The sequence below is a fragment of the Anomaloglossus baeobatrachus genome, chromosome 5, assembly GCF_048569485.1.
Source record: "Anomaloglossus baeobatrachus isolate aAnoBae1 chromosome 5, aAnoBae1.hap1, whole genome shotgun sequence".
NCBI classification, from domain to species: Eukaryota; Metazoa; Chordata; class Amphibia; order Anura; family Aromobatidae; genus Anomaloglossus; species Anomaloglossus baeobatrachus.
The window spans coordinates 5,283,775-5,427,953 of NC_134357.1; the positions used below are offsets into that span (position 1 = coordinate 5,283,775).

Sequence of the window (144,179 nt, forward strand, 5' to 3'; positions counted from 1 at the left end):
GCTTTATCTGGCTGGTATTAAAATTGGGGGGGACCGCACGCCAGTTTTTTTTAATTATTTATTTATTTATTTTACTGCACAGTATAGACACGCCCACCGGCTGCTGTGATTGGATGCAGTGAAACAGCTGTCACTCAGCGTAGGGGGCGTGTCTGACTGCAACCAATCACAGGCGTCTGTGGGTGGGGAAAGCAGGGAATACGAGATTGATTAATGAGCAGCCGGCATATTCAAAGTAATTGTTGCCGCGTATTCTCTGCACAGCTGTTCCTCGCCCCGCTGGTGATCGGGGAGCGGTATGAGCCGGGGGAAGAAAAAAACGAGCGCCAATGTAAGTATGACTGAGAACAGCAGAAAATAAGGTAAGTATACTGAATTTAATTAAAAAAAAAAATAAGATCGCTAGTCTAAAAACGCACATGCACGAAACGTGCTGAACACGGACATACTCCGTGTGCGGTCTGTGCAGGCACGGACCCATAGACTAAAGCGGGTCCGTGCCTGCGTGCTGCCGGCCAAAAACGGACATTTCGTCCGGGTAGAAAAGCGCACACACGTACTTACCACACGGACACACGTTCCGTGTGATTTTACGTGTGTGTGCCATCTACCATTGAATAACATGGGTCTCCGTGTGTACGTGTCTCCGGTACGTGCAAATACGTACCGCACACGTACAAATTAAACGGATGTGTGTTGCGGGTCTCACACATTTTTTAAGGCTTTTTATAGAAATATTAAGGGGAATCCTAATACCCACAGTTCTGCAGGGTCCTGAACGCTCCATAGCTGCAGTCTTCATGACGATACATCTAGTAAGGTTGAAATGTTGAACGCAGCGAATTTTCTGCAGAATATAACGCAGTGGAAAAGTTGCCGCATTTACGCCACATGTGAACGTGTCCGAGCGATACATCCTCTTTATAGCTGCAGAGTTGTGTATCTCTATCTCACCACAAGAAGTGGAGGAAACATGTCTGCAGTGCAGGGGAGTATATACTGGGGTTATCACCTCACATTATAGATTATATGACCACATTCACCTCAGACATCATATACTAGTGTAGTATCAGCTCCTACAGCATATATGGAATCAATATTACCTCAGAAATTCATGTAACCGCCATGTCCCTTCATGTGTCCACAATATTACCTCAGAAATTCATGTAACCGCCATGTCTCCTCATGTGTCCGCAATATTACCTCAGAAATTCATGTAGCCGCCATGTCCCCTCATGTGTCCACAATATTACCTCAGAAATTCATGTAACCGCCATGTCCCCTCATGTGTTCACAATATTACCTCAGAAATTCATGTAACCGCCATGTCCCCTCATGTGTCCACAATATTACCTCAGAAATTCATGTAACCGCCATGTCCCCTCATGTGTCCACAATATTACCTCAGAAATTCATGTAACCGCCATGTCCCCTCATGTGTCCACAATATTACCTCAGAAATTCATGTAACCGCCATGTCCCCTCATGTGTCCGCAATATTACCTCAGAAATTCATGTAGCCTCCATGTCCCCTCATGTGTCCGCAATATTACCTCAGAAATTCATGTAGCAACTTTAGTTGGATAGAAATTCACAGAACTTCACTCTGCTTTGCAAAAGAGCACAAACAGACTGAGATAGTTATGTTTTCCCAAGGACAGAGATAAGACTTGTGCTTCACCGAGAAGTGAAACTTAATTATGTTTTGCCGAGAAACGAAAGTTATTTCTTTGTACACGACATAGCTACGCCCCTATTAGTTTGATCAAAATCTGTATGTACAATAAACGTCAGTTCCAGAGCGCACACTCTCGCTTTATGTGCAGATATCAGTCTTTTGTCTGTATCTCATTAAGGCTGGGAGAAGCCGGGGGGTGACCGGGACCCCCTCCGCATTCGGACATCACTGGCAACAGTTGTGACCCATAGGTCAACCTAATATTTCTGGCGCCCGAACAGGGACCTGTGTCTAGCCCAGGACCCGGTGGACCGTCTTGCCATCCTGAGGATGAGGGGACCAGATGTGGGGACAAAAAACACCTGGCCAGGTAAGAGTTGAAAGTTTTTTCTGCTCTTTTGCTCCCCATCTCTGTCCTCCTCTTTCCTCGCCGCTGCAAGAGGGACACTGGGTAATTGGAGGGTCACTACTGAACTCTGAGCACTCTTGCCAGTAGATGTTTTTTCTGTGCTTTTCTGTGCTTTTGTCCTTGTCGACTGCCATAGATAGTGAGTGTTGCTAAGGGAATAGTGTGTCTGTCTGTGTCTGTCCTGTCTAATGGAAGTGATATTCACCGCCCTAGTGTTAGCTGGAGGAGCCCTGTTTGCCATTTGTCTTGGATATAGAGTATATCTCTACTACAGGAAGGGTAACCCAGCGCCATTCTCAGCCCCCTCTGAACAAAGTTAGGACCCCACCTTAAGTAGGAATACCGAAAGGAGTCAGCCTCCAGGTACTTCCAGGATAGGTGATGCTAGTCCAAGGGACGTTCAAAGGTCTAAAAGCTGAAGAAAATAGAAGGAGAATGGGTCAAGGAATATCAAAAGGACAGAACTGGATGCACCCTGCCGCATCTCATTACGTGCTATCATGGGAAAAGTATAGCTAGTCAGTCCAAGGACGTTTTTAAGACATTTGGATTGAAGGGGAAGGATCAACTGGACCCCAACAAGTGGAACAAGATAATAACTACCAGAGCAGGAGTAATAGCAGATAAATCATGGACTGAAGTAGTCAGAACTCTTTCTGACATGGCAAAGACAGCCCACGGTCAAGGTTGGATATACCATGAAGAATCAGAAACATGGGAAGAAACTGAGAAAAAGGCTAATAAGGATCTTGAGCCTCCCCCGTACCTGTCGACTACTCATACAACGACCCCACAAACAGCAGGACCCCAGGGATGGACCTGCACCAATTGTGGCCAACAGAACCCGGATTGGAGCAAAACATGCCTGGCTTGTGGAACCCCACATTATAAACAAGCCACAGCACCAGCGTGTGAGGGCCGGGGAGGACTGGTAGGCCCAGGAGGTGAATCCACTGGACCGAGCACCCCACTTGGAGGGCAGGGTACACGGTAGCTGGAACACTAGCGTGGCAGGAATGGGAAGAACCAGGTCACCAGGGTCATGGAGTCCCATAGGACAGTACAGGAACAGGTGCAGGTATCAGGAAGCAAAGACAGGACCAGGTCACTAGGGTCACAGCGTACTTTAAGACAGTAATACCGGAAACAGGAACAAAGGACCTGAGCACCTAGCTCACAAGACAAAGCAAAGAAACACAAGTGATGATCAGGCCCCGCCCACATGGAAAGGCCAGTCTTATATACCCAGCACAGCCTCAGGTCATTTCCTGTTGCAGCAGTGCTGGGCCTATAAGACCAGGTGAGTGGGCGCGGCCCGGTCCTATACAGAGGCATCAGTCAGAGTAAGACTCCTGAGACCAGGAACAGGACTCAGGGGAGCATGAGCGGGAGCGGCAGCCATGACCGGTGGACGCATGGACTGGACCAGTGAGCAAGGAGCGGTGAAGTGTGACGGCAAGACTGGACCAGTGGGTACAGAGCGGTGCAGCGACGGTGAGACCAGATCAGTGGGTACGGAGCGGTGCCTGGATGGTGCGACCGGATCAGTGGGTAAGGAGCGGTGCTGGGACACCGGGAGCATGACACAGCGCCTCTTTATCCCGTAATAGAAATAAGAGTCCTCATAGCACCACCTGTTGACCCAGCACACCCAGATGCTCCCAAAGATCCAATTCCCCGTGCATATGATGTATATGTGCCTTGGACTCCTGACGAACAGATGGCTTTCCTGCAAAATGCCCCTGACCCGACTCGAAACCCCGTTAGTTTTTCACGTTACTTGGCCCAAATACAGGTCTCTTACCGAAGCACTTGGTTGGACATGGAGGGTTTGTGTAGAGTCAAAATGTCCCCTGAAATGTATGCCAAACTCACTGCCCATCTGGCAGGGAATGTTCCGGACGATACCCGGACTGTGGCATCCGGCCAAGCCTTCATGATAGCACTCAATCTTTTCTGCGCCCAGGAACAAAGAACTAAGGGCACAATGGGACCAGTACACTAAGGTCCTGGGAGAATGTCAGTTCCTTTTACTATAGATTGATGCAGTCATTCGCAGATAAAGAGCTGGACTTACAAGCGGGTGCGATACGTCGCCTCATGGTAAGATCCTTCATGGATGGAATACATGCACCTCTGGCAGATAGGTTGAAAGCGTGCTGTCCCGAATGGAGGAACATGGAAGACATAGATCTTCTAGTCAACAAAGCAAGTGGTTTAGAAACCGACGCAAAGGATAAAAGGACCAAGAAAGTCGTCATAGCGGCAGTAGACGGTCAGCCAGAAGTCACAAGAAGAAGGGACCGATCTGCTACTATTGTGGGATAAAAGGACACGTGATCAGAGACTGTAGAAAGAAAAAGAGGGAAACTCAAAACCAACCCGAGAGTCAGGAAGAAAAGACTGCCTGACTTGCGGCAGCACGGGATAGGGATGCCAGAGGTCCATTTATAGTGAGTAAGACCACCCTCCTTGATCCCCCCCCCATTTACTGGGGTAAGACCCTATTGCGCTTCTTTTCCACAGTTTTTCCTCAGAGGTCCATTTATACACGTCCCCCTTCAAATTGGAAACAAGGAAATAAGGACTCTGGTGGACTCGGGAGCCTCACGCTCCGTACTCCCCAGGGACCTGGTACCTGAAGACTCCATCTCGCCCGAGTCTTCTATAGTATCCGGTTTTGATGGACAAGCCCAGATAATCCCTATAACGCATCCATTAAAGGTGAAACTGGGACCACACATATTCGTGTCCAAATTCTTAGTGTCCCCCCTGGGTGGAGATGCCCTAATAGGAGCAGATGTACTATCAAGATTACAGGCTCAGATTCTGTACAACGAAGATGGATCTGCTGTCCTGCGAAATCCAGAAGGTATTCCAGAAGAAGTCCTGTGCACTATTCAGATGATCGAAGATCGACTAGAAATTGATGCGACACAGGAAGCAGACATGGACCCAGTAGTTCTCCAAGTTCCCGCAAAACTCTGGTCCACATCGAAAACTGACCTCGGCACACTACCCGTGCCCCCCCGTAAAAGTTTCAGTCAAACCTGGAATTACACCACCGCAGCTAAGATAATATCCTCTTAATGCTCAACAGGAATCTGCCCTGGATCACCAAATAAAAGAACTAGTGAAGTCAGGAGCTCTCAGAACTACTAAGTCTCCGTACAATACTCCGCTATTTCCTGTCAAGAAGAAACAGGTGAAAAAAGGTAACCCAGTTGCGTACCGCATGGTACACGATTTGAGAGCAGCGAACGCAATACTGGAGCCCCTCACTCCCGTTGTTCCCAACCCACATACGCTGCTCACACAGGTAAAGGCTACATCTACCCATTACACGGTCATAGATCTTTCCAACGCTTTTTTTCTCAGTACCGTTGGATCCAGCATGTCAAGACCTCTTTGCATTCACGCATAAACAAAACCAATACACGTGGACAAGACTGCCACAAGGGATGTAGCATTCCGCTACTCTATATACTCAGGCTATGAGTAGTGTCCTTCAAGGCTGGCAGCCCCCTGACCACTGTGTCCTTCTCCAGTACGTGGATGACCTACTACTTTGCTGTCCAAGCGAAGAAGAATGTAAAACGGCTTCCATAAGTCTTCTAATCTTCCTGGCAGAATCAGGATGCAAAGCGAGCAAGGACAAGTTACAATTCTGCAAGACGAAGGTCACTTTCTTGGGTCACTGTCTCTCTGCAGGACAAAAACATCTCAGCCCGGACAAACAAGAAGTGATCAGGAAAGCAAGCATCCCTAGGAACCTCAAGCAACTCAGAGGATTTTTAGGACTAATTTCATTCTGCAGACAATGGATTACCAATGCGTCATTACTCATGCAACCATTATATGATTGCACCAAGAATGTTCCATTCTTCCTTACAGAAGAAGCTCGACAAAGCTTCCAACAGCTCAAGGAACTAGTGATTGATGCTCCGGCTTTGGCACTACCAAATTACGATCTCAACTTTTACCTGTTCGTAGCCGAGCTTCAAGGATTTGCCGTAGGAGTACTCACCCAGAAGACAGAAAAACATCATATAACCGGGTACTACTCCTCTCAACTCGACAACGTCACCAAAGCAGCACCAACCTGTGTCCATGCTGTCACAGCAGTTTCAAACATCCTGCAGAAAGCATCCGAAATCTCACTCGATTTCCCGACCACAATCCTTACCAGCCTTTATATCTATGCTGTTCTAAACCAAGTGCAGCTGAAACACCTCTCCATGGCAAGACAAGTCAGACTTCAATGTGCGCTATTGCTAACCCCAAACATCTCATTTGCTCGAGTTACAAGTCTAAACCTTGCTGATCTGCTGATCTTCACATGTTTAGAAGGGGGGACAGAGGAAGAGAGTGACAAATGTACCAGCGCACCATTTGACTACCTACGATTGTCAAGAACTCATCCAACAAGAGGCGAAGCCCTTGCACAATATTCAAACAACACCACTTGCAAATCCAGACTTTGAACTTTTTGTGGATGGTAGCAGATATGCCGACGAAACAGGCAAATTCCACACTGGATTTGCGGTAGTAACCCTACATGAAGTCATAACCAGGCTGTGACGGGGTGTACAGCAGAGCAAGGAGAGACAACAGGCCGAGGATGATCCAACAGGTTTACTAACAGGAATACAGGAACAGCACACTACAACTCCAAATATAACAGATTCGGGGGCACCTCCCGATAATCCAAAGTGCCAGATCACGACGTAATAGTCATTTTCAGAGACCCAGAAATCTCACACAATCCACTGGATGGCGAGATCTGTCCGCAGAATCAGATCTCGCTCCCTTCCTCTTCAAAACTCAGCTCCCAACTGCACTTAGAAACAGGAGTGTATTGTCTGAGCTCGTGGGCCCGCCCCTCAAGGGTAGGGGTCTATGCAATGGTTGGGCCCACTAGAAGATTCTAGAAGGTTGGCTCCGAGATGTCTACAGGTTTGTGTAGTTGGCGTTATCTACTACTTACGAAACAATGGGAAGTTCCCCTGGCTGTGTGGACAAGAGATAATTGCATTATGGGCCCAGAGACACAGGAGAAGGGGGGAAGGTATGGTTACTTACATCCCAAGACATTTCAAAGTGTTCAGTAAGTACAACCAAAGGAAAGTTACATCACATCCTGACATAGTATTACAGCAAATACAGTGAGAAGGTAAAATACATCACATGGCATCTTATACAAGAAATATGAGATGGAGAAAAGCACATACATCATGACAATCCCTTCTCTCCCAACTTGTGTACGTACTAGGGACCTCTACAGGTCGCTGGTTAAGTACACGCAGGCATGGCTGACAGGACTCAAGGCTCCTCTTGCCTGGACAGTCCATCTGCATTTTGGTGTTGGCTGCCTCTTCTATACTATATGGTAAAGTTATAGGGCTGCAGAGCCAGGCTCCATCGTAATAAGCGTCCATTGTCCCCAGAGACTCTGTTCAGCCAGGTGAGGGGATTGTGATCAGTAACCACAGTGAATTCTCGCTCATACAGATACGGCCTTAGTTTCCTAAGGGCCCACACTACAGCCAGACATTCTTTTTCAACAGTTGCATAGGCCACTTCTCGGTCCAGCAGTTTCTGGCTGAGATAGGCAATGGGGTGTTCGTCCCCAGCTGAATTCACCTGGCTGACGACAGCTCCCAGTCCATAAGCAGAGGCATCCGTCTGCACAATGAATCTCCTCTTGTAGTCTTGAGCAGCCAGGACAGGATCGCAGACCAGAGCGTCCTTCAGCCGATTAAAAGCCTCATCACAGGCTGGAGTCCAGATCACCAGCCGGGCCATTGTTTTCTTGGTCAGGTCGGTAAGAGGCTTGGCCACAGTGCTGAAATGAGCAACAAATTTTCGGTAATAACTGGCAGTGCCCAGAAAAGCCATAACTTGTTTCTTAGTTTAGGGTATAGGCCAGTCTCTAATAGCCTGGATTTTGGCAGGCTCAGGACGGAGCTTCCCTCCCCCCTCCCACTCTATGCCCTAGGTACTGGACTTCCCCCATCCCCAATTGGTATTTATCGGGTCGAATGGTTAGGCCGGCTGCAAGAATCAGGTACAGAATAACGGCTACTTGATGCAGATGTTCCTCCCACGTCTGGCTGAAGACGGCGATATCATCCAAGTAGGCACAAGCACAGTCACCACATCCCCGGAGGATCTGGTCCACGATTCTCTGGAAGGTGGCCGGGGCATTTTTCATTCCAAAAGGCATGCTTAGAAATTCACACAGACCAAAGGGAGTTATAAAAGCGGACCGTTCTCTCCCTTCCTCCGTTAGAGGGATCTGCCAGTATCCCTTACTGAGATCCAAGGTAGTGACATATCGGGACCCAGCCAGTCGGTCTAGAAGTTCGTCAATACGAGGCATTGGGTAAGGATCGCTGACGGTATGGTCGTTTAGTCACCATTAGTCCACACAAAATCGAGTACTCCCATCCTTCTTGGGTACTAACACCACAGGGGAGGCCCAAGGGCTATGGGAGGTCTGGATTACCCCAAGATGTAACATCTCCTCCAGTTCGTGCTGCATGGTGTTTCGAACTGATTCAGGGACCCAGTAAGGAGCCTGTTGTATGGGACGGATGCCCTGAGTGTTCACATGATGTTGGGTGACGGTGGTTCGACCTGGTTGGGATGAGAAAGCAGCCCGTCTCTGTTGAAGCACTTCCAGCATCTGGATTTTCTGTAAGGAGTCCAGGTGATCTCCCAGGGGGAACCTGTTCCACAGTGGATGGGGATCTCGCTGCTTCCACGAGATCAGGTAGAGAGTCCTCATCCTCTTGACCATCTTTTGAAGCCAACCGACAGCTTGCTATCATTGGAATGTTCCGGTCATGGTACTCCTTATTCATATTCACATGGAGAGTCTTTTGTCTTAGCCCCTGATCATCTAAAGCAAGAAGGTAATTGGTATCATTCAGTTTTCTGAGAACCCAGAAGGGACCCTCCCATGTGGTCTGCACTTTATTCTGCCGATGGGGAACAATCATTAAGACTTGTTGTCCTTCTACAAACTCCCGATAGCGTGCTTTACGGTCATACCATGTCTTCTGTCTGGTTTGAGCCATACGCAAATTACTCTGGGCAAAACTAGCAAGTTGGGCCAGGGTTTCTCGCAGCTTTAGGACATAAGGGACAACAGGGGTTCCTGTATCTTCAACTTGCCCCTCCCAGTATTCCTTGAGCAGGGTTAAGGGTCCTCGGACCTTTCTTCCATAGAGTAGTTCAAAGGGGGAGAACCCAGTGGACTCCTGGGGAACTTCCCGATAGGCAAACAAGAGATGGGGTAGGTACTTCTCCCAGTCTGAATCTCGGTCCGTGAAGGCCCTCAGCATATTCTTCAGAGTGCCATTGAATTGTTCACAAAGTCCATTTGTTTGGCGATGATACTGGGTCATTCGGATCGCTCGTACTCCACAGGTGCGCCACAGACACTGGACCAACTCTGACATGAACTAGGAACCTTGGTCCGACAAGATCTCACTGGGGAATCCTACTCTGGTAAAAATAATAACCAAGGCCGTGGCCACCTTGGCTGCAGAAATACTTGACAAGGCCACGGCTTCTGGATATCGGGTGGTATAGTCCACAACAGTGAGAATGTACTGCTTTCCAGATTTACTTGGTTTAGCCAGAGGTCCAATGATATCAACAGCTACTCTTTGAAAGGGTTCTTCTATTATAGGGAGCGGTTGCAGGGGTGTCTTTGGGTGATCTCCGGGTCGTCCTCTACGCTGACATATGTCACAAGTTCGGCAGAAATGCGCCACTGCTTGGGAAATCCCCGGCCAATAAAAAGTTTGAGTCAATCGTCTCTCGGTGCGGGTTTTGCCTTGATGGCCAGCAGTAGGAATGTCATGAGCCAGGTGTAATAGGGGAATTCTGTATTTCTGAGGAACAATCAGCTGTTTGCTATAAGTCCAGGGCTTATCTAGGGAGTCGGCATTGGCAACCCGATACAGAAGTCCATTTTCTCTGATAATTCTTTCTCCGTTCTCCCCTAGCTGCCCTATTTCAGCTCGAGCTCTAAAACTAGCAAGGGTGAGGTCAGTCTCTACTTCTTGTCTGAACTGAACTTTATCCCAAGTAACATTCATATTATCCCCACAAGAAGAATCACTCACCGGCTGTAATGGCAGTTCTGGTGGCCTCATTTCCATGGATGGGTTGTACACGTCCACATGGGCTGCTCTCTTGGCTTGACTTCTGGTTACCGGACCGACAAAGTGGCAATGAAGATTCCCACACATCAGGCACAGAATCCAGCTTTTCTCCTGGTGAAGGTGTCTGTAGATAATGAACAAGCAAAGGCGGTCTCTAGCTGTTCTGCCTCCGAACACCTGGACATTGGAATTGCATGTGCCCAGGCTGCCCACATCCATAACATCTGCGCTCTGGGATTCTTCCTCCACGTCGTATTCCCAAAGGTGGAGCAGGAGTAATGCGAGGCACAGTCACACGAAGGTCCCCATGAGTTGATGGTCTAGGGTGATGGTGAACATTGGGGCCAGAAGGACCAGGGGCCGCCAGCGTTGGGGGCTGGTGGTTTTTTTTCTCGCTGAGTAGTAGTTTTTTCCACTGAGGCTTGATGGTGAGAGCCTCATCAGTTAGAGCTGCAGCTTCCTCCACAGTGGCTGGTCTCCTTTCACGCACCCATTCTCGGATCTCAGCGGAGCACTTGAAGTAAAACTGCTCTTTTAGGAGGACCTGGAGGACGGTCTCCAAGGTTAAGGCCTCCTCTGCCTCCAACCAACGATGCCACAGATGTTTGAGTTTGTGGGCATACATCTTGAAAGACACTTCCTCATCACATGCTAAAGTACGGAACTGAGTCCTGTAAGTGTCTGGCGTTACAGCATAATGTTCTAGAATAGTCTGTTTAATATCCGCATACTCACAGTTCCACCGAGGGTCCATAGCTCTATAGGCTGTGGCAGCTCCACCCTCTAAGAGCCCAACCAGATGCCAGACGCGCTCCCTTTCTGGGACTTCCATTAATCGACACTGATGCTCAAAGTCCTGGAAGAAGCCCTCAATATCACCAGCAGCCTCATTAAACTGCTTGAAGTCTTTGCGGGACACTCTGGGAAGTTCCCTCATGGTGGGTGCTGGGGTTACAGTCTGTCTGGAACCTCTAGCGGCTTCCACAGTGAGCTGCTTATCCAGCAATGCCATCTCCTCCATCCTGCGCTCCTTCTCTTTAGCTCCACGCATGACCTCCATCTTATATTCTATGGTGGTCTCCTCTCCCAGCAAGGCCATCTCCTCCTCGTACCACACAACCCACTGACTTTTTTGGGTATTTACCTCCGGCTGCTGTCTTTCTTCCGTTTGCTGGGAGGATCCTTCCTCAGCGTCATTTTGAGAGCAAACTCCTTCCAACGCCTCAATCAGCTACTCCTTGGAGAGTCCCTTGTAGCTGACTCCCAGTTCACAGGCCTTTGTTTGTAGGTTCACCGCAGTCCAGTTCTTGTACTCTGAGGTTCTGGTTCCAGCTGTTGATGGGCCGTTGTCCTCCATTCCTTCTGCTGTGATCCCACTGCTGCCACCAGTTTGTGACGGGGTGTACAGCAGAGCAAGGAGAGACAACAGGCCGAGGAAGATCCAACAGGTTTACTAACAGGAATACAGGAACAGCACACGACAAGTCCAAATAAAACAGATTCAGGGGCACCTCCCGATAATCCAAAGTGCCAGATCACAATGAAATAGTCCTCTTCAGAGTCCCAGAAATCCCACACAATCCACTGGACGGCGAGATCTGTCCGCAGAATCAGATCTCGCTCCCTTCCTCTTCAAAACTCAGCTCCCAACTGCATTTAAAAACAGGAGTGTATTGTCTGAGCTCGTGGGCCCGCCCCTCAAGGGTAGGGGTCAATGCAATGGTTGGGCCCACTAGAAGATTCTAGAAGGTTGGCTCCGAGATGTCTACAGGTTTGTGTAGTTGGCGTTAAGGTGGCTTTACACACTGCAACATCGCAAACGACATCGCTGTAACGTCACCGGTTTTGTGATGTTACAGCGACCTCCCCAGCGACATTGCAGTGTGTGAAACACATCAGCGACCTGGCCCCTGCTGTGAAGTTGTGATCGCTACAAATCGTTCAGGACCATTCTTAGGTCCTTTGTTTCCCGCTGTGCAGCATGCATCGCTAGAAAGTTTCAATGTGTAAAGGGGACTTTACAGCGACTTCCCTTTCAAAAAGCTGCTTTACAACGTCCCCAACAACCAGCTAGGTCGCTCTGCAGGTCCGGATCGCTGTTGCGTCGTTGGCCAGGTTTGCCTGTTTGACAGCTCACCATAGACTTTGTTGCGATCCCGGCCAGGTTGGGATCGCTGGTGGGATCGCTAGAAAGTTTCAGTGTGTAAACCCAGCTTTATCCACTGCTTACGAAACAATGGAAAGTTCCCCTGGCTGTGTGGACAAGAGATAATTGCATTATGGGTCCAGAGACACAGGAGATGGGGGGAAGGTATGGTTACTTACATCCCAAGACATTTCAAAGTGTTCAGTAAGTACAACCAAAGGAAAGTGACATCACATCCTGACATAGTATTACAGCAAATACAGTGAGAAGGTAAAATACATCACATGGCATCTTATACAAGAAATATGAGATGGAGAAAAGCACATACATCATGACACAGGCAACCACTACCTCCGCACATATATGCCCAAGAAGCAGAACTTCTCGCCTTTATCTGGGCAATTGAGTTTCTGGAAGAACGAACAGCGAACATCTACACAGACTCAGCCTATGCACACGGCATTGTGCACGATTTTGGCACTATCTGGCAAACTAGAGGATTCCTCACAGCGGCAGGAAATCCCATCAGGCATGGAGCCTCAGTGAAAAAGCTAATGGAAGTAGCCTTGAAACCAAAGCAGTTGGCAATCATAAGGTTGCTGCCCACACCAAGGCCCAGACACCCGAGGCTAGGGGAAATCACTTGGCCGACCAAACAGCAAAACAAGCAGCCTTACTCCCTTTGAAGGAGACGGAAACAGTGTCAACGACGGCGGAAGACACGCAGAACCTCTCTGAGACACAGGAAAACGCCTCTGAGGAAGAAAAGGCCGGATGGCGGGCAAAGGGGGCACAAAAAGTGGAGGGGATTTGGCGCCTAAACGGACTTTCCGTCCTGCCATTTTCCAAATACTCCACTACCCTACGCACGGTAGCACAAATTCAATCATGAACCAGATGCAACCTCATTGGGTAGCCCCCGGCTTCAGACAATACGCCTCCCAGAGAATAAAAGCTTGTCACATCTGTCAACAGCATAATCCAGGCCAGCTAACAAAAACCCCGCAAAGACACATGTCTAAGACGTTTGTGTCGTGGGCGGAGGAGGGGACGCTGCGCTCACCCACTGCTCGGGTCCGGCTGCGGCTGCTGCTGCTCGGTGGTGGCTCGAGCGGTGGGCCGGATTCCGGGGACTCAAGCGGCGTTCCTCGCCCGTGAGTGAAAAGGGGAATGGTTTTGGGGATTTATTGTCCGTGACGCCACCCACGGTTGTGGTGAGGTTGTGACACCACCGCTGCTCTGGACGGGGATCCCGGGAGTGGTGACAGGGAGCAGCTTGGATGTTGTTTTCTTCCCTCCGTGGGTAGGGGGTTGGTTGTCCCGGGGCCCGGTGATGGGGGTAGGGATGGATAGCAGGCGGGTTACGGGGCCTGGTGAGGTGCAGGGTCGCGGGGGCAGCGCTGTGCCGCACGGCACAGTGGTACTCACTCAGCCAGTAATTCACACGGAGTCTCTGGTAAAACAAACGGCTGGATGGACGGGTCCCACAGACGGCTGCGGTGTTTCTCTTCCCGGCAGGTTGATGGTGACTGCCTTTCCCTGCACCTATGTAGTGTGTACGGTTCGAATGGGTTCCCACCGGTAACCCGCTCCCCAGCTTGGATGGGTGCTGAAGGAGCCCCTTTTGCCCACGGGCTCTGGCCCTGGGAACTTTAGCCTTGGCGGTGACTGTGTTTCCCTTCACGGTTTGAGCTGTCGCCTTCTATTGGGACTTGACTGCTGGGAAACCCCGGAGGTTCCCTTCGCTAACGGATTTGACAATTTCAACGGCGACTCCTAGCCTTGTCGGGGTCCGTAAGCCCTGCCGGATGGTGCTGGCTTCTCTTTGTTCACCAGTCCGGTACCGCCGGGCCACCGCCCGTCCACGGTCCTTACGGCTCACTCCAATTAGCCTCTCCTGCAGACCGTCACCACCGTCTGCCAACCTTGCTGTACCGTCCGGGCCACACACCCGGACTGCTTTCTGTCTGCTCCTTTACCACTTCACTCTCCTCACTTCCACTACAAAACTCATCTCTCACTCAACTGACTCCTTTTCCCGCCTCCAGGACTGTGAACTCCTCGGTGGGCGGGACCAACCGCCTGGCCCACCGCCTGGTGTGGACATCAGCCCCTGGAGGAAGGCAACAAGGATTTTATTTTTTGGCTTCGGTGTGCCTGACCGGGGTGTGGGGTGTGTTGGTGTAGTTCCTGTGACGACCTGGCTTGTCCAGGGCGCCACATTTGCCCCATTCCAAAGAGTACAAATAGACTATATCCAGCTGCCAAAACATGCTATTTACGAGTTTGTACTTGTCTGTGTAGACCTTTTCTCAGGATGGCCAGAGGCCTACCCTGTCAGCTCAGCCACGGCCGAAATCACAGCAAAGAAATTGGCATGTGAGCTGGTACCTCGATTTCGACTCCCTGAAGTCATAGAGTGGACAGAATGTCTCCCCATAGCTCTTTACTCCATAAGGACCACCCCGCAGGGAAAGCACAGGCTCTCACCTTTTGAAATACTCTTTGGTAGTGCCCCCAGATTAGGATGCTACTTCCCGCAAAAGTTATAACTGCAATGTGATAGCCTAACATCTTATGTTGTTTCCCTGCAGAAGAGACTAACTGAAACCCACCAAAGGGTCTATTCTTCTCTACCTGATCCTGATGCCGTTCCAGGAACCCACTCCATAAAGCCTGGTGACCGGGTCTATCTGAAGAAGTGTCGCGGGCGGCCGCTGCTTGGGTCCGGCCGCTGCTGCTGCTGCCGCTGCTGCTCGGTTGGTGGCTCGAGCGGTGGGCCGGATCCCGGGGACTCGAGCGGCGCTCCTCGCCCGTGAGTGAAAAGGGGATTTTGATGGTGGGGGTTTTGATTATTGTCCGTGACGCCACCCACGGTTGTGGTGATATTGGTGACACCACCGCTGCTCTAGACGGGGATCCCGGGAGCGGTGACAGGGAGCAGCTTTGTTGTTAGTTCTCCCCTCCGTGGGTAGGGGGTTGGTTGTCCCGGGGCTCGGTGATGGGGTAGGGATGGATGGCAGGCAGGTTACGGGGCCTGGTGAGGTGCAGGGTCGCGGGGGCAGCGCTGTGCCGCACGGCACGGTGGTACTCACTCAGCCAATGATGAGGACACAGTTCTCGGTAAAACACACGGCTGGATGGACGGGTCCCACAGACGGCTGCGGTGTTGTTGCTCCCGGCAGGTTGATGGTGACTGCCTTTCCCTGCATCTATGTACGGTAGATGGTTCCAATGGGTTCCCACCGGTAACCCGCTCCCCAGCTTGGATATGGGCTGGAGGATCCCCTTTTGCCCGCAGGCTCTGGCCCTGGGAAACGGTTGCCTTGGCGGTGGCGGTGTCTCCCTCTCTTGGTTGGACTGTTGCCTTCTGTCGGGACTTGGCTGTTGGGAAACCCAGGAGGTTCCCTTCACTAACGAATTCGGCAAATTCACGGCGACTCCTAGCCTTGCCGGGGTCCGTAAGCCCCTGCCAGATGGTGCTGGCTTCTCTTTGCGTACCGGTCCGGTACCGCCGGGCCACCGCCCGTCCACGGTCTTTACGGTAAGCTCTGATAGGCCACTCCTGCAGACGGTCACCACCGTCTGCCAACCTTGCTGCTCCGTCCGGGCCACACACCCGGACCAACTTCAGTCTGCTCACTTGCCACTTTCCTTCCTCTCACTTTCCACTCTCAAACGCAACTCTAACTGAACTCACTGTTTTTCCCGCCTCCAGGACTGTGAACTCCTCGGTGGGCGGGGCCAACCGCCTGGCCCACCCCCTGGTGTGGACATCAGCCCCTGAAGGAAGGCAACAAGGGTTTTGTGTCTGACTTCGGTGTGCCTGACCGGGAGTGTGGGGTGTGTGGGTGTTGTGCTCTGTGGCCCCTGGCTTGTCCAGGGCGCCACATTCCCCCTTAGTTAAATGCAGACTGTCCGCGGGCTGCCCATCCATCACCGGTTTTATTTTCACAACTGAAAAATATAGAAAAACGGTAAAACAGGTTACATTTATAATAACATCTTCCCACATCGGGAGGTACTCTTACTTAAACGGTGCGTAACGGTTACGGCTTCCGCTCTCTCCCACCCAAGCAACCTGGCCCTGATGCTGCCCCTAAGCAACAGGCAGCACCCCTTGACCCCAGTCCAGCACAAGTTGCCCGAGCTGGTTCTGTCCTTTTCAGGGGACCCACGTCCATGGGGAGCCCCTGAAACCCCCAGAGGATCGCCACCGGTTCCGGTGGTGGCTGGGCCCCAGCCTGCTCCACTGCGGGCCCTTCCTCCAATCTGCCTCTCCGGAGGCGGTCACGGTGAAAGCTACAACAACATTATTTACATGCCACTAGTTTGTGGTTGCCCTGCAAGTTCTCGGGCCTGTTCATAAGGAGTTCCTTATGCATAACTTGAAAAGGGGGTCCCAACGGGGACCAGTTGCCGGCAACGACCGGTTTCAAGCAGGCGGACAATCAGGTGCAAATCAGATGACTTAATCGGTAGATTATTCACTTATCATTCATTTAAACGGTACTTTTAACACACTGGTGGTCCCAACGGGGTCAACTTTTAGGCGGAGGACCGCCGACTTCACTGCGCACTTTCATCATCCTCCGCCGGCCCTGGGTGGAAGAACACAGGCACCAGCCCCTCCAGCGCATAGCAGGCGCGACGGGGAAGGGCCGCCCGGTAGCCGTTATTTCCGCTCCGGGGAATGTAAGTGGCCTCCATGCCATCCAGGGCGACGACTCCTTCGTCCTCCTCCGAAACAGGCTCTGTGTCAGGACCGGAGTCACTATCATCCGACCCTGCGCCAGGCGGGTTGCCGCCAGCTGCCGCAGTCTCCGGGCTTGCCACTCTTCCAGCTACTGTTGCGAGGGGTTGCACGCCAGACGGACCAGCGTCAGCAGGGTGCACGGGCAGAGAAGACGGGGGCAGCATGGGGGCTAGGGGTAGACCGGGTCCCTCAGCCGCAGTGGCCGGTCCCTCGGGGACACAGGGGCGTGGGTCACTCACCAGCTCCTCCATCATGGCCTCCATTCCGTACACCCGGGCGACCGCAGCTACCTCTTCCACCTCCGCGGTCCACTGTTCCATGAGTATGCATATCTGACGTCGGTAGCGTCGGCAGATCCCTGCCGTTCGGGCCCTCAGCCACGCCGCTGTTCCGGGCACCGGCTCGATAGCCTCCGCATAGCTGGGTGGGGCAGACATCCTCTGCAGGGCTCAGCAGATTGCGGGGTCCCGGTGTCCCTGCTTCCACAGCCGCGGTTCACATGCAACCAGCCGCCATTTCGTCCCCTTTAGTCTCTTTCCAGCTCCTCCTCTACAGGGGCGGGGTTTTGGCCTTCGCGCCTCCACTACTCGAGGAGACGCTCGAGCGGGAATTCTTCGCGCCCAAGATGGCGGCTTCACAAATTTTCCGGCCGGACACCTCCGGCGGTCACACAAGGAGCACTTCCACCAGTTGGTAGAACGGTAGGATCCTGTTCGTGACGCCAAGTTGTCGCGGGCGGAGGAGGGGACGCTGCGCTCTCCCACTGCTCGGGTCCGGCTGCTGCTGCTCTGTGGTGGCTCGAGCGGTGGGCCGGATCCCGGGGACTCGAGCGGCGTTCCTCGCCCGTGAGTGAAAAGGGGGGTTTGATTGGATGGTGGGGATTGGATTATTGTCCGTGACGCCACCCACGGTTGTGGTGATATTGGTGACACCACCGCTGCTCTAGACGGGGATCCCGGGAGCGGTGACAGGGAGCAGCTTTGATGTTAATTCTCCCCTCCGTGGGTAGGGGGTTGGTTGTCCCGGGGCCCGGTGAAGGGGTAGGGATGGATGGCAGGCAGGTTACGGGGCCTGGTGAGGTGCAGGGTCGCGGGGGCAGCGCTGTGCCGCACGGCACGGTGGTACTCACTCAGCAAATGATGAGGACACAGTTCTCGGTAAAACACACGGCTGGATGGACGGGTCCCACAGACGGCTGAGGTGTTGTATCTCCCGGCAGGTTGATGGTGACTGCCTTTCCCTGCACCTATGTACGGTAGATGGTTCCAATGGGTTCCCACCGGTAACCCGCTCCCCAGCTTGGAAATGGGCTGGAGGAGCCCCTTTTGCCCGCAGGCTCTGGCCCTGGGAAACGGTTGCCTTGGCGGTGGCGGTGTCTCCCTCTCTTGGTTGGACTGTTGCCTTCTGTCGGGACTTGGCTGTTGGGAAACCCAGGAGGTTCCCTTCACTAACGAATTCGGCAAATTCACGGCGACTCCTAGCCTTGCCGGGGTCCGTAAGCCCCTGCCAGATGGTGCTGGCTTCTCTTTGCGTACCGGTCCGGTACCGCCGGGCCACCGCCCGTCCACGGTCTTTACGGTAAGCTCTGATAGGCCACTCCTGCAGACGGTCACCACCGTCTGCCAACCTTGCTGCTCCGTCCGGGCCACACACCCGGACCAACTTCAGTCTGCTCACTTGCCACTTTCCTTCCTCTCACTTTCCACTCTCAAACTCAACTCTAACTGAACTCACTGTTTTTCCCGCCTCCAGGACTGTGAACTCCTCGGTGGGTGTGGCCAACCACCTGGCCCACCCCCTGGTGTGGACATCAGCCCCTGGAGGAAGGCAACAAGGGTTTTGTGTCTGACTTCGGTGTGCCTGACCGGGAGTGTGGGGTGTGTGGGTGTTGTGCTCTGTGGCCCCTGGCTTGTCCAGGGCACTACAGAAGCACGTGAGAAGGACCCTTGAGCCAGAATTTGAAGGACCTTTGACTGTGCAGCTGACCACACCGACCTCCATCAAATTAGAGGGGAGATCGACATGGGTCCATGCCAGCCACTGCAAGAAGGCCTAATACTGCTGATAAGTATTTCTATGTGTACTTCCTTTTTGGGGCCTTCTACACCACGGCAGAATTCATTTGAGACCCACCATGAAGTGTTAGCAGAAAAACTTGAGGTCACATTCTGTTGGATATGTACCCACGCATCTGTGACAGCCTCCTCCATGCCTTACTTAGCTATACCAGTCCCAATTTTCGAGGGTCTCCAAGCAGTAAATAGTACCATTGCCATACAGAGACAATTAATCATTGTAACCAACCAACATACTTTGGTACTGGATTACCTCACAGCTGCCCAAGGGGGGATGTGCCAAGTAATAGGCCCTAGCTGTTGTCACTACATAACCCCAAAGGGAACCATAAAAGCGCAAGCCAGCTTAACTGAGATACAAAAGCTGAGAAAAAAACATGATGAAGAGGTTCTCAGGAGCTCAGATGCTTGGTGGAGCAATACCTTCTCAATGCTCAACCCTGCAAACTGGTTTAAGGGAATAGGAGGATGGTTCATGGGGATGCTGCAGTCAGTGTTCCAAGTGCTACTCTGTCTATTAGTGGCCTATAGTGTTTAAGTTGCTAATGGCTTTGTTTTCCCGCTGCTTGAGGAAATGCAGATATGATTACTCCACACCCCTATGAAATCACTAATATGTTTTTTTTTTCTTTTCTGCTCTTTCCTCTAGAAATCACCTTGGCATATTATGATGTGACTCTTGTCGGGAGGCATGCAGGCAGTTTCTGGAGGATGAATGCGGACGACACGTCCCTGAGCAACCCACGGCTTGGATAGTATCTGGTGGCTAGCCTGCTGTACAGATTCTCGATGGGCCCCCGTCCATCACTCACGCCAAAAGGGGGGATTGTGAGTAAAGAGATAACTTTAATGGCTAGAAAAATCATAGAAATTCATTCTTCTTTGCAAAGAGCACGACCAGACTTGTTTACGTAACAGACTCTGAGAGCGCATTCCAGGACTCTAGACGCTGAGACCCGAGGACAGAGCGATAAGACCTGCAGTCTGGTTTAAGACAATAAGAGTTGTGTTTTACGCTTACGCCAGGAACCGAAATTCATTTATGCTTTTACTGAGAAATGGAAACTTATGTTTATGACGAGAAACAAAACTAATGCCTTTGTACACGACACAGTTACGCCCCTATTAGTTTGATAAACCCTGTCTGTGTGAAAATAAATTAGTCTTCTTTGGAGCGCACAGCCCTTGCCTTCTGTGTGGATATCAGCGTCTGTCTGTATCTCATTGGGGCTGAGGGAAGCTGAGGGGGGGCCCCGGGACTCCCTCCGCATTTGGTCATCGCTGGCAACTGTTGTGACCTATTGGTTAACCTAACAAGACCAAGATAACTTATGCGGTTCAGATGATGTCAGTGTGTGCAGCAGCTCCAGGTGAGGAGCATAAAGACAAGTGTGTTCTGCCTACAGTCAGGCATGGTGGTGGAGGGTCAGTGTTTGGGGCTGTGAGTGCTTCCGGCTGTGGTGGTCCATTGAGGGATCCATGAATTCCCAACATCCACACCTTTAAGCGGGCCCTAAAAATGCATTTCTGTAGACTATCCTATCACCCCACTCTCCTCATCTAATCTAGTCCCATTCTGCCCTTCACAAAACTTACTTGCCATTCTTGTCCCCTGTTTATTCTGGTTCCTTCCTCTCCATGTACTTTTTCACACTCTGTACTTGGGTAAATTCTGGCCGATGACCGGTCCATGCAGCTGGTTTTGAACCCCCTATTATTTGGTGCGTGGACCATATATGACAAGGGGTTTTTTTGTTTTTTTTCCCCAATTCACCTTTTGGGCCTCCCGTATTTCCTCATAGACTGTAACTCTTGTATTCTAAAGTTTGTTATTTTGTATTGTCTCATATTGTCTGTATATGTCCCCTCTGAATTGTAAAGCGCTGCGGAATAAGTTGGCGCTATATAAATAAAAGTTATTATTATTAATAATAATAATAATAATAATAATAATAATGCCAACATGTCCTGTGACAGTGAAGCAGAGCAGGATCTCCCCCTTCATATTCCAACATGATAAAGACCCCAAACACCTCCAAGACCCCCACTGCCTCGCTACAGAACCTGAAGGTGAAGGTGCTGGACCGGCCGAGCGTCACCAGACCTAAACCCAATAGAGAATGAGGGACAAGGACATAACAATATACAAGGCCTCTGCAGCCCAGGACAAATCCATGCACAATTCCACCTGCTTCAAAGATGGACGTGGCCCCTGTGCGGCTGCACCGATCATTGTCTGCCCCTGCTCAGAACCACACATTGGTAGATATGAGGATGCATTGCATTGTGGCATTTACACCATGAGGACAGCAGAATTGTGAATGCAGCTCTGGGAATGTCTAGCGCACAAGATCCTTCACATTCTGGCCTCTATTCTTATTTGGCGGAATAACTCAGCACCAGGCAGTGCGCAGAAGGAGCTTTATTTCATGGCTGGTCATGGATTTAGCAGGGATTCAGAGTCTGTAGGACTTCTTCTCTGACTGTGCCGCTGCCGCAGAATCTGTAACTGCAAGGGAAGATTACAAGGGGTTAAACCTGCCCAGGTCATAGTGGCTCGCAGAACATCCCAGAGGGGCCTATAGCAAGAAAGTGAGGGGTCTCTGGGGTGAGAGAGCTCCAGGGGACAGGAAGGCGACTGGAGGGGAGAGCTAAGCAGGTGGGACTCGGTGCCACACACAAGAACATGAGAAAGCATCGGTGAAGGGCAGCGGTGGGCTCTGGGTCTACTGGCAGCTCTGCCTCAGACTGTGGACACATTCAGTGGTACCTGCAGACCACCCTGCACCCTGGGGTGGGTCCAGGGACCCAGGAGCTCAGTCTGGAGACTTGTAAAGTATTCAGGTACACTCAGAGGTGGAGAGGACAAGAAAGGACTAAGTGCACCTGATCTACGGACCTGCTGGTCCTGGACAGGAGCTCAGAGACCATCGATGATCGTGGCTTCCACGCTATGTGGCACCACAAACGGTGGACTGGGCAATGTGTGCTATGTGGCTCTGTCTGGGGGACTGAACCCTGCTCATGGCAGCCGGGAGGATCATTTCTACTGGTTGTCAGTCTATAATCAGGTAGTCAGAGTTGGACGCTGTGGCGACTATGGCCACCGTCAGGTTAGAGTTACCTGGGCATTCTGTGCTGGTGGATGGCGGCTGCTCTTTGCCCCACCGAGGCACCCAGGTGGCCGATGATGGGTGCAGAGGACCCTGCTCTGACCCCGTGGTGGTTATAATGACCGTAGATAACAAGTGTCACTTACCTTACTCCATCTTTTCCATACTGGACAGTTGCGGACGAGGCCCCGATGGTGGGGAAGAGAGGGTTAATGACGTTATTGTTCCAGACGAATTTCACTCTATTGAGGGGCCCGACGTCGGACTCCACATCGATGTACCCCGTGTACGCGTTCCCTGTGTTGATGTATCCCCTGCGCAGAGGAAAAAAGCGACCAGTATAACTGGCATCATACAGGGCGGCCTGGCACCGAGCGAAAAGCTGCAACATGCCAGGTGGAGTCTGGCATTACATGGGCACAGTATGATATTACATAGGCACGGCCTGTCTCTGGGCATTACATGGGCACAGTATAATATGACATGGGCATGGCCTGTCTCTGGGCATTACATGGGCACAGTATAATATGACATGGGCATGGCCTGTCTCTGGGCATTACATGGGCACAGTATAATATGACATGGGCACTTTACATATATGGCCATTACATGTGCACAGTGTGCCACCATCAGGGCACGGCATGACATTACATGGACACGGCATGTCTCTGGGCATTATGTGGGCACAGTATAACACTACATGGGTACTATATGTGTATGGGCATTACGTGGGCACTGCGAGCCACCATCGGGGCATAGCATGACATTACATGAGCACTATGTGGGCATGGCCGGGCGTTACATGGGCACCATGTGCCACCATCAGGGCATAGCATGACATTACATGAGCACTATGTGGGCATGGCCGGGCGTTACATGGGCACCATGTGCCACCATCAGGGCATAGCATGACATTACATGAGCACTATGTGGGCATGGCCGGGCGTTACATGGGCACCATGTGCCACCATCAGGGCATAGCATGACATTACATGAGCACTATGTGGGCATGGCCTGGCGTTACATGGGCACCATGTGCCACCATCAGGGCATAGCATGACATTACATGAGCACTATGTGGGCATGGCCTGGCGTTACATGGGCACCATGTGCCACCATCAGGGCATAGCATGACATTACATGAGCACTATGTGGGCATGGCCTGGCGTTACATGGGCACCATGTGCCACCATCCGGACAGCTTTAGGCTTCGTTCATGCACTCACTTGAATATCTCATACTGACGAGTGTTCCCATTGGGACCAAACAAGGAAACGTGGAAAAATCCCTGGACGTTGAGCGTACCGACGACCTGTATGGTGACCTTGTATCTCCAGCCTGTGGGGGGCGCCAGAAGCAGAGTGTTACATATGTGATATTCCACATTCTACATCATTATAGTCGTCTCTTAGGAAACATTCGTGATTGGATGACGAGGATTTGCCGCAGTCGTATCCAGTCTGGAGAACCTTTGTGATGTACACATCATTGGATACGATGTTTCTGTGCAGGTGGATTGGAGACATTGTCACAAACCCTCAGCTGTGTGAGCAGAACTAGGGCAAGAGAATGTTTTCAGCCTTTTGATGTAACAAGAATGTTTCCATACATCGACAGCAAACACAGATTTTGAAAATAGTTCACAATGCAGACACAAATTCAGCCGGAAAGTGGCAGAAGGATAATTAGGATTATTACATCAGGGAAGTGCAACCTACGAGCGAAGCTGGAACTGTCGCCGGTGCGGAGGAAGAACTTCTGCCCGGACGCCCCCTTGTAACTGTCCGCATAGTGTCCCATTAATGGGCATCCCCCACTGGGGCACGGGAACCCCGAACCCTACAACAAAGCAGAGATGTTAACGTCCTATAAACGATACTGCACAGAAAATGTCTGGCCTTGGCGAGTCTTGGCCGATTTATGCGCCGACTCGCAGCACGCGGAAAACAGCTGAGGAAAAAGATCACAGATCTGCTGTGCCGCATGGAATAATGTTGAGGCGAGTGCAGGCCCCTTCTTAATCGGAGTTCACTCATCCAAGTTACATGTTAGTGTGAGTGAGGCCTAATAGTGACTATAGCGTGCAGTGTGTGCGAGCATCGTGACACCGTTCCTCCTCTCAGTGCGTCTGGGATGATTGACAGATTGCTGCACTGTGGAATCAGGACCTTGCTGAGCCGTTAGTTAGTTGAGGGACAGCTCAGCCGTCCAATCTGACTCTGGAAGGTGCTGGGTTATTCAGGTGTGGCCTGTTCCTGGTGATTGCCCAGCTATTTAGCTGAGTAGTCAGTCCCAGATCGCTGCCAGTTATAGCACTTTGCTCAGTGGTGCTTGTTGGCTGCGTTCATCTGTGTTCTATGTTGTGATTTATTGATACCAGACCTTGGACCTCCTCTGACCATCCATCTGCCTTGTTCCTTTGCTTTGACTCACTATCCTCGTGTTATTCTGAACATGACCTGACTACGGCTTTGTCTTTTGCCTTAGGGTATGTGCGCACGTTGCTTTTTACCTGCTTTTTACCTGCTTTTTTGCTGCTTTTTCTTCTGCGCTGTTTAATGCCAAAATGGATGTGTTCTTCTATTCAAGCAAAGTCTATGGGAATTTGGGTTTCTTGTTCACACTATGTTGTTCAAAATGCTGCCTTTTTGTGGCAGAACTTTGGTCAAAAACTCAGCTTTTCAAAGAAGCAACATGTCAATTGTTTTTGCCATTTGGGTTTTGCACTGCAAAGCTGAGTTTTTGACCAAAGTTCTGCCACAAAAAGGCAGCATTTTGAACAACATAGTGTGAACAAGAAACCCAAATTCCCATAGACTTTGCTTGAATAGAAGAACACATCCATTTTGGCATTAAACAGCGCAGAAGAAAAAGCAGCAAAAAAGCAGGTAAAAAGCAGGTAAAAAGCAACGTGCGCACATACCCTTTGTCCACGACGTGCTCTCTTGGTATCTGAGCCTGGAACGTTTCCCTACCCTGCCTCATGGCTTGTGTGTGTAGTGACTGCCATCACATTACTTTGCAAAGTTTTCCGCTTCCAACAGTAGTTATGGCTTCTGAACCTTCTGATGTGCAATTGTTCTCTCCGGAACCAGTGGTGGCACGTACTGGTAATTTCCAAATGGTCACAACAGTCTGCTGTTTTGACACATTAAGGATGATCTATCACGATCCTGACAGAGTCCAGGTGACAGAGACAAAGACCATGAACCTGACGCAGGGGCCACACTGCTAAGGACTGTAGTTACGAGTTCCAGCAATGGTCCTCTGAAGTCCTTTGGTATGATGCAGCTCTCAGGTTCCAGATCCATAGAGACCTTTCGGATACTATTAAGGACGCTCTGGCTCTGAATACTCCAACTTGTCCGTTGGGGGAGACCATGACTCAGGCCATTTTATTGGATCTAAGAATTCAGGAGAGACGTGATGACCGACAGGAGGTTTGGATCATTCTTCCCAAATCAATCCACTTACCTGAGGAACCTATGGAGGTAGAAGCAACCAACTCAGGGGCTCTTGAGAAGAGACGTTGACATGACTCTGCCTCTGAACATTTCCTTAAGCACTGCTCGGCATGCCCTCAAGCAAAAAATCCATCAAGAGATGCCCAAGTCTGGGTGATTATCGAGGAGGTCACCCAGACTTCCAGATACGTTTTTACGTCTCAGATAAATTACAGCTGAACGTCATTGATTGGGGTCCGTATTGTCATAAAAGATGTCTTAGTCCGGAAGAGGTTTTCCCTACTATTCTGGAGGGTCTGCCGGGTACCTGAAGGGCTTTAGAGATGTTTTCTCAGAACATAGGCAAGGGTATTTCCTCCTCAGCATCCTGATGACTCTGCTATCAATCTTATTCTCAAAGCCAAATCATGTAAAGCTCACCTGTATAATCTATTGGGATCTGAATGGACCGCCATGAAAAAATATGGAAACAAAGGTTTACGGAAGGGTCATATCCATCCTTCCTCCTCGCCTGTAGCTGTTGGATTATTCTTTGTTAAAAAGAAAATAAAAACCAAACATTTTTATATGCTTGGACCGTCCTGATAAAGGTCACCTTGACGTGGTGGGATGGCAGCTACATTTTTTTGATTAAAATAATGTTACCTACGTATCCTGTAATTCACATGCAGCATTGCTAATTATTTATTTTTTGGTATCTGCTCTTTTTTCGCTTTTTTCTTGGTTGGTGTTGTTTGTTAAAAAGAAAGATGGGAGTCTGCGTCCTCGCCTCGGCTTCCGTGAATTAAATAAAATGACGGTCATGAATACTTACCCACTTCCACTCATCCCTGATCTATATAATCAGCTTATGGAGGCTAAATGGTTTTCTAAGCTTGATCTGTTGGTGAAATTTACTTTTTGTCTACAAGAAATTCGTTCCTGGGGTTTATTGTATCTGCAGGATGGTTTAAGACGGATCCTGGGAAGGTGCAAGCTATAATTGATTGGGTTCAACCTCCAGACTTTAAAGAATTCCAGGCATTCGAGGATTCACCAATTACTACAATTACTACAGAAAATCTATTAAGGGTTTCTCTCAGATTATCAAACCTCTCACTGATGTCACACGTGAGGAGTTGGATCTGAGGGTTTGGTTACTGGATGCTGTTAGGGCCTTTAAGAAATTGAAAGAGTGTATTTTGTTGGCTCCAGTTCTTGTCCAGCCCGATTTCCAACAGCCACTCATTGTGGAAGTGGACGCTTCTGAGATCGGGGCGGGGGCTGTATTGTGTCAAGGCCCCAAAACGTTGACCAACTTGTGGCCATGTGCCTTTTTCTCTAGGAAATTCTCATTTGTTGAGAGAGATTACGATGTTGAGAATCGCAAGTTGCTCGTTGTCAAATTAGCTTTTGAAGAATGAAAACATTTTTTTAGAGAGCTGTTCATTATATCACGAGTGTGGTGGATCGTATAAATTTAGCTTATATTGAATCTGCCTAACAGTTGACTCAAGACCGACCAGATGGTCCTGAAATTTCTATAGATTAAATGTTTCAATCAAGTTCAGGCCAAGGTCAAAGAACGTGAGGGCTGGAGCTTTGTCACATAGTCTTGATTCCGTGTCTCCTCCACAACCTCCATACTCCATTCTTCCTCTGGTTATTGTGGTTTCTGTGGTGTCCTCGGATGCAGAGATCTGTGAAGAACGGCCGTTGGCTCCTTCAACTACTCCTGGATCCATGTTGTTTATTCCTGTACCTGAGATTACGTTTGTTGCAGGAATTTCATGACTCCATGTTGAGTGGTCACCCGGGGGTCACAGCTACCCAGAAAGCTATTGCTGGACTCAGGTGGTCATCCATGTATAATGATATTAAAGATTTTGTATCCACTGGTGAAACTTGCGCTAAAGTCAATCCTAGCCAATCACCAATTCCATAAAGACCGTGGACTTGCCTGTGCATGGATTTCATCACTGATTTGCCGCTGTCTGGTGGGAAAACTGTTATTTGGGCGGGGGTCAACCGATTCAGTAAACAAGCCCACTTTATTCCCTTATCTTGGTTACCTAATGACGAAACACTTTCCAGGTTGTTTCTCAATCATGTGGGGAGATTGCATGGAATCCTTCTGAACATTGTGTATTATAGGGGGGCGCAATTTGTCTCCAAACTCTGGAGAGCTTTTTATCGGAAACCAACGGTCAGACATAGAGGACAAATCTGTCCTGCTCTGCAGGAAGACTGGTCCTCATTCAACTTTAACAATTGGGTCAATCAGGCCTCTAGAATCTCGCCTTTCTTTGTAATTATGGTTTTCATCCTCCTTTTGGTGAATTCTCTAGGATGAGTTCTGGGGTCCTGGAGTAGAAGTGGCCATACAAAAACTTGGGGTGTCTGGGGGGGGAGGTTCAAAAGAATATTGTTGGCTCAACTTCGTAAAAAATGGAAAGCCAATAGGAAGCATTCGGCAGGTCCCGTCTTCAAAGTTGGAGATGAGGTTTGGTTATCTTCCAAAATTATTAAGCTGAAGGTGCCATCAGCGAAGTTAGGTCCTAAATTTATTGGCCAATATGAGGTGGTTGTCATGATGTATGTGCTTTTCTCCCTCCCATATTTCTTGTATAAGATGCCATGTGATGTATTTTACCTTCTCACTGTATTTGCTGTAATACTATGTCAGGATGTGATGTCACTTTCCTTTGGTTGTACTTACTGAACACTTTGAAATGTCTTGGGATGTAAGTAACCATACCTTCCCCCCATCTCCTGTGTCTCTGGGCCCATAATGCAATTATCTCTTGTCCACACAGCCAGGGGAACTTCTCATTGTTTCGTAAGCAGTGGATAACGCCAACTACACAAACCTGTAGACATCTCGGAGCCAACCTTCTAGAATCTTCTAGTGGGCCCAACCATTGCATAGACCCCTACCCTTGAGGGGCGGGCCCACGAGCTCAAACAATTCACTCCTGTTTCTAAATGCAGTTGGGAGTTGAGTTTTTGAAGAGGAAGGGAGCGAGATCTGAATCTGCGGAGAGACCTCGCCGTCCAGTGGATTGTGTGGGATTTCTGGGACTCTGAAAAGGACTATTACGTTGTGATCTGGCACTTCGGATTATCGGGAGGTGCCCCCGAATCTGTTTTATTTGGACTTGTCGTGTGCTGTTCCTGTATTCCTGTTAGTAAACCTGTTGGATCATCCTCGGCCTGTTGTCTCTCTTTGCTCTGATGTACACCCCGTCACAAACTGGTGGCAGCGGCGGGATCAGAGCAGAAGAAATGGAGGACAACAGCCAATCGACGTCTGAAACCAGAACCTCAGGATACAGGAACTGGACTGTGGCGAGTCTACAAACAAAGGCCCGTGAATTAGGTGTCGGCTACAAAGGACTCTCTAAGGAGCAACTAATTGAGGCATTGGAACACGCTTGCCTGCAAGATGGCACCGAGGAACAATTTCCACAGCAAGGGGAGCAAAGACGGGAGCCGGAGGTGAATACCCAAAAAAGTCAATGGGTTGTGTGGTACAAGGAAAAGATGGCACTGCTTGGAGATGAGGCCACCATAGAAGATAAGAGGGAGGCCATGCGTGGAGCTGAAGAGAAGGAGCGCAGGATGGAGGAGATGGCATTGCTGGATAAGCAGCTCGCTGTGGAAGCCGCGAGAGGTTCCAGACAGACTGTAACCCCAGCACCCATCATGAGGGAACTTCCCAGAGTGTCCCGCAAAGACTTCAAGCAGTTTAATGAGGCTGCTGGTGACATTGAGGGCTTCTTCTAGGACTTTGAGCATCAGTGTCGATTAATGGAAGTCCCAGAAAGGGAGCGCGTCCGGCATCTGGTTGGGCTCTTAGAGGGTGGAGCTGCTGCAGCCTATAGAGCTATGGACCCTCGGTGGAACTGTGAGTATGCGGATATTAAACAGACTATTCTAGAACATTATGCTGTAACGCCAGACACTTACAGGACTCAGTTCCGTACTCTAGCATGTGATGAGGAAGTGTCCTTCAAGATGTATGCCCACAAACTCAAACATCTGTGGCATCGTTGGTTGGAGGCAGAGGAGGCCTTAACCTTGGAGACCGTCCTCCAGGTCCTCCTAAAAGAGCAGTTTTACTTCAAGTGCCCCGCTGAGATCCGGGAATGGGTGCGTGAAAGGAGACCAGCCACTGTGGAGGAAGCTGCAGCTCTAGCTGATGAGGCTCTCACCATCAAGCCTCAGTGGAAAAAACTACGACCCAGTGAGAAAAAAAACACCAACCCCCCAACGCTGGTGGCCCCTGGTCCTTCTGGCCCCAATGTTCACCATCACCCTAGACCGTCAACTCATGGGGACCTTCGTGTGACTGTGCCTCGCATTACTCATGCTCCACCTTTGGGAATACGACGCGGAGGAAGAATCCCAGAGCGCAGATGTTATGGGTGTGGGCAGCCTGGGCACATGCAATTCCAATGTCCAGGTGTTCGTAGACAGAACAGCTACAGATCGCCTTTGCCTGTTCATTACCTACAGACACCTTCACCAGGAGAAGAGCTGGATTCTGTGCCTGATGACTTGCCAAGTGACTCAGATATCCTGGCTCCCCTGCCCGGAGTCTATGGGGTGCGAGCTCCAGCCACCTGTTCTTCTGATCTTCAGGACAAACATCTACAGGAGGTCGTGCTGGATGGCCAAAAAGTTGTTGGCTTCCGTGACACTGGGGCTTTCCTCACCATAGCCGATCCCCGAGTAATTCAACCACAAGCAATTCAAAAGGGACCAGGAATTGCCATTGAACTGGCAGGAGGTACCCAGAGATATATTCCAAGAGCGAGTGTGACCCTGGATTATGGCTTTGGGGCAAAACAATGTGTGGTCGGTGTGATGAGCGGCCTCCCTGCAGACGTTCTTCTAGGAAATGATGTGGGGAATCTTCATTGCCACTTTGTCGGTGCGGTAACCAGAAGTCAAGCCAAGAGAGCAGCCCATGTGGACGTGTACAACCCATCCATGGAACTGAGGCCACCAGAACTGCCATTACAGCCGGTGAGTGATTCTTCTTGTGGGGATAATATGAATGTTACTTGGGATAAAGTTCAGTTTAGACAAGAAGTAGAGACTGACCCCACCCTTGCTAGTTTTAGAACTCGGGCTGAAATAGGGCAGCTAGGGGAAAACGGAGAAAGAATTATCAGAGAAAATGGACTTCTGTATCGGGTTGCCAATGCCGACTCCCTAGATAAGCCCTGGACTTATAGCAAACAGCTGATTGTTCCTCAGAAGTACAGAATTCCCCTATTACACCTGGCTCATGACATTCCTACGGCTGGCCATCAAGGCAAAACCCGCACCGAGAGACGATTGACTCAAACTTTTTATTGGCTGGGGATTTCCCAAGCAGTGGCGCATTTCTGCCGAACTTGTGACATATGTCAGCGTAGAGGGCGACCCGGAGATCACCCAAAGGCACCCCTGCAACCGCTCCCTATAATAGAAGAACCCTTTCAAAGAGTAGCTGTTGATATCATTGGACCTCTGGCTAAACCAAGTAAATCTGGAAAGCAGTACATTCTCACTGTTGTGGACTACGCCACCCGATATCCAGAAGCCGTGGCCTTGTCAAGTATCTCTGCAGCCAAGGTGGCCGAGGCCTTGGTTATTATTTTTACCAGAGTAGGATTCCCCAGTGAGATCTTGTCGGACCAAGGCTCCCAGTTTATGTCAGAGTTGGTCCAGTGTCTGTGGCGCACCTGTGGAGTACGAGCGATCCGAACGACCCCGTATCATCCCCAAACAAATGGACTTTGAGAACGATTCAACGGCACTCTGAAGAATATGCTGAGGGCCTTCACGGACCGAGATTCAGACTGGGAGAAGTACCTACCCCATCTCTTGTTTGCCTATCGGGAAGTTCCCCAGGAGTCCACTGGGTTCTCCCCCTTTGAACTACTCTATGGAAGAAAGGTCCGAGGACCCTTAACCCTGCTCAAGGAATACTGGGAGGGGCAAGTTGAAGATACAGGAACCCCTGTTGTCCCTTATGTCCTAAAGCTGCGAGAAACCTTGGCCCAACTTGCTAGTTTTGCACAGAGTCATTTGCGTATGGCTCAAACCAGACAGAAGACATGGTATGACCGTAACGCACGCTATCGGGAGTTTGTAGAAGGACAACAAGTCTTAATGATTGTTCCCCATCGGCAGAATAAACTGCAGACCACATGGGAGGGTCCCTTCCGGGTTCTCAGAAAACTGAATGATACCAATTACCTTCTTGCTTTAGATGATCAGGGGCTAAGGCAAAAGACTGTCCATGTGAATATGATTAAGGAGTACCATGACCGGAACATTCCAATGATAGCAAGCTGTCGGTTGGCTTCAGAAGATGGTCAAGAGGATGAGGACTCTCTACCTGATCTCGTGGAAGCAGCGAGAGCCCCATCCACTGTGGAACAGGTTCCCCTGGGAGATTACCTGGACTCCTTACAGAAAATCCAGATGCTGGAAGTGCTTCAACAGAGACGGGCTGCTTTCTCATCCCAACCAGGTCGAACCACCGTCACCCAACATCATGTGGACACTCAGGGCATCCGTCCCATACAACTGGCTCCTTACCGGGTACCTGAATCAGTTCGAAACACCATGCAGCACGAACTGGAGGAGATGTTACAGCTTGGGGTAATCCAGGCCTCCCATAGCCCTTGGGCCTCCCCTGTGGTGTTAGTACCCAAGAAGGATGGGAGTACTCGATTTTGTGTGGACTATCGGCGACTAAACGACCATACCGTCAGCGATCCTTACCCAATGCCTCGTATTGACGAACTTCTAGACCGACTGGCTGGGTCCCGATATGTCACTACCTTGGATCTCAGTAAGGGATACTGGCAGATCCCTCTAACGGATGAAGGGAGAGAACGGTCCGCTTTTATAACCCCCTTTGGTCTGTATGAATTTCTAAGCATGCCTTTTGGAATGAAAAATGCCCCGGCCACCTTCCAGAGAATGGTGGATCAGATCCTCCGGGGATGTGATGACTTTGCTTGTGCCTACTTGGATGATATCGCCGTCTTCAGCCACACATGGGAGGAACATCTGAATCAAGTAGCCATTATTTTGGACCTGATTCTTGCAGCCGGCCTAACTATTCGACCCGATAAATGCCAATTGGGGATGGGGGAAGTCCAGTACCTAGGACATAGAGTGGGAGGAGGGAAGCTCCGACCTGAGCCTGCCAAAATCCAGGCTATTAGAGACTGGCCTGTACCCCAAACTAAGAAACAAGTTATGGCTTTTCTGGGCACTGCCAGTTATTACCGAAAATTTGTTTCTCATTTCAGTACTGTGGCCAAGCCTCTTACCGACCTGACCAAGAAAACAATGCCCCGGCTGGTGATCTGGACTCCAGCCTGTGATGAGGCTTTTAACCGGCTGAAGGATGCTTTGATCTGCGATCCTGTCCTGGCTGCTCCAGACTACAAGAGGAGATTCATTGTGCAAACGGATGCCTCTGCTTATGGACTGGGAGCTGTCCTCAGCCAGGTGAATGCAGCTGGGGACGAGCACCCCATCGCCTATCTCAGCCGGAAACTGCTGGACCGAGAAGTGGCCTATGCAACTGTTGAGAAGGAATGTCTGGCTGTAGTGTGGGCCCTTAAGAAACTACGGCCGTATCTGTATGGACAGGAATTCACTGTGGTTACTGATCACAATCCCCTCACCTGGCTGAACAGAGTCTCTGGGGACAATGGACGCTTACTGCGATGGAGCCTGGCTCTGCAGCCCTATAACTTTACCATACAATATAGAAGGGGCAGCCAACACCAAAATGCAGATGGACTGTCCAGGCAAGAGGAGCCTTGAGTCCTGTCAGCCATGCCTGCGTGTACTTAACCAGCGACCTGTAGAGGTCCCTAGTACGTACACAAGTTGGGAGGGGAAGGAATTGTCATGATGTATTTTACCTTCTCACTGTATTTGCTGTAATACTATGTCAGGATGTGATGTCACTTTCCTTTGGTTGTACTTACTGAACACTTTGAAATGTCTTGGGATGTAAGTAACCATACCTTCCCCCCATCTCCTGTGTCTCTGGGCCCATAATGCAATTATCTCTTGTCCACACAGCCAGGGGAACTTCTCATTGTTTCGTAAGCAGTGGATAACGCCAACTACACAAACCTGTAGACATCTCGGAGCCAACCTTCTAGAATCTTCTAGTGGGCCCAACCATTGCATAGACCCCTACCCTTGAGGGGCGGGCCCACGAGCTCAAACAATTCACTCCTGTTTCTAAATGCAGTTGGGAGTTGAGTTTTTGAAGAGGAAGGGAGCGAGATCTGAATCTGCGGACAGACCTCGCCGTCCAGTGGATTGTGTGGGATTTCTGGGACTCTGAAAAGGACTATTACGTTGTGATCTGGCACTTTGGATTATCGGGAGGTGCCCCCGAATCTGTTTTATTTGGACTTGTCGTGTGCTGTTCCTGTATTCCTGTTAGTAAACCTGTTGGATCATCCTCGGCCTGTTGTCTCTCTTTGCTCTGATGTACACCCCGTCACAGTGGTCAATCCGATGACCTTTAGATTGAAACTACCTCAGCCTCTTCGTGTCCCTAATGTCTTCCTAATGTCTTCCACAGATCCCTGTTAAAAGAATTTGTCCCTTCAGTGTGGTCCCCTTCAGTGTGGTCCCCTTCAGTGTGGCCTCCTTCAGTGTGGCCTCCTTCAGTGTGGCCTCCTTCAGTGTGGCCTCCTTCAGTGTGGCCTCCTTCAGTGTGATCTCCTTCAGTGTGATCTCCTTCAGTGTGGCCTCCTTCAGTGTGGCCTCCTTCAGTGTGGCCTCCTTCAGTGTGATCTCCTTCAGTGTGATCTCCTTCAGTGTGGCCTCCTTCAGTGTGGCCTCCTTCAGTGTGGCCTCCTTCAGTGTTGTCCTCTTCAAAGTGATCTCCTTCATCCCCATAGCCTCCTGTTTCCATTGTTAGAGGTTCAGAGGATCGTGGATTCTCAAAAGGTCCAGAATTCCCTCCAATATCTGGTTCATTGGAAGGACACAAGGACCCAAGGAGAGATTCTGGGTTTTGGTTTGTTCTGTAAAGATCGATAGGCTGGTCAGGGCCTTCCATCATGTGTTGCTCATCTCTGGCAGTCGTAGCATTTTGCTCATTGGTGCATGTTGGCTTCATTCACCTTCGCTCTAGGTTCTGATCTATTTCTGCCAGTCCTTCGACCTCCCATGACCGTGCAATTGCCTTGTACCTCGGCGCCGATCTACTATCTTCCTGGTGTTCTGTCCATGGACTGTGACCTGGCTACGCTTCTGCTTCAGTCCATGACGTGCTCTACTGGTGTCTGACCCCGGAATGTCTGACTAGGCTTGTGTGCAGTGACCAGCATGAGTGTGTGTGTAGTGCGCAGTGTATGTAACGTGCAGTGTGTGTAGTGTGCAGTATGTGTAACGTGCAGTGTGTGTAATGTACAGTGTGTGTGTGTGTAATGTACAGTGTGTGTAATGTACAGTGTGTGTGTGTATGTAATGTACAGTGTGTGTAATGTACAGTGTGTGTGTGTATGTAATGTACTGTGTGTGTGTGTGTGTAATGTACAGTGTGTGTGTAATGTGCAGTGTGTGTAATGTACAGTGTGTATGTAACGTGCAGTGTGTGCTGTACAGTGTGTGTGTGTGTGTGTAACGTGCAGTGTGTGTAATGTGCAGTGTGTGTAATGTACAGTGTGTACGTAACGTGCAGTGTGTGCTGTACAGTGTGTATGTAACGTGCAGTGTGTGCTGTACAGTGTGTATGTAACGTGCAGTGTGTGTAATGTACAGTGTGTATGTAACGTGCAGTGTGTGTAATGTACAGTGTGTATGTAACGTGCAGTGTGTGTAATGTGCAGTGTGTATGTAACGTGCAGTGTGTGTAATGTACAGTGTGTATGTAACGTGCAGTGTGTGTAATGTACAGTGTGTATGTAACGTGCAGTGTGTGTAATGTGCAGTGTGTGTAATGTGCAGTGTGTGTAACGTGCAGTGTGTGTAACGTGCAGTGTGTAGTGTGCAGTGTGTGTAGTGTGCAGTGTGTGTAGTGTGCAGTGTGTGTAGTGTGCAGTGTGTGTAACGTGCAGTGTGTAGTGTGCAGTGTGTGTAATGTGCAGTGTGTGTAATGTGCAGTGTGTGTAACGTGCAGTGTGTGTAACGTGCAGTGTGTAGTGTGCAGTGTGTGTAGTGTGCAGTGTGTGTAGTGTGCAGTGTGTGTAATGTGCAGTGTGTGTAATGTGCAGTGTGTGTAACGTGCAGTGTGTGTAACGTGCAGTGTGTAGTGTGCAGTGTGTGTAGTGTGCAGTGTGTGTAGTGTGCAGTGTGTGTAGTGTGCAGTGTGTGTAGTGTGCAGTGTGTGTAACGTGCAGTGTATGTAGTGTGCAGTGTGTGTAGTGTGCAGTGTGTGTAGTGTGCAGTGTGTGCTGTACAATGAGGTGATGCGGGGACATTAATGGCCAATCTTTACCGAGTTGAATGAGCTGTAGGTGGAGGTGGGAAACCCGACAAAGGCGTCCGGCCGCAGAATAGTCTCCGAGTAATATTTATAACTGCGCAAGTGATTGCAGGCGACGAAATCCCGAGTCCCTGCCGGAAACAGAACGAGAAAGTCACGTTACATGGGACTGCAGGCGACAACTACTACATTATCTGTACTCAGAGATAGCACTGTGTTATCTGTGGTGTTACATAGGACTGCAGGTGACATCTACTACATTATCTGTACTCAGAGATATCACTGTGTTATCTGTGGTGTTACATAGGACTGCAGGTGACATCTACTACATTATCTGTACTCAGAGATATCACTGTGTTATCTGTGGTGTTACATAGGACTGCCGGGGACATCTACTACATTATCTGTACTCAGAGATATCACTGTGTTATCTGTGGTGTTACATAGGACTGCAGGTGACATCTACTACATTATCTGTATTCAGAGATATCACTGTTATCTGTGGTGTTACATAGGACTGCAGGTGACATCTACTGCATTATCTGTACTCAGATATCACTGTGTTATCTGTGGTGTTACATAGGACTGCAGGTGACATCTACTACATTATCTGTATTCAGAGATATCACTGTTATCTGTGGTGTTACATAGGACTGCAGGTGACATCTACTACATTATCTGTACTCAGATATCACTGTGTTATCTGTGGTGTTACATAGGACTGCAGGTGACATCTACTGCATTATCTGTACTCAGAGGTATCACTGTGTTATCTGTGGGGTTACATAGGACTGCAGGTGACATCTACTACATTATCTGTACTCAGAGAGATATCACTGTGTTATCTGTGGTGTTACATAGGACTGCAGGTGACATCTACTACAATATCTGTACTCAGATATATCACTGTGTTATCTGTGGGGTTACATAGGACTGCAGGTGTCATCTACTGCATTATCTGTACTCAGAGAGATATCACTGTGTTATCTGTGGTGTTACATAGGACTGCAGGTGACATCTACTACATTATCTGTACTCAGAGAGATCTCACTGTGTTATCTGTGGTGTTACATAGGACTGCAGGTGACATCTACTACATTATCTGTACTCAGAGATATCACTGTGTTATCTGTGGTGTTACATAGGACTGCAGGTGACATCCACTACATTATCTGTACTCAGAGACATCACTGTGTTATCTGTGGTGTTACATAGGACTGCAGGCGACATCTACTACATTATCTGTACTCAGAGATATCACTGTGTTATCTGTGGTGTTACATAGGACTGCAGGTGACATCTACTACATTATCTGTACTCAGAGATATCACTGTGTTACCTGCAGTCCTATGTAACACCACAGATGACATCAACTACATTATCTGTACTCAGAGAGATCACTGTGTTATCTGTGGTGTTACATAGGACTGCAGGTGACATCTACTACATTATCTGTACTCAGAGATATCACTGTGTTATCTGTGGTGTTACATAGGACTGCAGGTGACATCTACTACATTATCTGTACTCAGAGAGATATCACTGTGTTATCTGTGGTGTTACATAGGACTGCAGGTGACATCTACTACATTATCTGTACTCAGAGATATCACTGTGTTATCTGTGGTGTTACATAGGACTGCAGGTGACATCTACTGCATTATCTGTACTCAGAGATATCACTGTGTTATCTGTGGTGTTACATGGGACTGCAGGTGACATCTACTACATTATCTGTACTCAGAGAGATATCACTGTGTTATCTGTGGTGTTACATAGGACTGCAGGTGACATCTACTGCATTATCTGTACTCAGAGATATCACTGTGTTATCTGTGGTGTTACATAGGACTGCAGGTGACATCTACTACATTATCTGTACTCAGAGAGATATCACTGTGTTATGTGTGGTGTTACATAGGACTGCAGGTGACATCTACTACATTATCTGTACTCAGAGATATCACTGTGTTATCTGTGGTGTTACATAGGACTGCAGGGGACATCTACTACATTATCTGTACTCAGAGAGATATCACTGTGTTATCTGTGGTGTTACATAGGACTGCAGGTGACATCTACTACATTATTTGAACTCAGAGAGATATCACTGTGTTATCTGTGGTGTTACATAGGACTGCAGGTGACATCTACTACATTATCTGTACTCAGAGGTATCACTGTGTTATCTGTGGTGTTACATAGGACTGCAGGTGACATCTACTACATTATCTGTACTCAGAGGTATCACTGTGTTATCTGTGGTGTTACATAGGACTGCAGGTGACATCTACTACATTATCTGTACTCAGAGAGATATCACTGTGTTATCTGTGGTGTTACATAGGACTGCAGGTGACATCTACTACATTATCTGTACTCAGAGGTATCACTGTGTTATCTGTGGTGTTACATAGGACTGCAGGTGACATCTACTACATTATCTGTACTCAGAGAGATATCCCTGTGTTATCTGTGGTGTTACATAGGACTGCAGGTGACATCTACTACATTATCTGTACTCAGAGATATCACTGTGTTATCTGTGGTGTTACATAGGACTGCAGGTGACCTCTACTGCATTATCTATACTCAGAGATATCACTGTGTTATCTGTGGTGTTACATAGGACTGCAGGTGACATCTACTACATTATCTGTACTCAGAGATATCACTGTGTTATCTGTGGTGTTACATGGGACTGCAGGTGACATCTACTGCATTATCTGTACTCAGAGATATCACTGTGTTATGTGTGGTGTTACATGGGACTGCAGGCGTTATCGTTACCTTGCCAGATCCCGTCGATGTCCACTATCTGGGACAGCGCGTTCTTCTTACATCCTGGCATCTCCTCTCCGCCGTTCGGGAAGAAGTCCACGTGGCCGAGCAGCTGACTCATCCCGAAACCTGCGACACAACTTGTGTTACTCGGCCTGTTAGGTTGTAATGTGGAGGATGGGAGTTGTACCCTCGGTGCCCCTCCTGGATTATACCCACCTATATTGGGGATCATCGGGGCAGCATCTGTGTGGATAGCATCAACGAATGCGGCATCTGAGGGGTCCAGCCGCACCTCAATCGGGGTCCCCTGGAAATAGGGTTCAGCAGGATCCAGTCCTGTGAGAAAAAAGAAAGAAGTTACAGGATTATACTCTCAGGGGGCAGTGATCCCGGATTACAGGGAAGTATGAGGGGCAGTGATCCCGGATTACAAGGCAGAATGAGGGGCAGTGATCTCGGATTAGAGGGCAGAATGAGGGGCAGTGATCTCGGATTACAGGGCAGAATGAGGGTCAGTGATCTCGGATTAGAGGGCAGAATGAGGGGCAGTGATCTCGGATTACAGGGCAGAATGAGGGGCAGTGATCTCGGATTAGAGGGCAGAATGAGGGGCAGTGATCTCGGATTAGAGGGCAGAATGAGGGGCAGTGATCTCGGATTAGAGGGCAGAATGAGGGGCAGTGATCTCGGATTAGAGGGCAGAATGAGGGGCAGTGATCTCGGATTACAGGGCAGAATGAGGGGCAGTGATCTCGGATTAGAGGGCAGAATGAGGGGCAGTGATCTCGGATTACAGGGCAGAATGAGGGGCAGTGATCTCGGATTAGAGGGCAGAATGAGGGGCAGTGATCTCGGATTACAGGGCAGAATGAGTGGCAGTGATCTCGGATTAGAGGGCAGTATGATGGGTAAACCCACACCAGGTGAAGATTTGTACATATTTTTGTGCATTACAGGAACCTGTCACCACTTTTTCGGCCTATAAACTGCGGCCACCACCACCGGGCTCTTATATACATCATTCTAACATGCTGCATTCTAACATGCTGTATATAAGAGCCCAGGCCAGGGGTGTAACATAAAAAACACTTTATATACTCACCTAACGGTCGCTCAGTTGGCCGTATGGTTGTCTCCGTTCTCCGGTGCCGGCACCGCCTCTTCCGGCCATCTTTGTTCTCCTTCTTCTGTAGCCGCGGTGCATGACGGGTCCGATGTCATCCACACTCACCGGCATTCAGGTCCTGAGCAGGGCAGATCAAAGTATTGTATGCGCCTGCGCAGGACCAGCGAGTGTGTATGATGTAGACGCGCCATGCACCTAGGCTTCAGAAGAGGACGAAGATGGCCGAAAGAGGAGGCGCCGGCACCGGAGAAACGAGACACCCATATGGCCCACCGAGCGACCGTTAAGTAAGTATTATAAAGTGTTTTTTTATGTTCTCACAGCGGCCTGGGCTCTTATATACAGCATGTTAGAATGCAGCATGGTAGAACGCTGTATATGAGAGCCCGGTGGTGGTGGCCGCAGCTTATAGGCCAAAAAAGTGGTGACAGGTTCCCTTTAACATGTAAAAATAGCCTCTCTCATTCACTGCCAGCAAGCAGAGCTCTTGTCTGCCTCCTTATTTCACGGGCCCCTTTACTTCAGCTTGGAGATTTCTTTAAGTTTCTCCGTATATAGTCACCCGTTATTCTTGCGATTCCGCGTCTCCTCTTCCCGACCTCTCCGGCCGCGTGCGCCCCCAGACTGTGACCGATGACGTGAACATTGCCAGGAGAATAGCCGAAGTTACTCTGGAAAACAGAATACATTCCACTGCATGATATTACAGCATTGGGGGGTACCACTGCATGTATGGGGGGTCCTAGAGCGGAAGATAAATCCTCCAGAGGAGATCCCAACGGCCCCAGGACACATCACCTGCTCTAGGAGACCCTTCCGGCGCCAGGAGACCCCACTGGCCCCAGGAGAGCCCGCCGGCCCAAGGAGACTTTGCCGGCCCAAACAGAGCCCGCCGGCCCCAGGAGACTTTGTCAGCCCCAGGAGAGTCCACCGGCCTCAAGAAACCCTGCCGGCCCCAGGAGAGCCCACCGGCCTCAAGAAACCGCGCTGGCCCCAGGAGAGCCCACCGGCCTCAAGAAACCCCGCCGGCCCCAGGAGAGCCCACCGGCCTCAAGAAATCCCGCTGGCCCTAGGATACTTTGTCAGCCCCAGGAGACCCCACCGCCCTCAGGAAACCCCGCTGGCCCCAGGAGACTTTGATGGCCCTGGGAAACTCCGCTGGCCTCAAGAGACTTTGCCAGCCTCAGGAGACCCCGCCAGTCCCAGGAGACTTTGCCGACCCCAGGAGACCCCGCCGGCCCCAGGAGACTTTGCCGACCCCAGGAGACCCTGCTGGCCTCAAGAGAGCCCGCCGGCCCCAGGAGACTTTGTCAGCCCCAGGAGACCCCGTCACCCTCAGGAAACCCTGCTGGCCCCAGGAGACTTTGATGGCCCTGGGAGACTCCGCTGGCCTCAAGAGACTTTGCCAGCCTCAGGAGATCCCGCCGGCCCCAGGAGACTTTGCTGATCCCAGGAGAGCCCGCCGGCCCAAGGAGACTTTTCCGGCCTCAGGAGATCCCGCCGGCCCCAGGAGACCCTGCTGGCTCCAGGAAACTTTGCCGACCCCAGGAGACCCCGCTGGCCTCAGGAGACTTTGCTGGCCCCAGGAGACCCCGCTAGCCCCAGGAGACTTTGCTGTTCTCTTGGAGACTCCGCCGGCCCCAGGAGATCCTGCAGGCCCCAGGAGCCTTTGCCGGACCCAGGAGACCCCGTCGTCCCCAGGAGACCCCGCCGTCCCCAGGAGACCCCGCCGTCCCCAGGAGACCCCGCCGTCCCCAGGAGAGCCTGCCGACCCCAGGAGAGCCCGCCGTCCCCAGGAGAGCCCGCTGTCCCCAGGAGAGCCCGGCGGCCCCAGGAGACCCCGCAGGTTCCAGGAGACTTTGCCGGACCCAGGAGACCCCGCCGGCCCCAAGAGAGCCCGCTGACCCCAGGAAAGCCTGCCAGCCCCAGGAGACCTTGGGACAACTCCTGACTGTTCCTGCATTGCTGCCTTCCCCGCTGTTATATTATTACTGATCTCGCTGGAATTTGTTACTTTGTTGCCGTTTCGTTGATCAGTTGCTGTTTTATGTTCCTGGCTTTGCTTTACCTTTCTGTGAGGCTGTTGTTGTGTGCAATGTGAGCAGAGCAACAATCACCCGACAAATGAGCAACGCGCTGGTCAGTCAGGTGAAAGCTTTGTTTATAAGACCTTTGTTCTCAGCAGCGCGCCGTCCGGTGTAACTATGTGCTGCTGAGGACAATGTCAGCCAGTCTACTCCAGATCATTCATGGAGGTGCCTGTGACATCGGCTATGAGACGGCCACCGATCAGCGAGAACGACAGTCCCTTAGACTGTGTTCACATGCAGCTGTTTTGAGGCCGTGAGAAATGCCGGCTTTTCTAGTGGAAGCTGCTTGTTTGGGGAGTTTTTCCTGCGTCCCTTCGTTTGGACAGCACCGAGCTCGGAGCATCGTCCATCGGACCTTACGGGACACCTTCTCACTATTTTCCCGCCAAGTTTTTTTAAAACCTGAAGCAGAAAAACTGCTCAAAGAACGGAACATGTGAATGGCGACGAGGATGACACTGACTGAATATTAGGAGCCTTTAAACCATTTTTTAAATAATTTTTGGAGCTGATCTGCTAAAAAAAAGTCTCAAAGAGCCCAAGATCCAATCCCCAGCAGAAGAGCTGTCAATCACTGATCGCAGCATTGTCCCAGGCATCAGAGCTGCGGACCACCTACCGAGAGAATGTCGATGAAATAGGCGACTTCTGCCCCCACCACTCGGATGTTATTGGAGGCCTGAGTGTAGAGCGTCCGCGAGCCGCCGCTCCAGTCAATGCAGAAGCAGTTGACGTCCTCCACCTGTAACATGGCCTGTAGAGACGAGGTGACACGTGTGAGCACCGCAGAGGGCGGGCAGCGGAGGGAGCAGAGGACACGCACCTTACACATGTCCATCAGCCAGCTCTCCTCTCCTTTATCAACAAAGCCATGGATGATGAACCGCGTCTTCCTGCTCGTCCTGAAGTTCGAGGCCGAGATGGTGGAAGGGTTAACGGCATTTACCTCCTGCAAATGATAATGGGCAAGTCAGGTGACAGACCAATCACAGCCAGAGGATGCCAATATGGCGCCAGCTGTGTCATGTGACAACAACGGCGGCACCAACATTTCCTGCTCCAGTCCTCAACAGCACTGACGGGAGAGGGACGTTTGGATTACAGAGGATTACAGGCTTAGGCCATTAGTAAATTGGAGGGCATGAGTAGGTGATTGACAGAGATGAGGGAGGAGATGTAGGGCGCTGTAGTACTGTGGAGAGTACGGGTAGGTGATAGACAGAGATGAGGAGGAGATGTAGGGCGGTGCAGCACTGTGGAGAGGACGAGTAGGATCATAGACAGAGATGAGGAGGAGATGAAGGGCGGTGTAGAACTGTGGAGAGGACAGGTAGGTGATAGACAGAGATGAGGAGGAGATGTAGGGCGGTGCAGAACTGTGGAGAGGACGGGTAGGATCATAGACAGAGATGAGGAGGAGATGTAGAGGGGTACAGCACTGTGGAGAGGACGGGTAGGATCATAGACAGAGATGAGGAGGAGATGTAGGGCGGTGCAGCACTGTGGAGAGGATGGGTAGGTCAAAGACAGAGATGAGGGATGACATGTAGGGCAGTGCAGAAATGTGGAAAGGATGCGTAAGTGATAGACAGAGATGAGGAGGAGATGTAGTACTGTGGCAAGGAGGGGTAGGGTGAGAGATAGAGATGATTGAGTACATGTAGGGCGGTGCAGAAGTGTGGACAGGACGGTTAGGCGATAGACAGAAATGAGGGACGACATGTAGGGCAGAACAGAACTGTGGAATGGTTCCGTAGGTGAAAGACAGAGATGATGAGGAGATGTAGGGTAATGGAGAACTGTGGAGAGGGAGGGTAGGTGATATACATAGATGAAGAGGTGATGTACAGTGGTGCAGAAGTGTGGAGAGGAGGGGTAGATGATAGAGATGAGAAGGAGATGTAGGGCGGTGTACAACTGTGGAGAGGATGTATAGGGTGATAGAGATGAGGGAGGAGTTATAGGGCAGTGCAGAACTGTGGAGAGGACGGGTAGGTAATAGAGATGAGAGAGGACATGAAGGTCTGAGCAGATCTGTGGAGAGGATGGGTAGGTGATAGAGATGTAGGGGGTTGAGAACTGTGGAGAGGACGAGTAGGTAATAGACAGAGATGAGGAGGAGATGTATGGTGGTGCAGCACTGTGGAGATCTTTGTGGGTGAGAGAGAGAAGTTTATATTGGACTTTGTACCGGATGGGCAACCAGTGCAAAGACTGGCACAAGGTGGAGGCATCAGTGTAGCAGTTGGACAGGAAAATGGGGAGACCGATTAGTGAGGAGTTGCAATAGTCCAGACAAGAATGAATAAGAGCGACACTAAAGGCCACTTTACACGCTGCGACATCGCTAGCGATAGCACCCGCCCCTGTCGTTCGTGCGACATTTGGTGCTCGCTGCCGTAGTTAACATTATCGCTACGGCAGCGTCACACTCACATACCTTTTCAGTGGCGTCGCTGTGACCGCCGAACAATCCCTCCTTCAAGGGGGAGGTGCGTTTGGTGGCACTAAGCGACCGCCCAATAGCAGAGGAGGTGCGGAGATGAGCGGCCGGAACATCCCGCCCACCTCCTTCCTTCCGCATTGCCGGTGGACGCAGGTAAGGAGATGTTCCTTGTTCCTGCGGCTTCATACACAGCGATGTGTGACGCCGCAGGAACGAGGAACAACATCGTATCTGTCGCTGCAGCAGAGATATTAAGGAAAGGAGCGACGTGTCAACGAGCAACGATTTTTGACGCTTTTGCGATCGTTGCTCCTTGGTGTCACACGCTGCGATGTCGCTACCGGTGCCGGATGTGCGTCACTAACGACGTGACCCCGACGATATATCGTTAGTGATGTCACAGCGTGTAAAGCACCCATAAGGCTATGTGCGCACTTTGCGTCGAGGTAGCTGCAGTTCTAAACGCATCCTCTGGCAGAAATGTTTTTTTGCCACATTTGGTTTTGACCACAAAAGCGTGATAAGTACGCGTGCGTATTTACCGTGTTTTTGCCACGTTTTTAGCGCGATTTACATGCTTTTTCATTGCTTAAAGTCAGATGCGTTTTGAATACAAAGACACTGCTAAATAAAAGAATTAAACATTGAAACACTATGAAAAAAACGGAAAAATTGATAACAAAAATCAAAATTATTATCAATCAAAAATTGGCTTTTTTTATTAAAATGATAAATTTGTGATAATAATTATGCATAAAATTACATTTATTTATGGATTTTCTTAAAAATAATTGTCGGACTGTGTGTGTAAAGGGACATATCATGCCGTTAATATTTTGCCAAAAACACATGCAATTAATAGGTCCTAAACGCATGATTTCAGCATCAAAAAAGCAGGTAAAACGCTGGAATTTTGATGTTGCTTGCGTTTTGCCGTTTCTCATTGACTTCAGTGTTAGCAAAACGCACCCAAATGGCAAAAACAATTGACATGCTGCTTCTTTAAACGCTGAGTTTTTGCCCAAAAATATGCAAATTAAACGCTGCATTTTTAACAGCAAAGTGCGGACAAGAAATCCACATTTCCCACAGACTTTGCTTACAAATCAAAACGCAGGCATTTTCAAAACACAGGTAAAAACGTAAAGTGCGCACATGGCCTAAGAGTTTTTGCAGAATCAATGGTAAAATAAAGGTTGAATTCTCGAGATGTTCTTGAGGTGGAGGAGACATGAGCGAGCGAGTGGTCGAATGTGGGGAGTGAAGGAAAGATCTGAGTCAGATATGACCCCAAGACAGTGGGCGGCTGCTGGGGGTAATGATAGAGCCACACACAAGACAGCGGGCGTGCTGCTGGGGGTAATGATAGAGCCACACACAAGACAGCGGGCGGCTGCTGGGGGTAATGATAGAGCCACACACAAGACAGCGGGCGTGCTGCTGGGGGTAATGGTAGAGCCACACACAAGACAGCGGGCGTGCTGCTGGGGGTAATGGTAGAGCCACACACAAGACAGCGGGCGGCTGCTGGGGAGTAATGGCAGAGCCACACACAAGACAGCGGGCGTGCTGCTGGGGGTAATGGTAGAGCCACACACAAGACAGCGGGCGTGCTGCTGGGGGTAATGGTAGAGCCACACACAAGACAGCGGGCGTGCTGCTGGGGGTAATGGTGGAGCCACACAAGACAGCGGGCGTGCTGCTGGGAGCAATGGTAGAGCCACACAAAAGACAGCGGGCGGCTGCTGGGGGTAATGGTAGAGCCACACACAAGACAGCGGGTGTGCTGCTGGGGGTAATGGTAGAGCCACACACAAGACAGCGGGCGTGCTGCTGGGGGTAATGGTAGAGCCACACACAAGACAGCGGGCGTGCTGCTGGGGAGTAATGGCAGAGCCACACACAAGACAGCGGGCGTGCTGCTGGGGGTAATGGTAGAGCCACACACAAGACAGCGGGCGACTGCTGGGGGTAATGGTGGAGCCACACAAGACAGCGGGCGTGCTGCTGGGAGCAATGGTAGAGCCACACACAAGACAGCGGGCGGCTGCTGGGGGTAATGGTAGAGCCACACACAAGACAGCGGGTGTGCTGCTGGGGGTAATGGTAGAGCCACACACAAGACAGCGGCGTGCTGCTGGGGGTAATGGTGGAGCCACACACAAGACAGCGGGCGGCTGCTGGGGGTAATGGTAGAGCCACACACAAGACAGCGGGCGTGCTGCTGGAGGTAATGGTAGAGCCACACACAAGACAGCGGGCGTGCTGCTGGGAGCAATGGTAGAGCCACACACAAGACAGCGGACGTGCTGCTGGGGGTAATGATAGAGCCACACACAAGACAGCGGGCGGCTGCTGGGGGTAATGGTAGAGCCACACAGAAGACAGCGGGCGTGCTGCTGGGGGTAATGGTGGAGCCACACACAAGACAGCGGGCGTGCTGCTGGGGGTAATGGTACAGCCACACACAAGACAGCGGGCGTGCTGCTGGGAGCAATGGTAGAGCCACACACAAGACAGCGGGCGTGCTGCTGGGGGTAATGGTAGAGCCACACACAAGACAGCGGGCGGCTGCTGGGGCGTAATGGTAGAGACACACACAAGACAGCGGGCGTGCTGCTGGGGGTAATAGTAGAGCCACACACAAGACAGCGGGCGTGCTGCTGGGAGCAATGGTAGAGCCACACACAAGACAGCGGGCGTGCTGCTGGGAGTAATGGTAGAGCCACACACAAGACAGCGGGCGGCTGCTGGGGGTAATGATAGAGCCACACACAAGACAGCGGGCGGCTGCTGGGGGTAATGGTAGAGCCACACAGAAGACAGCGGGCGTGCTGCTGGGGGTAATGGTGGAGCCACACACAAGACAGCGGGCGTGCTGCTGGGGGTAATGGTAGAGCCACACACAAGACAGCGGGCGGCTGCTGGGGCGTAATGGTAGAGACACACACAAGACAGCGGGCGTGCTGCTGGGGGTAATAGTAGAGCCACACACAAGACAGCGGGCGTGCTGCTGGGAGCAATGGTAGAGCCACACACAAGACAGCGGGCGTGCTGCTGGGAGTAATGGTAGAGCCACACACAAGACAGCGGGCGGCTGCTGGGGGTAATGATAGAGCCACACACAAGACAGCGGGCGGCTGCTGGGGGTAATGGTAGAGCCACACAGAAGACAGCGGGCGTGCTGCTGGGGGTAATGGTAGAGCCACACACAAGACAGCGGGCGGCTGCTGGGGGTAATGGTAGAGTTACACACAAGACAGCGGGCGTGCTGCTGGGGGTAATGGTAGAGCACACACAAGGCAGCGAGCGTGCTGCTGGGGGTAATGGTAGAGCCACACACAAGACAGCGGGCGTGCTGCTGGGGGCAATGGTAGAGCCACACACAAGACAGCGGGCGTGCTGCTGGGTGTAATGGTGGAGTCACACACAAGACAGCGGGCGTGCTGCTGGGGGTAATGGTAGAGCCACACAAGACAGCGGGCGTGCTGCTGGGGGTAATGGTAGAGCCACACACAAGACAGCGGGCGTGCTGCTGGGGCGTAATGGTAGAGACACACACAAGACAGCGGGCGGCTGCTGGGGCGTAATGGTAGAGCCACACACAAGACAGCGGGCGTGCTGCTGGGGCGTAATGGTCAAACAACACACACAAGACAGCGGGCGTGCTGCTGGGGCGTAATGGTCAAACAACACACACAAGACAGCGGGCGTGCTGCTGGGAGCAATGGTAGAGCCAGACACAAGACAGCGGGCGTGCTGCTGGGGGTAATGGTAGAGCCACACACAAGACAGTGGGCGTGCTGCTGGGGGTAATGGTAGAGCCACACACAAGACAGCGGGCGTGCTGCTGGGGGTAATGGTGGAGCCACACACAAGACAGTGGGCGTGCTGCTGGGGGTAATGGTAGAGCCACAGACAAGACAGCGGGCGGCTGCTGGGGGTAATGGTAGAGCACACACAAGGCAGCGGGCGTGCTGCTGGGGGTAATGGTAGAGCCACACACAAGACAGCGGGCGTGCTGCTGGGGGTAATGGTAGAGCCACACACAAGACAGCGGGCGTGCTGCTGGGTGTAATGGTGGAGTCACACACAAGACAGCGGGCGTGCTGCTGGGGGTAATGGTAGAGCCACACAAGACAGCGGGCGTGCTGCTGGGGGTAATGGTAGAGTTACACACAAGACAGCGGACGTGCTGCTGGGGTGTAATGGTAGAGCCACACACAAGACAGCGGGCATGCTGCTGGGGGTAATGGTAGAGCCACACACAAGACAGCGGGCGTGCTGCTGGGGCGTAATGGTAGAGACACACACAAGACAGCGGGCGTGCTGCTGGGGCGTAATGGTCAAACAACACACACAAGACAGCGGGCGTGCTGCTGGGGCGTAATGGTCAAACAACACACACAAGACAGCGGGCGTGCTGCTGGGAGCAATGGTAGAGCCACACACAAGACAGCGGGCGTGCTGCTGGGGGTAATGGTGGAGCCACACAAGACAGCGGGCGTGCTGCTGGGGCGTAATGGTAGAGACACACACAAGACAGCGGGCGTGCTGCTGGGGCGTAATGGTCAAACAACACACACAAGACAGCGGGCGTGCTGCTGGGGCGTAATGGTCAAACAACACACACAAGACAGCGGGCGTGCTGCTGGGGGTAATGGTAGAGCCACACACAAGACAGCGGGCGTGCTGCTGGGGGTAATGGTGGAGCCACACAAGACAGCGGGCGTGCTGCTGGGGGTAATGGTAGAACCACACACAAGACAGCGGGCGTGCTGCTGGGGGTAATGGTAGAGCCACACACAAGACAGCGGGCGTGCTGCTGGGGGTAATGGTAGAGCCACACAAGACAGCGGGCGGCTGCTGGGGGTAATGGTAGAGCCACACACAAGACAGCGGGCGTGCTGCTGGGGCGTAATGGTAGAGACACACACAAGACAGCGGGCGTGCTGCTGGGGCGTAATGGTAGAGACACACACAAGTCAGCGGGCGTGCTGCTGGGGGTAATGGTAGAGCCACACACAAGACAGCGGGCGTGCTGCTGGGGGTAATGGTAGAGCCACACACAAGACAGCGGGCGTGCTGCTGGGGGTAATGGTAGAGCCACACACAAGACAGCGGGCGTGCTGCTGGGGGTAATGGTAGAGCCACACACAAGACAGCGGGCGTGCTGCTGGGGGTAATGGTAGAGCCACACAAGACAGCAGGCGTGCTGCTGGGGGTAATGGTAGAGCCACACAAGACAGCGGGCGTGCTGCTGGGGGTAATGGTAGAGCCACACACAAGACAGCGGCGTGCTGCTGGGGGTAATGGTAGAGCCACACACAAGACAGCGGGCGTGCTGCTGGGGGTAATGGTAGAGCCACACACAAGACAGCGGGCGTGCTGCTAGGGCGTAATGTTCAAACAACACACACAAGACAGCGGGCGTGCTGCTGGGGCGTAATGGTCAAACAACACACACAAGACAGTGGGCGTGTTGCTGGGAGCAATGGTAGAGCCAGACACAAGACAGCGGGCGTGCTGCTGGGGGTAATGGTAGAGCCACACACAAGACAGCGGGCGTGCTGCTGGGGGTAATGGTAGAGCCACACACAAGACAGCGGGCGTGCTGCTGGGGGTAATGGTAGAGTCACACAAGACAGCGGGCGTGCTGCTGGGGGTAATGGTAGAGCCACACACAAGACAGCGGGCGTGCTGCTGGGGGTAATGGTAGAGCCAGACACAAGACAGCGGGCGTGCTGCTGGGGGTAATGGTAGAGCCACACACAAGACAGCGGACGTGCTGCTGGGGGTAATGGTAGAGCCACACACAAGACAGCGGGCGTGCTGCTGGGGGTAATGGTAGAGCCACACACAAGACAGCGGGCGTGCTGCTGGGGGTAATGGTAGAGCACACACAAGACAGCGGGCGTGCTGCTGGGGGTAATGGTAGAGCCACACACAAGACAGCGGGCGTGCTGCTGGGGGTAATGGTAGAGCCACACAAGACAGCGGGCGTGCTGCTGGGGGTAATGGTAGAGTCACACACAAGACAGCGGGCGTGCTGCTGGGGGTAATGGTAGAGCCACACACAAGACAGCGGGCGTGCTGCTGGGGGTAATGGTAGAGAACACACAAGACAGCGGGCGTGCTGCTGGGGGTAATGGTAGAGCCACACACAAGACAGCGGGCGTGCTGCTGGGGGTAATGGTAGAGCCACACAAGACAGCGGGCGGCTGCTGGGGGTAATTGTAGAGCCACACAAGACAGCGGGCGTGCTGCTGGGGGTAATGGTAGAGCCACACACAAGACAGCGGGCGTGCTGCAGGGGGTAATGGTAGAGCCACACACAAGACAGCGGCGTGCTGCTGGGGGTAATGGTGGAGCAACACACAAGACAGCGGGCGTGCTGCTGGGGCGTGATGGTAGAGTCACACACAAGACAGCGGGCGTGCTGCTGGGGGTAATGGTGGAGCCACACACAAGACAGCGGGCGAGCTGCTGGGGGTAATGGTAGAGCCACACAAGACAGCGGGCGTGCTGCTGGGGGTAATGGAAAAGCCACACAAAAGACAGCGGCGTGCTGCTGGGGGTAATGGTAGAGCCACACAAGACAGCGGGCGTGCTGCTGGGGGTAATGGTAGAGTCACACACAAGACAGCGGGCGTGCTGCTGGGGGTAATGGTAGAGTCACACACAAGACAGCGGGCGTGCTGCTGGGAGCAATGGTAGAGCCAGACACAATACAGCGGGCGTGCTGCTGGGGGTAATGGTAGAGCCACACACAAGACAGCGGGCGTGCTGCTGGGGCGTAATGGTAGAGCCACACACAAGACAGCGGGCGTGCTGCTGGGGTTAATGGTAGAGCCACACAAGACAGCGGGCGGCTGCTGGGGGTAATGGTAGAGCCACACACAAGACAGCGGGCGTGCTGCTGGGGGTAATGGTAGAGCCACACACAAGACAGCGGGCGTGCTGCTGGGGGTAATGGTAGAGCCACACACAAGACAGCGGGCGTGCTGCTGGGGGTAATGGTAGAGCCACACACAAGACAGCGGCGTGCTGCTGGGGGTAATGGTATTGCCACACACAAGACAGCGGGCGTGCTGCTGGGGGTAATGGTAGAGCCACACACAAGACAGCGGGCGGCTGCTGGGGGTAATGGTAGAGCACACACAAGACAGCGGGCGTGCTGCTGGGGGTAATGGTAGAGCCACACACAAGACAGCGGGCGTGCTGCTGGGGGTAATGGTAGAGGCACACACAAGACAGCGGGCGTGCTGCTGGGAGCAATGGTAGAGCCACACACAAGACAGCGGGCGACTGCTGGGGGTAATGGTGGAGCCACACACAAGACAGCGGGCGTGCTGCTGGGGGTAATGGTACAGCCACACACAAGACAGCGGGCGTGCTGCTGGGGGTAATGGTAGAGCCACACACAAGACAGCGGGCGTGCTGCTGGGGGTAATGGTAGAGCACACACAAGACAGCGGGCGGCTGCTGGGGGTAATGGTAGAGCCACACACAAGACAGCGGGCGTGCTGCTGGGGGTAATGGTAGAGCCACACACAAGACAGCGGGCGTGCTGCTGGGGGTAATGGTAGAGCCACACACAAGACAGCGGGCGTGCTGCTGGGGGTAATGGTGGAGCCACACACAAGACAGCGGGCGTGCTGCTGGGGCGTAATGGTAGAGCCACACACAAGACAGCGGGCGTGCTGCTGGGGGTAATGGTAGAGCCACACACAAGACAGCGGGCGTGCTGCTGGGGGTAATGGTAGAGCCACACACAAGACAGCGGGCGTGCTGCTGGGGGTAATGGTAGAGCCACACACAAGACAGCGGGCGTGCTGCTGGGGGTAATGGTGGAGCCACACACAAGACAGCGGGCGTGCTGCTGGGGGTAATGGTACAGCCACACACAAGACAGCGGGCGTGCTGCTGGGAGCAATGGTAGAGCCACACACAAGACAGCGGGCGTGCTGCTGGGGTAATGATAGAGCCACACACAAGACAGCGGGCGGCTGCTGGGGGTAATGGTAGAGCCACACAGAAGACAGCGGGCGTGCTGCTGGGGGTAATGGTGGAGCCACACACAAGACAGCGGGCGTGCTGCTGGGGGTAATGGTACAGCCACACACAAGACAGCGGGCGTGCTGCTGGGAGCAATGGTAGAGCCACACACAAGACAGCGGGCGTGCTGCTGGGGGTAATGGTAGAGCCACACACAAGACAGCGGGCGGCTGCTGGGGCGTAATGGTAGAGACACACACAAGACAGCGGGCGTGCTGCTGGGGGTAATGGTAGAGCCACACACAAGACAGCGGGCGTGCTGCTGGGAGCAATGGTAGAGCCACACACAAGACAGCAGGCGTGCTTCTGGGGGTAATGGTGGAGCCACACAAGACAGCGGGCGTGCTGCTGGGGGTAATGGTAGAGCCACACACAAGACAGCGGGCGTGCTGCTGGGGGTAATGGTAGAGACACACACAAGACAGCGGGCGTGCTGCTGGGGGTAATGGTAGAGACACACACAAGACAGCGGGCGTGCTGCTGGGGCGTAATGGTAGAGCCACACACAAGACAGCGGGCGTGCTGCTGGCGCGTAATGGTAGAGACACACACAAGACAGCGGGCATGCTGCTGGGGGTAATGGTAGAGCCACACACAAGACAGCGGGCGTGCTGCTGGGGGGTAATGGTAGAGCCACACAAGACAGCGGGCGTGCTGCTGGGGGTAATAGTAGAGCCACACAAGACAGCGGGCGGCTGCTGGGCGTAATGGTAGAGTTACACACAAGACAGCGGGCGGCTGCTGGGGGTAATGGTAGAGCCACACACAAGACAGCGGCGTGCTGCTGGGGGTAATAGTAGAGACACACACAAGACAGCGGGCGTGCTGCTGGGGGTAATGGTAGAGCCACACACAAGACAGCGGGCGGCTGCTGGGGGTAATGGTAGAGCCACACACAAGACAGCGGGCGTGCTGCTGGGGGTAATGGTAGAGCCACACACAAGACAGCGGGCGTGCTGCTGGCGCGTAATGGTAGAGCCACACACAAGACAGCGGGCGTGCAGCTGGGGGTAATGGTAGAGCCACACAAGACAGCGGGCGTGCTGCTGGGGGTAATGGTAGAACCACACACAAGATAGCGGGTGTGCTGCTGGGGGTAATGGTAGAACCACACACAAGACAGCGGGCGTCCTGCTGGGAGTAATGGTAGAACCACACACAAGACAGCGGGCGTGCTGCTGGGGGTAATGGTAGAGCCACACAAGACAGCGGGCGGCTGCTGGGGGTAATGGTAGAGCCACACAAGACAGCGGGCGTGCTACTGGGGGTAATGGTAGAGCCACACACAAGACAGCGGGCGGCTGCTGGGGGTAATGGTAGAGCCACACACAAGACAGCGGGCGTGCTGCTGGGGGTAATGGTAGAGCCACACACAAGACAGCGGGCGTGCTGCTGGGGGTAATGGTAGAGCCACACACAAGACAGCGGGCGTGCTGCTGGGGGTAATGGTGGAGCCACACACAAGACAGCGGGCGTGCTGCTATGGGTAATGGTAGAGCCACACACAAGACAGCGGGCGTGCTGCTGGGGGTAATGGTAGAGCCACACACAAGACAGCGGGCGTGCTGCTGGGGGTAATGGTGGAGCCACACACAAGACAGCGGGCGTGCTGCTGGGGGTAATGGTAGAGCCACACACAAGACAGCGGCGTGCTGCTGGGGGTAATGGTAGAGCCACAGACAAGACAGCGGGCGGCTGCTGGGGGTAATGGTAGAGCCACACACAAGACAGCGGGCGTGCTGCTGGGGGTAATGGTGGAGCCACACACAAGACAGCGGGCGGCTGCTGGCGGTAATGGTAGAGCCACACACAAGGCAGCGGGCGGCTGCTGGGGGTAATGGTAGAGCCACACACAAGACAGCGGGCGTGCTGCTGGGGGTAATGGTGGAGCCACACACAAGACAGCGGGCGTGCTGCTGGGGGTAATGGTAGAGCCACACACAAGACAGCGGGCGTGCTGCTGGGTGTAATGGTGGAGTCACACACAAGACAGCGGGCGTGCTGCTGGGGGTAATGGTAGAGCCACACAAGACAGCGGGCGTGCTGCTGGGGGTAATGGTAGAGCCACACACAAGACAGCGGGCGTGCTGCTGGGGTGTAATGGTAGAGCCACACACAAGACAGCGGGCGTGCTGCTGGGGCGTAATGGTAGAGACACACACAAGACAGCGGGCGGCTGCTGGGGCGTAATGGTAGAGCCACACACAAGACAGCGGGCGTGCTGCTGGGGCGTAATGGTCAAACAACACACACAAGACAGCGGGCGTGCTGCTGGGGCGTAATGGTCAAACAACACACACAAGACAGCGGGCGTGCTGCTGGGGGTAACGGTAGAACCACACACAAGACAGCGGGCGTGCTGCTGGGGGTAATGGTAGAGCCACACACAAGACAGCGGGCGTGCTGCTGGGGGTAATGGTAGAGCCACACACAAGACAGCGGGCGGCTGCTGGGGGTAATGGTAGAGCCACACACAAGATAGCGGGCGTGCTGCTGGGGCGTAATGGTAGAGACACACACAAGACAGCGGGCGTGCTGCTGGGGCGTAATGGTAGAGACACACACAAGTCAGCGGGCGTGCTGCTGGGGGTAATGGTAGAGCCACACACAAGACAGCGGGCGTGCTGCTGGGGGTAATGGTAGAGCCACACACAAGACAGCGGGCGTGCTGCTGGGGGTAATGGTAGAGCCACACACAAGACAGCGGGCGTGCTGCTGGGGGTAATGGTAGAGCCACACAGAAGACAGCGGGCGTGCTGCTGGGGGTAATGGTAGAGCCACACACAAGACAGCGGCGTGCTGCTGGGGGTAATGGTAGAGCCACACACAAGACAGCGGGCGGCTGCTGGGGCGTAATGGTAGAGACACACACAAGACAGCGGGCGTGCTGCTGGGGCGTAATGTTCAAACAACACACACAAGACAGCGGGCGTGCTGCTGGGAGCAATGGTAGAGCCAGACACAAGACAGCGGGTGTGCTGCTGGGGGTAATGGTAGAGCCACACACAAGACAGCGGGCGTGCTGCTGGGGGTAATGGTAGAGCCACACACAAGACAGCGGGCGTGCTGCTGGGGGTAATGGTAGAGCCAGACACAAGACAGCGGGCGTGCTGCTGGGGGTAATGGTAGAGCAACACACAACACAGCGGGCGTGCTGCTGGGGGTAATGGTAGAGCCACACACAAGACAGCGGGCGTGCTGCTGGGGGTAATGGTAGAGTCACACAAGACAGCGGGCGTGCTGCTGGGGGTAATGGTAGAGCCACACACAAGACAGCGGGCGTGCTGCTGGGGGTAATGGTAGAGCCAGACACAAGACAGCGGGCGTGCTGCTGGGGGTAATGGTAGAGCCACACACAAGACAGCGGGCGTGCTGCTGGGGGTAATGGTAGAGCCACACACAAGACAGCGGCGTGCTGCTGGGGGTAATGGTAGAGCACACACAAGACAGCGGGCGTGCTGCTGGGGGTAATGGTAGAGCCACACAAGACAGCGGGCGTGCTGCTGGGGGTAATGGTAGAGCCACACACAAGACAGCGGGCGTGCTGCTGGGGGTAATGGTAGAGCCACACACAAGACAGCGGGCGTGCTGCTGGGGGTAATGGTAGAGCCACACACAAGACAGCGGGCGTGCTGCTGGGGGTAATGGTAGAGTCACACAAGACAGCGGGCGTGCTGCTGGGGGTAATGGTAGAGCCACACACAAGACAGCGGGCGTGCTGCTGGGGGTAATGGTAGAGCCAGACACAAGACAGCGGGCGTGCTGCTGGGGGTAATGGTAGAGCCACACACAAGACAGCGGGCGTGCTGCTGGGGGTAATGGTAGAGCCACACACAAGACAGCGGGCGTGCTGCTGGGGGTAATGGTAGAGCACACACAAGACAGCGGGCGTGCTGCTGGGGGTAATGGTAGAGCCACACACAAGACAGCGGGCGTGCTGCTGGGGGTAATGGTAGAGCACACACAAGACAGCGGGCGTGCTGCTGGGGGTAATGGTAGAGCCACACACAAGACAGCGGGCGTGCTGCTGGGGGTAATGGTAGAGCCACACACAAGACAGCGCGCGTGCTGCTGGGGGTAATGGTAGAGCCACACAAGACAGCGGGCGTGCTGCTGGGGGTAATGGTAGAGCCACACAAGACAGCGGGCGTGCTGCTGGGGCGTAATGGTAGAGCCACACACAAGACAGCGCGCGTACTGCTGGGGGTAATGGTAGAACCACACACAAGACAGCGGGCGTGCTGCTGGGGGTAATGGTAGAGACACACAAGACAGCGGGCGTGCTGCTGGGGGTAATGGTAGAGCCACATACAAGACAGCGGGCGTGCTGCTGGGGGTAATGGTAGAGCACACACAAGACAGCGGGCGTGCTGCTGGGGGTAATGGTAGAGCCACACACAAGACAGCGGGCGTGCTGCTGGGGGTAATGGTAGAGCCACACAAGACAGCGGGCGTGCTGCTGGGGGTAATGGTAGAGCCACACAAGACAGCGGGCGGCTGCTGGGGGTAATTGTAGAGCCACACAAGACAGCGGGCGTGCTGCTGGGGGTAATGGTAGAGCCACACACAAGACAGCGGGCGTGCTGCTGGGGGTAATGGTGGAGCAACACACAAGACAGCGGGCGTGCTGCTGGGGCGTAATGGTAGAGTCACACACAAGACAGCGGGCGTGCTGCTGGGGGTAATGGTGGAGCCACACACAAGACAGCGGGCGAGCTGCTGGGGGTAATGGTAGAGCCACACAAGACAGCGGGCGGCTGCTGGGGGTAATGGTAGAGCCACACAAGACAGCGGGCGTGCTGCTGGGGGTAATGGAAAAGCCACACACAAGACAGCGGCGTGCTGCTGGGGGTAATGGTAGAGCCACACAAGACAGCGGGCGTGCTGCTGGGGGTAATGGTAGAGTCACACACAAGACAGCGGGCGTGCTGCTGGGAGCAATGGTAGAGCCAGACACAAGACAGCGGGCGTGCTGCTGGGGGTAATGGTAGAGCCACACACAAGACAGCGGGCGTGCTGCTGGGGCGTAATGGTAGAGCCACACACAAGACAGCGGGCGTGCTGCTGGGGTTAATGGTAGAGCCACACAAGACAGCGGGCGGCTGCTGGGGGTAATGGTAGAGCCACACACAAGACAGCGGGCGTGCTGCTGGGGGTAATGGTAGAGCCACACACAAGACAGCGGGCGTGCTGCTGGGGGTAATGGTAGAGCCACACACAAGACAGCGGGCGTGCTGCTGGGGGTAATGGTAGAGCCACACACAAGACAGCGGGCGTGCAGCTGGGGGTAATGGTAGAGCCACACACAAGACAGCGGCGTGCTGCTGGGGGTAATGGTATTGCCACACACAAGACAGCGGGCGGCTGCTGGGGGTAATGGTAGACCACACACAAGACAGCGGGCGTGCTGCTGGGGGTAATGGTAGAGCCACACACAAGACAGCGGGCGTGCTGCTGGGGGTAATGGTAGAGGCACACACAAGACAGCGGGCGTGCTGCTGGGGGTAATGGTAGAGCCAGACACAAGACAGCGGGCGTGCTGCTGGGGGTAATGGTAGAACCACACACAAGACAGCGGGCGTGCTGCTGGGGGTAATGGTAGAGCCACACAAGACAGCGGGCGTGCTGCTGGGGGTAATGGTGGAGCCACACAAGACAGCGGCGTGCTGCTGGGGCGTAATGGTAGAGCCACACACAAGACAGCGGGCGTGCTGCTGGGGGTAATGGTAGAGCCACACACAAGACAGCGGGCGTGCTGCTGGGGGTAATGGTAGAGCCACACAAGACAGCGGTGTGCTGCTGGGGGTAATAGTAGAGCCACACAAGACAGCGGGCGGCTGCTGGGCGTAATGGTAGAGTTACACACAAGACAGCGGGCGTGCTGCTGGGGGTAATGGTAGAGCCACACACAAGACAGCGGCGTGCTGCTGGGGGTAATAGTAGAGACACACACAAGACAGCAGGCGTGCTGCTGGGGCGTAATGGTGGAGCCACACAAGACAGCGGGCGTGCTGCTGGGGGTAATGGTAGAACCACACACAAGACAGCGGGCGTGCTGCTGGGGGTAATGGTAGAACCACACACAAGACAGCGGACGTGCTGCTGGGGGTAATGGTAGAGCCACACACAAGACAGCGGGCGTGCTGCTGGGGGTAATGGTAGAGCCACACAAAAGACAGCGGGCGGCTGCTGGGGGTAATGGTAGAGCCACACACAAGACAGCGGGCGGCTGCTGGGGGTAATGGTAGAGCCACTCACAAGACAGCGGGCGTGCTGCTAGGGGTAATGGTAGAGCCACAGACAAGACAGCGGGCGGCTGCTGGGGGTAATGGTGGAGCCACACACAAGACAGCGGGCGTGCTGCTGGGGGTAATGGTAGAGCCACACACAAGACAGCGGGCGTGCTGCTGGGGGTAATGGTAGAGCCACACACAAGACAGCAGGCGTGCTGCTGGGGGTAATGGTAGAGTTACACACAAGACAGCGGGCGTGCTGCTGGGGCATAATGGTAGAGCCACACACAAGACAGCAGGCGTGCTGCTGGGCGTAATGGTAGAGCCACACACAAGACAGCGGGCGTGCTGCTGGGGGTAATGGTAGAGTTACACACAAGACAGCGGGCGTGCTGCTGGGGCATAATGGTAGAGCCACACACAAGACAGCGGGCGGCTGCTGGGGGTAATGGTAGAGCCCCACACAAGACAGCGGGCGTGCTGCTGGGGGTAATGGTAGAGCCACACACAAGACAGCGGGCGGCTGCTGGGGGTAATGGTAGAGCACACACAAGACAGCGGGCGTGCTGCTGGGGGTAATGGTAGAGCCACACACAAGACAGCGGGCGGCTGCTGGGGGTAGTGGTAGAGCCACACACAAGACAGCGGGCGGCTGCTGGGGGTAATGGCAGAGCCACACACAAGACAGCGGGCGTGCTGCTGGGGGTAATGGTAGAGCCACACACAAGACAGCGGGCGTGCTGCTTGGGGTAATGGTAGAGCCACACACAAGACAGCGGGCGTGCTGCTGGGGGTAATGGTAGAGCCACACACAAGACAGCGGGCGTGCTGCTGGGGGTAATGGTAGAGCCACACACAAGACAGCGGGCGTGCTGCTGGGCGTAATGGTGGAGCCACACACAAGACAACGGGCGGCTGCTGGGGGTAATGGTACAGCCACACACAAGACAGCGGGCGTGCTGCTGGGGGTAATGGTAGAGCCACACACAAGACAGCGGGCGTGCTGCTGGGCGTAATGGTGGAGCCACACACAAGACAGCGGGCGTGCTGCTGGGGGTAATGGTAGAGCCACACACAAGACAGCGGCGTGCTGCTGGGGGTAATGGTACAGCCACACACAAGACAGCGGGCGTGCTGCTGGGGGTAATGGTAGAGCACACACAAGACAGCGGGCGTGCTGCTGGGCGTAATGGTGGAGCCACACACAAGACAGCGGGCGTGCTGCTGGGGGTAATGGTAGAGCCCCACACAAGACAGCGGGCGGCTGCTGGGGGTAATGGTAGAGCCACACACAAGACAGCGGGCGGCTGCTGGGGGTAATGGTAGAGCCACACACAAGACAGCGGGCGTGCTGCTGGGGCGTAATGGTAGAGTTACACACAAGACAGCGGGCGTGCTGCTGGGGGTAATGGTAGAGCCACACACAAGACAGCGGCGTGCTGCTGGGGGTAATGGTGGAGCCACACACAAGACAGCAGGCGTGCTGCTGGGGGTAATGGTAGAACCACACACAAGACAGCGCGCGTGCTGCTGGGGGTAATGGTAGAGCCACACACAAGACAGCGGGCGTGCTGCTGGGGGTAATGGTAGAGCCACACACAAGACAGCGGGCGTGCTGCTGGGGGTAATGGTAGAGCCACACACAAGACAGCGGGCGTGCTGCTGGGGGTAATGGTAGAACCACACACAAGACAGCGGGCGTGCTGCTGGGGGTAATGGTAGAGCCACACAAGACAGCGGGCGTGCTGCTGGGGGTAATGGTGGAGCCACACAAGACAGCGGCGTGCTGCTGGGGTGTAATGGTAGAGCCACACACAAGACAGCGGGCGTGCTGCTGGGGGTAATGGTAGAGCCACACACAAGACAGCGGGCGTGCTGCTGGGGGTAATGGTAGAGCCACACACAAGACAGCGGGCGTGCTGCTGGGGGTAATGGTAGAACCACACACAAGACAGCGGGCGTGCTGCTGGGGGTAATGGTAGAGCCACACAAGACAGCGGGCGTGCTGCTGGGGGTAATGGTGGAGCCACACACAAGACAGCGGGCGGCTGCTGGGGCGTAATGGTTGAGCCACACAAGACAGCGGGCGTGCTGCTGGGGGTAATGGTGGAGCCACACACAAGACAGCGGGCGGCTGCTGGGGCGTAATGGTAGAGCCACACAAGACAGCGGGCGGCTGCTGGGGGTAATGGTAGAGCCACACACAAGACAGCGAGCGGCTGCTGGGGGTAATGGTGGAGCCACACACAAGACAGCGGCGTGCTGCTGGGGGTAATGGTAGAGCCACACACAAGACAGTGGGCGTGCTGCTGGGGCGTAATGGTAGAGCACACACAAGACAGCGGGCGTGCTGCTGGGGGTAATGGTAGAGTCACACACAAGACAGCGGGCGGCTGCTGGGGGTAATGGTAGAGCCACACACAAGACAGCGGGCGTGCTGCTGGGGGTAATGGTAGAGCCACACAAGACAGCGGGCGTGCTGCTGGGGGTAATGGTAGAGCCACACACAAGACAGCGGGCGTGCTGCTGGGGGTAATGGTAGAGCTACACACAAGACAGCGGGCGTGCTGCTGGGGGTAATGGTAGAGCCACACACAAGACAGCGGGCGTGCTGCTGGGGGTAATGGTAGAGCCACACACAAGACAGCGGGCGTGCTGCTGGGGGTAATGGTAGAGCCACACACAAGACAGCGGGCGTGCTGCTAGGGGTAATGGTAAAGCCACAGACAAGACAGCGGGCGGCTGCTGGGGGTAATGGTAGAGCCACACACAAGACAGCGGGCGTGCTGCTGGGGGTAATGGTGGAGCCACACACAAGACAGCGGGCGTGCTACAAGACAGCGGGCGTGCTGCTGGGAGCAATGGTAGAGCCACACACAAGACAGCGGGCGTGCTGCTGGGGGTAATGGTGGAGCCACACAAGACAGCGGGCGTGCTGCTGGGGGTAATGGTAGAGCCACACATAAGACAGCGGGCGTGCTGCTGGGGGTAATGGTAGAGACACACACAAGACAGCGGGCGTGCTGCTGGGGGTAATGGTAGAGACACACACAAGACAGCGGGCGTGCTGCTGGGGCGTAATGGTAGAGCCACACACAAGACAGCGGGCGTGCTGCTGGGGCGTAATGGTAGAGACACACACAAGACAGCGGGCATGCTGCTGGGGGTAATGGTAGAGCCACACACAAGACAGCGGGCGTGCTGCTGGGGGTAATGGTAGAGCCACACAAGACAGCGGGCGTGCTGCTGGGGGTAATAGTAGAGCCACACAAGACAGCGGGCGGCTGCTGGGCGTAATGGTAGAATTACACACAAGACAGCGGGCGTGCTGCTGGGGGTAATAGTAGAGACACACACAAGACAGCGGGCGTGCTGCTGGGGGTAATGGTAGAGCCACACACAAGACAGCGGGTGTGCTGCTGGGGGTAATGGTAGAGCCACACAAGACAGCGGGCGTGCTGCTGGGGGTAATGGTAGAGCCACACACAAGACAGCGGGTGTGCTGCTGGGGGTAATGGTAGAGCCACACAAGACAGCGGGCGTGCTGCTGGGGGTAATGGTAGAGCCACACACAAGACAGCGGGCGTGCTGCTGGGGCGTAATGGTGGAGCCACACAAGACAGCGGGCGTGCTGCTGGGGGTAATGGTAGAACCACACACAAGACAGCGGGCGTGCTGCTGGGGGTAATGGTAGAGACACACACAAGACAGCGGGCGTGCTGCTGGGGGTAATGGTAGAGCCACACACAAGACAGCGGGCGGCTGCTGGGGGTAATGGTAGAGCCACACACAAGACAGCGGGCGTGCTGCTGGGGGTAATGGTAGAGCCACACACAAGACAGCGGGCGTGCTGCTGGGGGTAATGGTAGAGCCACACACAAGACAGCGGGCGGCTGCTGGGGGTAATGGTAGAGTTACACACAAGACAGTGGCGTGCTGCTGGGGGTAATGGTAGAGCCACACACAAGACAGCGGGCGTGCTGCTGGGGGTAATGGTAGAGCCACACACAAGACAGCGGGCGTGCTGCTGGGGGTAATGGTGGAGCCACACACAAGACAGCGGGCGTGCTGCTAGGGGTAATGGTAGAGCCACAAACAAGACAGCGGGCGGCTGCTGGGGGTAATGGTAGAGCCACACACAAGACAGCGGGCGTGCTGCTGGGGGTAATGGTGGATCCACACACAAGACAGCGGGCGTGCTGCTGGGGGTAATGGTAGAGCCACACACAAGACAGCGGGCGTGCTGCTGGGGGTAATGGTAGAGCCACACAAGACAGCGGGCGTGCTGCTGGGGGTAAGGGTAGAGCCACACAAGACAGCGGGCGTGCTGCTGGGGGTAATGGTAGAGCCACACAAGACAGCGGTGTGCTGCTGGGGGTAATAGTAGAGCCACACAAGACAGCGGGCGGCTGCTGGGCGTAATGGTAGAGTTACACACAAGACAGCGGGCGTGCTGCTGGGGGTAATGGTAGAGCCACACACAAGACAGCGGCGTGCTGCTGGGGGTAATAGTAGAGACACACACAAGACAGCGGGCGTGCTGCTGGGGCGTAATGGTGGAGCCACACAAGACAGCGGGCGTGCTGCTGGGGGTAATGGTAGAACCACACACAAGACAGCGGGCGTGCTGCTGGGGGTAATGGTAGAACCACACACAAGACAGCGGGCGTGCTGCTGGGGCGTAATGGTAGAGCCACACACAAGACAGCGGGCGTGCAGCTGGGGGTAATGGTAGAGCCACACACAAGACAGCGGGCGTGCTGCTGGGGGTAATGGTAGAGCCACACACAAGACAGCGGGCGGCTGCTGGGGGTAATGGTAGAGCCACACACAAGACAGCGGGCGGCTGCTGGGGGTAATGGTAGAGCCACTCACAAGACAGCGGGCGTGCTGCTAGGGGTAATGGTAGAGCCACAGACAAGACAGCGGGCGGCTGCTGGGGGTAATGGTGGAGCCACACACAAGACAGCGGGCGTGCTGCTGGGGGTAATGGTAGAGCCACACACAAGACAGCGGGCATGCTGCTGGGGGTAATGGTAGAGCCACACACAAGACAGCAGGCGTGCTGCTGGGGGTAATGGTAGAGTTACACACAAGACAGCAGGCGTGCTGCTGGGGCATAATGGTAGAGCCACACACAAGACAGCGGGCGTGCTGCTGGGGGTAATGGTAGAGCCACACACAAGACAGCGGGCGTGCTGCTGGGGGTAGTGGTAGAGCCACACACAAGACAGCGGGCGGCTGCTGGGGGTAATGGCAGAGCCACACACAAGACAGCGGGCGTGCTGCTGGGGGTAATGGTAGAGCCACACACAAGACAGCGGGCGTGCTGCTGGGGGTAATGGTAGAGCCACACACAAGACAGCGGGCGTGCTGCTGGGGGTAGTGGTAGAGCCACACACAAGACAGCGGGCGGCTGCTGGGGGTAATGGCAGAGCCACACACAAGACAGCGGGCGTGCTGCTGGGGGTAATGGTAGAGCCACACACAAGACAGCGGGCGTGCTGCTTGGGGTAATGGTAGAGCCACACACAAGACAGCGGGCGTGCTGCTGGGGGTAATGGTAGAGCCACACACAAGACAGCGGGCGTGCTGCTGGGGGTAATGGTAGAGCCACACACAAGACAGCGGGCGTGCTGCTGGGCGTAATGGTGGAGCCACACACAAGACAGCGGGCGGCTGCTGGGGGTAATGGTACAGCCACACACAAGACAGCGGGCGTGCTGCTGGGCGTAATGGTGGAGCCACACACAAGACAGCGGGCGTGCTGATGGGGGTAATGGTAGAGCCACACACAAGACAGCGGCGTGCTGCTGGGGGTAATGGTACAGCCACACACAAGACAGCGGGCGTGCTGCTGGGGGTAATGGTAGAGCACACACAAGACAGCGGGCGTGCTGCTGGGCGTAATGGTGGAGCCACACACAAGACAGCGGGCGTGCTGCTGGGGGTAATGGTAGAGCCCCACACAAGACAGCGGGCGGCTGCTGGGGGTAATGGTAGAGCCACACACAAGACAGCGGGCGGCTGCTGGGGGTAATGGTAGAGCCACACACAAGACAGCGGGCGTGCTGCTGGGGCGTAATAATAGAGTTACACACAAGACAGCGGGCGTGCTGCTGGGGGTAATGGTGGAGCCACACACAAGACAGCAGGCGTGCTGCTGGGGGTAATGGTAGAACCACACACAAGACAGCGCGCGTGCTGCTGGGGGTAATGGTAGAGCCACAGACAAGACAGCGGGCGTGCTGCTGGGGGTAATGGTAGAGCCACACACAAGACAGCGGGCGTGCTGCTGGGGGTAATGGTAGAGCCACACACAAGACAGCGGGCGTGCTGCTGGGGGTAATGGTAGAGCCACACACAAGACAGCGGGCGTGCTGCTGGGGGTAATGGTAGAGCCACACACAAGATAGCGTGCGTGCTGCTGGGGGTAATGGTAGAGCCACACACAAGACAGCGGGCGGCTGCTGGGGGTAATGGTAGAGCCACACACAAGACAGCGGGTGTGCTGCTGGGGGTAATGGTAGAGCCACACAAGACAGCGGGCGGCTGCTGGGGGTAATGGTAGAGCCACACAAGACAGCGTGCGTGCTGCTGGGGGTAATAGTAGAGCCACACACAAGACAGCGGGCATGCTGCTGGGGGTAATGGTAGAGCCACACAAGACAGCGGGCGTGCTGCTGGGGAGTAATGGTAGAGCCACACAAGACAGCGGGCGGCTGCTGGGGGTAATGGTAGAGCCACACAAGACAGCGGGCGTGCTGCTGGGGGTAATGGTAGAGCCACACAAGACAGCGGGCGTGCTGCTGGGGGTAATGGTAGAGCCACACAAGACAGCGGGCGCGCTGCTGGGGGTAATGGTAGAGCCACACAAGACAGCGGGCGTGCTGCTGGGGGTAATGGTAGAGCCACACAAGACAGCGGCGTGCTGCTAGGGGTAATGGTAGAGCCACACACAAGACATCGGGCGTGCTGCTGGGGCGTAATGGTAGAGCCACACACAAGACAGCGGGCGGCTGCTGGAGGTAATGGTAGAGCCACACACAAGACATCGGGCGTGCTGCTGGGGGTAATGGTAGAGCCACACACAAGACAGCGGGCGTGCTGCTGGGGGTAATTGTAGAGCCACACACAAGACAGCGGGCGTGCTGCTGGGGGTAATGGTAGAGCCACACACAAGACAGCGGGCGTGCTGATGGGGGTAATGGTAGAGCCACACACAAGACAGCGGGCGGCTGCTGGGGGTAATGGTAGAGCCACACACAAGACAGCGGGCGTGCTGCTGGGGGTAATGGTAGAGCCACACACAAGACAGCAGGCGTGCTGCTGGGGGTAATGGTGGAGCCACACACAAGACAGCGGGCGTGCTGCTGGGGTGTAATGGTAGAGCCACACACAAGACAGCGGCGTGCTGCTGGGGGTAATGGTAGAGCCACACACAAGACAGCGGGCGTGCTGCTGGGGCGTAATGGTAGAGCCACACACAAGACAGCGGGCGTGCTGCTGGGGGTAATGGTAGAGCCACACACAAGACAGCGGGCGTGCTGCTGGGGGTAATGGTAGAGCCACACAAGACAGCGGGCGTGCTGCTGGGGGTAATGGTAGAGCCACACAAGACAGCGGGCGGCTGCTGGGGGTAATGGTAGAGCCACACACAAGACAGCGGGCGGCTGCTGGGGGTAATGGTAGAGCCACACACAAGACAGCGGGCGTGCTGCTGGGGGTAATGGTAGAGCCACACACAAGACAGCGGGCGTGCTGCTGGGGGTAATGGTAGAACCACACACAAGACAGCGGTGTGCTGCTGGTGGTAATGGTAGAGCCACACACAAGACAGCGGGCGGCTGCTGGGGGTAATGGTAGAGCCACACACAAGACAGCGGGCGGCTGCTGGGGGTAATGGTAGAGCCACACACAAGACAGCGGGCGTGCTGCTGGGGGTAATGGTGGAGCCACACACAAGACAGCGGGCGTGCTGCTGGGGGTAATGGTAGAGCCACAAAAGACAGCGGGCGTGCTGCTGGGGGTAATTGTAGAGCCACACACAAGACAGCGGGCGTGCTGCTGGGGGTAATGGTAGAGCCACACACAAGACAGCGGGCGTGCTGATGGGGGTAATGGTAGAGCCACACACAAGACAGCGGGCGGCTGCTGGGGGTAATGGTAGAGCCACACACAAGACAGCGGGCGTGCTGCTGGGGGTAATGGTAGAGCCACACACAAGACAGCGGGCGTGCTGCTGGGGGTAATGGTAGAGCCACACACAAGACAACGGGCGTGCTGCTGGGGGTAATGGTACAGCCACACACAAGACAGCGGACGTGCTGCTGGGGGTAATGGTAGAGCCACACACAAGACAGCGGGCGTGCTGCTGGGGGTAATGGTAGAGCCACACACAAGACAACGGGCGTGCTGCTGGGGGTAATGGTACAGCCACACACAAGACAGCGGACGTGCTGCTGGGGGTAATGGTAGAGCCACACACAAGACAGCGGGCGTGCTGATGGGGGTAATGGTAGAGCCACACACAAGACAGCGGGCGGCTGCTGGGGGTAATGGTAGAGCCACACACAAGACAGCGGGCGTGCTGCTGGGGGTAATGGTAGAGCCACACACAAGACAGCAGGCGTGCTGCTGGGGGTAATGGTGGAGCCACACACAAGACAGCGGGCGTGCTGCTGGGGTGTAATGGTAGAGCCACACACAAGACAGCGGCGTGCTGCTGGGGGTAATGGTAGAGCCACACACAAGACAGCGGGCGTGCTGCTGGGGCGTAATGGTAGAGCCACACACAAGACAGCGGGCGTGCTGCTGGGGGTAATGGTAGAGCCACACAAGACAGCGGGCGTGCTGCTGGGGGTAATGGTAGAGCCACACAAGACAGCGGGCGGCTGCTGGGGGTAATGGTAGAGCCACACACAAGACAGCGGGCGGCTGCTGGGGGTAATGGTAGAGCCACACACAAGACAGCGGGCGTGCTGCTGTGGGTAATGGTAGAGCCACACACAAGACAGCGGGCGTGCTGCTGGGGGTAATGGTAGAACCACACACAAGACAGCGGTGTGCTGCTGGGGGTAATGGTAGAGCCACACACAAGACAGCGGGCGGCTGCTGGGGGTAATGGTAGAGCCACACACAAGACAGCGGGCGGCTGCTGGGGGTAATGGTAGAGCCACACACAAGACAGCGGGCGTGCTGCTGGGGGTAATGGTGGAGCCACACACAAGACAGCGGGCGTGCTGCTGGGGGTAATGGTAGAGCCACACAAGACAGCGGGCGTGCTGCTGGGGGTAATTGTAGAGCCACACACAAGACAGCGGGCGTGCTGCTGGGGGTAATGGTAGAGCCACACACAAGACAGCGGGCGTGCTGATGGGGGTAATGGTAGAGCCACACACAAGACAGCGGGCGGCTGCTGGGGGTAATGGTAGAGCCACACACAAGACAGCGGGCGTGCTGCTGGGGGTAATGGTAGAGCCACACACAAGACAGCGGGCGTGCTGCTGGGGGTAATGGTAGAGCCACACACAAGACAACGGGCGTGCTGCTGGGGGTAATGGTACAGCCACACACAAGACAGCGGACGTGCTGCTGGGGGTAATGGTAGAGCCACACACAAGACAGCGGGCGTGCTGCTGGGGGTAATGGTAGAGCCACACACAAGACAACGGGCGTGCTGCTGGGGGTAATGGTAGAGCCACACACAAGACAGCGGGCGTGCTGCTGGGGGTAATGGTAGAGCCACACACAAGACAGCGGGCGTGCTGCTGGGGGTAATGGTAGAGCCACATACAAGACAGCGGGCGTGCTGCTGGGGCGTAATGGTAGAGCCACACACAAGACAGCGGACGTGCTGCTGGAGGTAATGGTAGAGCCACACACAAGACAGCGGGCGTGCTGCTGGAGGTAATGGTAGAGCCACACACAAGACAGCGGGCGGCTGCTGGGGGTAATGGTAGAGCACACACAAGACAGCGGGCGTGCTGCTGGGGGTAATGGTAGAGCCACACACAAGACAGCGGGCGTGCTGCTGGGGGTAATGGTAGACCACACACAAGACAGCGGGCGGCTGCTGGGGGTAATGGTAGAGCCACACACAAGACAGCGGGCGTGCTGCTGGGGGTAATGGTAGAGCCACAGACAAGACAGCGGGCGTGCTGCTGGGGGTAATGGTAGAGCCACACACAAGACAGCGGGCGTGCTGCTGGGGGTAATGGTAGAGCCACACACAAGACAGCGGGCGTGCTGCTGGGGGTAATGGTAGAGCCACACACAAGACAGCGGGCGTGCTGCTGGGGGTAATGGTAGAGCCACACACAAGATAGCGTGCGTGCTGCTGGGGGTAATGGTAGAGCCACACACAAGACAGCGGGCGGCTGCTGGGGGTAATGGTAGAGCCACACACAAGACAGCGGGCGTGCTGCTGGGGGTAATGGTAGAGCCACACAAGACAGCGGGCGGCTGCTGGGGGTAATGGTAGAGCCACACAAGACAGCGTGCGTGCTGCTGGGGGTAATGGTAGAGCCACACACAAGACAGCGGGCATGCTGCTGGGGGTAATGGTAGAGCCACACAAGACAGCGGGCGTGCTGCTGGGGAGTAATGGTAGAGCCACACAAGACAGCGGGCGGCTGCTGGGGGTAATGGTAGAGCCACACAAGACAGCGGGCGTGCTGCTGGGGGTAATGGTAGAGCCACACAAGACAGCGGGCGTGCTGCTGGGGGTAATGGTAGAGCCACACAAGACAGCGGGCGCGCTGCTGGGGGTAATGGTAGAGCCACACAAGACAGCGGGCGTGCTGCTGGGGGTAATGGTAGAGCCACACAAGACAGCGGCGTGCTGCTAGGGGTAATGGTAGAGCCACACACAAGACATCGGGCGTGCTGCTGGGGCGTAATGGTAGAGCCACACACAAGACAGCGGGCGGCTGCTGGAGGTAATGGTAGAGCCACACACAAGACATCGGGCGTGCTGCTGGGGGTAATGGTAGAGCCACACACAAGACAGCGGGCGTGCTGCTGGGGGTAATTGTAGAGCCACACACAAGACAGCGGGCGTGCTGCTGGGGGTAATGGTAGAGCCACACACAAGACAGCGGGCGTGCTGATGGGGGTAATGGTAGAGCCACACACAAGACAGCGGGCGGCTGCTGGGGGTAATGGTAGAGCCACACACAAGACAGCGGGCGTGCTGCTGGGGGTAATGGTAGAGCCACACACAAGACAGCAGGCGTGCTGCTGGGGGTAATGGTGGAGCCACACACAAGACAGCGGGCGTGCTGCTGGGGTGTAATGGTAGAGCCACACACAAGACAGCGGCGTGCTGCTGGGGGTAATGGTAGAGCCACACACAAGACAGCGGGCGTGCTGCTGGGGCGTAATGGTAGAGCCACACACAAGACAGCGGGCGTGCTGCTGGGGATAATGGTAGAGCCACACACAAGACAGCGGGCGTGCTGCTGGGGGTAATGGTAGAGCCACACAAGACAGCGGGCGTGCTGCTGGGGGTAATGGTAGAGCCACACAAGACAGCGGGCGGCTGCTGGGGGTAATGGTAGAGCCACACACAAGACAGCGGGCGGCTGCTGGGGGTAATGGTAGAGCCACACACAAGACAGCGGGCGTGCTGCTGGGGGTAATGGTAGAGCCACACACAAGACAGCGGGCGTGCTGCTGGGGGTAATGGTAGAACCACACACAAGACAGCGGTGTGCTGCTGGGGGTAATGGTAGAGCCACACACAAGACAGCGGGCGGCTGCTGGGGGTAATGGTAGAGCCACACACAAGACAGCGGGCGGCTGCTGGGGGTAATGGTAGAGCCACACACAAGACAGCGGGCGGCTGCTGGGGGTAATGATAGAGCCACACACAAGACAGCGGGCGTGCTGCTGGGGGTAATGGTGGAGCCACACACAAGACAGCGGGCGTGCTGCTGGGGGTAATGATAGAGCCACACACAAGACAGCGGGCGTGCTGCTGGGGGTAATGGTAGAGCCACACACAAGACAGCGGGCGTGCTGCTGGGGGTAATGGTGGAGCCACACACAAGACAGCGGGCGTGCTGCTGGGGGTAATGGTAGAGCCACACAAGACAGCGGGCGTGCTGCTGGGGGTAATGGTAGAGCCACACACAAGACAGCGGGCGTGCTGCTGGGGGTAATGGTAGAGCCACACACAAGACAGCGGGCGTGCTGCTGGGGGTAATGGTAGAGTCACACACAAGACAGCGGGCGTGCTGCTGGGGGTAATGGTGGAGTCACACACAAGACAGCGGTGTGCTGCTGGGGGTAATGGTAGAGCCACACACAAGACAGCGGGCGTGCTGCTGGGGGTAATGGTAGAGTCACACACAAGACAGCGGGCGTGCTGCTGGGGGTAATGGTAGAACCACACACAAGACAGCGGTGTGCTGCTGGGGGTAATGGTAGAGCCACACACAAGACAGCGGGCGTGCTGCTGGGGGTAATGGTAGAGCCACACACAAGACAGCGGGCGTGCTGCTGGGGCGTAATGGTGGAGCCACACACAAGACAGCGGGCGTGCTGCTGGGGGTAATGGTAGAGCCACACACAAGACAGCGGGCGGCTGCTGGGGGTAATGGTAGAGCCACACACAAGACAGCGGGTGGCTGCTGGGGGTAATGGTAGAGCCACACACAAGACAGCGGGCGTGCTGCTGGGGGTAATGGTAGAGCCACACACAAGACAGCGGGCGGCTGCTGGGGGTAATGGTAGAGCCACACACAAGACAGCGGGCGTGCTGCTGGGGGTAATGGTAGAGCCACACACAAGACAGCGGGCGTGCTGCTGGGGGTAATGGTAGAGCCACACACAAGACAGCGGGCGGCTGCTGGGGGTAATGGTAGAGCCACACACAAGACAGCGGGCGTGCTGCTGGGGGTAATGGTAGAGCCACACACAAGACAGCGGGCGTGCTGCTGGGGGTAATGGTAGAGCCACACACAAGACAGCGGGCGTGCTGCTGGGGGTAATGGTAGAGCCACACACAAGACAGCGGCGTGCTGCTGGGGGTAATGGTAGAGCCACACACAAGACAGCGGGCGTGCTGCTGGGTGTAATGGTAGAGCCACACACAAGACAGCGGGCGTGCTGCTGGGGGTAATGGTAGAGCCACACACAAGACAGCGGCGTGCTGCTGGGGGTAATGGTAGAGCCACACACAAGACAGCGGGCGTGCTGCTGGGGGTAATGGTAGAGTCACACACAAGACAGCGGGCGTGCTGCTGGGGGTAATGGTGGAGTCACACAAGACAGCGGGCGTGCTGCTGGGGGTAATGGTAGAGCCACACACAAGACAGCGGGCGTGCTGCTGGGGAGCAATGGTAGAACCACACACAAGACAGCGGGCGTGCTGCTGGGGGTAATGGTAGAGCCACACACAAGACAGCGGGCGTGCTGCTGGGGGTAATGATAGAGCCACACACAAGACAGCGGGCGTGCTGCTGGGGGTAATGGTAGAGCCACACACAAGACAGTGGGCATGCTGCTGGGGGTAATGGTAGAGCCACACACAAGACAGCGGGCGGCTGCTGGGGGTAATGGTAGAGCCACACACAAGACAGCGGGTGGCTGCTGGGGGTAATGGTAGAGCCACACACAAGACAGCGGGCGTGCTGCTGGGGGTAATGGTAAAGCCACACACAAGACAGCGGGCGGCTGCTGGGGAGCAATGGTAGAGCCACACACAAGACAGCGGGCGTGCTGCTGGGAGTAATGGTAGAGCCACACATAAGACAGCGGGCGTGCTGCTGGGGGTAATGGTAGAGCCACACAAGACAGCGGGCGTGCTGCTGGGAGTAATGGTAGAGCCACACACAAGACAGCGGTGTGCTGCTGGGGGTAATGGTAGAGCCACACACAAGACAGCGGTGTGCTGCTGGGGGTAATGGTAGAGCCACACACAAGACAGCGGGCGTGCTGCTGGGGGTAATGGTAGAGCACACACAAGACAGCGGGCGTGCTGCTGGGGCGTAATGGTGGAGCCACACACAAGACAGCAGGCGTGCTGCTGGGGCGTAATGATAGAGCCACACACAAGACAGCGGGCGTGCTGCTGGGGGTAATGACAGAGCCACACACAAGACAGCGGGCGTGCTGCTGGGGCGTAATGGTGGAGCCACACACAAGACAGCGGGCGTGCTGCTGGGGGTAATGGTAGAGCCACACACAAGACAGCGGGCGTGCTGTTAGGGGAAATGGTAGAGCCACACACAAGACAGCGGGCGGCTGCTGGGGGTAATGGTAGAGCCACACACAAGACAGCGGGCGTGCTGCTGGGGGTAATGGTAGAGCCACACAAGACAGCGGGCGTGCTGCTGGGGGTAATGGTAGAGCCACACAAGACAGCGGGCGTGCTGCTGGGGGTAATGGTAGAGCCACACAAGACAGCGGGCGTGCTGCTGGGGGTAATGGTAGAACCACACACAAGACAGCGGGCGGCTGCTGGGGGTAATGGTAGAGCCACACACAAGACAGCGGGCGTGCTGCTGGGAGTAATGGTAGAGCCACACACAAGACAGCGGGCGTGCTGCTGGGAGTAATGGTAGAGCCACACATAAGACAGCGGGCGTGCTGCTGGGGGTAATGGTAGAGCCACACAAGACAGCGGGCGTGCTGCTGGGAGTAATGGTAGAGCCACACACAAGACAGCGGTGTGCTGCTGGGGGTAATGGTAGAGCCACACACAAGACAGCGGTGTGCTGCTGGGGGTAATGGTAGAGCCACACACAAGACAGCGGGCGTGCTGCTGGGGGTAATGGTAGAGCCACACACAAGACAGCGGGCGTGCTGCTGGGGGTAATGGTGGAGCCACACACAAGACAGCGGGCGTGCTGCTGGGGGTAATGGTAGAGCCACACACAAGACAGCGGGCGTGCTGTTAGGGGAAATGGTAGAGCCACACACAAGACAGCGGGCGGCTGCTGGGGGTAATGGTAGAGCCACACACAAGACAGCGGGCGTGCTGCTGGGGGTAATGGTAGAGCCACACAAGACAGCGGGCGTGCTGCTGGGGGTAATGGTAGAGCCACACAAGACAGCGGGCGTGCTGCTGGGGGTAATGGTAGAGCCACACAAGACAGCGGGCGTGCTGCTGGGGGTAATGGTAGAACCACACACAAGACAGCGGGCGGCTGCTGGGGGTAATGGTAGAGTCACACACAAGACAGCGGGCGTGCTGCTGGGGGTAATGGTAGAACCACACACAAGACAGCGGGCGTGCTGCTGGAGGTAATGGTAGAGCCACACACAAGACAGCGGGCGGCTGCTGGGCGTAATGGTAGAGCCACACACAAGACAGCGGGCGTGCTGCTGGGGTGTAATGGTAGAGCCACACACAAGACAGCGGGCGTGCTGCTGGGGCGTAATGGTAGAGCCACACACAAGACAGCGGGCGTGCTGCTGGGGGTAATGGTAGAGCCACACACAAGACAGCGGGCGGCTGCTGGGGGTAATGGTAGAGCCACACACAAGACAGCGGGCGTGATGCTGGGGCGTAATGGTAGAACCACACACAAGACAGCGGGCGTGCTGCTGGGGGTAATGGTAGAGCCACACACAAGACAGCGGGCGTGCTGCTGGGGAGCAATGGTAGAACCACACACAAGACAGCGGGCGTGCTGCTGGGGGTAATGGTAGAGCCACACACAAGACAGCGGGCGGCTGCTCGGGGTAATGGTAGAGCCACACACAAGACAGCGGGCGTGATGCTGGGGGTAATGGTAGAGCCACACACAAGACAGCGGGCGTGCTGCTGGGGGTAATGGTAGAGCCACACAAGACAGCGGGCGTGCTGCTGGGGGTAATGGTAGAGCCACACACAAGACAGCGGGCGTGCTGCTGGGGCGTAATGGTAGAGCCACACACAAGACAGCGGGCGTGCTGCTGGGGGTAATGGTAGAGCCACACACAAGACAGCGGGCGTGCTGCTGGGGGTAATGGTAGAGCCACACACAAGGCAGCGGGCGTGCTGCTGGGGGTAATGGTAGAGCCACACACAAGACAGCGGGCGTGCTGCTGGGGGTAATGGTAGAGCCACATACAAGACAGCGGGCGTGCTGCTGGGGGTAATGGTAGAGCCACACACAAGACAGCGGGCGTGCTGCTGGGGGTAATGGTAGAGCCACACACAAGACAGCGGCGTGCTGCTGGGGCGTAGTGGTAGAGCCACACACAAGACAGCGGGCGGCTGCTGGGGGTAATAGTAGAGCCACACACAAGACAGCGGGCGTGCTGCTGGGGCGTAATGGTAGAGCCACACACAAGACAGCGGGCGTGCTGCTGGGGTGTAATGGTAGAGCCACACACAAGACAGCGGGCGTGCTGCTGGGGGTAATGGTAGAGCGACACACACAAGACAGCCGGCGTGCTGCTGGGGGTAATAGTAGAGCCACACACAAGACAGCGGGCGTGCTGCTGGGGGTAATGGTAGAGCCACACACAAGACAGCGGGCGTGCTGCTGGGGGTAATGGTAGAGCACACACAAGGCAGCGGGCGTGCTGCTGGGGGTAATGGTAGAGCCACACACAAGACAGCGGGCGTGCTGCTGGGGGTAATGGTAGAGCCACACAAGACAGCGGGCGTGCTGCTGGGGGTAATGGTAGAGCCACACACAAGACAGCGGCCGTGCTGCTGGGGGTAATGGTAGAGCCACACACAAGACAGCGGGCGTGCTGCTGGGGGTAATGGTAGAGCCACACACAAGACAGCGGCGTGCTGCTGGGGCGTAGTGGTAGAGCCACACACAAGACAGCGGGCGGCTGCTGGGGGTAATAGTAGAGCCACACACAAGACAGCGGGCGTGCTGCTGGGGCGTAATGGTAGAGCCACACACAAGACAGCGGGCGTGCTGCTGGGGTGTAATGGTAGAGCCACACACAAGACAGCGGGCGTGCTGCTGGGGGTAATGGTAGAGCCACACACAAGACAGCCGGCGTGCTGCTGGGGGTAATGGTAGAGCCACACACAAGACAGCGGGCGTGCTGCTGGGGGTAATGGTAGAGCCACACACAAGACAGCGGGCGTGCTGCTGGGGGTAATGGTAGAGCCACACACAAGACAGCGGGCGGCTGCTGGGGGTAATGGTAGAGCCACACACAAGACAGCGGGCGGCTGCTGGGGGTAATGGTAGAGCCACACACAAGACAGCGGGCGTGCTGCTGGGGGTAATGGTAGAGCCACACAAGACAGCGGGCGTGCTGCTGGGGGTAATGGTAGAGCCACACACAAGACAGCGGGCGTGCTGCTGGGGGTAATGGTAGAGCCACACACAAGACAGCGGGCGTGCTGCTGGGGGTAATGGTAGAGCCACACACAAGACAGCGGGCGGCTGCTGGGGGTAATGGTAGAGCCACACACAAGACAGCGGGCGTGCTGCTGGGGGTAATGGTAGAGCCACACACAAGACAGCGGGCGTGCTGCTGGGGGTAATGGTAGAGCCACACACAAGACAGCGGGCGGCTGCTGGGGGTAATGGTGGAGCCACACACAAGACAGCGGGCGTGCTGCTGGGGGTAATGGTAGAGCCACACACAAGACAGCGGGCGTGCTGCCGGGGGTAATGGTAGAGCCACACAAGACAGTGGGCGTGCTGCTGGGGGTAATGGTAGAGCCACACAAGACAGCGGGCGGCTGCTGGGGGTAATGGTAGAGCCACACACAAGACAGCGGGCGGCTGCTGGGGGTAATGATAGAGCCACACAAGACAGCGGGCGTGCTGCTGGGGGTAATGGTAGAGCCACACACAAGACAGCGGGCGTGCTGCTGGGGGTAATGGTAGAGCCACACACAAGACAGCGGGCGTGCTGCTGGGGGTAATGGTAGAGCCACACACAAGACAGCGGGCGTGCTGCTGGGGGTAATGGTAGAGGTACACACAAGACAGGGGGCGGCTGCTGGGGGTAATGGTAGAGCCACACACAAGACAGCGGGCGTGCTGCTGGGTGTAATGGTAGAGCCACACACAAGACAGGGGGCGGCTGCTGGGGGTAATGGTAGAGCCACACACAAGACAGCGGGCGTGCTGCTGGGGGTAATGGTAGAGCCACACACAAGACAGCGGGCGGCTGCTGGGGCGTAATGGTGGAGCCACACAAGACAGCGGGCGTGCTGCTGGGGGTAATGGTAGAGCCACACACAAGACAGCGGGCGTGCTTCTGGGGGTAATGGTAGAGCCACACACAAGACAGCGGGCGTGCTGCTGGGGGTAATGGTAGAGCCACACACAAGACAGCGGGCGTGCTGCTGGGGGTAATGGTAGAGCCACACACAAGACAGCGGGCGTGCTGCTGGGGGTAATGGTAGAGCCACACACAAGACAGCGGGCGTGCTGCTGGGGGTAATGGTAGAGCCACACACAAGACAGCGGGCGTGCTGCTGGGGGTAATGGTAGAGCCACACACAAGACAGCGGGCGTGCTGCTGGGGGTAATGGTAGAGCCACACACAAGACAGCGGGCGTGCTGCTGGGGGGTAATGGTAGAGCCACACACAAGACAGCGGGCGTGCTGCTGGGGCGTAATGGTAGAGCCACACAAGACAGCGGGCGTGCTGCTGGGGGTAATGATAGAGCCACACACAAGACAGCGGGCGGCTGCTGGGGGTAATGGTAGAGCCACACAAGACAGCGGGCGTGCTGCTGGGGGTAATGGTAGAGCCACACACAAGACAGCGGGCGTGCTGCTGGGGGTAATGGTAGAGCCACACACAAGACAGCGGGCGTGCTGCTGGGGGTAATGGTAGAGCCACACACAAGACAGCGGGCGGCTGCTGGGGGTAATGGTGGAGCCACACACAAGACAGCGGGCGTGCTGCTGGGGGTAATGGTAGAGCCACACACAAGACAGCGGTCGTGCTGCTGGTGGTAATGGTGGAGCCACACACAAGACAGCGGGCGTGCTGCTGGGGGTAATGGTAGAGCCACACACAAGACAGCGGGCGTGCTGCTGGGGGTAATGGTAGAACCACACACAAGACAGCGGGCGTGCTGCTGGGGCGTAATGGTAGAGCCACACAAGACAGCGGGCGGCTGCTGGGGGTAATGGTAGAACCACACACAAGACAGCGGGCGTGCTGCTGGGGGTAATGGTGAAGCCACACACAAGACAGCGGGCGTGCTGCTGGGGGTAATGGTAGAGCCACACACAAGACAGCGGCGTGCTGCTGGGGGTAATGGTGAAGCCACACACAAGACAGCGGGCATGCTGCTGGGGGTAATGGTAGAGCCACACACAAGACAGCGGGCAGCTGCTGGGGGTAATGGTAGAACCACACACAAGACAGCGGGCGGCTGCTGAGGCGTAATGGTAGAGCCACACAAGACAGCGGGCGTGCTGCTGGGGGTAATTGTAGAGCCACACACAAGACAGCGGGCGGCTGCTGGGGGTAATGGTAGAACCACACACAAGGCAGCGGGCGTGCTGCTGGGCGTAATGGTAGAGCCACACACAAGACAGCGGGCGTGCTGCTGGGGGTAATGGTAGAGCCACACACAAGACAGCGGGCGTGCTGCTAGGGGTAATGATAGAGCCACACACAAGACAGCGGGCGTGCTGCTGGGGGTAATGGTAGAGCAACACACAAGACAGCGGGCGTGCTGCTGGGGGTAATGGTAGAGCCACACAAGACAGCGGGCGGCTGCTGGGGGTAATGGTAGAGCCACACAAGACAGCGGGCGTGCTGCTGGGGGTAATGATAGAGCCACACACAAGACAGCGGGCGAGCTGCTGGGGGTAATGGTAGAGCCACACACAAGACAGAGGCCTGCTGCTGGGGGTAATGGTAGAGCCACACACAAGACAGCAGGCGTGCTGCTGGGGGTAATGGTAGAGCCACACACAAGACAGCAGGCGTGCTGCTGGGGGTAATGGTAGAGCCACACACAAGACAGCGGGCGTGCTGCTGGGGGTAATGGTAGAGCCACACACAAGACAGCGGGCGTGCTGCTGGGGGTAATGGTAGAGTCACACACAAGACAGCGGGCGGCTGCTGGGGGTAATGATAGAGCCACACACAAGACAGCGGGCGTGCTGCTGGGGGTAATGGTAGAGCCACACACAAGACAGCGGGCGGCTGCTGGGGGTAATGGTAGAGCCACACACAAGACAGCGGGCGAGCTGCTGGGGGTAATGGTAGAGTTACACACAAGACAGCGGGCGGCTGCTGGGGGTAATGATAGAACCACACACAAGGCAGCGGGCGTGCTGCTGGGCGTAATGGTAGAGCCACACACAAGACAGCGGGCGTGCTGCTGGGGGTAATGGTAGAGCCACACACAAGACAGCGGGCGTGCTGCTGGGGGTAATGATAGAGCCACACACAAGACAGCGGGCGTGCTGCTGGGGGTAATGGTAGAGCAACACACAAGACAGCGGGCGTGCTGCTGGGGGTAATGGTAGAGCCACACACAAGACAGCGGGCGTGCTGCTGGGGGTAATGGTAGAGCCACACACAAGACAGCGGGCGTGCTGCTGGGGGTAATGGTAGAGCCACACACAAGACAGCGGGCGTGCTGCTGGGGGTAATGATAGAGCCACACACAAGACAGCGGGCGTGCTGCTGGCGGTAATGGTGGAGCCACACACAAGACAGCGGGCGTGCTGCTGGGGATAATGGTAGAGCCACACACAAGACAGCGGGCGTGCTGCTGGGGGTAATGGTAGAGCCATATAAGACAGCGGGCGTGCTGCTGGCGGTAATGGTGGAGCCACACACAAGACAGCGGGCGTGCTGCTGGGGGTAATGGTAGAGCCACACACAAGACAGCGGGCGTGCTGCTGGGGGTAATGGTAGAGCCACATACAAGACAGCGGGCGTGCTGCTGGGGGTAATGGTGGAGCCACACACAAGACAGCGGGCGTGCTGCTGGGGGTAATGGTAGAGCCACACACAAGACAGCGGGCGTGCTGCTGGGGGTAATGGTAGAGCCACACACAAGACAGCGGGCGTGCTGCTGGGGGTAATGGTAGAGCCACACACAAGACAGCGGGCGTGCTGCTGGGGGTAATGGTAGAGCCACACACAAGACAGCGGGCGTGCTGCTGGGGGTAATGGTAGAGCCACACACAAGACAGCGGGCGTGCTGCTGGGGGTAATGGTAGAGCCACACAAGACAGCGGGCGTGCTGCTGGGGGTAATGGTAGAGCCACACAAGACAGCGGGCGTGCTGCTGGGGGTAATGGTAGAGCCACACACAAGACAGCGGGCGTGCTGCTGGGGGTAATGGTAGAGCCACACACAAGACAGCGGGCGGCTGCTGGGGGTAATGGTAGAGCCACACACAAGACAGCGGGCGGCTGCTGGGGGTAATGGTAGAACCACACACAAGGCAGCGGGCGTGCTGCTGGGCGTAATGGTAGAGCCACACACAAGACAGCGGGCGTGCTGCTGGGGGTAATGGTAGAGCCACACACAAGACAGCGGGCGTGCTGCTAGGGGTAATGATAGAGCCACACACAAGACAGCGGGCGTGCTGCTGGGGGTAATGGTAGAGCAACACACAAGACAGCGGGCGTGCTGCTGGGGGTAATGGTAGAGCCACACAAGACAGCGGGCGGCTGCTGGGGGTAATGGTAGAGCCACACAAGACAGCGGGCGTGCTGCTGGGAGTAATGATAGAGCCACACACAAGACAGCGGGCGAGCTGCTGGGGGTAATGGTAGAGCCACACACAAGACAGAGGCCTGCTGCTGGGGGTAATGGTAGAGCCACACACAAGACAGCAGGCGTGCTGCTGGGGGTAATGGTAGAGCCACACACAAGACAGCAGGCGTGCTGCTGGGGGTAATGGTAGAGCCACACACAAGACAGCGGGCGTGCTGCTGGGGGTAATGGTAGAGCCACACACAAGACAGCGGGCGTGCTGCTGGGGGTAATGGTAGAGTCACACACAAGACAGCGGGCGGCTGCTGGGGGTAATGATAGAGCCACACACAAGACAGCGGGCGTGCTGCTGGGGGTAATGGTAGAGCCACACACAAGACAGCGGGCGGCTGCTGGGGGTAATGGTAGAGCCACACACAAGACAGCGGGCGAGCTGCTGGGGGTAATGGTAGAGTTACACACAAGACAGCGGGCGGCTGCTGGGGGTAATGATAGAACCACACACAAGGCAGCGGGCGTGCTGCTGGGCGTAATGGTAGAGCCACACACAAGACAGCGGGCGTGCTGCTGGGGGTAATGGTAGAGCCACACACAAGACAGCGGGCGTGCTGCTGGGGGTAATGATAGAGCCACACACAAGACAGCGGGCGTGCTGCTGGGGGTAATGGTAGAGCAACACACAAGACAGCGGGCGTGCTGCTGGGGGTAATGGTAGAGCCACACACAAGACAGCGGGCGTGCTGCTGGGGGTAATGGTAGAGCCACACACAAGACAGCGGGCGTGCTGCTGGGGGTAATGGTAGAGCCACACACAAGACAGCGGGCGTGCTGCTGGGGGTAATGATAGAGCCACACACAAGACAGCGGGCGTGCTGCTGGCGGTAATGGTGGAGCCACACACAAGACAGCGGGCGTGCTGCTGGGGATAATGGTAGAGCCACACACAAGACAGCGGGCGTGCTGCTGGGGGTAATGGTAGAGCCATATAAGACAGCGGGCGTGCTGCTGGCGGTAATGGTGGAGCCACACACAAGACAGCGGGCGTGCTGCTGGGGGTAATGGTAGAGCCACACACAAGACAGCGGGCGTGCTGCTGGGGGTAATGGTAGAGCCACATACAAGACAGCGGGCGTGCTGCTGGGGGTAATGGTGGAGCCACACACAAGACAGCGGGCGTGCTGCTGGGGGTAATGGTAGAGCCACACACAAGACAGCGGGCGTGCTGCTGGGGGTAATGGTAGAGCCACACACAAGACAGCGGGCGTGCTGCTGGGGGTAATGGTAGAGCCACACACAAGACAGCGGGCGTGCTGCTGGGGGTAATGGTAGAGCCACACACAAGACAGCGGGCGTGCTGCTGGGGGTAATGGTAGAGCCACACACAAGACAGCGGGCGTGCTGCTGGGGGTAATGGTAGAGCCACACAAGACAGCGGGCGTGCTGCTGGGGGTAATGGTAGAGCTACACAAGACAGCGGGCGTGCTGCTGGGGGTAATGGTAGAGCCACACACAAGACAGCGGGCGTGCTGCTGGGGGTAATGGTAGAGCCACACACAAGACAGCGGGCGGCTGCTGGGGGTAATAGTAGAGCCACACACAAGACAGCGGGCGGCTGCTGGGGGTAATGGTAGAGCCACACACAAGACAGCGGGCGGCTGCTGGGGGTAATAGTAGAGCCACACACAAGACAGCGGGCGGCTGCTGGGGGTAATGGTAGAGCCACACACAAGACAGCGGGCGACTGCTGGGGGTAATGGTAGAGTTACACACAAGACAGCGGCGTGCTGCTGGGGGTAATGGTAGAGCCACACACAAGACAGCGGGCGTGCTGCTGGGGGTAATGGTAGAGCCACACACAAGACAGCGGGCGTGCTGCTGGGGGTAATGGTAGAGTCACACACAAGACAGCGGGCGTGCTGCTGGGGGTAATGGTGGAGCCACACACAAGACAGCGGGCGGTTGCTGGGGGTAATGGTAAAGCCACACACAAGACAGCGGGCGTGCTGCTGGGGGTAATGGTAAAGCCACACACAAGACAGCGGGCGGCTGCTGGGGAGCAATGGTAGAGCCACACACAAGACAGCGGGCGTGCTGCTGGGAGTAATGGTAGAGCCACACATAAGACAGCGGGCGTGCTGCTGGGGGTAATGGTAGAGCCACACAAGACAGCGGGCGTGCTGCTGGGAGTAATGGTAGAGCCACACAAGACAGCGGGCGTGCTGCTGGGGGTAATGGTAGAGCCACACACAAGACAGCGGTGTGCTGCTGGGGGTAATGGTAGAGCCACACACAAGACAGCGGTGTGCTGCTGGGGGTAATGGTAGAGCCACACACAAGACAGCGGGCGTGCTGCTGGGGGTAATGGTAGAGCACACACAAGACAGCGGGCGTGCTGCTGGGGCGTAATGGTGGAGCCACACACAAGACAGCAGGCGTGCTGCTGGGGCGTAATGATAGAGCCACACACAAGACAGCGGGCGTGCTGCTGGGGGTAATGACAGAGCCACACACAAGACAGCGGGCGTGCTGCTGGGGCGTAATGGTGGAGCCACACACAAGACAGCGGGCGTGCTGCTGGGGGTAATGGTAGAGCCACACACAAGACAGCGGGCGTGCTGTTAGGGGAAAGGTAGAGCCACACACAAGACAGCGGGCGGCTGCTGGGGGTAATGGTAGAGCCACACACAAGACAGCGGGCGTGCTGCTGGGGGTAATGGTAGAGCCACACAAGACAGCGGGCGTGCTGCTGGGGGTAATGGTAGAGCCACACAAGACAGCGGGCGTGCTGCTGGGGGTAATGGTAGAGCCACACAAGACAGCGGGCGTGCTGCTGGGGGTAATGGTAGAACCACACACAAGACAGCGGGCGGCTGCTGGGGGTAATGGTAGAGTCACACACAAGACAGCGGGCGTGCTGCTGGGGGTAATGGTAGAACCACACACAAGACAGCGGGCGTGCTGCTGGAGGTAATGGTAGAGCCACACACAAGACAGCGGGCGGCTGCTGGGCGTAATGGTAGAGCCACACACAAGACAGCGGGCGTGCTGCTGGGGTGTAATGGTAGAGCCACACACAAGACAGCGGGCGTGCTGCTGGGGCGTAATGGTAGAGCCACACACAAGACAGCGGGCGTGCTGCTGGGGGTAATGGTAGAGCCACACACAAGACAGCGGGCGGCTGCTGGGGGTAATGGTAGAGCCACACACAAGACAGCGGGCGTGATGCTGGGGCGTAATGGTAGAACCACACACAAGACAGCGGGCGTGCTGCTGGGGGTAATGGTAGAGCCACACACAAGACAGCGGGCGTGCTGCTGGGGAGCAATGGTAGAACCACACACAAGACAGCGGGCGTGCTGCTGGGGGTAATGGTAGAGCCACACACAAGACAGCGGGCGGCTGCTCGGGGTAATGGTAGAGCCACACACAAGACAGCGGGCGTGATGCTGGGGGTAATGGTAGAGCCACACACAAGACAGCGGGCGTGCTGCTGGGGGTAATGGTGGAGCCACACACAAGACAGCGGGCGTGCTGCTGGGGGTAATGGTAGAGCCACACACAAGACAGCGGCGTGCTGCTGGGGGTAATGGTAGAGCCACACACAAGACAGCGGGCGTGCTGCTGGGGGTAATGGTAGAGCCACACACAAGGCAGCGGGCGTGCTGCTGGGGGTAATGGTAGAGCCACACACAAGACAGCGGGCGTGCTGCTGGGGGTAATGGTAGAGCCACACACAAGACAGCGGGCGTGCTGCTGGGGGTAATGGTAGAGCCACACACAAGACAGCGGGCGTGCTGCTGGGGGTAATGGTAGAGCCACACACAAGACAGCGGCGTGCTGCTGGGGCGTAGTGGTAGAGCCACACACAAGACAGCGGGCGGCTGCTGGGGGTAATAGTAGAGCCACACACAAGACAGCGGGCGTGCTGCTGGGGCGTAATGGTAGAGCCACACACAAGACAGCGGGCGTGCTGCTGGGGGTAATGGTAGAGCGACACACACAAGACAGCCGGCGTGCTGCTGGGGGTAATAGTAGAGCCACACACAAGACAGCGGGCGTGCTGCTGGGGGTAATGGTAGAGCCACACACAAGACAGCGGGCGTGCTGCTGGGGGTAATGGTAGAGCACACACAAGGCAGCGGGCGTGCTGCTGGGGGTAATGGTAGAGCCACACACAAGACAGCGGGCGTGCTGCTGGGGGTAATGGTAGAGCCACACAAGACAGCGGGCGTGCTGCTGGGGGTAATGGTAGAGCCACACACAAGACAGCGGCCGTGCTGCTGGGGGTAATGGTAGAGCCACACACAAGACAGCGGGCGTGCTGCTGGGGGTAATGGTAGAGCCACACACAAGACAGCGGCGTGCTGCTGGGGCGTAGTGGTAGAGCCACACACAAGACAGCGGGCGGCTGCTGGGGGTAATAGTAGAGCCACACACAAGACAGCGGGCGTGCTGCTGGGGCGTAATGGTAGAGCCACACACAAGACAGCGGGCGTGCTGCTGGGGTGTAATGGTAGAGCCACACACAAGACAGCGGGCGTGCTGCTGGGGGTAATGGTAGAGCCACACACAAGACAGCCGGCGTGCTGCTGGGGGTAATAGTAGAGCCACACACAAGACAGCGGGCGTGCTGCTGGGGGTAATGGTAGAGCCACACACAAGACAGCGGGCGTGCTGCTGGGGGTAATGGTAGAGCCACACACAAGACAGCGGGCGGCTGCTGGGGGTAATGGTAGAGCCACACACAAGACAGCGGGCGGCTGCTGGGGGTAATGGTAGAGCCACACACAAGACAGCGGGCGTGCTGCTGGGGGTAATGGTAGAGCCACACAAGACAGCGGGCGTGCTGCTGGGGGTAATGGTAGAGCCACACACAAGACAGCGGGCGTGCTGCTGGGGGTAATGGTAGAGCCACACACAAGACAGCGGGCGTGCTGCTGGGGGTAATGGTAGAGCCACACACAAGACAGCGGGCGGCTGCTGGGGGTAATGGTGGAGCCACACACAAGACAGCGGGCGTGCTGCTGGGGGTAATGGTAGAGCCACACACAAGACAGCGGGCGTGCTGCCGGGGGTAATGGTAGAGCCACACAAGACAGTGGGCGTGCTGCTGGGGGTAATGGTAGAGCCACACAAGACAGCGGGCGGCTGCTGGGGGTAATGGTAGAGCCACACACAAGACAGCGGGCGGCTGCTGGGGGTAATGATAGAGCCACACAAGACAGCGGGCGTGCTGCTGGGGGTAATGGTAGAGCCACACACAAGACAGCGGGCGTGCTGCTGGGGGTAATGGTAGAGCCACACACAAGACAGCGGGCGTGCTGCTGGGGGTAATGGTAGAGCCACACACAAGACAGCGGGCGTGCTGCTGGGGGTAATGGTAGAGGTACACACAAGACAGGGGGCGGCTGCTGGGGGTAATGGTAGAGCCACACACAAGACAGCGGGCGTGCTGCTGGGGGTAATGGTAGAGCCACACACAAGACAGGGGGCGGCTGCTGGGGGTAATGGTAGAGCCACACACAAGACAGCGGGCGTGCTGCTGGGGGTAATGGTAGAGCCACACACAAGACAGCGGGCGGCTGCTGGGGCGTAATGGTGGAGCCACACAAGACAGCGGGCGTGCTGCTGGGGGTAATGGTAGAGCCACACACAAGACAGCGGGCGTGCTTCTGGGGGTAATGGTAGAGCCACACACAAGACAGCGGGCGTGCTGCTGGGGGTAATGGTAGAGCCACACACAAGACAGCGGGCGTGCTGCTGGGGGTAATGGTAGAGCCACACACAAGACAGCGGGCGTGCTGCTGGGGGTAATGGTAGAGCCACACACAAGACAGCGGGCGTGCTGCTGGGGGTAATGGTAGAGCCACACACAAGACAGCGGGCGTGCTGCTGGGGGTAATGGTAGAGCCACACACAAGACAGCGGGCGTGCTGCTGGGGGTAATGGTAGAGCCACACACAAGACAGCGGGCGGCTGCTGGGGGTAATGGTAGAGCCACACAAGACAGCGGGCGTGCTGCTGGGGGTAATGGTAGAGCCACACACAAGACAGCGGGCGTGCTGCTGGGGGTAATGGTAGAGCCACACACAAGACAGCGGGCGTGCTGCTGGGGGTAATGGTAGAGCCACACACAAGACAGCGGGCGGCTGCTGGGGGTAATGGTGGAGCCACACACAAGACAGCGGGCGTGCTGCTGGGGGTAATGGTAGAGCCACACAAGACTGTGGGCGGCTGCTGGGGGTAATGGTAGAGCCACACACAAGACAGCGGGCGTGCTGCTGGGGTGTAATGGTAGAGCCACACACAAGACAGCGGCGTGCTGCTGGAGCGTAATGGTAGAGCCACACACAAGACAGCGGGCGTGCTGCTGGGGGTAATGGTAGAGCCACACACAAGACAGCGGTCGTGCTGCTGGTGGTAATGGTGGAGCCACACACAAGACAGCGGGCGTGCTGCTGGGGGTAATGGTAGAGCCACACACAAGACAGCGGGCGTGCTGCTGGGGGTAATGGTAGAACCACACACAAGACAGCGGGCGTGCTGCTGGGGCGTAATGGTAGAGCCACACAAGACAGCGGGCGGCTGCTGGGGGTAATGGTAGAACCACACACAAGACAGCGGGCGTGCTGCTGGGGGTAATGGTGAAGCCACACACAAGACAGCGGGCGTGCTGCTGGGGGTAATGGTAGAGCCACACACAAGACAGCGGGCAGCTGCTGGGGGTAATGGTAGAACCACACACAAGACAGCGGGCGGCTGCTGGGGCGTAATGGTAGAGCCACACAAGACAGCGGGCGTGCTGCTGGGGGTAATTGTAGAGCCACACACAAGACAGCGGGCGGCTGCTGGGGGTAATGGTAGAACCACACACAAGGCAGCGGGCGTGCTGCTGGGCGTAATGGTAGAGCCACACACAAGACAGCGGGCGTGCTGCTGGGGGTAATGGTAGAGCCACACACAAGACAGCGGGCGTGCTGCTAGGGGTAATGATAGAGCCACACACAAGACAGCGGGCGTGCTGCTGGGGGTAATGGTAGAGCAACACACAAGACAGCGGGCGTGCTGCTGGGGGTAATGGTAGAGCCACACAAGACAGCGGGCGGCTGCTGGGGGTAATGGTAGAGCCACACAAGACAGCGGGCGTGCTGCTGGGGGTAATGATAGAGCCACACACAAGACAGCGGGCGAGCTGCTGGGGGTAATGGTAGAGCCACACACAAGACAGCGGGCGTGCTGCTGGGGGTAATGGTAGAGCCACACACAAGACAGCAGGCGTGCTGCTGGGGGTAATGGTAGAGCCACACACAAGACAACAGGCGTGCTGCTGGGGGTAATGGTAGAGCCACACACAAGACAGCGGGCGTGCTGCTGGGGGTAATGGTAGAGCCACACACAAGACAGCGGGCGTGCTGCTGGGGGTAATGGTAGAGTCACACACAAGACAGCGGGCGGCTGCTGGGGGTAATGATAGAGCCACACACAAGACAGCGGGCGTGCTGCTGGGGGTAATGGTAGAGCCACACACAAGACAGCGGGCGGCTGCTGGGGGTAATGGTAGAGCCACACACAAGACAGCGGGCGAGCTGCTGGGGGTAATGGTAGAGTTACACACAAGACAGCGGGCGGCTGCTGGGGGTAATGATAGAACCACACACAAGGCAGCGGGCGTGCTGCTGGGCGTAATGGTAGAGCCACACACAAGACAGCGGGCGTGCTGCTGGGGGTAATGGTAGAGCCACACACAAGACAGCGGGCGTGCTGCTGGGGGTAATGATAGAGCCACACACAAGACAGCGGGCGTGCTGCTGGGGGTAATGGTAGAGCAACACACAAGACAGCGGGCGTGCTGCTGGGGGTAATGGTAGAGCCACACACAAGACAGCGGGCGTGCTGCTGGGGGTAATGGTAGAGCCACACACAAGACAGCGGGCGTGCTGCTGGGGGTAATGGTAGAGCCACACACAAGACAGCGGGCGTGCTGCTGGGGGTAATGATAGAGCCACACACAAGACAGCGGGCGTGCTGCTGGCGGTAATGGTGGAGCCACACACAAGACAGCGGGCGTGCTGCTGGGGATAATGGTAGAGCCACACACAAGACAGCGGGCGTGCTGCTGGGGGTAATGGTAGAGCCATATAAGACAGCGGGCGTGCTGCTGGCGGTAATGGTGGAGCCACACACAAGACAGCGGGCGTGCTGCTGGGGGTAATGGTAGAGCCACACACAAGACAGCGGGCGTGCTGCTGGGGGTAATGGTAGAGCCACATACAAGACAGCGGGCGTGCTGCTGGGGGTAATGGTGGAGCCACACACAAGACAGCGGGCGTGCTGCTGGGGGTAATGGTAGAGCCACACACAAGACAGCGGGCGTGCTGCTGGGGGTAATGGTAGAGCCACACACAAGACAGCGGGCGTGCTGCTGGGGGTAATGGTAGAGCCACACACAAGACAGCGGGCGTGCTGCTGGGGGTAATGGTAGAGCCACACAAGACAGCGGGCGTGCTGCTGGGGGTAATGGTAGAGCCACACAAGACAGCGGGCGTGCTGCTGGGGGTAATGGTAGAGCCACACAAGACAGCGGGCGTGCTGCTGGGGGTAATGGTAGAGCCACACACAAGACAGCGGGCGTGCTGCTGGGGGTAATGGTAGAGCCACACACAAGACAGCGGGCGACTGCTGGGGGTAATGGTAGAGTTACACACAAGACAGCGGCGTGCTGCTGGGGGTAATGGTAGAGCCACACACAAGACAGGGGGCGGCTGCTGGGGGTAATGGTAGAGCCACACACAAGACAGCGGGCGTGCTGCTGGGGGTAATGGTAGAGCCACACACAAGACAGCGGGCGGCTGCTGGGGCGTAATGGTGGAGCCACACAAGACAGCGGGCGTGCTGCTGGGGGTAATGGTAGAGCCACACACAAGACAGCGGGCGTGCTTCTGGGGGTAATGGTAGAGCCACACACAAGACAGCGGGCGTGCTGCTGGGGGTAATGGTAGAGCCACACACAAGACAGCGGGCGTGCTGCTGGGGGTAATGGTAGAGCCACACACAAGACAGCGGGCGTGCTGCTGGGGGTAATGGTAGAGCCACACACAAGACAGCGGGCGTGCTGCTGGGGGTAATGGTAGAGCCACACACAAGACAGCGGGCGTGCTGCTGGGGGTAATGGTAGAGCCACACACAAGACAGCGGGCGTGCTGCTGGGGGTAATGGTAGAGCCACACACAAGACAGCGGGCGGCTGCTGGGGGTAATGGTAGAGCCACACAAGACAGCGGGCGTGCTGCTGGGGGTAATGGTAGAGCCACACACAAGACAGCGGGCGTGCTGCTGGGGGTAATGGTAGAGCCACACACAAGACAGCGGGCGTGCTGCTGGGGGTAATGGTAGAGCCACACACAAGACAGCGGGCGGCTGCTGGGGGTAATGGTGGAGCCACACACAAGACAGCGGGCGTGCTGCTGGGGGTAATGGTAGAGCCACACAAGACTGTGGGCGGCTGCTGGGGGTAATGGTAGAGCCACACACAAGACAGCGGGCGTGCTGCTGGGGTGTAATGGTAGAGCCACACACAAGACAGCGGCGTGCTGCTGGAGCGTAATGGTAGAGCCACACACAAGACAGCGGGCGTGCTGCTGGGGGTAATGGTAGAGCCACACACAAGACAGCGGTCGTGCTGCTGGTGGTAATGGTGGAGCCACACACAAGACAGCGGGCGTGCTGCTGGGGGTAATGGTAGAGCCACACACAAGACAGCGGGCGTGCTGCTGGGGGTAATGGTAGAACCACACACAAGACAGCGGGCGTGCTGCTGGGGCGTAATGGTAGAGCCACACAAGACAGCGGGCGGCTGCTGGGGGTAATGGTAGAACCACACACAAGACAGCGGGCGTGCTGCTGGGGGTAATGGTGAAGCCACACACAAGACAGCGGGCGTGCTGCTGGGGGTAATGGTAGAGCCACACACAAGACAGCGGGCAGCTGCTGGGGGTAATGGTAGAACCACACACAAGACAGCGGGCGGCTGCTGGGGCGTAATGGTAGAGCCACACAAGACAGCGGGCGTGCTGCTGGGGGTAATTGTAGAGCCACACACAAGACAGCGGGCGGCTGCTGGGGGTAATGGTAGAACCACACACAAGGCAGCGGGCGTGCTGCTGGGCGTAATGGTAGAGCCACACACAAGACAGCGGGCGTGCTGCTGGGGGTAATGGTAGAGCCACACACAAGACAGCGGGCGTGCTGCTAGGGGTAATGATAGAGCCACACACAAGACAGCGGGCGTGCTGCTGGGGGTAATGGTAGAGCAACACACAAGACAGCGGGCGTGCTGCTGGGGGTAATGGTAGAGCCACACAAGACAGCGGGCGGCTGCTGGGGGTAATGGTAGAGCCACACAAGACAGCGGGCGTGCTGCTGGGGGTAATGATAGAGCCACACACAAGACAGCGGGCGAGCTGCTGGGGGTAATGGTAGAGCCACACACAAGACAGCGGGCGTGCTGCTGGGGGTAATGGTAGAGCCACACACAAGACAGCAGGCGTGCTGCTGGGGGTAATGGTAGAGCCACACACAAGACAACAGGCGTGCTGCTGGGGGTAATGGTAGAGCCACACACAAGACAGCGGGCGTGCTGCTGGGGGTAATGGTAGAGCCACACACAAGACAGCGGGCGTGCTGCTGGGGGTAATGGTAGAGTCACACACAAGACAGCGGGCGGCTGCTGGGGGTAATGATAGAGCCACACACAAGACAGCGGGCGTGCTGCTGGGGGTAATGGTAGAGCCACACACAAGACAGCGGGCGGCTGCTGGGGGTAATGGTAGAGCCACACACAAGACAGCGGGCGAGCTGCTGGGGGTAATGGTAGAGTTACACACAAGACAGCGGGCGGCTGCTGGGGGTAATGATAGAACCACACACAAGGCAGCGGGCGTGCTGCTGGGCGTAATGGTAGAGCCACACACAAGACAGCGGGCGTGCTGCTGGGGGTAATGGTAGAGCCACACACAAGACAGCGGGCGTGCTGCTGGGGGTAATGATAGAGCCACACACAAGACAGCGGGCGTGCTGCTGGGGGTAATGGTAGAGCAACACACAAGACAGCGGGCGTGCTGCTGGGGGTAATGGTAGAGCCACACACAAGACAGCGGGCGTGCTGCTGGGGGTAATGGTAGAGCCACACACAAGACAGCGGGCGTGCTGCTGGGGGTAATGGTAGAGCCACACACAAGACAGCGGGCGTGCTGCTGGGGGTAATGATAGAGCCACACACAAGACAGCGGGCGTGCTGCTGGCGGTAATGGTGGAGCCACACACAAGACAGCGGGCGTGCTGCTGGGGATAATGGTAGAGCCACACACAAGACAGCGGGCGTGCTGCTGGGGGTAATGGTAGAGCCATATAAGACAGCGGGCGTGCTGCTGGCGGTAATGGTGGAGCCACACACAAGACAGCGGGCGTGCTGCTGGGGGTAATGGTAGAGCCACACACAAGACAGCGGGCGTGCTGCTGGGGGTAATGGTAGAGCCACATACAAGACAGCGGGCGTGCTGCTGGGGGTAATGGTGGAGCCACACACAAGACAGCGGGCGTGCTGCTGGGGGTAATGGTAGAGCCACACACAAGACAGCGGGCGTGCTGCTGGGGGTAATGGTAGAGCCACACACAAGACAGCGGGCGTGCTGCTGGGGGTAATGGTAGAGCCACACACAAGACAGCGGGCGTGCTGCTGGGGGTAATGGTAGAGCCACACACAAGACAGCGGGCGTGCTGCTGGGGGTAATGGTAGAGCCACACAAGACAGCGGGCGTGCTGCTGGGGGTAATGGTAGAGCCACACAAGACAGCGGGCGTGCTGCTGGGGGTAATGGTAGAGCCACACACAAGACAGCGGGCGTGCTGCTGGGGGTAATGGTAGAGCCACACACAAGACAGCGGGCGACTGCTGGGGGTAATGGTAGAGTTACACACAAGACAGCGGCGTGCTGCTGGGGGTAATGGTAGAGCCACACACAAGACAGCGGGCGTGCTGCTGGGGGTAATGGTAGAGCCACACACAAGACAGCGGGCGTGCTGCTGGGGGTAATGGTAGAGCCACACACAAGACAGCGGGCGTGCTGCTGGGGGTAATGGTGGAGCCACACACAAGACAGCGGGCGTGCTGCTGGGGGTAATGGTAGAGCCACACACAAGACAGCGGGCGTGCTGCTGGGGGTAATGGTAGAGTCACACACAAGACAGCGGGCGTGCTGCTGGGGGTAATGGTGGAGCCACACACAAGACAGCGGGCGTGCTGCTGGGGGTAATGGTAGAGTCACACACAAGACAGCGGGCGTGCTGCTGGGGGTAATGGTAGAGCCACACACAAGACAGCGGGCGTGCTGCTGGGGGTAATGGTAACGACACACAGACATGGTAATATTGGGTTTAAGAAGGGGAGGAGAGGGGGAAACAGGAGAAGTTCAGTTTTTGACAGGTTCCGGTTTAGATAAAGGGAGGACACGATAAAGATGGTGGAGACAATCGCTGGTGTTGCGGTGATGGGGGGTGATGGGGGGTGATGTCAGGAGACGAGGCTGATGAGAGAGAGATGGCGCTGAAGAACCACCTCACCTCTGCAATGGAAAGGAATCCTGAAAACGGGATCTGCTGCCGAGGACTGGAGCCGGGGACCCATTAATGGAAAGGGCCGGAACAATTTCAGGCGCAGAGATGCTGATCTCTGACCCCAGAAGAGGCCCCATGTCTATAATCTCTGACCCCAGAAGAGACTCCATGTCTCTGATCTCTGACCCCAGAAGAGCCTCCATGTCTCTGATCTCTGACCCCAGAAGAGGGTCCATGTCTATAATCTCTGACCCCAGAAGAGGCTCTGTATCTCTCATCTCTGACCCCAGAAGAGCCTCCATGTCTCTGATCTCTGACCCCAGAAGAGGCTCCATGTCTATAATCTCTGACCCCAGAAGAGGCTCCGTGTCTCTGATCTCTGCCCCAGAAGAGGCTCTGTGTCTCTGATCTCTGACCCCAGAAGAGGCTCCGTGTCTCTGATCTCTGCCCCAGAAGAGGCTCCGTGTCTCTGATCTCTGACCCCAGAAGAGCCTCCATGTCTCTGATCTCTGACCCCAGAAGAGCCTCCATGTCTATAATCTCTGACCCCAGAAGAGCCTCCATGTCTATAATCTCTGACCCCAGAAGAGCCTCCATGTCTATAATCTCTGACCCCAGAAGAGGCTCCATGTCTATAATCTCTGACCCCAGAAGAGGCTCCATGTCTCTGATCTCTGACCCCAGAAGAGGCTCCATGTCTATAATCTCTGACCCCAGAAGAGGCTCCATGTCTATAATCTCTGACCCCAGAAGAGGCTCCATGTCTATAATCTCTGACCCCAGAAGAGGCACCATGTCTATAATCTCTGACCCCAGAAGAGGCTCCATGTCTCTGATCTCTGACCCCAGAAGAGGCACCATGTCTATAATCTCTGACCCCAGAAGAGGCTCTGTGTCTATAATCTCTGACCCCAGAAGAGGGTCCATGTCTATAATCTCTGACCCCAGAAGAGGGTCCATGTCTATAATCTCTGACCCCAGAAGAGGCTCCATGTCTATAATCTCTGACCCCAGAAGAGGCTCCATGTCTATACTCTCTGACCCCAGAAGAGGGTCCATGTCTATAATCTCTGACCCCAGAAGAGGGTCCATGTCTATAATCTCTGACCCCAGAAGAGGGTCCATGTCTATAATCTCTGACCCCAGAAGAGGGTCCATGTCTCTGATCTCTGACCCCAGAAGAGGGTCCATGTCTCTGATCTCTGACCCCAGAAGAGGCTCCATGTCTATAATCTCTGACCCCAGAAGAGGGTCCATGTCTCTGATCTCTGACCCCAGAAGAGGGTCCATGTCTATAATCTCTGACCCCAGAAGAGGCTCCATGTCTATAATCTCTGACCCCAGAAGAGGCTCCATGTCTATAATCTCTGACCCCAGAAGAGGCTCCATGTCTATAATCTCTGACCCCAGAAGAGGCTCCATGTCTATACTCTCTGACCCCAGAAGAGGCTCCATGTCTATAATCTCTGACCCCAGAAGAGGGTCCATGTCTATAATCTCTGACCCCAGAAGAGGGTCCATGTCTATAATCTCTGACCCCAGAAGAGGGTCCATGTCTATAATCTCTGACCCCAGAAGGAAGAGGCTCCATGTCTATAATCTCTGACCCCAGAAGAGGGTCCATGTCTCTGATCTCTGACCCCAGAAGAGGGTCCATGTCTCTGATCTCTGACCCCAGAAGAGGCTCCATGTCTATAATCTCTGACCCCAGAAGAGGGTCCATGTCTCTGATCTCTGACCCCAGAAGAGGGTCCATGTCTATAATCTCTGACCCCAGAAGAGGCTCCATGTCTATAATCTCTGACCCCAGAAGAGGCTCCATGTCTATAATCTCTGACCCCAGAAGAGGCACCATGTCTATAATCTCTGACCCCAGAAGAGGCTCCATGTCTCTGATCTCTGACCCCAGAAGAGGCACCATGTCTATAATCTCTGACCCCAGAAGAGGCTCTGTGTCTATAATCTCTGACCCCAGAAGAGGGTCCATGTCTATAATCTCTGACCCCAGAAGAGGCTCCATGTCTATAATCTCTGACCCCAGAAGAGGCTCCATGTCTATACTCTCTGACCCCAGAAGAGGCTCCATGTCTATAATCTCTGATCCCAGAAGAGGGTCCATGTCTATAATCTCTGACCCCAGAAGAGGGTCCATGTCTATAATCTCTGACCCCAGAAGAGGGTCCATGTCTATAATCTCTGACCCCAGAAGAGGGTCCATGTCTATAATCTCTGACCCCAGAAGGAAGAGGCTCCATGTCTATAATCTCTGACCCCAGAAGAGGGTCCATGTCTCTGATCTCTGACCCCAGAAGAGGGTCCATGTCTCTGATCTCTGACCCCAGAAGAGGCTCCATGTCTATAATCTCTGACCCCAGAAGAGGGTCCATGTCTCTGATCTCTGACCCCAGAAGAGGGTCCATGTCTATAATCTCTGACCCCAGAAGAGGCTCCATGTCTATAATCTCTGACCCCAGAAGAGGCTCCATGTCTATAATCTCTGACCCCAGAAGAGGCTCCATGTCTATAATCTCTGACCCCAGAAGAGGCTCCATGTCTATACTCTCTGACCCCAGAAGAGGCTCCATGTCTATAATCTCTGACCCCAGAAGAGGGTCCATGTCTATAATCTCTGACCCCAGAAGAGGGTCCATGTCTATAATCTCTGACCCCAGAAGAGGGTCCATGTCTATAATCTCTGACCCCAGAAGAGGGTCCATGTCTATAATCTCTGACCCCAGAAGGAAGAGGCTCCATGTCTATAATCTCTGACCCCAGAAGAGGGTCCATGTCTCTGATCTCTGACCCCAGAAGAGGGTCCATGTCTCTGATCTCTGACCCCAGAAGAGGCTCCATGTCTATAATCTCTGACCCCAGAAGAGGGTCCATGTCTCTGATCTCTGACCCCAGAAGAGGCTCCATGTCTCTGATCTCTGGCCCCAGAAGAGGCTCTGTGTCTCTGATCTCTGACCCCAGAAGAGGCTCTGTGTCTCTGATCTCTGACCCCAGAAGAGGCTCTGTGTCTCTGATCTCTGACCCCAGAAGAGGCTCTGTGTCTGTGACCCCAGAAGAGGCTGTGTCTCTAATCTCTGACCCCAGAAGAAGCTCTGTGTCTGTGACCCCAGAAGAAGCTCTGTGTCTGTGACCCCAGAAGAAGCTCTGTGTCTGTGATCCCAGAAGAAGCTCTGTGTCTGTGACCCCAGAAGAAGCTCTGTGTCTGTGACCCCAGAAGAAGCTCTGTGTCTGTGACGCCAGAAGAAGCTCTGTGTCTGTGACCCCAGAAGAAGCTCTGTGTCTGTGACCCCAGAAGAGGCTCTGTGTCTGTGACCCCAGAAGAGGCTCTGTGTCTGTGACCCCAGAAGAAGCACTGTGTCTCTGATCCCAGAAGAAGCTCTGTGTCTGTGATCCCAGAAGAAGCTCTGTGTCTGTGACCCCAGAAGAAGCTCTGTGTCTGTGACCCCAGAAGAAGCTCTGTGTCTGTGACCCCAGAAGAGGCTCTGTGTCTCTGATCTCTGACCCCAGAAGAGGCTCTGTGTCTCTGATCTCTGACCCCAGAAGAGGCTCTGTGTCTCTGATCTCTGACCCCAGAAGAAGCTCTGTGTCTCTGACTCTGACCCCAGAAGAAGCTCTGTGTCTCTGACTCTGACCCCAGAAGAAGCTCTGTGTCTCTGATCTCTGACCCCAGAAGAGACTGTGTCTCTGATCTCTGACCCCAGAAGAAGCTCTGTGTCTCTGATCTCTGACCCCAGAAGAGGATGTGTCTCTGATCTCTGATCCCAGAAGAAGCTCTGTGTCTGTGATCCCAGAAGAAGCTCTGTGTCTCTGACCCCAGAAGAAGCTCTGTGTCTCTGACCCCAGAAGAAGCTCTGTGTCTGTGACCCCAGAAGAAGCTCTGTGTCTGTGACCCCAGAAGAGGCTCTGTGTCTCTGATCTCTGACCCCAGAAGAGGCTCTGTGTCTCTGATCTCTGACCCCAGAAGAGGCTCTGTGTCTCTGATCTCTGACCCCAGAAGAGGCTCTGTGTCTGTGATCTCTGACCCCAGAAGAAGCTCTGTGTCTCTGATCTCTGACCCCAGAAGAAGCTCTGTGTCTCTGACTCTGACCCCAGAAGAAGCTCTGTGTCTCTGACTCTGACCCCAGAAGAAGCTCCGTGTCTCTGATCTCTGACCCCAGAAGAGGCTCTGTGTCTCTGACTCTGACCCCAGAAGAAGCTCTGTGTCTCTGACTCTGACCCCAGAAGAAGCTCTGTGTCTCTGATCTCTGACCCCAGAAGAGGCTGTGTCTCTGATCTCTGACCCCAGAAGAAGCTCTGTGTCTGTGATCTCTGACCCCAGAAGAAGCTCTGTGTCTCTGACTCTGACCCCAGAAGAGGCTGTGTCTCTGACTCTGACCCCAGAAGAAGCTCTGTGTCTCTGATCTCTGACCCCAGAAGAGGCTGTGTCTCTGATCTGTGACCCCAGAAGAAGCTCTGTGTCTGTGATCTCTGACCCCAGAAGAAGCTCTGTGTCTCTGACTCTGACCCCAGAAGAGGCTGTGTCTCTGATCTCTGACCCCAGAAGAAGCTCTGTGTCTGTGATCCCAGAAGAAGCTCTGTGTCTGTGACCCCAGAAGAGGCTATGTGTCTCTGATCTCTGACCCCAGAAGAGGCTCTGTGTCTCTGATCTCTGACCCCAGAAGAGGCTCTGTGTCTCTGATCTCTGACCCCAGAAGAAGCTCTGTGTCTCTGACTCTGACCCCAGAAGAAGCTCTGTGTCTCTGACTCTGACCCCAGAAGAAGCTCTGTGTCTCTGATCTCTGACCCCAGAAGAGGCTGTGTCTCTGATCTCTGACCCCAGAAGAAGCTCTGTGTCTGTGATCTCTGACCCCAGAAGAAGCTCTGTGTCTCTGACTCTGACCCCAGAAGAGGCTGTGTCTCTGATCTCTGACCCCAGAAGAAGCTCTGTGTCTCTGATCTCTGACCCCAGAAGAAGCTCCATGTCTCTGATCTCTGACCCCAGAAGAAGCTCTGTGTCTCTGACTCTGACCCCAGAAGAAGCTCTGTGTCTGTGATCTCTGACCCCAGAAGAAGCTCTGTGTCTCTGACTCTGACCCCAGAAGAGGCTCTGTGTCTCTGATCTCTGACCCCAGAAGAAGCTCCATGTCTCTGATCTCTGACACCAGAAGAAGCTCTGTGTCTCTGACTCTGACCCCAGAAGAAGCTCTGTGTCTCTGATCTCTGACCCCAGAAGAAGCTCCATGTCTCTGATCTCTGACACCAGAAGAAGCTCTGTGTCTCTGACTCTGACCCCAGAAGAAGCTCTGTGTCTCTGATCTTTGACCCCAGAAGAAGCTCTGTGTCTGTGATCTCTGACCCCAGAAGAAGCTCTGTGTCTCTGACTCTGACCCCAGAAGAGGCTGTGTCTCTGATCTCTGACCCCAGAAGAGGCTCTGTGTCTCTGATCTCTGACCCCAGAAGAGGCTCTGTGTCTCTGACTCTGACCCCAGAAGAGGCTGTGTCTCTGATCTCTGACCCCAGAAGAAGCTCCATGTCTCTGATCTCTGACCCCAGAAGAGGCTCTGTGTCTCTGACTCTGACCCCAGAAGAGGCTGTGTCTCTGATCTCTGACCCCAGAAGTGGCTGTGTCTGTGATCTCTGACCCCAGAAGAAGCTCTGTGTCTCTTACCTGGAAGTTAGTGGGATTTGATTTTGTGAAGAGCAAAAAACGGACATTGATCCTGTCTGGAGACCATGGTAACTGGGAGATCGGCCGCTCCACCGTCCCGGCCCAAGGAACATTGTCTGTGAAACACCCGATCCTGGAGTAGCAGACCTCCCCACCTGCATACGGGAGACAGAGCGTTACATCCTGTGCAGAGCATCACTCCCTTGCCTCTGACACATACATAGTGAATTAGTGATATATCCTGCAGATTATTACACCATTGACTTCTACAGATCTGCAGAACATCGCTCCTCCACCTCTTGACAGATACATAGTGATATATCCTGCAGATCATTACACCTCTGATCTCTATAGATCTGCAGAGCATCACTCCTCCACCTCCTGATACATAGTGATATATTCTGCAGAGTATTATATCACTGACTCTGCAGAGTATCACTTCTCCACCTTCTGACAGACACATAGTGATATATCCTGCAGATCATTGTCCTCTACACCGTGTGCAGAATTATTAGGCAGATGAGTATTGTGGTCACATGACACTTTTTATACATGTCGTCCTACTCCAAGCTGTATAGGCTGAGAGCCAACTACCAATGATATAAATCCGGTGATGTGCCTCTCTGTAATGAGGAGGGGTGCGGTGTAATGACACAACACCCTATATAAGGGGTGCGCAATTATTAGGCAACTTCCTTTCCTTTGGCAAAATGGATCAGAAGAGAGATGTGACGGGCTCTGAAAAGTCCATATTGTGAGATGTCTTGCAGAGGGATGCAGCAGTCTGGAAATTGCCAAACTTTTGAAGCGTGATCACTGAACAATCAAGCGTTTCATGGCAAATAGCCAACAGGGTCGCAAGAAGCGTGCTGGGCAAAAAAGGCGCAAAATAACTGCCCATGAATGGAGGAAAATCAAGCGTGAAGCTGCCAAGATGCCATTTGCCACCAGTTTGGCCATATTTCAGAGCTGCAACGTTACTGGAGTATCAAAAAGCAGAAAGTGTGCCATACTCAGGGACAGGCCAAGGTAAGGAAGGCTGAAAACCACCACCTCTGACCAAGAAACAGAAGATAAAACCTCAAGACTGGGCCAAGAAATATCTGAAGACTGATTCTTCACAGGTTTTATGGACTGATGAAATGAGTGACTCTTGATGGGCAGATGGATGGGCCAGAGGCTGGATCAGTAAAGGGCAGAGAGCTCCACTCCCACTCAGACGCCAGTAAGGTGGAGGTGGGCACTGGTATGGGCTGGGATCAGCAAAGATCAACTTGTGGGACCTTTTCGGGTTGAGGATGGAGTGAAGCTCAACTCCCAGACCTACTGCCAGTTTCTGGAAGACAACTTCTTCAAGCAGTGGTACAGGAAGAAGTCGCTATCGCTCAAGAAAAACATGATTTTCATGCAGGACAATGATCCATCACATGCATCCAACTACTCCACAGCGTGGCTGGCCAGTAACGGTCTAAAAGATGAAAAAATAATGACATGGCCCCCTTGTTCACCTGATCTGAACCCCATAGAGAACCTGTGGTCCCTCATAAAATGTGAGATCTACAGGGAGGGAAAACAGTCCACCTCTGGGAGCAGTGTCTGGAGGCTGTGGTGTCTGGAGGCTGTGGTGTCTGGAGGCTGTGGTGTCTGGAGGCTGTGGTGTCTGGAGGCTGTGGTGTCTGGGGGCTGCGGTGGCTGGAGGCTGTGGTGTCTGGAGGCTGTGGCGGCTGGAGGCTGTGGTGTCTGGAGGCTGTGGTGTCTGGAGGCTGTGGTGTCTGGAGGCTGTGGTGTCTGGAGGCTGCGGTGGCTGGAGGGGCTGCGGTGGCTGGAGGCTGTGGTGTCTGGAGGCTGTGGTGTCTGGAGGCTGTGGTGTCTGGAGGCTGTGGTGTCTGGAAGCTGTGGTGGCTGGAGGCTGTGGTGGCTGGAGGCTGCGGTGGCTGGAGGCTGTGGTGGCTGGAGGGGCTGCGGTGGCTGGAGGCTGCGGTGGCTGGAGGCTGTGGTGGCTGCTGCACGCAATGTTGATGGTAAACGGATCAAGCAATGACAGAATCTATGGATGGTGGCTGCTGAGGGTCATCAGAAAGAAAGGGGGCGATTATTGGGCTCTCATTTTTTTGGGTTTTGTTTTTGCAGTCAGGAATGTTTATTTCTATATGTTGTGCAGTTATATTGGTTACCTGGTGACAATAAACAAGTGATGGGAATAGATTAGGTTTTTATTAAGTTGCCTAATAATTCTGCACAGTAGATAGACTGCAGAACATCGCATAAGCACAATATCATCACTTGTGTCCTACCTTTTACAGCCCCCACCAGGATGACGATCGCTAGTGAGACCCCAATCATCTGTGAATGGAATGGTAGAAATGTAAATGTTATGGAGAATGTGGGGGTTATATTCTTACATGAATTCTGGTGATATAATGTATCTAATCATGAATGATACAATGTATCTAACCATAATAATGTGTCCAGTGAAATATGAACATTTCCGAGTCCTCAGAGGTTGCTGGTGACGGATCTCAGCTGTGGAGCCTCCTCCGGGGTCTTCAGGAGGTAGATGGTAGTTTTTGCATTTGGATAGGATTTCTCCTATGGTGCTCGTCTTCAGGAGACGTCGGGGGGACTACTACCCCCAGGAGACTACTTTTGCCCTAATCTGAGGATTTATGAATTTTTAATGGAATATTGAATAAAGATAGTTTTTTATGTGAAGTGAAGACGTTCCCTGGATTTTTGCATTTTTTCTTTTGTCTTCAGAAGAGTCTTCAGCTCCATAAAGATGCGGAACATTCCGGTATCCTCCAATTTGATATGGGAGAAATCTATCTTTGTACAATGTTAGGCCTGTTTCACACGTCACACAGATGTTTTTCACTGACGTGTTAAAAACGCAGATGTCCCTCCATGTGCCGTGATTCACGGCACACGTGGGTTATCCATGTGCAATCCGTGATACATGATCCGCCACCTGTCCCCGCTGCTGCTGTCCGTGGAGCTGAACTCTTCGGCTCTGCTGTGTATCCGGCCACCGCTGCAGCTACTTCCGGGTCGCGGTGTCGTGCAGAAATGAATATGCCTGACCATAACGAGCCGGCTCGGAAGCAGCAGCCAGCAGCGGCCGGAGACAGCAGCGCTGGAGAAGGGGAGTATAAAATGCTTATTATTTTCTATGGATCATACCATCGTGTTGTGTGGTCCGTGGGACATCAGTGATGCCAGAAAAAATGGACATGTCTCCGTGCGGAAATCACAGACACGCGTGTGCGCCGCACGGAGACACGACCAGTGAGAAATCCCTGATGTGTGCAGAGACCCATTCATTATAATGGGTCTGCGTATACTCGTGATTCTGATGCATATAAAAACTGTCACATACGTACCAGAATCACTGACGTGTGAAACAGGCCTTAGCAAGTAGATCAGAAGCGTACCGGGGGTTCATCTCAGGGGGCAAAACGTCTGAGCAGCCCCTAACCGGTAACCATGGTAACAATTACGATGGCGCCCCATAATAGTGGATACAGGGGAACCTCAGCAGACGACCACGCTGCTACTGAAAATCACTATACAAAGACCAACACTGATATTACCACCATACAGTGCCATATACCGTCCTGCAGAACATACAAAAGATCACTGCAATTATAGATGGTGACAGAGGACAGAGTATAATAGAGGACGGGGTATAGCAAAAAACAGAGTGTAGAAGAGGACAGGGTGTAGTAGAGGAAAGTATGTTCTAGAGAACATGATTTAGTAGAGGACTGGGTGCAGTAGAACGCAGGGTGTAGTAGAGGACAGGGTGCAGGGTGTAGTAGAGGACAGGGTGCAGTAGAAGGCAGGGTGTAGTAGAGGACAGGGTGCAGGGTGTAGTAGAGGACAGGGTGAAGGGTGTAGTAGAGGAAAGGGTGCAGTAGAAGGCAGGGTGTAGTAGAGGACAGGGTGCAGGGTTTAGTAGAGGACAGGGTGCAGGGTGTAATAAAGGTCAGGGTGTAGTAGAGGACATGCTGTAGTAGATGACAGGGTGTAGTAGAGGACAGAATGTAGTAAAGGACAGAGTGTAATAGAGGACATGCGGTTGTAGAGGACCTGGTGTGGAGGACAGGATGTAGTACAGGACAAAATGTCGTAGATGACAGGGTGTAGTAAAGGACAGGCGTTAGCAGAGGACAGGGTGTAATAGAGGACAGAGTAGTAGACGATTCAATGTAGTAGAGGAAAGTATGTTGTAGAGGACAGGGTGTAGTAAAGGACAAGATGTTGTAGAGGACAGGGTGTAGCAGAGGACAGAATGTAATAGAGGACGGTATAGTAGAGGACAAGGTGTAGCAGAGGACAGAATGTAATAAAGGACGGTGTAGTAGAGGACAGGGTGTAGTAGATGATAGAGTATAGAAGAGGATAGAATGTAATAGAGGACAGTATATAGTAAAGGACAGATTGTAGTAGAAGTGTTTAAAGTAGAGGATAGGATGTAATAGACGAAACTATGTTGTAGAAAACAGGATTTAGCAGAGGACAGGGTGTAATAGAGAATAATATTTATCCGACGAGAGGGTTTAATAGAGGACAGTACGAGTATAGGACACGCTGTAGAAGAGGACAGATTGTAGTAAATGACAGTATGTAGTAGTGGACGGCATGAATTAGAGGACAGGATGTAGTAGAGGGCAGAACTTAGTAGAGGACAAGATATAGTAAAGGACAAGATGTAGTAGAGGAAAGAAGGACAGGATGTAGTAGAAGACAGAGTGCAGTTGAGGACAGGCTGTTATAGAGGACATTATGTAGTACAAGACAGGGTGTAGTACAAGACAGGGTGTAGTAGACTATTCAGTGTATTAGAGTTTTTTGTTATTTGGTGCAGCAGAGTTGTGTATTTTGGTGTAGCAGGGTTGTGTCTGTGTGTTTTGGTGTAGCAGAGTTGTGTGTGTGTGTGTGTGTGTGTATGTTTTGGTGTAGCAGAGTTGTGTCTGTGTATTTGGTGTAGCAGAGTTGTGTGTGTGTGTGTGTGTGTATGTTTTGGTGTAGCAGAGTTGTGTCTGTGTATGTGGTGTAGCAGAGGTGTGTGTGTGTGTGTGTGTGTGTGTGTATGTATGTATTTATGTATGTGTGTGTATGTATGTGTGTGTGTGTGTGTGTGTATGTTTTGGTGTAGCAGAGTTGTGTCTGTGTATTTGCTGTAGCAGAGTTGTGTGTGTGTGTGTGTGTGTGTGTGTGTGTGTGTCTGTGTATTTGGTGTAGCAGAGTTGTGTGTGTGTGTGTGTGTGTGTGTGTGTGTGTCTGTGTATTTGGTGTAGCAGAGTTGTGTGTGTGTGTGTGTGTCTGTGTATTTGGTGTAGCAGAGTTGTGTGTGTGTGTGTGTGTGTGTGTGTGAATGGATGGATGAATGACATCTAGAAGAAACCCAGGAGGTAGAAGTGTGTAAGGAGCTCCAGACTCCGGAAATAGGGACTATTGTCTTATATAAGTGACACAATGCATCCACCAAAGTACAGTAATAATAATAATAACCAAATATTAATTATAATAATGATAATTAATAATAATAAATAACAACAATAACTATTATTATTAATACTACTACTAATAATAATATTAGTAATTATCCTGCTGCATCCGGGGTTCTGTGACTATATTGCTGCTCTTCACTGCTCCTTGCTCCCTGGTGGTCTGACCCTGGTGGTCTGACCCTGGTGGTCTGGCCATGGTGGTCTGACCCTGGTGGTCTGGCCATGGTGGTCTGACCCTGGTGGTCTGACCCTGGTGGTCTGGCCATGGTGGTCTAACCCTGGTGGTCTGGCCATGGTGGTCTGACCCTGGTGGTCTGGCCATGGTGGTCTGACCCTGGTGGTCTGACCCGTGTCCATCACTTACCTTGCGGTCACAATTCCACAGCCTCTACCTGTGAAATGTGCTGCAGACAGGTGTCCGCGCCCTAAAATACCCCAGCAGCAGGTGGGAGGAGGGAGCCCTATCAGATCAGGGTGATATCAGAGGAGCGCCGCAGCCATAAACCAGAGAGGACAGAATCATGGGGATGAGGGCGGCCGATCACTAAACATTGGGATTGAAGATCTGTGCCTCTTATTGTGGGGTCCTGAGTTCCTCTTATTGTGGGGTCCTGAGTTCCTCTTATTGCGGGGTCCTGAGTTCCTCTTATTGTGGGGTCCTGAGTTCCTCTTATTGCGGGGTCCTGAGTTCCTCTTATTGTGGGGTCCTTAGTTCCTCTTATTGTGGGGTCCTGAGTTCCTCTTATTGTAGGGTCCTGAGTTCCTATTATTGTGGGGTCCTGAGTTCCTATTATTGTGGGGTCCTGAGTGCCTCTTATTGTGGGGTCCTGAGTGCCTCTTATTGTGGGGTCCTGAGTGCCTCTTATTGTGGGATCCTGAGTGCCTCTTATTGTGGGGTCCTGAGTTCCTATTATTGTGGGGTCCTGAGTTCCTCTTATTGTGGGGTCCTGAGTTCCTCTTATTGTGGGGTCCTGAGTTCCTCTTGTTGTGGGGTCCTGAGTTCCTCTTATTGTGGGGTCCTGAGTTCCTCTTATTGTGGGGTCCTGAGTTACTATTATTGTGGGGTCCTGAGTTCCTCTTATTGTGGGGTCCTGAGTTACTATTATTGTGGGGTCCTGAGTTCCTCTTATTGTGGGGTCCTGAGTGCCTCTTATTGTGGGGTCCTGAGTTCCTATTATTGTGGGGTCCTGAGTTCCTCTTATTGTGGGGTCCTGAGTTCCTCTTATTGTGGGGTCCTGAGTTCCTCTTATTGTAGGGTCCTGAGTTCCTCTTATTGTGGGGTCCTGAGTTCCTCTTTTTGTAGGGTCCTGAGTTCCTCTTATTGTGGGGTCCTGAGTTCCTATTATTGTAGGGTCCTGAGTTCCTCTTATTGTGGGGTCCTGAGTGCCTCTTATTGTGGGGTCCTGAGTTCCTATTATTGTGGGGTCCTGAGTTCCTCTTATTGTGGGGTCCTGAGTTCCTCTTATTGTGGGGTCCTGAGTTCCTCTTATTGTGGGGTCCTGAGTTCCTCTTATTGTAGGGTCCTGAGTTCCTCTTATTGTAGGGTCCTGAGTTCCTATTATTGTGGGGTCCTGAGTTCCTCTTATTGTGGGGTCCTGAGTTCCTCTTATTGTGGGGTCCTGAGTTCCTCTTATTGTGGGGTCCTGAGTTCCTCTTATTGTGGGGTCCTGAGTTCCTCTTATTGTGGGGTCCTGAGTTCCTCTTATTGTGGGGTCCTGAGTGCCTCTTATTGTGGGGTCCTGAGTTCCTCTTATTGTGGGGTCCTGAGTTCCTCTTATTGTGGGGTCCTGAGTTCCTCTTATTGTAGGGTCCTGAGTTCCTCTTATTGTGGGGTCCTGAGATCCTCTTATTGTGGGGTCCTTAGTTCCTCTTATTGTGGGGTCCTGAGTTCCTCTTATTGTGGGGTCCTGAGTTCCTCTTATTGTGGGGTCCTGAGTGCCTCTTATTGTGGGGTCCTGAGTTCCTCTTATTGTGGGGTCCTGAGTTGGGCCAATCTTCTCTTCCCTTAGATACAAGATACACCCCCCACCTTCCCCACCACATCCTCATGTACCTTACATCACACAGCAGCCTGACCTGTGCACCATCATCCATGATCCTGATTTTCATTGTATATTATAATCCAGAGCTGCGCTCACTATTCTGCTACTTGTTACTGGAAATATAGGGCAAGCCTGTACCTTAGCTGAGCTCTTATAATTCGTGTACAGTCTCATATAACAGATCACTATGTCTAATGCATATCTGTATACAGTGAACAAGAAGTAAATGCTCGGAGATTTTAGCTCTGAAGTACAGGTCTGGTGAAAAGTACAGACAAACCGCTTCATGGAATTGTTTGCCTTTTGTATATTCAGACTTAAAACAGCAAAACCACAAAGGAACACTTATGGAACCAAGGATTAGAGAAACACCATGTGTTACACCTTAGACGCCTCCTGCCGCCCCCCTTAGACTCTGATGATAGCTTTACAACCACTTGGCATTCTCTCTGCAGCTTCTTCAGTGCTGGAGCCTTGAAGGTATACTCAAGTGCAGTCATAAAAACTGTCAATTGCTGTGATTAAACTGACTCTCATGAGAACCACCCCAAGAAAGTAAAAACAAAAATTACCTGTGCTGCAGAGGACAAGTTGATCAGAGTAACCAGCCTCAGAAAATGTGAACTAACAGCACCTCAGATAAAGGCCCTCATAAATAATTGCCAGACATCAAGTAGCAAACACTTCTCATCTTCAGCTGTCCAGAGGACTGTGCGGAGCAGCCCTTATGGTCACATTGCAGCAAAGAAGCTGCTAATGAGGACGGCAAAGGGACTTGTATGGACCAAGCAACACAAGGACTGGACACTAGTTGAGTGGAAATCTGTACTGTAGACTGAGACGTCAAAATTAGAGATGTTTGGCTCCAAACGCCATGTCCTTGTGAGACACAGAACAGGTAGGTGGATGGTTCCTGCATGTATGGGGACCACCATGGAGCACGGAAGGAGTGATGCTGGTGGGGGTCTCCACTGATGATTTACTCCAAGTTCAAGGAACTTTACCCACCATAGATACTACAGCATTGTGCAGCAACCACCTCATCCGCACATAGTGGGCCATCATCTGTGCTGTAACAGGACAATGACCCAAAACACCCCCAGGATCTGAGGAGGCGAGGGATGGAGGACATGGCCTACATAATCACCAACCTCAACCAACAGACATGGTTTGGGACAACTGCTCATCACCTATGGAACATCTTCAAGGACTGATGGAGCCATTGCGGGTCATGACCTGAAGCTGCAGAGACAAGGTAAAGGGTGAAAAGCCAATACTCCCCGAATGCCGTGTACCTGTAGACTTGTCTCCCCTGCAGATGTAAAGTAGAGCATTGTCATCGCTCGCATCGGCCCCTGTCCTGATAAACGATCATAATCTAAACCTTGGTGTTAATTTCGGAGTAAGTAGAGCCCCCACCCCCGCCCGTCCTCGTCATTGTGGTTCTGACCAAGTGAGAGACTGAAGGAAAGTTATGTATATTTCTGTGGCGCACAGGATTGGACGATATCACCTCCTCCTATACATTTGTGTATGCTCAGGTGAAACATATGGTTTGGACTCATGAAAGCCAAGGACACCGTCACCTGGCGCCACTGATACCGCCAAGGACACAACGTATCTGCTCCGCAAAAGCAAGCTTTTTATACAAGATGAAAAAAAAAAAAAGAAAACAAGAGAGATAACGAATGATGCTAAAACTAGAGACAAACAAAAAGGACGGAGGCCCTGACAACACAGCACCTGAAACCACAATGGAATGATTTCATGCTTCCTAAAGCTGAGGGTTTGTTTCAATGTGTCCAGTCTATGCATTCCGCTCAGCTACATAGGCTGAAACGTTTTACTTGTATTGATACATTGTAACAAACTAAAAGAACAGTAGACTGACTGCTGGTGTGTCTGAAGAGATGGTAGCTAACTCTCAGGTGAGATCGACGGGAGGAGACCAACCGAAGGATGAGGAGACTCGATTCATGGTGGAAGGAAACAAACTGATGGATGAGGAGACTCGATTCATGACAGGAGGACACAAACTGAAAGATAAGGAGACTCGATTCATGACAGGAGGAGACAAACCGAAGGATGAGGAGACTCAATTCATGACGGAAGGACACAAACCGATGGATGAGGAGACTCAATTCATGACAGGAGGACACAAACTGAAAGATAAGGAGACTCGATTCATGACAGGAGGAGACAAGCTGAAGGATGAGGAGACTCGATGCATGACAGGAGGAGACAAACCGAAGGATGAGGAGACTCAGATCATGATGGAAGGAGACAAACAGAAGGATGAGGAGACTCAATTCATGGTGGAAGGAAACAAACCGATGGATGAGGAGACTCGACTCATCTCGGAAGGAGACAAATCGAAGGATGAGGAGACTCAAATCATGATGGAAGGAGACAAACTGATAAATGGGGAGACTCGATTCATGACGAGAAGGGACAAACTGAAGGATAAGAAGACTCGATTCGTGATGGAAGGAAACAAACCGATGGATGAGGAGACTCGATTCATGACAGGAACAGGAGGAGACAAACCAAAGGATGAGGATACTCGATTCATAATGCAAGGAAACAAACCAAAGGATGAGGAGACTCAGTTCATGATGGGAGGAGACAAACTGAAGGATGAGAAGACTCGATTCATGACGGAAGGAGACAAACTAAAGGTTGAGGAGACTCAATTCATGACGGGAACAGGAGGAGACAAACCACAGGATAAGAAGATTCAGTTCATGTCGGAAGGAGTCAAACTGAAGGATGATGAGACTCAAATCATGATGGAAGGAGACAAATCAAAGGATGTGGAGACAAACCAAAAGATGATGAGTCTCATTTCATGATGGAAGGAGAAAAAACGAAGAATGAAGAGAATGGACTCATGATGGAAGGAGACAAACCGAGGGATGAGGACACTTGATTCATGATGGGTGAAGACAAACCGAAAAATGAGGAGACACGATTCATGATAGATGAAGAGACCTGATTCATGACAGCGGAGACAAACCAAAAGATAAGGGGACTCAATTCATAACAGAAGGAGAAAAACCGAAGGATGAGGAAACTCGATTCAAGATGGAAGGAGACAAACCGATGGTTGAGGAGACTTGATTCATGACAGAAGGAGACAAACTAAAGGATGAGGAGACTCGATTCATGATGGAAGGAAACAAACCAAAGGATGAGGAGACTCGATTCATGATGGAAGGAAACAAACCAAAGGATGAGGAGACTTAATTCATGATGGGATTAGACAAACTGAAGGATGAGGAAACTCAATTCATGACGGGAAGAGGCAAACTGAAGGATTAGGAGATTCAGGTCATGTCGGAAGGAGACAAACTGAAGGATGATGAGACTCAAATCATAATGGAAGGAGACAAATCAAAGGATGAGGAGACAAACTGAAAGATGATGAGACTCATTTCATGATGGAAGGAGAAAAACCGAAGGATGAAGAGACTCAACTCATGATGGAAGGAGACAAACTGAGGGATGAGAACACTTGATTCATGATAGGAGGAGACAAACCGAAAAATGAGGAGACACAAGTCATGATAGATGAAGAGACTTGATTCATAACAGCGGAGACAAACCAAACATAAGGGGACTCAATTCATAACGGAAGGAGAAAAACGAAGGATGAGGAGACTCAATTCATGATAGAAGGGGAAAAACCGAAGGATTAGTAGGCTCGATTCATGACATGAGGAGACAAACTGAAGGATGAGGAAACTTGATTTATGATGGGAGGAGACAAACCAAAGGATGAGGAAACTTGATTCATGAAAAGAGGAGACAAACCGAAGGATGAGGAGACTTAATTTGTGAAAGTAGGACACAAACCTGAAGGATGAGGTGACTTGATTAATGATGGGAGGAGACAGACCAAAGCATGAGGAGACTCGATTAATGATGGGAGGAGACAAACCGAAAGATGAGGAGACTCGATTCATGATGGGTGGAAATAAACCAAAGGATAAGGAGATTTGATTCATGATGGGAAGAGACAAACTGAAGGATTAGGAGACTTGATTTATGATGGGAGGAAACAAACTGAAGGATAAGGAAACTCGATTCATGATGGGAGGAGACAAACTGAAGGATGAAAAGACTCGATTCATCACAGAAGGAGACAAACTGAAGGATAACGAGACTCGATTCATGACGGGAGGAGACAAACTAAAGGATGAGGAGACTCGATTCATGATGGGAGGATACAATCCTGAAGGATGAAGAGACTTCTTTCATGATGGGAGGAGACAAACCAAAGGATGAGGAATCTAGATTCATAGCAGGTAGAGACAAACCAAAGGATTAGAAGACTTGATTCATGATGGGAAGAAGAAAAGCGAAGGATAAGGAGTATTGATTTGTGACAAAAGGAGACAAACCAAAGGCTGAGGAGGCTCAATTCCTGATGGAGGAGACAAACCAAAAGATAAGGAGACTTGATTCATAACGGAAGAAGACAAATCTAAGGATGAGGAGACTCGATTCATGACGGGAGGCGACAAACTGAAGGATAAGGAAAATAGACTTATGAAAGGAGGAAACAAACCGAAGGATAAGGAGACTCGATTCATTACAGGAGGAGACAAACCGAAAGATGAGGAGACTTGATTCATGACAGGAGGAGACAAACTGAAAAATGAGGAGACTCTCATGATGAGAGGAAATAATCCGAAGGATGAGGAGACTCAATTTATGATGGGAGGAGACAAAACGAAGGATGCGGAGACTTGATTCATGGCAGGTAGAGACAAACCAAAGGATGAAGAGACTTGATTCATGAAGGGAAGAAGAAAAGCGAAGGATAAGAAGACTTGATTTGTGACAAAAGGAGACAAACCAAAGGCTGAAGAGGCACAATTCCTGATGGATGAGACAAACAGAAGGATGAGGAGACTTGATTCATTACGGGAAAAGACAAACTGACGGATGAGGAGACTTGATTTATGACAGGAGGAAACAAACTGAAGGATAAGGAGACTCCATTCATAACGGGAGTAGACAAACCTGAAGGATGAGGAGACTCAATTTGTGATGGGAGGAGACAAACTGAAAGATGAGAAGACTCTTATGATGAGATACGGAGACTCAATTTATGACAGTAGGAGACAAACCAAAGGATGAGGAGACTCGATTCATGAAGGGAAGAGACAAACCAAAGGATGAGAAGATTCAATTCATGACAGGAGGAGATAAACCGAAGGATGGGGAGACTCAATTCATGATGGGAGGAGACAAACTGAAAGATGAGAAGACTCTCATGACGACAGGAAATAATCTGAAAGATGAGGAGACTCAATTTATGACAGGAGGAGACAAACCGAAGGATGTGGAGACTCGATTCATGACAGGAGGAGACTAACCAAAGGATGAGGAGACTCGATGGGAGGAGACAAACTGAAAGATGAGAAGATTCAATTCATGACAGGAGGAGATAAACCGAAGGATGAGGAGACTCAATTCATGATGGGAGGAGACAAACTGAAGGATAAGGAGAATAGACTTATGAAAGGAGGAGACAAACCGAAGGATAAGGAGACTCGATTCATTACAGGAAAAAACATACTGAAGGATGAGGAGACTTGATTCATGACAGGAGGAAACAAACTGAAGGATAAGGAGACTCCATTCATAACGGGAGTAGACAAACCTGAAGGATGAGGAGACTCAATTTGTGATGGGAGGAGACAAACTGAAAGATGAGAAGACTCTTATGATGAGATATGGAGACTCAATTTATGACAGGAGGAGACAAACCAAAGGATGAGGAGACTTGATTCATGAAGGGAGGAGACAAACCAAAGGATGAGGAGACTTGATTCATGAAGGGAGGAGACAAACCAAAGGATGAGGAGATTCAATTCATGACAGGAGGAGATAAACCGAAGGATGGGGAGACTCAATTCATGACAGGAGGAGATAAACTGAAGGATGTGGAGACTCAATTCATGATGGGTGGAGACAAACCAAAGGATGAGGAGACTCGATGGGAGGAGACAAACTGAAAGATGAGAAGACTCTAATGACGAGAGGAAATAATCTGAAAGATGAGGAGATTCAATTCATGACAGGAGGAGATAAACCGAAGGATGGGGAGACTCAATTCATGACGGGAGGAGACAAACTGAAAGATAATAATAATAATAATCTTTATTTCTATAGCGACAACATATTGCGCAGCACTTTACAATTCAGGAGGATCATATACAAACAAGTAACAGTTACAGAAAATACAATATTTAGAGGGGAAAAAAAAGAAAAGAAAAACAACCCTGCTCGTGAGAGCTTACAATCTACAATGAGATATGGGGGGGGGGGCGGGGGCAAGTGCTTATTTACAATGACAATCCACCATCTCACGGAAATGGGGGATGGTTTGCTGGACCAGTGGCCAGAGCCTTGAGATGCATGTGGGTGCCATGGAGTTTGATGTGGAGTTATGTTGTGAGAAGTTGTAGAGGGACTATGTGAAACGAATCTGATTAGGGAGTGTGATAGGCCACCCTAAAAAGATGAGGTGACTCGATTCATGATGGGAGGAGATAAACCGAAGGATGAGGAGACTTGATTCATGACGGGAGGAGACAAACCAAAGGATGAGGAGACTTGATTCATAGCGGGTGGGGACAAGCTGAAGGATGAGATTTGATTCATGATGGAAGGAGAGAAACCGAAGGCTGAAGAAAGTGGATTTGTAATGGGGGGAAACAAACCAGAGGATGAGGAGACTCAATTCATGACAGAAAGAAACAAGGCGAGGAATGAGGAGGCTCGATTCATGACGGAAGGAGACAAACCAAAGGATGAGGAGACTCAATTCATGGCGGAAGGAGACAAACCAAAGGATGAGGAGACTCAATTCATGACAGAAAGAAACAAGGCGAGGAATGAGGAGGCTCGATTCATGGCGGAAGGAGACAAACCGAAGGATGAGGAGAGTCGATTCCCAGTCCATGAGCAGCTGAATCCTGGGGATCAGCCTGAACATTACAGAATCAAAGACTTAAGTCGTTTTGTGAATTATTCCCAGTGCGCAGCTTGACACCATTAGGCTATGTGCCCACGCTGCGGAAAATGCGTGGATTTTGCCGCGGATTTCTCGCGGAAAAGCCGCGGATTTCCCGAAAATCTGCAGCAGCGGCACTTCCCAGCCATTTCTATGGCTTTTTGGAAATGCTGTGCCCATGCTGCGGATTTTTCCACGGCGGATTTGGTGCGGATTTTGATCTGGAAAAATCTGCAACATGTCAATTATTGTTGCGGATTTTGATCCGGATTTTGGCTTCAGAATTGGGAAAAAAAAAAATCCGCACCAAATCTGCGGGAATTCCGTGGTAAATCCACGGCAAATCCGCACCTCTGAAAAGGTGCGGATTTTGCAGGAAAGCCGTGGATTTTCATGCAGAAAAATCCGCAGCAACATTCTACCGTGGACACAGCCTTAAAGGCACCAAGATAAAATCTGACACCAATTTACTGACGAGAAAAGATATAAAAACATTTATTGTTACAAAACATGAAGGATTCACAGATGAGTATCTGAGTTCAGCCGCGACCTGATAACGAGCGCAGACAAAGGTCATTGATAATCTCCGCGATCTCTCCGCTATCAGCGCTCGCGCCAGTGCAGTGATCACGCGGCTGCAGCTCTAGACTCCAGATACTTTGTAACCTGCCACATTCAGGGATGGAAGCAGAGGCCTTCACTATGGACATTAGAATTAGAAGGGTGCAAATTGTTTTCTTCTACAAGGACTGAAGCCATTATCCAATAACTCAAGGTCATATACAGTAAAATGCTGCGCGTCCCGCTAATGCCAGAGGCTGCGAAGACCCCGGAAGACCACCGCTTCAGTGGATCAGGATTCGTGTTACATGTATCTTCATAGTAATGATTTTGTTTCCATTTCCCAGTCTGTAAATAACAGTCAGAAATCTGCCATTGTCACACCGGCCACAGGGGAGGTTTACACTCTAACTTTCTATTGTTTCAGGAAATCCACACATGTACATTAGAAACAAAGGTTCAGACCATAGATTGTATATTGAAGAATCTAATGAGCAAGTGAAAAGGTCATACAGTCATTGTTAAGGGAGGAGGAATAGGTGAGCTGTGACATCATCTATTGTGAACCATGGATCCTGTGTTATCTACTCTATATAGAGGTGTTAACAGTCATTGCACGGGAGGAGGAGGTGAGCTGTGACATCATTTATTGTGAACAGTGGATCCTGTGTTATCTATTCTATATAGAGGTGTTATCAGTCATTGCACGGGAGGAAGAGGTGAGCTGTGACATCATTTATTGTGAACCATGGATCCTGTGTTATCTATTCTATATAGAGGTGTTATCAGTCATTGTACAGGAGGAATAGGTGAGCTGTGACATCATCTATTGTGAACCATGGATCCTGTGTTATCTATTCTATATAGAGGTGTTATCAGTCATTGTACAGGAGGAGGAGGTGAGCTGTGACATCATTTATTGTGAATGTTGGATCCTGTGTTATCTATTCTATATAGAGGTGTTATCAGTCATTGTACAGGAGGAGGAGGTGAGCTGTGACATCATTTATTGTGAATGCTGGATCCTGTGTTATCTATTCTATATAGAGGTGTTATCAGTGATTGCACGGGAGGAGGAGGTGAGCTGTGACATCATTTATTGTGAATGCTGGATCCTGTGTTATCTATTCTATATAGAGGTGTTATCAGTCATTGCACGGGAGGAGGAGGTGAGCTATGACATCATCTATTGTGAATGCTAGATCCTGTGTTATCTATTCTATAAAAAAACCAAGGAGAAACATTGTAGGAAAAATACCCTGACTATAAATAAATAAATTGCAAGTGCTTAATAACAGGGTACTTAGTATATACATTTTTGCAAAAAGGTAAGAAGTCGTCCCACCTCGTCATGGTGCCCCCATCTGAGACAGTCCCTAACCTACTAAAGTTAAAAACATATTCTGTACCTGACTTGTGTCATGTCAAAGCTTCAATATGAATGGTAAAGTGGTTAGCTGGGTCCCAGATTAGATACACAGCAAAAAGTGAGAAGCAGGTAATTGTTCCGCCTCAGTATCAGGGGGGCTGCACCCCCAACTTGCATTAAAGCAAGATAACACAAAAAACACCAAAAAACTGAGCTGTGACAAATGTAGTTGTTGCATGTTTATTGAACATTTGTTACAGCTCAGTTTTTTGGTGTTTGTTATCTATTCTATATAGAGGTGTTATCAGTCATTGCACGGGAGGAGGAGGTGAGCTGTGACATCATCTATTGTGAATGCTAGATCCTGTGTTATCTATTCTATATAGAGGTGTTATTAGTCATTGTAACAGGAGGAGGAGGTGAGCTGTGACATCATTTATTGTGAATGCTGGATCCTGTGTTATCTATTCTATATAGAGGTGTTATCAGTCATTGTACAGGAGGAGGAGGTGAGCTGTGACATAATTTATTGTGAACGGTGGATCCTGTGTTATCTATTCTATATAGAGGTGTTATTAGTCATTGTACAGGAGGAGGAGGTGAGCTGTGACATCATTTATTGTGAATGCTGGATCCTGTGTTATCTATTCTATATAGAGGTGTTATTAGTCATTGTACAGGAGGAGGAGGTGAGCTGTGACATCATCTATTGTGAATGCTAGATCCTGTGTTATCTATTCTATATAGAGGTGTTATCAGTCATTGTACAGGAGGAGGAGGTGAGCTGTGACATCATCTATTGTGAATGCTAGATCCTGTGTTATCTATTCTATATAGAGGTGTTATCAGTCATTGCACGGGAGGAGGAGGTGAGCTGTGACATCATCTATTGTGAATGCTAGATCCTGTGTTATCTATTCTATATAGAGGTGTTATTAGTCATTGTACAGGAGGAGGAGGTGAGCTGTGACATAATTTATTGTGAATGCTGGATCCTGTGTTATCTATTCTATATAGAGGTGTTAACAGTCATTGTACAGGAGGAGGAGGTGAGCTGTGACATCATTTATTGTGAATGCTGGATCCTGTGTTATCTATTCTATATAGAGGTGTTATCAGTCATTGTACAGGAGGAGGAGGTGAGCTGTGACATCATCTATTGTGAATGCTAGATCCTGTGTTATCTATTCTATATAGAGGTGTTATTAGTCATTGTACAGGAGGAGGAGGTGAGCTGTGACATCATCTATTGTGAATGCTAGATCCTGTGTTATCTATTCTATATAGAGGTGTTATCAGTCATTGTACAGAAGGAGGAGGTGAGCTGTGACATCATCTATTGTGAATGCTAGATCCTGTGTTATCTATTCTATATAGAGGTGTTATCAGTCATTGTACAGGAGGAGGAGGTGAGCTGTGACATCATCTATTGTGAATGCTAGATCCTGTGTTATCTATTCTATATAGAGGTGTTATCAGTCATTGTACAGAAGGAGGAGGTGAGCTGTGACATCATCTATTGTGAATGCTAGATCCTGTGTTATCTATTCTATATAGAGGTGTTATCAGTCATTGTACAGGAGGAGGAGGTGAGCTGTGACATCATCTATTGTGAATGCTAGATCCTGTGTTATCTATTCTATATAGAGGTGTTATCAGTCATTGTACAGGAGGAGGAGGTGAGCTGTGACATCATTTATTGTGAATGCTGGATCCTGTGTTATCTATTCTATATAGAGGTGTTATCAGTCATTGTACAGGAGGAGGAGGTGAGCTGTGACATCATTTATTGTGAATGCTGGATCCTGTGTTATCTATTCTATATAGAGGTGTTATCAGTCATTGTACAGGAGGAGGAGGTGAGCTGTGACATCATCTATTGTGAATGCTAGATCCTGTGTTATCTATTCTATATAGAGGTGTTATCAGTCATTGTACAGGAGGAGGAGGTGAGCTGTGACATCATCTATTGTGAATGCTGGATCCTGTGTTATCTATTCTATATAGAGGTGTTATCAGTCATTGTACAGGAGGAGGAGGTGAGCTGTGACATAATTTATTGTGAACAGTGGATCCTGTGTTATCTATTCTATATAGAGGTGTTATTAGTCATTGTACAGGAGGAGGAGGTGAGCTGTGACATCATTTATTGTGAATGCTGGATCCTGTGTTATCTATTCTATATAGAGGTGTTATCAGTCATTGTACAGGAGGAGGAGGTGAGCTGTGACATCATTTATTGTGAATGCTGGATCCTGTGTTATCTATTCTATATAGAGGTGTTATCAGTCATTGTACAGGAGGAGGAGGTGAGCTGTGACATCATCTATTGTGAATGCTAGATCCTGTGTTCTCTATTCTATGGGTGAATACATCATCTAAAAGCGATGAATGGTAATTAATGATGGGACTAGAATCTCTATAGAACAAGTAGAGGGCATTTTAGAGGGTCAGTGGTGGTCTCAGAAGAAAGATGCCCATAGCAGAAATCAGACTGGACTCCTGTCTCCATGATTCTGGGTGAAGGAGCAGAGTCCTGCAGAGTCTCGCCAATGATGGCACCGGGTATAGGGCCAATTATTGCAGGGCCCCTCTCTCCTAGGGCCCCTCGCCCATCATCAGCCGCCATGTTGTGTGTATCCTTGATTTGTTTGTGACTCTCAGGTAATCCTTAGCCTGGGTCATCGCTCTGTGTATAATACCGCACTCCCGAGCAGACGCCAGGCCAACGGTGAACTAATCAGTTATTACGTAACGGCCGATACAGGCCCTGTAATCACTGATAATAGTCTCCGTGATATCACCGGATCCATCGCTTGTAGGGGAAGCCCCGGCCGTTATCCCCGGATCAGTCACTCATCTCCTGGCACAAACCAGGCCCATACCCGGAATATTCTCATGTTATTTCCGTGACTCAGCAGATAGTATCGGAGGGCGCGGCACAATGTCCTGCATTTTATTAGGGGGTAACACGCAATGAGCGCCAGTCCGGGGGGCTACGACATCCCACAAAGGGGAACAGGTGCAATGTGCCTATGTAGGAGGTGGTCAGATTCCCCCACTCCTACCGAGCGGAGATGGTGTTTCGTGTGTATATATACAGTATATATATATATATATATATATATATATATATATATATATATGACAGTTGATATGGAAAGTATTCACACCCCTTTACATTTTTCGCTCTTTGTTTCATTGCAGCCATTTGGTAAATTCCACCATCTTGACAGAAAAAAACAGAAATGCAGAAATCTTTGCAATTTTTTTTTAAACAAGAAAAACTGAGATATCACATGGTCATAAGTATTCAGCCCCTTTGCTCAGTATATCACATGGTCATAAGTATTCAGCCCCTTTGCTCAGTATATCACATGGTGATAAGTATTCAGCCCCTGTGCTCAGTATATCACATGGTGATAAGTATTCAGCCCCTTTGCTCAGTATAACACATGGTGATAAGTATTCAGCCCCTTTGCTCAGTATATCACATGGTCATAAGTATTCAGCCCCTTTGCTCAGTATATCACATGGTCATAAGTATTCAGCCCCTTTGCTCAGTATATCACATGGTCATAAGTATTCAGCCCCTTTGCTCAGTATAACACATGGTCATAAGTATTCAGCCCCTTTGCTCATTATAACACATGGTCATAAGTATTCAGCCCCTTTGCTCAGTATATCACATGGTCATAAGTATTCAGCCCCTTTGCTCAGTATATCACATGGTCATAAGTATTCAGCCCCTTTGCTCAGTATATCACATGGTCATAAGTATTCAGCCCCTTTGCTCAGTATATCACATGGTCATAAGTATTCAGCCCCTTTGCTCAGTATATCACATGGTGATAAGTATTCAGCCCCTTTGCTCATTATATCACATGGTGATAAGTATTCAGCCCCTTTGCTCAGACGCTCATATGTAAGTCCCACGCTGTCCATTTCCTTGAGATGGTTCTCCTCCTTCATTGGGGTCCAGCTGTGTGTAATTACACTGATAGGACGTGATTTGGGGAGGCGCACACCTGTGTATATAACACCTCACAGCTCACACTGCAGGTCACACCTGTGTATATAAGACCTCACAGCTCACACTGCAGGTCACACCTGTGTATATAAGACCTCACAGCTCACACTGCAGGTCACACCTGTGTATATAAGACCTCACAGCTCACACTGCAGGTCACACCTGTGGCGCCCCTGACCTGATCAGGCACCACTGAGTACTGCACCCATGCTGGGTCAGTGCAGCACAGGTAATCCCAGAGGCTGACCGCGGTGTGGACACACGGAACACTAGTAACCAGAGCACACGCACACACAGCTAGAGGGGACCCCTGGGTAGATCCAGGGAGGGCGCGTGGCCTCCCAGCTAGTGGTGGGTGGTGTCACTGGGAACGAGGAGTTGTGCAGAGGCAGCCGAAGGAGAAGGAAGTGGAGGAGTCACGTCTGGAGGGCAGAGGAGCAGGGCCCTTCCAGACACTGCACCATTCGTGGTTGTTGGCGGGGGAGAAAGGCTACTGTTTAGTGCTGCCCGGAAACCACCTAAGGCCGGAGTGCAGAGAGGTGGCTGAGTAAGGGGTCTGCCGGTAGACCCAGCCCGCACGGGGTACAGGTTCCCAGAGCAGGGGCTCATTCAGTTGGCCTGCCAAACCTGCCGGTGAGGGCACTTTATGCGCCTCACCAACCTACACCGAGTCCGCAGCAACGAGGGGCCCATAAGTGACTGACGGCAAGCAGCCAGAATTACTTGGTCCACGCTGCCCGCAAGCAGGCCAGAAAGGGGAGAACGGTGCATGCGACTTCCCTGGGTGATCCCAACAAGACTTCAGGTCAGGGTCACCTCAAAACAAGAAGGGCTAGGAAGGCGAGTCAGCAGTCACCCCTACATCAGCCGAAGGGATACCTGGTTCCACCTGTTCCACCATAGCATCGCCCGGGTTAACTCACCCCTGCCACCTGAAAGTGAGTAAAAACCCTGAAAGACATTGCTGTTTTGTGTGTGAGTTCTTCTGCGACCTGTGGTACTACACACTTACACCGGGCCCTGGGGCCAGCCTCACTCTCAGGAGGCTACAACATCTAACTGCACCGACCATGAGCCCCAGGTGTCCCCTAAACTGCAGTGGCGGTCGCCCTGACCGCAATACCGAGAGTGGCATCACGAATCCCATTGAAGTTAACCTACCTGTGACCAGAAGATTTCCAAGCCCGTGGAGACCCTGCGGCGACCTGTACCAGAAGGTAATGCGGAGCTCCACACACCAAATGGGAATCATGAGGTCAAAGGAACTGCCCAAGGAGCTCAGAGACAGAATTGTGGCAAGGCCAAGGTTACAAAAGAATTTCTGCAGTACTCAAGGTTCCTAAGAGCACAGTAATAATCCTTAAATGGAAGAAGTTTGGGACCTCAAGAACTCTTCCTAGACCCGGCCGTCCAGCCAAACTGAGCAATCGTGGGAGAAGAGCCTTGGTGAGAGAGGTAAAGAAGAACCCCAAGATCACTGCGGCTGAGCTCCAGAGATGCAGCAGGGGGATGGGAGAAAGTTCCACAAAGTCACCTATCACTGCAGCCTCCACCAGTCGGGCCTTTATGGCAGAGTGGCCCGATGGAAGCCTCTCCTCAGTGCAAGACACATGAAATCCGCAGAGAGTTTGCAAAAAAAAACACATGAAGGATCCGAGACTATGAGAAATAAGATTCTCTGGTCTGATGAGACGAAGATAGAACTTTCTGGTGATAATTCTAAGTGGTATGTGTAGAGAAAACCAGGCACTGCTCATCACCTGCCCAACACAATCCCCACAGTGAGACATGGTGGTGGCAGCATCATGCTATGGGGCAGGGACAGCACGACTGGGTGCAATTGAAGGTGAGATGAATGCGGCCAAGTACAGAGATATCCTGGAAGAAAACCTCTTCCAGATGCTCTGGACCTCAGACTTGGCTGAAGCTTCACCTTCCAACAAGACAATGACCCTAAGCACACAGCTAAAATAACAAAGGAGCGGCTTCAGAACAACTCTGTGACTATTCTTGACCGGCCCAGCCAGAGCCCTGACCTAAACCCAATTGAGCATCTCTGGAGAGACCTGAAAATGGCGTCCACTAACGTTCACCATCCAACCTGACGGAACTGGAGAGGATCTGCAAGGAAGAATGGCAGAGGATCCCCAAATCCAGGATCCCAAGAAGACTCATGCCTGTACTAGCCCAAAAGGGAGGGTGCCTCTACTCAACACTGAGCATAGGGGCTGAATACTTATGACCCTGTGATATACTGAGCAAAGGGGCTGAATACTTATGACCATGGGATATACTGAGCATAGGGGCTGAATACTTATGACCATGTGATATACTGAGCAAAGGGGCTGAATACTTATGACCATGGGATATACTGAGCATAGGGGCTGAATACTTATGACCATGTGATATACTGAGCAAAGGGGCTGAATACTTATGACCATGGGATATACTGAGCAAAGGGGCTGAATACTTATGACCATGTGATATACTGAGCATAGGGGCTGAATACTTATGACCATGTGATATACTGAGCAAAGGGGCTGAATACTTATGACCATGGGATATTTTAGTTTTTCTTGTTTAAAAATTTTGCAAAAACGTCTACATTTCTGTTTTTTTCCGACAAGATGGGGGATGGGGCAGAGTGTACATTACTGAGAAAAAATGTACCAAATGCCTGCAATGAAACATAGAAGGGAAAATGTAAAGGGGTGTGAATACTTTCTGTACCCACTGTGTGTATGTGTATATACAATATACGTATATATAATTACAGTGTGTGTGTAAAAATGCTCTCTAAGTGTATTACTGGACGTTGTATCCTACTGTGTCTTATGTAAAGGATTTTATTGCTGGGAAGTATGATCTTGTTGACATGTAAAGCATAAGAATGTTCAGTAGGATATAGTATAGAATACGTTATAGATAGAAACCAGACGTACACCGCGTGCAGAATTATTAGGCAAGTCGTATTTTAGAGGATTTGTTTTATTATTGATCAACAACTATGTTCTCAATCACCCAAAAGACTCATAAATATCAGAGCTTAATATTTTGGCAGTTGGAGGGGTTAATATTTTGGCAGTTGGAGGGGTTTTTAGATTTGGCTTCTTAGGAGGATCTGTTTGTGCAGGTGACTATTACTGTGCAGAATTATTAGGCAACTTAAAGGGGTTATCCGGCTTATTTTCAGTTTTTTTTATTACCCTATTGGGCTACATTGGGGCAGGTATGTAGATAGAGACCACTTACCTGCCCCGCTGTCAGCCCCTCTCACCCGGCTCAGAGTGGTCATGTGACCACTCCTGCCGCGATTTTGCTGCTTCCGGTCATTTCATGTCAACATGGGCAGGGCCATGTTGACATGCAAATGTGGAACAGCATGTCGCCTCCCTGCTGGGCGGATACAGTGCGATGAGCCCCACCCCCTTCCCTGCACCCTCCCACACATTCCCCCGCACCTCCCCCTGCACTGCAGTGGGGGTCCGTGAACTGGGGGCGGGGCCTGGCGGCGGCTGCCGTGGTGTCAGCACCAGCACCGGGCCCCTGCTCAGGATCACACATTCAAATGTACCGAGATCACAGATCACAGATCACAGATGCCGGTACATTTGAAAGCACTGATAAGAAGGAGCGCAGCTTCTCATCACTGCCCCGCTGTCTGTGCTCTCTTCAGCACAGCGGTGACGTCACTACTGTGCTGATATTGCCAGAGCACAGACAGCGCGCGAACGTGCAGGAGCGGCGGGGACCGAGGACGGGTGAGTATGTACTCCCTACATGTGTTCCCTATGGGGGGTTGCAGAGCCATATGTGTGCGTGTGCAGAGCCATATGTGTGCGTGTGCAGAGCCATATGTGTGCGTGTGCAGAGCCATATGTGTGCGGTGCAGAGCCATATGTGTGCGGTGCAGAGCCATATGTGTGCATGTGCAGAGCCATATGTGTGCGTGTGCAGAGCCATATGTGTGCGGTGCAGAGCCATATGTGTGCGGTGCAGAGCCATATGTGTGCGTGTGCGGTGCAGAGCCATATGTGTGCGTGTGCGGTGCAGAGCCCGATGTGGTGTGTGGTGCAGAGCCCGATGTGGTGTGCGGTGCAGAGCCCGATGTGGGGCTGTTATTTGCAATGCTGTAGTGATACCAGGTCAGGTGCTGGGGAAGAATACTGACAGGGAATGTATGTGCAGGGGGCAGGGCTGGACACTGGGGTGGGGCTGGACACTGGGGCGGGGCTGGACACTGGGGAGGGGCTGGACACTGGGGCGGGGCTGGACACTGAGGGCGGGGCTGGACACTGGGGCAGGGCTGGACACTGGGGAGGGGCTGTACACTGGGGCGGGGCTGGACACTGGGGTGGGGCTGGACACTGGGGAGGGGCTGGACACTGGGGAGGGGCTGGACACTGGGGCGGGGCTGGACACTGGGGAGGGGCTGGACACTGGGGCGGGGCTGGACACTGGGGCGGGGCTGGACACTGCGGAGGGGCTGGACACTGGGGCGGGGCTGAACACTGGGGCGGGGCTGGACACTGGGGAGGGGCTGGACACTGGGGTGGGGCTGGACACTGGGGTGGGGCTGGACACTGGGGAGGGGCTGGACACTGGGGTGGGGCTGGACACTGGGGAGGGGCTGGACACTGGGGAGGGGCTGGACACTGGGGCGGGGCTGGACACTGGGGAGGGGCTGGACACTGGGGCGGGGCTGAACACTGGGGCGGGGCTGGACACTGGGGAGGGGCTGGACACTGGGGTGGGGCTGGACACTGGGGTGGGGCTGGACACTGGGGAGGGGCTGGACACTGGGGTGGGGCTGGACACTGGGGAGGGGCTGGACACTGGGGAGGGGCTGGACACTGGGGCGGGGCTGGACACTGGGGAGGGGCTGGACACTGGGGCGGGGCTGGACACTGGGGCGGGACTGGACACTGGGGCGGGGCTGGACACTGGGGCGGGGCTGGACACTGGGGAGGGGCTGGACACTGGGCCGGGCTGGACACTGGGGAGGGGCTGGACACTGGGGAGGGGCTGGACACTGGGGCGAGGCTGGACACTGGGGCGGGGCTGGACACTGGGGAGGGGCTGGACACTGGGCCGGGCTGGACACTGGGGAGGGGCTGGACACTGGGGTGGGGCTGGACACTGGGGCGAGGCTGGACACTGGGGCGGGGCTGGACACTGGGGAGGGGCTGGACACTGGGCCGGGCTGGACACTGGGGCGGGGCTGGACACTGGGCCGGGCTGGACACTGGGGCGGGGCTGGACACTGGGGCGGGGCTGGACACTGGGGCGGGGCTGGACACTGGGGTGGGGCGGTGACAGCTGTGACTGAGGTTCAGCACAGGAAGTGGTCAGTTTGCTGGAGCTGAATGTAAACAAGAAGCTGCAGAGAATAAAGGGATAATTCAAGAGGAACAAAAGTTAGAAAACAAAAAATAACAATGTAGGTGTGATTAATATGACAATACAGCGCAGATAAACTCAACATTTTTGTTAAGCTAATGTCGGACAACTCCTTTAATTAAAATCAAATCTATTCCCATCACTTGTTTATTGTCACCAGGTAAACAATATAACTGTACACAATATAGAAATAAACATTCCTGACTGCAAAAACAAAACCCAAAAAATGAGTGCCCAATAATCGCCCCCTTTCTTCCTGATGACACTCAGCAGCCACCATCCATAGATTCTGTCATTGCTTGATCTGTTTACGATCCACATTGCGTGCAGCAGCCACCACAGCCTCCAGCCACCACAGCCTCCAGCTACCACAGCCTCCAGCCACCGCAGCCTCCAGCCACCACAGCCTCCAGCCACCACAGCCTCCAGAAACCACAGCCTCCAGCCACCGCAGCCTCCAGCCACCACAGCCTCCAGCCACCACAGCCTCCAGCCATCGCAGCCTCCAGACACCACAGCCTCCAGCCACCACAGCCTCCAGCCACCACAGCCTCCAGCCATCGCAGCCTCCAGACACCACAGCCTCCAGCCACCACAGCCTCCAGACACCACAGCCTCCAGCCACCACAGCCTCCAGACTCCACAGCCTCCAGCCACCGCAGCCTCCAGCCACCGCAGCCTCCAGACACCACAGCCTCCAGCCACCGCAGCCTCCAGCCACCGCAGCCTCCAGCCACCGCAGCCTCCAGACACCACAGCCTCCAGACACCGCAGCCTCCAGACACCGCAGCCTCCAGACACCACAGCCTCCAGCCACCACAGCCTCCAGCCACCACAGCCTCCAGACTCCACAGCCTCCAGCCACCACAGCCTCCAGCCACCGCAGCCTCCAGACACCACAGCCTCCAGCCACCGCAGCCTCCAGCCACCGCAGCCTCCAGCCACCGCAGCCTCCAGCCACCGCAGCCTCCAGACACCACAGCCTCCAGCCACCACAGCCTCCAGACACCGCAGCCTCCAGACACCGCAGCCTCCAGACACCGCAGCTTCCAGCCACCGCAGCCTCCAGCTGTGAAGCCCCACAAGTGCTGTGTCGGTGCATTACCTTCAGGGACTCCACGCAGCTGGATCTTGTCACAGGTAGGAGATCATCTTTTAGGATTGTCGTGACGCCACTCTCAGAATTGCGGTCAGTGGGGACCGCCACTGAAGGTTAAGGGTGCCTGGGGCTGATGATAGGTGCAGTCAGTTGGAGTAGCCTCCTGAGAGTGAGGCAAGCCCCAGGGCCCTGTGTAGGTGTGTAGAACCACAAGGCGCAGAATAACTCCACACAAGCAGAATGTCTTTCAGGGGTTTTACTCACAGAAGGTGGCAGAGTGAGTAACCCGGGCGTAGCTGGGATGAACCAGGCTGGAACCAGGTGTCCTTCAGGCTGACTGATGAGGGTGGCTACCGACTCGCCTTCCTTAGCCCTTCTGTGGTTTGTGGTAACCCCGACTTTTAGTCCCTATGGGGGTCACCCAGGGAAGTAGCTGCTCCCCTCGTTTGTTTGCCGTTTGCTTGTCGCCTGGACCAGATCACTCCAGCTGCTTGCCTCCTGTGAACTATGGGCCCTAACTGTGGCTACGTGGCTGCGGCCTTTGGGGTGTTGTGGCGTGGGCTTTGAGGGCCCCACACCGGCAGGTTTAGCAAGGAAAGGTGGATCTATCCCCGCACCGGGATCTGCCGCCCGTTTGGGCCTGGTACTCCCTGACAGTCTCCGTACTTTCCACTACGCTGCTCTCTCTCTAGCTGTGTGTGAGGTTCGGGCAGCACTACCAGGTGACCGTTCTCCCCCGTCGGTAGTCACTGCGCGGACGCTGTTAGACTGCAACAGCTCCAGGGTCTGCTTCTGCTCTTCCTGAGCTGCACACTAAACTGGCTCACTCGTGGGACCTGCACTGCTGCTCCTGTCTGAGCTCCGCTTCCATGCTCCTCACTCCTCCACACTCTGCTTCAGACTCCTTACTCCTCCTTCTCTTTTCCCTTTGTGCCTGCCTACGTCACCTAGCAACCAGGCTCTCTACCACACCCCTTGAGTGGAGATGGAGGCTTCGCCCCCTCCACTCCTCAAGTGGAGGTGAAGGCTTTGCCCCCTCCTGGGATCCCCAGGGGTCCTCTCAAAGGTACATGTGTGAGACCTGATCACTATGCGCCTGTGTAGTCACACCTCGGTCAGCCTTCTGGATTACCTGTATTGTACTGTCCCCAGCATGGGTGCAGTACTCAGTGGTGCCTGACCAGGTCAGGGGCGCCACATTCCCCCTTAGTTATCACCAGCACGTCCTCGGGCTGCAAGACAACATTTTAAAATGCATAAAACATTAAAACATGTAAAACATTTTTAAAAGCACCAGGTACCATACATCACCACCCTCCACCCACAAGTCCGTTAACCCACCCAAAACCCTCTCACGTTGGCCGCGCCTTCAGCCACTTCTGGCAGGATGTAGAGGCGGCTTTCATGGTCGGGTGGTTTCAGGGTATACCTGGCCTGGTGGATCCGCGCCTTCAGCCTCTTCTGGCAGGATGTAGAGGCGGCCTCCACAGTTGGTGCTGACCAGGTACCCTCTTTGTGGTGGAGAGCCAGGCCCCATAAACAGGCATGCTCTCTGGTTGCAGGTAAGCCAAGGCCCTATATACGGACGTGCCCCCTGGTTGCAGACGAGCCAAGCCCCTAAACAGGCTGACTCTGGTGGTGGTGGTGCCCTCTGGTGTAACTATTTACACTGCGAGAGTTTGTGGCTATAGCCAGTTCATAGCCTTAAGGTTCATTTCTCACATCAGTTTATGTGGGCACATTCTTAAACTTGTAAAACGTTGCAAAACAAACTTTTCAAACTGGTAACTTGCTTTACGTTACATGGACTTATGCAGACTCCTCTTCACCAGGGCTTGGGCCTGTAGGGCTGCGGCACCTGTTGCTTCCTTGACCTCTTTCTTCATCTGTGGTAGTCTCGTCAGTAGGTTCTTTGTCTTTTCTTTCTTTATCGCTGTCTTTCCTTTCTTCTTCTTTAGGACATGGTGCTACATCTAGCGCATACCAGCCTCTTTCGCCTTGATGCATGGTAAACTGCACTGTGTCTCCCATTCTCAGGTTTCTTCCAGGATGTCCTCTGGGCAAATTAGCTCTGACGTCTCGTCTGTTGACAAAAATGCCTTCTTTGATACCAGGCGCAACGATGAACCCGTATCCTGACTTCAGGCTAAAGTCTTCCACAATTCCTCTACAAAGGGGTCCTCTGACCTGTGCTTTGGCTCTTCTCAGGAACCGTTTTTCTTCTAGGTCTCTGGCCGTTATGTCATCTCTTTGCTCTGGGGATGGCGGAGCAGGTGACAACTGGTTTCGGCTACGGCGCCGTGTCTTGCGGGCTTGATTCTGCTGGGTGGCTGCTTCACTGCTGGCAGGCTCCCAGGTGAGGTTGCTAGATAAATCTTCCTCTTCATCCCAGCGAGAATATGGCAACATCTCCGGCTCTGGGCATGGATCCACTGCTGATGGCTCCTGAGTCAGCTCCTCAGCTTCCTGGCCTCCCCTCCCCCTTAGTTCTTCGAAGCACTCCTTTGGTGGTAGTGCTGGGGATGGACTTTCTTCAGCAGGCCCAGGCAGGGATCTTTTTGGCATGATTGCTGCAGGAGTCGTCTTGGGGGTATGCGGAGGGAGTATGTACTGGTCCACCAACCATTGTGGAAACTTGGCCTCCATGTCAGCCTTCAGCTGCCAGTATGTGTCACGGCCGGGCGGTCGGGCAGACCCAGGAGGTGGATCCACTGGACCGAACTCTCTGAGATGGTGGTAGGGAGTCCGGCAGCTGAAGCACTGATGGGCAGTAGAACAGTCCGTGCAAGTGAAGGCAGCGGAGGAGTCCCAGGGACCACGGAGTCACAGAAGGTGGTCTTGGTGACGTAGCTCAGGTTCGGAGGCCGAGGTGATATCAGGCGGGGTCCGGAACCTCTGGAGCAAGATGACGGGTCACCGCAGGGATCCGGGATGGTACGGACTGTCAGATGGCAGACGGACAGCGTGCGGGGATCAGGACACGGCAGACTGGATGGCGAAGCAGGCACGGCTCTACAAAGAGAGATAGGTGAGTACGAGCACAGTAACACCAGGAGACCTGACTCCTAGCTCAGGGAACACGTAGATCAGGCCCCGCCCCCTTGGACAATGACCCCTTATATACCCTGTACCTGTGCAACCTCATTTCCTGTTAATGGACACTGGCCCTTTAAGAAAGGGTCAGTGACCGCGCGCGCGCCCTAATGCGCATGCGCGCCGCCCGGGTGCCAGAAGCCAGGGAAGGAGGCTGCGAGGAGGACGCAGGGGAGCCGGCCAGGTCCAGGGAAGCTGTCGGGCGCCGGGATCGGGGGCCCGGAGCCCTGGGACGGACGGAATCCGGTGACTGGGGAGCGGAGAGCGTGGCAGGTGAGCCGGGGGACGGGGGTGAGGACCCGGGGAGCGTGACAGTACCCCCCCCCCCCACGCCCCCCTCCCCGCAACCGGGACATGAAGGCACGGATAAGAGGAGTGCCCACGTTCACCCTGGGCTCCCAAGACCTATCCTCAGGACCATACCCTTCCCAGTCCACCAGGAAGAACTGTCGACCTCGTACGGTCTTCATGGCCACGATATCCCTTACCGCATAGATGTCATCATCGGCAATAGGAGGAGGGGCCGGACTGGCAGCAGCGGAGAAGGGACCAAGGACAACCGGCTTGAGCAGAGAGACGTGGAAGGAGTTGGGTATCCTCATCGTGGCCGGGAGCTGTAGCTTGTAGGATACCTCATTGATCTTGCTGAGGACCTTAAACGGCCCGATGTAGCGAGGACCCAGCTTGTAGGAAGGTATCTTCAATCGGATGTACTGGGAAGCAAGCCAGACCAGGTCACCAGGAGAGAAACACGGAGGATCCAGACGTCTCTTGTCAGCGTGTTTCTTCATCCGCTGGGAAGCGCGCCCAAGGGACGCTTTGACAGAGTCCCAAATGGTAGCAAAGTCACGAACTGCAGAATCAGCAGCCGGAACATCCGATGAAGGGGATATAGGCAACGGGACGGAGGGTTGAAGTCCGTAAACTACATGGAAGGGAGATTTGGAGGACGACTCACTGATGTGGTGGTTATGTGAGAATTCAGCCCAAGGTAGAAGCGTGGACCAGTCGTCGTGATGGGCGTTGACGTAGTGACGTAAGAAGGAGGTCAAGATTTGATTGACCCTCTCCACTTGGCCATTAGACTGAGGATGGTAAGCAGAAGAAAAGTCCAGAGTCACACCCAGATGTTTGCAGAGCGCCCTCCAGAAGCGGGAGGTAAACTGAGTTCCTCGGTCGGACACGATGTGGGATGGGAAACCATGCAAGCGGAAGATGTGATGTATATAGGCTTCCGCGAGTTCCTGAGCAGAGGGCAGTCCAGCCATAGGGACGAAGTGAGCCATTTTGGAGAACCGGTCCACCACGACCCATATGACTGTGTGTCCAGAGGATAATGGCAAGTCCGTAATAAAATCCATCGCTATGTGTTGCCACGGAATTGTGGGTATCGGCAGAGGCAGAAGACGGCCATAGGGCAGGTGTTTGGGCGTCTTGTTCCTGGCACAAGAGGAGCAGGCAGAGACAAAAGCAGCGACGTCCGTGCGAAGGGATGGCCACCAATAATGGCGTACAATCGCACCCCATGTTCTCTTCTGGCCTGCATGACCGGCTGTTTTCGAGGCATGACCCCAGTGTAACACCTTTTGCCTGTCAGTCTCAGAGACATAGGTCTTTCCGGGCGGTATCTGGGCCAGGGTGACAGGGGCCACCGGAATAATCTTGCTCGGAGGGATGATAGGCTGGGTAGTCTCTTCCTCCTGCTCCATGGGCATGAAAGACCTAGACAAGGCATCCGCACGTACATTCTTGTCTGCGGGTCGGAAATGGAGCTGGAAGTCGAACCTGGCAAAGAATAAGGACCACCTGGCTTGCCGTGGGTTCAGTCGCTGAGCGGACCGTAGGTATTCCAGGTTCTTGTGGTCCGTGTAGATAATCACGGGGTACACTGCTCCTTCCAGGAGGTAGCGCCATTCCTCCAGAGCCAGTTTAACCGCCAATAGTTCTCGGTCACCGATGGTGTAATTACGTTCAGGTGCAGAGAAGCTCTTGGAGAAGAAACCGCATGTAACCATCTTCCCGGAGGAGGACTTTTGCATGAGCACTGCTCCGGCTCCCGAGGAGGAGGCATCCACCTCCAAGGTGAACTGGCGGTTTAACTCCGGACGGTGGAGTACAGGAGCGGAGGCAAATGCTCGCTTCAGTGAGCAAAACGCGGCGTCGGCCGCAGGTGACCAGTCCTTTGGATTAGCCTCCTTTTTGGTCAAAGCGGAGAGAGGAGCAGTCAGGGCAGAGAAGTGAGGGATGAACTGGCGGTAGTAGTTGGCAAATCCCAGGAACCGTTGGATTGCCTTTAGTCCAGAAGGGGGAGGCCAGTTGAGTATGGAGGACACCTTCTTAGGATCCATTTGCAGTCCAGTACCCGAGATGATGTATCCCAGGAAAGGGAGAGAAGACTGCTCAAAGACACAACTTCTCATATTTGGCGTATAGACGATTCTCTCTCAGTCGTTGTAGGACCAGCTGGACGTTCTCTCTGTGGGTCTGGAGGTCCGGAGAGTAGATAAGGATGTCATCCAGATACACTACTACACAGACGTAGAGGAGGTCCCGGAAGATGTCGTTCACCAATTCTTGGAAGACTGCTGGTGCATTACATAGGCCGAAGGGCATCACGCAGTATTCATAGTGCCCATCGCGAGTATTAAACGCGGTCTTCCATTCGTCCCCAGAGCGGATACGAACTAGGTTGTAAGCACCCCGAAGATCCAGTTTGGTGAACACACGGCTCCTCTGAGCCGGTCGAACAATCGGGGATGAGCGGCAGAGGGGTACTTGTTCTTTTACGGTGATCTGATTCAGACCCCGGTAGTCGATGCAGGGGCGTAGGTCACCCTCTTTCTTCTTAACGAAGAAGAAGCCCGCTCCCGCAGGAGAGGAGGATCTCCGGATGAATCCCTTAGCCAGGCTCTCTGTGATGTAGGTAGACATGGCCCTGGTTTCGGCTGGGGACAACGGATATATCCGTCCTCGAGGTGGTGTTGTTCCTGGGAGCAGGTCGATGGCACAATCGTAGGGACGGTGTGGCGGAAGTACCTCAGACTCCTTCTTGTCGAAAACGTCTGCGAAGGACCAATAGGCCGAGGGCAGTTCCGGTAGGTTCTCTGGAACCGGAGGTCGTCGGATGTGTGGTAAGGACTTCAGACACTTCTCATGACAAGAAGGGCCCCATCGGGTGATTTCGCCAGTACCCCAGCTGACTGAGGGTTCGTGTGTCCGCAACCAGGGAAGTCCCAGCAGGATTTGATGGGACATGTGTGGAAGGACGTAGAGAGAGATGTTCTCGGTGTGCAGGGCACCGATACGTAGTTCGACCGGTCTGGTGACCCAGGAGATGGTATCAGAGAGGGGTCTCCCATCCACAGAGGCTATCACGAGGGGTTTGTCAAGTGGAGTAACAGGCAGCTGGTACTTGTCCACCGTGGCCTGCTGAATGAAATTGCCTGCTGCCCCGGAATCGAGGTATGCCTCAGCGTGAACCGTGTCTCTCCCGTTGACACTTGCACAGTCCACATAACCGGGTCTGAGAGAGTCCCAGCACTAGGGTGGCCTCTCCTACCAACCCTAGGCTTTGGAGTTTCCCGGCCTCTCTGGACAGGCGCGTAGCAGGTGTGTGCCCTCTCCGCAGTAAAAGCAGAGGCCCTTGGCGAGCCGCTCTGCTCGACGCTGTTCAGACTGTCGTACTCGGTCAATCTGCATAGGCTCGTGGACGGGAATCCCAGCTGTTGATGACTGAGGTGCGGAGGGCCTTCTGGGGAGGTGAGGAATGCCGTACCGGTCGTCTCTCACGAGACAGCTCTTTAGAGCGCTCCTGAAAACGAATGTCCACTCGAGTAGCCAGGGCAATCAGGGCATCTAGGGTGGAGGGCAAGTCACGACCCGCCAACTCATCTTTGATGCGACCTCGAGAGTCCCTCCCAGAAGGCGGCTGTCAGGGCCTCATTATTCCACCCGAGTTCAGAAGCCAAAGTGCGGAAACGGATGGCGTATTGGCCCACCGTCAGTGTTCCTTGACGTAGGCGGAGGAAGTGATGAAGCAGACGCAGAGGCGCGTCCCGGCTCGTCAAAGTACTGCGAAAGGCCTGCAGGAACTCTCGAAGGTTCTTGGTCACAGGGTCTCCTTCTCCCACAAGGGGTTCATCCACGCCAGTGCCTCGCCCTCTAGGTGGGACATTATAAAGGCGACCTTGGCTTGGTCGGGAGGCGAATAGATGTGGCAGCTGCGTGAAATGAAGGGAACATTGGTTGATGAAGCCCCTGCAGGTCTTGGGATCTCCAGAATAACGAGGTGGTGAAGCCAACCGGAGTTGGGAAGCACCCGACGAGGCTGCCACTGGTGCGGGAGCCGTGGATTGTCCATTGGAGGACCTGGGTGCCGCAGGCGTCATGGATGCTTGTAACGTGTACAGGCGGGTGTCCACGGAGGTCATAAATTGCAGCATGCGGGTCTGGACCTTCACGCTGGCGTTGGAGTTCCTCTTGCAGGGCCAATAGTGCTGCAGCGGGATCCATGGCCTGATCTTACTGTCACGGCCGGGCGGTCGGGCAGACCCAGGAGGTGGATCCACTGGACCGAACTCTCTGAGATGGTGGTAGGGAGTCCGGCAGCTGAAGCACTGATGGGCAGTAGAACAGTCCGTGCAAGTGAAGGCAGCGGAGGAGTCCCAGGGACCACGGAGTCACAGAAGGTGGTCTTGGTGACGTAGCTCAGGTTCGGAGGCCGAGGTGATATCAGGCGGGGTCCGGAACCTCTGGAGCAAGATGACGGGTCACCGCAGGGATCCGGGATGGTACGGACTGTCAGATGGCAGACGGACAGCGTGCGGGGATCAGGACACGGCAGACTGGATGGCGAAGCAGGCACGGCTCTACAAAGAGAGATAGGTGAGTACGAGCACAGTAACACCAGGAGACCTGACTCCTAGCTCAGGGAACACGTAGATCAGGCCCCGCCCCCTTGGACAATGACCCCTTATATACCCTGTACCTGTGCAACCTCATTTCCTGTTAATGGACACTGGCCCTTTAAGAAAGGGTCAGTGACCGCGCGCGCGCCCTAATGCGCATGCGCGCCGCCCGGGTGCCAGAAGCCAGGGAAGGAGGCTGCGAGGAGGACGCAGGGGAGCCGGCCAGGTCCAGGGAAGCTGTCGGGCGCCGGGATCGGGGGCCCGGAGCCCTGGGACGGACGGAATCCGGTGACTGGGGAGCGGAGAGCGTGGCAGGTGAGCCGGGGGACGGGGGTGAGGACCCGGGGAGCGTGACAGTATGCGGGGTCCTCCCCCAGCGTGGGCTTTCCAGCAGGGACCTCTTTGGACTGGGGAGCGGTGTCTGCTCTGGCCTTGCAGGCCGGGGAAAATGGTGATGCAATCTTGTCTCGGCGGGCCGCGCCTGGCATGGCGGCGGCCTGGTCTTGGCGGGCCGCGCCTGGCATGGCGGCGGCCTGGATGGGCGTTTCTGGCGCAGCTTGGATCGACGTCGCAGCTGCGGTGGGGTCTTTGCAGGCTGGGCCTGGGCGTCGCTGCCTCGATCGGAGCTTGGCGGGCCGCACCTGGCGGGGCTGCGGCCTGGTTCAGCACCTCACTTACGGCGCGGACGAGCGTTGCTGCTGCGGTGGGGTCTCGGCGGGCCGGGTCTAGCAAGGCGGCGGCCTGGGTCAGCGTCACACCTGCGGCGTGGATGAGGGTCGCGGTGGCAGCCGGTTCTTTGCGGGCCGGGCAGGGCATCGCTGCAGGGACCTGGGTCTTGGTGGGCGAGCAGGGCATCGCTGCGGCGGCCTGGCTTGGCGGGCCGCACCTGGCGTGGCTGCGGCCTGGGTCAGCGTCGCCGCGCCGGGCGCCTCTTCAGGGACCGCGGGCGTGCAGCAGGGGTCGGGGCATCCGGGCCGGCAGGGGTAATACTGGACTCACCCATCGGTGGCAGCATCGGGGTCTGAGTCGTCACCGCCCGGTCTGGCGCTCGGCGCGCGGCTCTCCCTTCATAGGCCTGAACCGCGGGCAGCCATCTCCAGAAGTTCCATGCGTTCTTCTCTGATCTGCTCCACGACCCGGGTCTCCAGGTCGGGGTGTGTCGTCAGAACTGGGCCAGCTCCCGATACCACCAGGCAGCGGAGCCCGGTTCTGGGTTTCTGCGGTCAGACGCCATTTCTTCTGCGCCCTCCTCTGCACGATTTCCCAGCAGTGGACTCGTCGTTGCCTCTAGTAGCAAGCTGTTCAGTTTCCGCTCTGCCTCTTTCAGCAGCTCCTCTCCCAGCAGCAGGCTTCTGGCTCCCTTTCTGTCCCGACGTCTCTGAACGCTTCCGCTCTCTTCACAAGCGAGGTCAGAACCCTGCAGGGGATCTCTGGGTAGCCACACCTCTTCGTGGGCGGTAACTTCTCCCAGCGCGGGCTGCTGTTGTTTTTCAGCGCGCTTTTCATGGTGGCAATATGGCGGCGCTTCCAATTTTTCAAGCGGACCGCCCAGGCACATGGTCACCTGTCTGAACAGGTCTAGTCCTTATCCTGTTCGTGACGCCAGATGTGAAGCCCCACAAGTGCTGTGTCGGTGCATTACCTTCAGGGACTCCACGCAGCTGGATCTTGTCACAGGTAGGAGATCATCTTTTAGGATTGTCGTGACGCCACTCTCAGAATTGCGGTCAGTGGGACCGCCACTGCAGGTTAAGGGATGCCTGGGGCTGATGGTGGGTGCAGCCAGTTGTAATAGCCTCCTGAGAGTGAGGCAAGCCCCAGGGCCCTGTGTAGGTGTGTAGAACCACAAGGCGCAGAATAACTCCACACAAGCAGAATGTCTTTCAGGGGTTTTACTCACAGAAGGTGGCAGAGTGAGTAACCCGGGCGTAGCTGGGATGAACCAGGCTGGAACCAGGTGTCCTTCAGGCTGGACTGATGAGGGTGGCTACCGACTCGCCTTCCTTAGCCCTTCTGTGGTTTGTGGTAACCCCGACTTTTAGTCCCTATGGGGGTCACCCAGGGAAGTAGCTGATCCCCTCGTTTGTTTGCCGTTTGCTTGTCGCCTGGACCAGATCACTCCAGCTGCTTGCCTCCTGTGAACTATGGGCCCTAACTGTGGCTACGTGGCTGCGGCCTTTGGGGTGTTGTGGCGTGGGCTTTGAGGGCCCCACACCGGCAGGTTTAGCAAGGAAAGGTGGATCTATCCCCGCACCGGGATCTGCCGCCCGTTTGGGCTTGGTACTCCCTGACAGTCTCCGTACTTTCCACTACGCTGCTCTCTCTCTAGCTGTGTGTGAGGTTCGGGCAGCACTACCAGGTGACCGTTCTCCCCCGTCGGTAGTCACTGCGCGGACGCTGTTAGACTGCAACAGCTCCAGGGTCTGCTTCTGCTCTTCCTGAGCTGCACACTAAACTGGCTCACTCGTGGGACCTGCACTGCTGCTCCTGTCTGAGCTCCGCTTCCATGCTCCTCACTCCTCCACACTCTGCTTCAGACTCCTTACTCCTCCTTCTCTTTTCCCTTTGTGCCTGCCTACGTCACCTAGCAACCAGGCTCTCTACCACACCCCTTGAGTGGAGATGGAGGCTTCGCCCCCTCCACTCCTCAAGTGGAGGTGAAGGCTTTGCCCCCTCCTGGGATCCCCAGGGGTCCTCTCAAAGGTACATGTGTGAGACCTGATCACTATGCGCCTGTGTAGTCACACCTCGGTCAGCCTTCTGGATTACCTGTATTGTACTGTCCCCAGCATGGGTGCAGTACTCAGTGGTGCCTGACCAGGTCAGGGGCGCCACACAGCCACCGCAGCCTCCAGCCACCGCAGCCTCCAGACACCACAGCCTCCAGCCACCACAGCCTCCAGACACCACAGCCTCCAGACACTGCTCCCAGAGGTGGACTGTTTTCCCTCCCTGTAGATCTCACATTTTATGAGGGACCACAGGTTCTCTATGGGGTTCAGATCAGGTGAACAAGGGGTCATGTCATTATTTTTCCTCTTTTAGACCTTTACTGGCCAGCCACGCTGTGGAGTAGTTGGATGCATGTGATGGAGCATTGTTCTGCAGGAAAATCATGTTTTTCTTGAACGATAGCGACTTCTTCCTGTACCACTGCTTGGAGAAGTTGTCTTCCAGAAACTGGCAGTAGGTCTGGGAGTTGAGCTTCACTCCATCCTCAACCTGAAAAGGTCCCACAAGTTGATCTTTGATGATCCCAGCCCATACCAGTGCCCACCTCCACCTTGCTGGGGTCTGAGTCGGAGTGGAGCTCTCTGCCCTTTACTGATCCAGCCTCTGGCCCATCCATCTGCCCATCAAGAGTCACTCATTTCATCAGTCCATAAAACCTGTGAAGAATCAGTCTTCATATATTTCTTGGCCCAGTCTTGAGGTTGTATCTTCTGTTTCTTGGTCAGAGGTGGTGGTTTTCGGCCTTCCTTACCTTGGCCTGTCCCTGAGTATGGCACACCTTGTGATTTTTGATACTCCAGTAACGTTGCAGCTCTGAAATATGGCCAAACTGGTGGCAAATGGCATCTTGGCAGCTTCACACTTGGTTTTTCTCAATTCATGGGCAGTTATTTTGCGCCTTTTTTGCCCAGCGCTTCTTGCGACCCTGTTGGCTATTTGCCATGAAACGCTTGATTGTTCGGTGATCACGCTTCAAAGGTTTGGCAATTTCAAGACTCTGCATCCCTCTGCAAGACATCGCACAATATGGACTTTTCAGAGCCGGTCACATCTCTCTTCTGACCCATTCTGCCAAAGGAAAGGAAGTTGCCTAATAATTGCGCACCCCTTATATAGGGTGTTGATGTCATTACACCACACCCCTCCTCATTACAGAGAGGCACAGCACCGGATTTACTTCATTGGTAGTTGGCTCTCAGCCTATACAGCTTGGAGTAGGACGACGTGTATAACAAGTGTCATGTGATCACAATACTCATCTGCCTAATAATTCTGCACACGGTGTAGGAATAATAATACAGAATGTTTAAAAATAAGATTTAGTGTAACATAGGGAACAAGAGTGCAAGAGAGGGAGAAGTGGTAGATAGAGGGTTAGCAGGCCTCGGTTCCACGTGCATTTTGCACAGAAGAATGCAATCAGATAAAACATTGGACTGCACTCGCATCAGTGCAAAACTATGGGGCAGTGTCCATCTGCGATTGATTTGTCATGCCATATTGGCATGAGAACTGAATCGCAGTATGCTGCATTTGGCAGCGAGTCTCAGCTCAGATGCACCCATATTACTGTATGGGTGCATGTGAAACATCCCACTGCACTGATGTAATTTGAGTACAGAGTGACATATGCAGAGATGGGCAGCGGAGGAGAGGGAGAAACTGCTGCCAACTGCCATGACTGCTGCTGGTGCCTGCAGGGTTAAGTCTGGTGGGCGGCGCTTGCTCTGTGAGGCCTCGCTTCGGGACTCTCGTTGCTTTATCTCAGCATGGTTTCTCCCGGAGCATTGCCAGTTATAGTCCTGCTTCTCAGCGTGCGTGCCTGGTTCCTGTAAGTGCTCTTGATTCTGCCCCCCTCTGGCGTCCATCCCCCATGACCTCTAGTCTCCCCATACAGTCCGTCCTCCCTGACCTCCAGCCTCCCCATCCAGTCTTTCCTCGCTGCCTCCGGCCCCCTTCGTTGCGTGTCTCCCTTCTGTTAACTTCTCCTGCTCAGTTACCTGTTCCTTCCCAGTTTCCCTCCCCCTACAGTTTGATCTCCCAGTTCTGACCTTGGCTTGTGACTGACCCCGGTTCTGCTCACCCTCGGCTCCTGACGTTACCTCCTGGTCTCCGATTTCTGGCTCGCCCCTGACGCTGTCTTTGTCTGCTCCCTGGTATCTGCTAGACCTCTCGGCTATCACCATGCTACTATGACTTCTCTTTGACATTGGTTAGTGATTACTCTTGCCTCACAAGTTCTACTTACAAACATTAGCCATTGTTTTGTGTGAGACTGTCTGGAGCCATTTTGTCTGCTAATTTGTGGAATGCCTGCAGATTGTTGATTGTCTCAGCCCCCTTTACACTACATTATTCAAAGGACAGTTATGCAGTCGGATTAAACTTGCTGCTAATGAGGATACCGTTATCTCCCACCAGTCCTGTAAGAAAATAATACTTTGAAATGAGAACTGAGGGATATAATAAGGGCCTTGCTCCTGTTAACATTGTAATTCTTCTGTCCATGGGGAAGGAGTGCGAGCGTTCAGTGGGATGAGCCCTAGTCCGTGCGGTCTTTCTGAAGACAGGCAGGCCAGCGGATGAGAGCACCCTCTGACCCTCGTGTCTCCACAAGAATGACATCTCCTTCATCCAGAAAACATCTATTTTATGGAAGGACAATGGTAAACCACATACTGCATCCATGTATATTTTAGCAGGAAAATGGTAAACCACATACATGGATGCAGTATGTGGTTTACCATTGTCCTGCTGAAATTTTCATGGATGTAGCATGTGGTTTACCATTGTTTTGCTGAAATATACATGGATGCAGTATGTAGTTTATCATTGTCCATCTGAAATATACATGAATTCAGTATGTGGTTTACCATTGTCCTGCTGAAATATACTGCATCCATGTATATTTCAGCAGGACAATGGTAAAGCACATACTGCATCCATGTATATTTCAGCAGGACAATGGTAAACAACATACTGCATCCATGTATATTTCAGCAGGACAATGGTAAACCACATACTGCATCCATGTATATTTCAGCAGGACAATGGTAAACCACATACTGCATCCATGTATATTTCAGCAGGACAATGGTAAAGCACATACTGCATCCATGTATATTTCAGCAGGACAATGGTAAACAACATACTGCATCCATGTATATTTCAGCAGGACAATGGTAAAGCACATACTGCATCCATGTATATTTCAGCAGGACAATGGTAAACCACATACTGCATCCATGTATATTTCAGCAGGACAATGGTAAAGCACATACTGCATCCATGTATATTTCAGCAGGACAATGGTAAACCACATACTGCACCCATGTATGTTTCAGCACGACAATGGTAAAAGTGGATGCCCATGTGTGTGTCGGGCTCCACCTCCTGCCTAATCCCCAGGCCCTGCACATGTTGTGCAGGGTTTTCTGGTCTCTAGCCTAGGGGAGTGAGTGTGTGCTTCCTGTCCCTTTTTAAGAGGAAGCATGTGCACCTTGCTAAGGTGTCCCCAGCCTATCTCCGGGAGGCACTAGGTATTTAAGGCTCCTCCCCTGTTAGGAGGGCCCAGAGCAATGCATTAGGATTTGATTCTAGCTGAGCATTGGTCCTGCCTGTCTGATCTGGTCTCCAGTACCAGTCCTGCATGTTGCCAGTTGTGTTCCACTGTGTCTCTCCTGTCTGTTCCATGGTCCTTCACCTGTGTCTGTACCCACCTGCACCTGTCGTCCTGTCTGCCTGAGCCGTCCTAGCTGCAGCTGTGTCTAGTGTCCTGTGCCTGATGTCCTATGCCTGGTGACCTGGACTCTGATGTCGGAGACTAGTTCCTCCTGAGGTCCTGTGCTGGCTGCACTTGTGTCCGATGTCCTGTGCCTGATGTCGCATGCCTGGTGACCTGGACTCTGATGTCCGGAGACTAGTTCCTCCTGAGGTCCTGTGCTGGCTGCACTTGTGTCCGATGTCCTGTGCCTGATGTCCCTTGCCTGGTGACCTGGACTCTGATGTCCGGAGACTAGTTCCTCCTGAGGTCCTGTGCTGGCTGCACTTGTGTCCGATGTCCTGTGCCTGATGTCCCTTGCCTGGTGACCTGGACCCTGATGTCGGGGTTCCTCCTGAGGTCCTGTGCTGGCTGCACTTGTGTCCGATGTCCTGTGCCTGATGTCCCATGGAAGTAACAAGGAATACTTCAGCTCACCTGCTGCCCAGACTGTGATGCCTTGCGGGTGCCTGGAATCCACCGGTGGGTCCCTACCGGTTATAGGCAAATAGAGAAGAAAGAAAACGGATCCGGCACAAATTCCTCTTGAAGTAAAATCATCAAAGTCTTTATTGTAACCATTAAAAAGCACCGTGAAGACCAAAAATAGATGTTTACAGCATGAGAACTTTACGCGTTTCGGACTTCAATTTAAAACCACGAAAGAGTCCTTAGTCATAAGTATCTCAAGTTTACCACAAGACCACTAAAATAGACTGGCCATTAGGCTGGAAAGAAAGGAAGGAGGGGCAGGAATGTCTTAATTACTTTACAATAAACAGGTGAACACCGCAATATATACCATTCAAAGAAGACAATGCAATAGCCCGAATCAATGGTGACAGCAGGGAAAAGAACAAACAAATAATATTATGGTATGTATCATCATATTTAGGGATATGATCCCATATCAGGAGAGTTGATCAAAAATCCCCCCATAAGTAAATCTACAATCAGATGTGCCCCCACAGATCTTTATTATGTATATGCAGTTATTCATGTATGTGTGAAAAATAATTACTCCATAAAAACCCCAAAAAATTATATCATGAAAATATGTAAGTATGTATCTCATTATATGGATCAAATCCTACAGAGAAATGAATTGCAGCAAAAAATCACCCATAGATCACTCATCAAAAATTATATGTAAACTAAAATATATTAAAGAATTTTTTCCCTCCTTCTTTTGGAGATTTTTTTCAAATAATACAGATAAATTCTAAATGCTATTTTACTAACTTAATTTGGATAGATAAAATCGCTCCTCTGATAAGGGGATCAAAAAGGTCTTATTCCAAATGTTCATCAAATTCTAGATTGAATATGTTTTTGCAAAAATTCAAAAACCTTAATATTACCATAACGTGACTTTGTCTGGATATTATTGGAAGCTCAATCTGACCCAGCCAGATCGAAAAAATCTCTCTAATTATGAAGCTAGCGTGTTACCCGGGATGTGCAGAAAAATGCTCAACCGCCATCTGTATCAAAAAATAAAGCGCAAGTCAGAGCGATAATCACAGCCATTAGGATAGCTTGAATCCAACTTTAAAACTGATGTAAGTGTCACTCAATTCTTGTAAATAAGAAATAACGTTTGGAACACCATTCTAAGTCTGAACTGGGTGCAAAAACCTAAAAAAACATCACTATGGGGAGATAAGGTATGCACACCAGTGACTATGTAAGGGGAATACATGGAATAGCAGAAACTGCTGTGTGAATACTGACATGAAAAATTCAATAGCTATATGTAAGAGTGAAAATGTGAAAAATGGAACCTGCATTACTGCCATGAACATATGAATCAAGAGAAATTTAGCTACTGAATTGATCAATGCAATAGACCCCAACACTACGCCAAAGTATTTCTCTACGTTGGGGTCCCTAGCTTGTGTGTGTCCTCTCATGCAGTTAAAAAACTTACCGTGTATGGGAAGCTGAGACCCAGGCTATTTATGCGTATGATATGGATTGGCAATAGGTGTGTATGGGGAGGGTTCACAAACGAAAAACTACTAACAATAAGGAATAACGTTTGGAACACCATTCTAAGTCTGAACTGGGTGCAAAAACCTAAAAAAACATCACTATGGGGAGATAAGGTATGCACACCAGTGACTATGTAAGGGGAATACATGAAATAGCAGAAACTGCTGTGTGAATACTGACATGAAAAATCCAATAGCTATATGCAAGAGTGAAAATGTGTAGTCACATAGTCACTGGTGTGCATACCTTATCTCTCCATAGTGATGTTTTTTTAGGTTTTTGAACCCAGTTCAGACTTAGAATGGAGTTCCAAACGTTATTCCTTATTTGTTAGTATTTTTTCGTTTGTGAACCCTCCCCATACACACCTATTGCCAATCCATATCATACGCATATATAGCCTGGGTCTCATCTTCCCATACACGGTAAGTTTTTTAACTGCATGAGAGGACACACACAAGCTAGGGACCCCAACGTAGAGAAATACTTTGGCGTAGTGTTGGGGTCTATTGCATTGATCAATTCAGTAGCTAAATTTCTCTTGATTCATATGTTCATGGCAGTAATGCAGATTCCATTTTTCACATTTTCACTCTTACATATAGCTATTGAATTTTTCATGTCAGTATTCACACAGCAGTTTCTGCTATTCCATGTATTCCCCTTACTCAATTCTTGTAACCGTGTAACCGCGATCTGCTCCCTTAGATTCAAAAACAAAGGAATCTGGGTGGAACTGTTGGTGGCACATCATGCTTGACGGTCTCATCTACATCAGTATTGAAAAAATGCCGTTTGACTGTAAGATTCCTGATAAATTTATTAACGTCTCTAAGAGTTTGAAAAAGATCAGCCCTATTATTAGGAGCAAAGTTTAACCTTTCTGGAGTACACCAATCTGAACATGGCTCAAAGCACAGGCAGATAAGTTGAAAACCGATATTTCTAAGGAGTCTAGATGCGTTAATTCCTCCAATATCGGCGCTTTCTGGAGCGGAGAAAATATCTCCTCTCTCCTCCGCTTGTGCTTTCTGCCACCCCTTCGCAATCTGTTTTTTGAGGGATGGGAGGAATGAGCGCTTCTGTTGGATTCGTATGAACTCGCACTATCATTAGCAGATTCATTATCAGTGGAAGAGAAAAAAAAAAGAGAAAACATTTTTTCAAACAATCAGGGAGCAAATTTTAATATCCAGTCATTCATTAATTGCTCCTCTACACACATTGTCTATTTGGCAATGTGCACATTGTGCTGCAAGGGCTACATCGGCTGCACTTCTCGTGCACTAAGGACTAGAATTTCAGAGCACATCCGCATACCTGTGTCAGCCCAGGATAGTTCTTCTTTAAGTTATGCTGCACTTGTCAAGAAACGTTCTTTGTCCGGCCTGACAAGGCACTATATTGAATGTCACTCGGCAGATTTCTCATCTCTAACTATTACAGGCATTGAATCTGTCCCTAGACCCCCTCGTGGGGGGACTGGTTCAAAGCCCTACTCTTAGCGGAGGCCAAATGGATTTTAAAGTTGGATTCCAGATATCCTAATGGCTGTAATTATCGCTCTGACTTGCGCTTTATTTTTTGATACAGATGGCGGTTGAGCATTTTTCTGCACATCCCGGGTAACACGCTATCTTTATAATTAGAGAGATTTTTTCGATCTGGCTGGGTCAGATGGAGCTTCCAATAATATCCAGACACAGCCACGTTATGGTAATATTAAGGTTTTTGAATTTTTGCAAGAACATATTC

The 144,179-nt window shown here is 53.5% G+C and overlaps 1 protein-coding gene across 2 annotated transcripts; it reads right to left on the reverse strand.

Moving 5' to 3' along the window:
• Window positions 1–21,654: 21,654 nt before the first annotated feature.
• LOC142310622 (pancreatic triacylglycerol lipase-like) lies at window positions 21,655–104,813 on the reverse strand. 2 transcript variants are annotated; one of them, XM_075348144.1, is made up of 13 exons: window positions 104,773–104,813; window positions 101,190–101,238; window positions 98,896–99,050; window positions 43,092–43,217; window positions 42,888–43,022; window positions 40,741–40,849; window positions 39,269–39,388; window positions 39,059–39,178; window positions 36,281–36,399; window positions 24,073–24,193; window positions 23,581–23,692; window positions 22,501–22,668; window positions 21,655–21,750 (listed from the first exon to the last, which is right to left on the reverse strand). In XM_075348144.1, the coding sequence occupies exons 2-13, from the start codon at window positions 101,236–101,238 to the stop codon at window positions 21,687–21,689; spliced, it is 1,398 nt and encodes a 465-aa protein (XP_075204259.1). In that variant the 5' UTR covers window positions 104,773–104,813; the 3' UTR covers window positions 21,655–21,686. The 2 variants fall into 2 exon arrangements, with proteins under 2 accessions (XP_075204259.1, XP_075204260.1); XM_075348145.1 differs by lacking the exon at window positions 42,888–43,022.
• Window positions 104,814–144,179: the final 39,366 nt, after the last annotated feature.

Excerpts from the sequence above, each read along its gene's own strand:
- LOC142310622 (XM_075348144.1), bottom strand. The coding sequence starts at position 101,238 with ATGATTGGGGTCTCACTAGCGATCGTCATCCTGGTGGGGGCTGTAAAA. Across the intron at positions 43,218-98,895 it reads CAAATCCCACTAACTTCCAG|GAGGTAAATGCCGTTAACCC; the intron begins GTAAGAGACACA and ends TATCATTTGCAG. Across the intron at positions 21,751-22,500 it reads TATGGAAAAGATGGAGTAAG|TTACAGATTCTGCGGCAGCG; the intron begins GTAAGTGACACT and ends CTTCCCTTGCAG.